Source organism: Rhododendron vialii, chromosome 3a (assembly GCF_030253575.1).
Source record: "Rhododendron vialii isolate Sample 1 chromosome 3a, ASM3025357v1".
NCBI classification, from domain to species: domain Eukaryota; kingdom Viridiplantae; phylum Streptophyta; class Magnoliopsida; order Ericales; family Ericaceae; genus Rhododendron; species Rhododendron vialii.
The window spans coordinates 16,109,051-16,253,229 of record NC_080559.1 but is presented as its reverse complement, the minus strand read 5'-3'; the positions used below and the strand labels follow the sequence as shown (position 1 = coordinate 16,253,229).

General features: G+C 38.7%; 7 protein-coding genes, 2 long non-coding RNA genes and 1 pseudogene across 16 annotated transcripts; 5 read left to right on the top strand and 5 right to left on the bottom strand.

Moving 5' to 3' along the window:
- Positions 1-8,549: 8,549 nt before the first annotated feature.
- LOC131318728 (regulator of nonsense transcripts UPF2-like) lies at positions 8,550-28,682 on the bottom strand. 4 transcript variants are annotated; one of them, XM_058348670.1, is made up of 18 exons: positions 28,429-28,682; positions 28,000-28,091; positions 26,933-27,020; positions 25,556-25,758; positions 24,887-25,231; positions 24,173-24,277; positions 23,900-24,027; positions 22,606-22,782; positions 21,549-21,630; positions 19,802-20,092; positions 19,490-19,687; positions 19,273-19,374; positions 18,426-18,677; positions 18,118-18,336; positions 17,531-17,701; positions 12,464-12,649; positions 10,497-10,970; positions 8,550-9,610 (listed from the first exon to the last, which is right to left on the bottom strand). In XM_058348670.1, exons 2-18 carry the CDS (start codon positions 28,060-28,062, stop codon positions 9,095-9,097), a joined length of 3,600 nt encoding a protein of 1,199 aa, XP_058204653.1. In that variant the 5' UTR covers positions 28,063-28,091; positions 28,429-28,682; the 3' UTR covers positions 8,550-9,094. The 4 variants fall into 4 exon arrangements, with proteins under 4 accessions (XP_058204653.1, XP_058204656.1, XP_058204655.1 ...); XM_058348673.1 differs by having other exon boundaries at positions 28,000-28,156; positions 28,429-28,642; XM_058348672.1 differs by having other exon boundaries at positions 28,500-28,628.
- Positions 28,683-53,094: 24,412 nt separating this feature from the next.
- LOC131318727 (uncharacterized) lies at positions 53,095-54,272 on the top strand. The gene is made up of 3 exons (XR_009197797.1): positions 53,095-53,285; positions 53,410-53,584; positions 54,070-54,272. It is a non-coding gene; the product is annotated as an uncharacterized LOC131318727 (long non-coding RNA).
- A 678-nt stretch (positions 54,273-54,950) lies between these two features.
- Positions 54,951-60,508, bottom strand: LOC131318725 (elongator complex protein 6). 3 transcript variants are annotated; one of them, XM_058348669.1, is made up of 5 exons: positions 60,443-60,508; positions 58,802-58,874; positions 58,091-58,299; positions 57,842-57,988; positions 54,951-55,286 (listed from the first exon to the last, which is right to left on the bottom strand). In XM_058348669.1, the coding sequence occupies exons 1-5, from the start codon at positions 60,485-60,487 to the stop codon at positions 55,173-55,175; spliced, it is 588 nt and encodes a 195-aa protein (XP_058204652.1). In that variant the 5' UTR covers positions 60,488-60,508; the 3' UTR covers positions 54,951-55,172. The 3 variants fall into 3 exon arrangements, with proteins under 3 accessions (XP_058204652.1, XP_058204650.1, XP_058204651.1); XM_058348667.1 differs by lacking the exon at positions 60,443-60,508 and adding an exon at positions 59,195-59,600; XM_058348668.1 differs by lacking the exon at positions 60,443-60,508 and adding an exon at positions 59,203-59,522.
- A 7,589-nt stretch (positions 60,509-68,097) lies between these two features.
- Positions 68,098-84,048, bottom strand: LOC131318722 (uncharacterized). The gene is made up of 18 exons (XM_058348665.1): positions 83,913-84,048; positions 83,176-83,245; positions 82,216-82,836; positions 81,950-82,135; positions 81,753-81,866; positions 79,059-79,117; positions 78,683-78,749; positions 77,142-77,193; positions 76,935-77,027; positions 76,656-76,739; positions 76,112-76,533; positions 74,993-75,054; positions 71,696-71,765; positions 70,898-70,978; positions 70,690-70,791; positions 69,920-70,044; positions 69,513-69,633; positions 68,098-68,532 (listed from the first exon to the last, which is right to left on the bottom strand). Exons 1-18 carry the CDS (start codon positions 83,987-83,989, stop codon positions 68,428-68,430), a joined length of 2,511 nt encoding a protein of 836 aa, XP_058204648.1. The 5' UTR covers positions 83,990-84,048; the 3' UTR covers positions 68,098-68,427.
- A 1,065-nt stretch (positions 84,049-85,113) lies between these two features.
- LOC131318723 (deaminated glutathione amidase, chloroplastic/cytosolic) lies at positions 85,114-94,121 on the top strand. Its single transcript, XM_058348666.1, has 9 exons — positions 85,114-85,383; positions 87,060-87,196; positions 87,504-87,632; positions 87,832-87,890; positions 88,446-88,558; positions 88,639-88,731; positions 89,498-89,600; positions 91,117-91,199; positions 93,812-94,121. Exons 1-9 carry the CDS (start codon positions 85,153-85,155, stop codon positions 93,854-93,856), a joined length of 993 nt encoding a protein of 330 aa, XP_058204649.1. The 5' UTR covers positions 85,114-85,152; the 3' UTR covers positions 93,857-94,121.
- Positions 91,209-92,919, top strand: LOC131318724 (uncharacterized). Its single transcript, XR_009197796.1, has 3 exons — positions 91,209-91,454; positions 91,875-91,933; positions 92,780-92,919. It is a non-coding gene; the product is annotated as an uncharacterized LOC131318724 (long non-coding RNA).
- A 2,694-nt stretch (positions 94,122-96,815) lies between the features above and the next one.
- Positions 96,816-103,545, bottom strand: LOC131318721 (uncharacterized). The gene is made up of 5 exons (XM_058348664.1): positions 103,245-103,545; positions 101,273-101,675; positions 98,996-100,916; positions 98,468-98,674; positions 96,816-97,385 (listed from the first exon to the last, which is right to left on the bottom strand). Exons 2-5 carry the CDS (start codon positions 101,587-101,589, stop codon positions 97,089-97,091), a joined length of 2,742 nt encoding a protein of 913 aa, XP_058204647.1. The 5' UTR covers positions 101,590-101,675; positions 103,245-103,545; the 3' UTR covers positions 96,816-97,088.
- A 6,328-nt stretch (positions 103,546-109,873) lies between these two features.
- Positions 109,874-114,461, top strand: LOC131318720 (uncharacterized). 3 transcript variants are annotated; one of them, XM_058348661.1, is made up of 8 exons: positions 109,883-110,035; positions 110,151-110,385; positions 111,892-112,291; positions 112,566-112,703; positions 112,846-113,011; positions 113,211-113,355; positions 113,482-113,622; positions 114,099-114,461. In XM_058348661.1, the coding sequence occupies exons 1-8, from the start codon at positions 109,899-109,901 to the stop codon at positions 114,300-114,302; spliced, it is 1,566 nt and encodes a 521-aa protein (XP_058204644.1). In that variant the 5' UTR covers positions 109,883-109,898; the 3' UTR covers positions 114,303-114,461. The 3 variants fall into 3 exon arrangements, with proteins under 3 accessions (XP_058204646.1, XP_058204644.1, XP_058204645.1); XM_058348663.1 differs by having other exon boundaries at positions 109,874-110,035; positions 113,468-114,461; XM_058348662.1 differs by lacking the exon at positions 112,566-112,703.
- A 4,915-nt stretch (positions 114,462-119,376) lies between these two features.
- LOC131318719 (protein disulfide isomerase-like 1-4) lies at positions 119,377-128,881 on the bottom strand (annotated as a pseudogene).
- Positions 128,882-132,135: 3,254 nt separating this feature from the next.
- On the top strand, positions 132,136-134,622 carry LOC131321149 (short-chain dehydrogenase reductase ATA1). Its single transcript, XM_058352157.1, has 2 exons — positions 132,136-132,188; positions 133,751-134,622. Exons 1-2 carry the CDS (start codon positions 132,136-132,138, stop codon positions 134,592-134,594), a joined length of 897 nt encoding a protein of 298 aa, XP_058208140.1. The 3' UTR covers positions 134,595-134,622.
- Positions 134,623-144,179: the final 9,557 nt, after the last annotated feature.

Sequence of the window (144,179 nt, the reverse complement as noted above, 5' to 3'; positions counted from 1 at the left end):
CGTAACAACCCTTCCTTTGGCTAAGGCAAAAGATGGAGCAAACTCCTGAACATTTACTGGGCCGGCCGAGCTCGTCGACTTCTGCGCCATCATTGATCCGCCCGCAGCCGCCGATGATTCAGTCCTATCCTTCTCACTTCGAAGAGCAGCCTGCGGCTTGGTTGGCAAAAAATCGCGAGTGACTTTTTGCCTCTTTTCAGCAGGCTCAGCCAAATCCTTCTCTTTCTGTCGAACAGCTGCACCATGTAACACCCCTAAATTTTGATCAGTAAAAATTTTGTTAAATATTTGAATTTTATTTAAATTACTTATTTTCTCTTGAGTGGCTATATGATTTCTTGTTAATTTCCGTCGTAGTTAGATTTTGGTCATTGGTTAACTCTCGACTAGAAACCCTACTTGACCAATTTAGTTAGTATTCCAACCGATTAAGTTGGAGGAACCGAGCAACCAACTCACCTAGTTACTAGATGAGCCTTTTGGACCTTTTGCCTTTACCCATTGGTCCATATTGTTAGGGTAATTCTTGTCCATTGGACAATAAGCTCTTCATTATAATATTTGACTAAAAGTACATGTAGTCTTTTCAAAATCTTATTTTAAGAATAAAAGTACTTATACTTCTTTTATCCATTGGTCCTTACCCGCTAGGAAAATTATTAACCATTGGGTAATAGCCCAAATCTTCCTACCAAGTACAAAGTTTTATTTTAATAATCAAGATTTGGATTCCCATGTACTTTTATGCATTAAAATATTGGGGTGTATCTAAACCCTAGATTTCCTAGTACTTTATTAATTAAACTAGTACTTGTACTCTATTATAATCTAATGGGGAGAATCCTAGCCTTTTTATTTAATTGGGATACTTGGTACCACACATATATTTAAATATAGGGCTTTTGTCACATGCTTTAAAGGACAACTTTGATTATTTTAAAATAAAAGTTTCCTTTTAACTTTTGTCCATTGGATAGTAAAAGTTAAGGGATTTATTATCCATTGGATAATAAGTTCATCTTTCAACCAAGTACATGAGTTTATTAATCTAGTCTTTTACTTTAACTCCATGTGATGAAGTACATATATTTTATTATTAAAGTACTTAGTAGCCTTTAAAGACCTAAGTTTTTCTAAGTACTCTTTTATTATTTTATATTAGGATTTTGTACCCAATTGGATTAATTTATTGGGGAGTTGATCTTCCTAGAGTACATTAGTACATTAGTTTATTAGTTTAATCAAACATGTGCCTAAATGGATTTCTTTAAAGGGATTTTGGATTTGAAAAATCTTGTACCTTGGTACTTTCTTATTCTTTCTTGTAATATATATATATATATATATATATGTGTGTGTGTGTGTGTGTGTGTGTACCTTTGCAAGAGAGAGAGAGAGAGAGAGAGAGAGAGGAGAGGGCCGAGAGAGAGAGAGAGAGAGAGAGAGAGAGAGAGAGGGCCGAGAGAAAGAGAGAGGGGAGAGAGAGAGAGTTGGCCGGTTGGAGAGGGAGAGAGAGAGTGTGTGTGTGATGTGTTGTGTAGTTGTACAAGCTACCTAAATAGGCCTAAGTCTATTTTGCCTAATGACAACCTTTTGATGGGCCATTATGACATAATCTTAACCTTTATTAACCTAAGATTTGACTACAAGCTAGACCTAGGTTGTAATTACCTAGATTCACCTAGAAAGGCTAAAGATCTTATTTGATTTCATAGCCTTACACCTAAGATTGGAGAGAAGGCTATGACTTGATTGAAAGGTTTGATTTAACAACTTAATGGAGCAAATCCATGGAGGATTTGGAGAGAGAGAAGGCCGGCCATGAGAGGGGAGGGAGAGCCCAAGATTTTGGCTATAAATAGCACCCCATGTTTTTCATTCAACTCACACCTTCACCTAGCAACTTCTCTCTCTAGAAAAATCTTGTTCTTTCTTTGTTCTTCTTTTGTTCTTCTTGTTCTTGAGTTCTTCAAGAAACTCAACCTAAGCCGCCACTAAACCGCCACCCGACCACCCTTCAATCCATAAAGTAGAGTAATGTTAGTCAAGAAGAAGTTTCGAGAGAAACCATTCTCTTTCGAAGCACCCGAAGGCATACCGTAGGAAGTTACTCCGCTCGATCACCGACGTACTTCCCGTAGCTGCCCTACTGCCAAGAAGTAAGGTAGAACCCCTTGCCCCCTAAACTCTACGTATAGAACCGTATGTTAGAAAGTAGAATTCCTCTACTCACTTATCCTAAGTATACTTAACGGATATCGAAAGATAGAACTTATCGTTTGTTTAGAAGTATTTGTATTTTGATCTTTAAGATGATTTCAAGCATGCATATATGAATTGCTTGTATTACTTGTGGTGTGATAAAGCATAAGTGATTTCACTCCAAGGGCGTCCGTACATGTGGCGTTGTGCTTTGAATAAGCATAAATGATACACTCCAAGGGCGTCCGTACATGTGGCGTTATGGTATAAGTGGTGATTGAGCGTGATAAGTAATATAGAATTGGATGATCTTGTTAGAATGATTCATGCTTATTTTGTCCTACCGCGGAGTCTTTGCATGTAACGAGAATCGAGAAAGTAGAAACATGGCACCTATGGTGTGATTAATGAAAGGAAATGTTTTTCGAGGAATGAAATATTTTGAAACTACATAATGACCGGTTTTGGGTGGCATTATGTGAGTTGTGTGCGTGTGTAAAAGTAAGATTTGTGAAAAACCCAATGAGAACCCGGAGCGGCGGAATCATTGTGGTGTTACTCGGGAACCCAGAGCGCCGGAACCGAGGGTTTAGTTTTTTTTCGAAAACCCCAATGAGAACCCGGAGCGGCGGAATCATTGTGGGGATACTCGGGAACCCGGAGCGGCGGAACCGAGGGTTTAGTTTTTCGAAAACCCCAAATGGGAACTAGGAGCGGTGGAACCATTGTGGGATACTTGAAAACCCGGAGCGGCGAAACCAAGGGTTTTGAATTGTGGCTTGGTTATCCGCGGTACGGAGCTAATGCAATTGTGTGCCAATGGGAACCCGGTGCGGCGGAACCATTGTGAGGATACTCGGGAACCCAGAACAGCGGAACCGAGGTTGGGTGTGTTTAACAAGTGGTTTTTTTGAAAGGTTGATTTGTAAATGAAAATGTTGACACAGTCTACGACGAGTCACGTAGGAAAAACACGAAAAATCTTGGACACCAACGATAGTTGATTAACAAATGTGGATGTGTCATTGTTAGCTGTGTATACATGTATCATGTGAAAATCGATGATTGTATAACCTGTTGTTTGTAAGTTGAGGGTTAGTGGGTATGGGTTAATCTATTGAGCCTTTGTAGCTCACGGTGTTGCCTTTTTGGTGACCCTGACATATTATATCGGTGGTGACGCTGGTATAATGTGTCAGATTTTGTAGATGATCAGGGTAAGCAGATCACCGTAGAGGCTTTTGGAGCTGAGGAGCTGGCAAGAATGGAGGAGCAGGTGGAGCTGTAGTTAGGAACCCTAGAACCCCCTCCATTTGTGTAAATATTGAACTCTTGTGGAAGTTTTATTGTAATAAACGAGCCAGACTCCATTTGATTTTATCAATAAATTGTCTTTTTAACGTACCCAAAATTCAGGGCGTTACACACCATCCCTGATATTCACGCGAACCACGTTCCTTCTTCCCATCTCTTCGGTGAGCTCGGGTACGAGAGTCTGTAGAGGGATATCTATGCCAGGAAACTCAGGTTGTCGGCTCTCCTTAAACCAGAATTCGGCAGGCTTTTTGAATGTAGGGAACTTTACCCTCGGCTTCTTTTCTTTATTGCTCGGCTTTAGTTGCTTGTCTCTCCCCACCTGTTGCTCGGCAATCTTCTTGCTGTTCCCGGCTTTCACGTTCGGCACCCCTTCCTTCTCCTTCCTCTTCAACTTCCCTCTGTACGAAGGGGTATAACCCAGTAGGGTCGGCGCGTCACGACAAATCTGGGCCTTCAGGGTTTCAACATTTTGCTCAACGGCAAGCGATTGCTCTCTGTTAGTTATGGCACGGTGGTCTGCAAGAGGCATCAATCCAATCAATATTGAAAACTCAAAAAACACGAAAAGTAAAGTCGGAGCTCGGCGAAGTACAGGAAGAGAGACAACCTCGAAAATCTTTTATCTTCGGCACGCTATGTAACCGCATCGTTTGATCGCCGAACTCATAGTTACCGCTAACTTCGACGTAAAAATTGGCCCATTTATCAGTATCAGGCAGCCCCTCTATCAACGGCTCCTTGTTGCTACACGTCGACAGATACCTACGCTCGGTCTTGCTGTGCCTAGACATTATGTATGTGTGAAAAAGGTCGGCCACTGTGAACTCAAGGTTATGGAGTTCCTTCAACTTAATCACGGCCATCACTATCCTATAACTATTGATTGCAAAATAGTGGGGCACCAAATCGAACCGAGCAAGCAATTCCCTTAAAAAGGGGTGAAGTGGGAACCGGAGCCCGGCCTCGCATATAGCCATTAAGGGGACCGTTATGTGCTCGGGACGGTGCTCTCTCTTATCCCTAATGTGGTTGCTTGCCACCTGACAAACAACAACATCATCAGAAATGTTGTACTCTCGGCAAAAACTCTCGTATTCGCGAGGATCTCTGTTAAAATAATGGGCGTAGGGATAAAACTTGCCCCTCTCATAGAGGTCGGCAACCTCCCTATCCTCGGATGGGGTATCACTAGGCCTAGAACGGGATGAGGTAGTTGCTTCGGCCTGAGAACGAAACTTGGACTCGGCTTCGGGACCCAGCTCGAGTTCGGCGTCGGATCGGGTAGACGTCGTGAAGGATATCTCTGGCTCGGTGTTAAAACCGCCGTCATATTCATGGTCATGTTCGGCATTGGAATCACTGGAGTCTGACATGTTCGAAGCAATTGAAGAAGTTTGGCGTCGGCTCCTGCGCCTATCCAAGTACTCTCGGATGAACAATTCTCCGGAGTCGTCCCCCGAACTTTCAGAGTTCGATGAAATGACAATGATCGGGTGAGCCAGACCTAACAAAACAGAGGAAATTATGATGAGGAACCTCGTTGTCGGCCAAAAGGCAAGGATCTCACTACGCTCGGTTACCCTACTAGCCCACCCTACGAGGACTCAGGCTCGGGAGACATAAAAAGACAAGTTGAGGGGCTCGGCCAACACCGTCGTCAGCCAAACCCACCAGCATCCAAACTGGGGCTCAGAAGAACAGGTTGAAGCTGAAGATGAACAAACTGTTCATCCCTAGCGAGACACTATTCATACAGAGCAAAAAATCCCAAAGAAGGGAGAAGAAAATACCTAAAAACTGCAGAAACGAAGGGAGCAACAAGAATCAAACATATACCTGGAGATTCTGACAAAGTCTGACGATTAGATCCTTTAGAAATCGAAACTAAAAGACGAACGAGCGGTAGGAGCAGCTTCAGCAATGGAGGTCTAGAGAGAGAAGAAGATTGGAGATTCTCTCTCTCCTCACGTCCCCCTTTATATAGGGCAAGGTCTAGGGTTTCGAAGTTCCCGCCCAAATGCTGCACCGCCGAACTGACAGCCACTCGATGCTCAACACGTGGCAATAATGGAGTGGCCTTGCAGGTTTTCACGCGTGCCGGCTATCCCCTCATTAGCCGTAGTGGACTATGAAGCAACACATGGTAAACCGCCTATTGGGGCTTATCCATGACAGGTGCCGAGGAAACAATTTGAGCTCGGCCAAATTTTTAACCACCTGTTATCGACCATGTACGGCCATGGTGAGATCCGGGCATGCTCTTCTTCAATCTCCACCATGCGCTCGGCGTCGGCAAAGATTGAGGGGCTATTATAGTGCACCGAATCTAACGGTTCGAGTCCGTTGAGGAGCAAGCCAAGGCCAAGCTCGGCTACATGCAAGGTTACGACACCCATGGCTTAATCAAGCTTGGCAACCTTCCTAAAGAAGTAAGCCCTCAGCCGCAGCTGCCTTTAAGTGGACTCTTTAGGTTCGGCCACCCTTTGCATGGCGGCTCCGTAGAATTTCTCATCTCGTGTCGTCCGCCAGAGTCGGCGAAGACATGGGCTCGGCCACCTTTTCAGTCATGTGCTCTTCACGTGACAAAAACGGTTGTGCCAGAAGATAATGATGAGCGCACATGGGAGGTGCCAGCTCACCCCAAAACGGTTGCCGGATCTATTCTGTGAGGTCACAATGACGCCATCTGGCTCGTGCAAGGCACATGACGGTACTTGGAGAGCAAGTCGGGGAGACTCTATAAATACTAAAGGATGACTACTTTGAGAGGTACACACACTACGCTATCAAAAAAACCCTAGTCTCTTACTCAATTCTCGATTCTTCGCACATACTGATCCTCGCGCCGGAGGGCCTTGCCGGGCAACCCCGGCCAGGTCTTAGTCGTGCGTTCACTGTGCAGGGCTAGGCAAGAAGATCAGGAAACCCACGAGCCAATGAAGGAGGACCGCAGATCAAAGAACCACGAGCCCCAATACCACAGAAACAAAAGACCCCTGGGCTCTTGATTGACTCAAAACTCCGAAAATGTAGCCCGAACCAGCTATAAATCTTCCACACCAGAACTGTCAGAATTGAATCTCAAAAAACAGACCACGGGGTTGGATTTGGATCATCGAACGCTTTCCAGAATCACCCTAAATTGGTCAATATTGGCCTGAACCGGCCGATAATCCCCTCCGCATATGACCCGGCCGAAAAATGCGAGATGAACCAATACGTCTTGGATGACTCAGCACACGACTGTGCTGCTGACTGGACCTCCACCAGTTGATGCGGTGCTACGTCAGTGTCATCTTCCCTGACCTCGCGCGGGCAGCACGTGAATCCCTCACGCAATGACTTCTTTGACCAGCGCGTGAGGGCCACCCCGTCAACTTCGGCGACAAACTACACAGATTCGTGATCGTGTTGACCAAACGAACAAAACCCAGTGTTCAAAACTTGTTTTTCTAACACTTTTGATCTGAGCTCAAACAGACCAAAACCACTGCTTCCATGTGCCACCATTCAAACCATGCGTACGGATTTATCCGATGACTAGCCACGATCACACACCCACCGTTGCAATTGTCTCGGTGAGGTGCACAAAACCCACTTGTGAAATCGAATTTTTGAGCAACTTCGATTCAGACTTGTTCTTGAACCAATGCGTAACAATAGAGGTTCCATGTGTTTTTCGGCGTTCCGAGGTTTCCTTGCTTTGATACCAATTGTTGTGCTCACACCGAGGACCTCAAACCAAACACACTAACACACATGAATCAAACACGAGAGAAACACAAGATTTCCATAGAAAATTTCATCTATTAATAACAAATAGTTAAGAAAAACTCAACCGGAGGAGGAGCGTCCCAACTGGAGCTCGAACTCAACTTCACTAATTCTCTCTCACCTCACCAGTGTATCACTCTCTCACATCCACTTTCAACTAGGGATAAGCCACTGTTTAGTTTAATTGAGTGATTATTCAGTGCTCTTAGAGTTCCGCCACGTGACTATCCATGGCCTTTTTCACCACACATTTGGTGTAATAGACCACACAAATGTGTAGTGAAGAAGGCCTTGACGGTGCAAGTAATATTTTCCATTGTCTTGTTTCTACTTTCTCATTGCAATTTCTATTTTCCGAGGGACTACTTTCTAAGTGAAAAATCGCTCCTTGTTTTGGAATCCACAATACAAATATAACTTTGTTACCCCACACACGAAATAATAAAAAAAAAACACTAGGGAATGGGCACGGGCGAGGGTGCAACCAGACTTTGTGAGTTGTGGGGGTCCAACTTTAAGTATTGACGTAAGGGCGAAAATCTAGTCTCGATGAAATTGTAATGGTAATGGTGCCATATTGAAACCTTGTCCCATTTCTCCCTTAAACCAAAATTCTTTTCTACCACATGGTGTAGCTCTCTAGTCCGTTTATATATGTGGTAGAGATGGAGCTGGAACAGGAACGAAAATTCCAGACAGATAATCCAATCTCATGACATTACAACGCTAGAGGTGGTGAATGCATGTGAGCTGACAAGTTGTACAGAGAGGAGAAACGAACCCGTTGATTTCTCTGCTGACCTCTATCAATATCCGATCAACCTATCTTTTTAGACCATGATCGGTTCCCTTTTGCATCATATGAGGAACCATTGGGCCCACGATAGACTAGGTCATGAACAAGACCGTGGGATCCTGGAGTGCAACCCACACTGCAAAGCAGCAATCTGGTCATCCATTTTGGTGATGGACGGCTTGAATCAATAGGAGCTCGGATTAAATCCAAGCTGTCGGCGTCAAAATGGACGACTGGATTGGCCGCCTTACAACCTTGGAGTGTGGGCTGCCCTGCATTGCAGGATTTTCCCATTGCTCATGAACATCAAAAAAAGAGAAAGAGATCATGAGTACATCTTGGAGGGTGTATTTTAAAATTTTCCCTACAACGTCAAGACTCAAACTCTTGGTCTAAGTTACTTTTTTTTTTTTTATAAGTAAACTCTTGGTCTTGGTCTAAGTTATAAGGCGACTGGAAATCACAAAAATTACTCTGTATCCAACCTTTATTACATACATACATACAAACTACATAGGCAAATATAGGTTCTGAAAAGTTCTGGGCGAGATAATTTTAGCCACCACAAAACCCATACAAATGGATGAGTCATCGAACTCTTCCAAAATGTTACCTTCTAATTACAGCAACACCTGAAAATACGATTCTAACCTTGATGAAGCGTTTGAGGAGAATCAATCTTCTCTCCAGAAGACGTACCCTCGGCTTTTACTCTTGTGGCTATAGCAGTAGAAGATTATAACATTTCCCGATTATTCTTATACCAAAGGCAAAGATGGCATGGATCATCAGCATCTCCAACAGAAGAAATCGTCACCAAATAATGAGAAATATCAAGATAGATCCTTCCACTTCTTTGAAACCAAACTAGGCAGTAGGAATTCATCACCACCACAGGGACACGTATATACACATATACATATTCTTCATGTATATGTATCTGCAACCGACGTATCTTTCAGGGTGCAGAATCATCTCTCAAGCTTTATTAGTAAGGTTCTAGTTTCACTTTCTTCTACTATAATAGACTCCACCACCTGAATAATGCTGAAAATAACGGTTCCGCGATCCAGCACTCCCCCTTCCACTGTGTCCATCCCATGCGTGGCCCCGACCTGAAACTCTGCTTCCCCCGCCACTTTGCATCCATCCTGTCGGTTGTGTCCCCACCCCGTTATGCTCCTCCTCTTCCCTATCATTATATTCCAAAACCAATCTCTTGATGTCTTGTTTCTCTTCCAGCTCAGCTGCTTCTTTCTGTTTGGTGCTTTGCACGAGTGAACAATCCCTAGGAATGTACATCTGTTTCGTCTGTTGCTTGCTCCCTCGCTTTACGAGAACTTTCACCCTAACTTCCTTGCTTCCACCCGGCTCCTCATCCAACGTCTCGTCACCGCTTTCCACCTCGAAGCCCCCCCTTCCGTGATGATCCTTTGTGGGGCCCTCAAAGACATTCATTGGTATCGCCATGTTAAGTGTTGGTCGGGCTCGCAATTCTAGTTTTCGTGAATCCAAGCTCTCCTGCATTTACAGTTGAAACAATGGTTCAGTAACCTTCAACAGCAAGCCCACAAGTCACTTGTAGGTTGGATAGAACTTAATACCATCAAGAACATCAAGCCAAGTTGCTTTAATGACCACGTTATGGTTTAACTAAAACGACTGACAGTTGTAGAGAAATTTTGATATCGCTTGCTAAATAGTATCTCAACCTAAAAAGCACATAAACTTCTAAGAAGGTGGACCGACACGATAGGACACTGAAACTTCCAGATGCATGTTTGGACACACGTCCAAACATATCATGATATCCCCCTATTCTTTTTCTTTCTTTTTTTTCTGTCACATTGTTGAAACTTTGGATGTGCTTAATACACTGAGCGACCACTTCTGTCTATCTAATGCAGAAGACACAATATAAAGTTAACTTGGAATACAAGGATAAAAAACTACGAAGTAAATTCATACATATTCACCTCCTCAGACTTCAGAAGGCAGTGTTACATAACTGTTCAATATTTTCATTTTAATTAAATGATTCATTACCTGACAAATCATTATTGTTATTGTCAACTATGACATACCACAATTATGAAAAGAATAATATTTTGTGGATGTCCTCCATGGCCGTATACTATACTCTTTGAAAACTTACACATCTACGTGTCGTATCACTAGTCCGTGTCCGTGCCTCTTAAATTAATGAGAACTTGAAATTGTCTTCCTTCTATATTATAATTACAAGCAAAAGAAAATGCCAAAAGAACTGTCACGAAAAGCAAATCCCTACACCTTACCTGCCTCTTAAATTAATGAGAACTTGAAATTGTCTTCCTTCTATATTATAATTACAAGCAAAAGAAAATGCCACAAGAACTGTCAAGAAAAGCAAATCCCTACACCTTACCTGCATCAGAGCCTTGAGTTCTTTTTCAAACTCAGCTTCCTCCAGAGGGTCCATCTCTATGACCCTCTGCCGAAAGTGGACTTCTTCATCCTCATCATCCTCTATTCCGTCACCATCATCATAATCATCCTCACTGTCGCCCACGTCGTCATGATTCTCTTCATCCAAATCTTCTTCCTCGTCATGTCCCTCTGGGTCAATGGTACTACTCTCTGAATTAGTGTCACTGTCCGGAATTCCCTCATGACCTCCCCCATTTTCCTCAAGAATACCATTCACAAGGTTTTGTCCATTCACTGAGATGCTGCCAGATGTAGCACTGCTTGGAAGTTTTTCTATGTCTGAGTGCTTCTCACTGTAGGCCTTATCTGTGGAAGCAGTACGTTCATGCTCCTCAAGTTCAATCAGAACTGCATTAACTTCTTCAACAGATGAATATCGTGTCATTTTTGGGCGTAAATCTGCAAATAAGTCCTGCAAATTTCAACTATAAGAACAACCTAATAGAAAAAGCGGGTTGTTCTAACAAACAAAAGTATAGAATAATCACACATCAGCTATTTTTTACCCCATCTTTCTTTCGGGGATGAAAGTATAAAGAAGAATGTTGGGGAAAGAGCCTGGAATTCTAACTACTTGCAAAGGCGCAAGTTCCTGTGTCATCGAAGCAACTTTTCAAGGGAAACTTTAAAGCCCCACTAAATTCCTGTGATAATTGGCTACTATGGCACAAGCAACCATTCCTGATTCTTATTTCTTGCTGTGTTTGGCCGCTTGGATTCAGGCATTGGGTTTTAGAGTTGGAAATTCCCAAAGTTGATTACTGTTCCAGTGACAGGCTTTCCTGGTCAGTACATGTTCCTCAAAGGAGATCAAATCCAAAGTATCCTATGCCTTAACAATAGAAAATCCTCAGCAACTATCAAGTCCACTTTCAATTATGGTTACAGAAAAAGAGTTATTATGATCTTTGTTTTGTGAAAAGGGCAGGAGGGGATAGACTCTGAGGTTGTGTCCTGTGCGGGTAAAAGGCCCATAGCCAGACCCTGCTGCAAGAAAGCTTACTTCACACTACCAACCCAACAATAGGTCAGAGTAGCACTGCAACGAGAGCCCATTGAAATCAGACTCAAGCCAATATATCATAGGATGTAACCCCCTACACGACACTTGTCACCTTGGGACCTCCATATCCTATGGGGGCAACTTAGGAAGGGCGGTGGCACTTGTGTTTGAGGGGGTTCAAGTGAACCCTTTGAACTCAAAAAATGCCCTACAACTTCGCATTTTATATACAAATAATTTGATTTTTCTTTAATATTATCAGTACTAAATTATTCATAGAGCCTAAGTTTTTGAAAATTCACTTAAATTTGTAAGTAGATAATATAGCTCAACAAAACAAAATACACAGGGCCCAATAAAATTTTAACCAAAATACATATATCCATTTTCTATAGTGCTTCGTCTACAAAAAAAATTCTGTGTCTTTGTCACTGCTGAATGAAAATCTGGGAGTCACCCTTGAGTCCACTGGACCATCTTTCGTGGTAAGTTGTCACAGTTAATTCTATGTTTATCATTGTAATCCTAGCGCAATTGACAATGAGATATTCTCGATCCAGCGGTCCTATCATTGCTTTCAAAAAACGAAAACAAAGTTGCGTCACCCCTCTATTTCTTTCTCGAAAATCTAAGGTCTTACGACATGACCCAACCTCTAATTCATTGAAGGAATAGCTACGAAAGGGGAAAGGGAAGCAGGAGAAGATGCATGAAACAGAGAGAAACAGACTAAAAAACTATCAAGGGTACTGGAACCAATATGAAATTGAATTTTGGCTATTCCGGGCCAACAACCTTCACCCCCAGCCCCCAAAAAGGTGGGTTTTTTCAGCAACTATAATCTTAATGGCTACAGCAATAAAGGGAAACATTAAATGGAGCCAAAGATATGTAAGACTTGCCTGTAAGTCAAATTCAATATCGAGTGGTAATGCGCCTTTGCTAAGGATGTACCTCTGGAAATGAATCAAGAATCGATCGAGTTTCCTCTTTGAAGAACCTCGATCAAAATAATGCCCACAAGTTTCCAGAAGTGTAATGACCATTCTGGCACGAAAAAAATCTTCGGGCGGATCCAACACATCTTGCTGATACAATGGAAAGCAAAAAAATGTACACAGTATTAGGACTTCACAAAATTCTGAAAGCAAAACAGAACAGAGATAAAAGCAAAGATCGTACTGGAAAAGAAGGTGTGTTGACCGGCGTCTATTATGTTTCTTCCTATTGTCTTTTTTGTTCAGGAAAAAGGGCGCACTTTTGGATGGCTGTCATTTAGTTGGTACGATCCTGGTCTTGCCAAATCACTCTTGCTATGCCTGAACTATGTCTACTTCCCAATATTCTACAAGACTGCTCCCTCCCTACAATTGAAAAATCTCTTCGTACTTGACAACAGCTGTGACAACTACCTTTTCGTAGTTCTCTTGGTTTATTCATTTTAAGTCTAAAGACATGTGATGTGTAGGACCAATTATTGCTTCCATCTCTTTTTCTCTCTACCTCTTCTTTCCTAAAAACCCTAAATCAAGAACACTTTAATGTACTTAGTTGTAACAGAATGTACTTAGTTGTAACAGACTATTTAATCCAAACGTAATTTTCCAACTTCTAAATAACGAAATCACGTGACTGACAGTAGCAATCACATGCTCCTGTTCTGTTTCAGATTTCTCCAGTAATTTCTAAGTATGGAAAGAGTAGGTACATGATACCAAGTCTTCAGGTCTGAAGGGGATTGGACGACCTCAGGAGTGAAGGGTCGTCACAAGGACGACCGCCAGGCTGAAGGGCAACCCATTGCGGGTACATGGACCAAGTCCGAAGGACTGAAGGAAACAAGGTAACCTCATGAACGAAGGTTGTCACAGCTAAAGGACAGCCCAGAGGCTGGCTGGCTTAAGGACAACCCACTCCTGAGGTTGGCGGCTTATACTTGGGTTGAGGCATGGAATGGAGGACTGTGGAATGGAGGCTTGAGCTTCAATGGATCGTCTGAAGGCCCAAGCTCTTTCAAGACTTCGGACTTTAGACCAGAGAGAGAGAGAGAGACTTGTTGACTGAAGGACAATTCCTCGGTCTCTGCATTATCATTGACTTCTGATCAGTAGACCCTTAGGCCTATGGCCTAGACCTCACATGACCACTACCTACCTTCTGCAAGCTTCAGCCCCTAAATGTGACACATCTCTATGACCTCTGGCCTCATAGGCTTGCAGCCCTCAGACGACCAGCCATTGAGGACCTTCCACCTGTCCTTAGTCCAACTGGACTTCAGGCCATCTCTCTCCTATATAAAGGACCATTGCCTTTGTTCAACACATTACTCTTGGTTCAAGCCGAGCAATACTACCATTGCCTTTGTTCAACACATTACACACATTTCTCGGTTCAAGCCATGACCAGAGCAATATTTGGTCTCTCTAGGATCTGCCTTGGGCTCTCTCCTTCTCTGCCTTCAGCACCCTGAGCCCTCAGGATCTCGTTGGTATCCTGGATCACCTCCAGGGCTACCATAGCCCATCGATTTAGCTCACAGAAAGTATGTAGGGATCGGGACAGGTGAAAGCATATCAGAATCTACTTTTGAAGAGAAAAGGTTAGAGTGCAGTTTATACAGCAAATGCAAACCAAATTAGACTCTCCTTCATTCAAACCATCAACTACACCAATTTAGATGCACGTTAATTTAATAAAACCAATTCAAGAAATATAAAAATGGAGTTCAAACCAAACCAAACCAAGCCAAACCGAGCCTTGCGTCCCAATCACTTGGGGTCGGCTACATGAATCTGTTCCCTCCATTGAGCTCTATCAGGGGCCACTTGCTCACACAAAACCATTATACTCGTATCTTTGCGCACAACAGTATCTAATGTCAATTTAGGTTTACCCCTCCCCGTAGCATTGCTACCTAGAGCTATCATATCTGCTCTCTTAACTACTGAATCTTCTGGCCTACGATAGACATGTCCAAACCACCTTAGCCTATTTTCCCTCAACTTCTCCTCTATAGGTGCTACACCTACCATCTCACGAACTATTTCATTTCTAATTCTGTCTCGTCTAGTCTTACCACACATCCACCTCAACATTCTCATTTTCGCTAAACTCATCTTGCTTACACGTTGTTGCTTAATAGGCCAACATTTTATTCGATAAAGCATCGTTGGTCTTATGGCAGTTCCATAGAATTTTCCTTTCAATGTTGAGGGTACCCTCTTGTCACATAATACACCAGTAGCGCTTCTCCACTTGAGCCACCCCACTTGGATCCTATGGGTCACATCATCAGCAATCTCAATCTCTACTAATAATTGAGCCTAAATACCTAAAATGATCACTCTTTGGTATCTCCTGGTTTTGGATCACCTCTCTTTCTTCATGCGCACTACTGGTACCACTAAACTTCCACACCATATACTCAATTTTACTCCTGCTTATCCGAAAACCATTTGACTCTAATGCTTCCCTCCAAATTTCTAGTTTCGTATTAACACCTCTAGCGGTTTCATCTACGAGGACAATGTCATCCGCAAACATCATACACCATGGAATGTCTTCTTGAAATTGCCTAGTCAATTCATCCATAACTAAGGCAAAGAGGTACGGGCTCAGGGCTAACCCTTGATGCAAACCTACGGTGATTGAAAATTCACTTGTTTCCCCTACTGGTGATCTAATGGTAGTGACGGCACCTTCATACATGTCTCTTATCACCTCGATATACCCTTTGGTCACTCATTTTCTCTCAAGAACCCACCATATGATGTCTCTAGGCACCCTATCATAAGCCTTTTCTAAGTCTATGAAAACCATATAGAGATCCTTCTTCTTTGCTCTGTATTTTTCTATCAATCTCCTTAATAGGTAGATAGCTTCCATGGTTGATCTTCCAGGCATGAACCCAAATTGTTTCTCTGACACTGTAGTCACCATCCTCAAGCGATGCTCAATAACTATTTTCCACAACTTCATCGTATGACACATCAATTTAATACATCTATAGTTGTTGCAGCTTTGAATATCCCATTTATTCTTATAGATAGATACTAAGGTGCTCTTTCTCCATTCGTCGGGCATCTTCCTAGTCATAATAATCTTGTTGAACAACTTTGTCAACCAAGTAACCCCCAAGTCATCTAGACTTTTCCACACTTCAATAGGGATACAATCTGGTCCTTAGGCCTTATCCGGTTTCATGTTTTTCAAAACTTTAACCACTTCGAACTTTTGTATTCTCCGATAAAACTCATATTCTATGTTCTCGCCAGGTACATACACTTCCTCCCCACCAAAGCCTCCTTCATGTTTTTCGTTTAACTTATCGAAATAAAACTTCCATCTATCCCTGATCGCCTCGTCTTTCACCAACACCACCGAATCAATACCTTTTATACACTTAACTTGATAAAAATCTCTAGCTTTTCTTTCTCGCAGCTTAGCAAGTTTATAAATAATCTTTTCTCCATCATTACTATTGAGTCTAGTGTAGAAATTCTCATAGGCTTTCAACTAGCATCCCTAACGGCTTTCTTAGCTTCCTTGCTAGCTTGCTTATAACCCTGAAAATTTCTCATTCCGGTCCTTTTACCACTTTTTAAAGCACTCCTTCTTTGCTTTCACCATGGTTTGAACATCGTCATTCCACCACCATATCTCCTTAGAAATGGACATTTTCCCTTTGACTCCCCAAGGACTTCTTTCGATATTTTTCTAATACCGTCAGCTATCGTATTCCGCATAATGTCACCATCGCCTTCCACTCCCCACCGTACTTCTTGAGACATTCTTTCCATGAATACCTCTAGTTTCTCCCCTCTTAGGTCCCACCATTTAGTCCGTGGGCATCTAGTTTCCTTTCTCCTTCTATTATTCCCCTTGAAACAAATATCTAACACCAAAAGTCTATGTTGTGCCACTAGATACTCTCCGGGAATAACCTTACAATCCTTACATGTCAAGCGGTCTGCACCTCTAGCAAGAAAATAGTCGATTTGGCTTCTATTGGTTCCACTCTTAAAGGTAATTCAATGCTCCTCTCGCTTCCCGTAGAGAGTATTCCCAACTATAAGGTCAAAAGCTACCGCGAAATCTAAAATCCTCCTACCACCTTCGTTAAGGTCACCAAATCCAAAGCCACCATGCACCTTCTCATACCCTTGCTTATGCACTCCCACATGACCATTGGAATCGCCTCCTATAAATAGCTTCTCCCCAAAAGGGATCCCTTGAACCACGTCATCCATCTGCTCTCAGAATTACTCTTTAGTACGATCATCCAAACCTACTTGGGGTGCATAAGCACTAATAATATTAACTATACTCTCTCCGATCACAAGCTTAACTGAAATAATCCGATCTTTCCTTGTTACTGTATCTCTCAGGTGTTTATCTACTACGATACCTACCCCATTTCTACGTCGATCCTTACCCGTATAGTAAAACTTATAACCTGTGTCCTCCATCTCCCTAGCTTTCTCCCCTACCCACTTAGTCTCCTGAAGGCAAGCTATACTAATCCTCCTCCTAAGCATGGTGTCAACTAGCTCCCTAGTCTTACCCGTTAATGTCCCTATAGTCCAAGCTACTAAACAAATCCTATAGTCCTGGGCTGGCTTCTTTACTCGCGCTTGTCCAAGCACGCGCGAGGTCTTCGAAAGTATGCACTACTTGTAGTTGACATGGGTAATTTGAAAAGAGGGATAGAGAAACTGGTACACTACCAAAGAAAAAGGAGGGAATGGAACCAAGATGTGGGAATTGGGTACAATCCCAATGGGTAACTTTTGAAGAACCTCTTACAAAACTGAAGCTAAGAGTGCATTTCTCAAAAGGAAGGTGGAGGCAATTGCCCACTCTTGGCAACTCTGCCCTTTGGCCTTGACTGAAAAAAATTGAGCACATACAGGACATTATCCATAACTATTACCAAAATGTTCTAAAATAAGATATCAGTAATGCCATACCTCTAAGGTCCCAAGGCCAAAAATGAGAATCAAGTAGAGTGTATCAAAAATAACAGACGAATCCAATTGCTCATAGTTGTACAGCTCCCCTAAGAGCCGCATGTGGGCAAGGCGTTGTTGTTGCATCCCAAAGTCATTCAACTCTAGTCCCACCCTGATTTCCTCCAAGACCTGACAGTAAAACAAGTTGAAGTTACTACCAAAGCACAAATTGATTGAAAAATATGACAAAATGAGCATAGTGATGCAGCGACGTTTTTATTTTCTTTGGTCAAAGAGATCATGCAACTCAAATGCATACTCAAAAACTAGTCTTAGATGAGGCGCAAGCATCATGGTTGAGCTACATTATGATAATGCACAGAACTTATATACGAAAAAAGATTATAAAAGCAAAAAACAAAGCAGCAAAATGGTAGGAACGGCCTTTAACTAATGGTGATCACCCAATAAAAGGAGCATCTTCTTGGTACCGCAAACCAGGGGACATGTTCAAAGTGCAAAAGAAGGAATCTCACCCTATTGCAGTTAACATGTTTATAAGAGAAGAAACCAAATGCTCACCAATAAGATTTTAAAGAACCAACCTCATCAACAACAGCAACTGCAAATTCATCATGATAGCGACTCAAGCCAGCAGTAAGTGAAGCAATCAAGTGAATCTGACCATACTTGCCCTTGTGAACCTTCGTAAAGCATTTTACAAGGTACGGCTCGCATTCATTCCATGGTAGTTTACGAAGCTGTCTTAGCACATGCTCGATGGAGGACTTATCGAGATCTGAGAAAAGTAGTTTTCTGATGTACTACAATGATTACCAGAAAAGTCACTCAATGATCAGTGATATCAAGTCATATAAGATGCAAAATCACTGAACCAAAATATAATTTATACCTGATGCAATGGAGGACGGACTTTTGAGATTCGTGCAGATCTTTCCGGTGGTTTGCACAAGTAGTATGCATTTTCCACTAGTGTACTGTGACGAGGATCCAAATTTTTGACATTTTTTAAGCGCATTAAAATCTCCAGCATGTTAGCCATGCGTACAGAAGTTTCAGGGGAGCGGTAAAGAAAACGACCACATGTCTCGAGAAGATTGCAGGCAACATCAATGTTGTGATGAGTAAAGTCATCCAAACAAGTCTGGTAAAAGACAACCACTGTCAGCCATAACACAAGTACAGCAGCAATACATTATAGGCTTTGGTGTTATTGGGCATTTGGTTGTGGTTTTGGTTGGGTAGTCAAGCATTACCTTTACTGTTTTTTTCTTTTAGTTAGCCTCTTTCCATCTTTTTTTATTATATCATTTTAGTTAGTAAAAGGTGAGGCTGAGAGTTATGTTGTGTTTTTGCGAGTAGCAGCACTAGAAAAGTACATTTACTTTTCGAACCTCTCTCATGCATTTCATTTCCCATTGTACTCGATATCACTTTTTTCCTTTTTTCTTTTTATAACTTATGATCAATGAAATTCTCTTTGCCGATCAAAAAATAAAAAAGTATAACAGCAATACTAACTAGTTGTCTTGTCTCAACCTAATAGGCTAAAAGTACAAATCTTTCTCAAATCCCAATTGACTCAAAAACTTCCGGTTAATTTTCCAACAAAAAGTGCAATCCACCCCATGTGCAGCTTAGGTCTGCAATAGACTAATTGGTCTCAGTTTTAACAGGAGACATGCATCTATTGCAAAGTTGCAACAACTGCACTATTGAAGAACCACTTCCAGTAATACCTTAAAACAACAAAAAACAAAGCCAGCTGAAGCAATCTTGAACTTGCAGAGTTCTCCAATGAACCGAATATTCCTGATCTTTGACTCAATATTTATTTGATCCTGGAATAAAATTGCAGTCCACTATAATGTCATGGTTGGTAAATCAAGAAACGAAACATTTCCACTATTAAAAGCAGCAACTTTTATCAAGAAAAGGCATTGATACTGAATAAACCTTCTTATTTATCAAAAAGTTGAACTCTTCCTCCAACAACTGCAAGAGCATGGAAGAGACATCCTTCATGCAAGTTGACAGAGTGGCAACCATCCGTGAGTAGTATGGCAGCAGTTCTAGAGATGTTCTTGGAACATTAAACAAAGCCCTCACAAGCTTTTTCCGGTTTGATTTGGAATTTAAATAACAAAACTCCACCTGACAAAATAACATTATCTAACAGTAAGGTGTAGGGATAGATGGCATATGTTTTAGAAAGCAGAACGGGAAAAAAACATAAACTGTAAGCCTTAAGCAAGAATGGGTCCTTACAGTCAACTGATCAATAAGGTCACGGCTCACACAACTGGGTAGCCTCTGCAATAGACCATCCAAATTTGTCCCTTCAAGACCTTTAGTTTTCTCCTTTTCAGTTTCGCCCTTTCTTTCAGCATCTTTGCCTTTTCCTTTCTCTTTGTCTTGGTCTCTGGTCCTTTCTTTATCCTTTTCATCTTTGTCTTTACCTTTCTCATTTGCTCCCTCCTGAGAAGTTCCAGGATCTGCAGAAACTTCTGCCGAATCTAGGCTAGCCATCTGGCCTTGGTCTGATTCAGGTGGCGAATCCTACAAATTGAAGTTTTCTGTATAAGTAGCTACACGAGAATCATATAGAAGATAGAATAAAAACTTCAACATATTTTAGACCATCTCCCATACACAACTTCCAGGAAAACAGATCTTTTCAACATTAAATGGCATTAACAACTGCAATGCAGAAGCAAAAGCAGCACATATATACATTGAAACACAGACAAAATCCAGACATAATGGTTCAATACAAATATGGACAGCATCTTTCCAGCAGCACTTAGAATCTCTTTGGTTTGTAATAAATGGGGAGAAAATATTGGGGGGTGGGAGTTGGTGAGAAACAAAAATGAGCCAATAAAAACCTATCACTGCTTACCATTTCTCACCTTTTTTATTCATCATGGTAGGATTCCCCCTTTTTCCCTTTTAACACTATTTTCTCAAAATTCAAATGGGCTGTTAGAAAACATAAGAGGCAAATCATCACCCACGTAAAACGAGAATTGATAATGTATTAAACAACTGATGTCCTATGGATGACCTCACCCTTGAAGCGGTGAGGTAGCAGAACACTTCTGCAGGCGGTGGATTATATACGGTTCTAGTCCCTGTGGTATTGTGTACTTACAAGTTTAGTCCCTGGAACTTCATCTATAAAAAGGGACTTCAGTTCTAGTTTCATTCATTCAAGAACATAGAGAGCTACTATTGTAAAGAATGACGAACGAGATTAAGAGAAATATGTCAATAATATTATGGTTAGTCCAGGAGAACAATCATTTTCTTGATAGTTCCTTTATTTTTGTTATTCTGTGCTTCCTTTATTTCTTCAATTTGTAACATGCACATGAAAAAAAATCGTGTCGATGTGCAGGGGCAACAGCAGATTGGGAACGAAAGCAAATTTACGGATAAGCTAACGGAACATGACAAACTTCAGAAAGATCAAGACACCGAGAAAGCCTGCGACAGATTGGTCTTCACAAATGGTTATGACAAAGCAGCTACTATGCAGGACATTTGCATGTGCACACGGAGAAAGAAAAACAACTAAGGGCAGGTCACAAAAATACATTCTGCCATGCTGGTGGTAGGTCTTGACACAGAACACTCTTGACACTCTCGACCATTTTATTCTATCTAATTCAGGAATTATTCGGAAAAAAAAGCAAAAATCCAGATACAATTTTTAGAAATTCCTACAAAATTGTGGAGACATGAAGCAAAAATAACTGAAAAGTAAGACGATGTATTCAGAAAACAAATGCTTGAAGCCAAGGAATACGTTGCTGTTGCTATCCTGGATGAAATTGCGAGCAATCCATAGATGACAAAGAATAAGTTGCAAATACATGATAAACTGATTCAATAATGTGAGCGACCATAAGCTATTAGAGAAAGCCAAATTCAAAATACAATCAGCTATATAGGTTCTAAGTGACGGAAGAAAAATTAAGGCTGTAAAATGAGCAGGAAGCTAATTCCTTACCAATGGTTGTTCTTGTGTCTTCGGAGATTGCTCATTCAACTTGGGTTCTGCTTCTCCCAGTAATACTGCAGGAACAAATGCTCTGGGGAAAAAAACACAAGATGTGTACAATGGCGATGGCAATGTATTGGCTATGGGGTCATGCAACCTTATGGAAACATATTTTTTGACTTCTATTATACTGAGATTTTTCATAATTAGTAAATGACCCCATTAAAACTTATAGTTGACACCACAATAGATTATTTCTCTCGCTTAAAATTCACCTCTCAAAATATCGCTCAAAACTCAGACCAATAAAAAATAAAGCATAGCCTTCGTAATTCACGAGCCCTATAACGAGTTAAAATATCATACCATGTCCGTTCCAAAAAGATTAGTGGTTCAAAAAATGAAAAACAAGTCAAAATATCATACTACCTCCATTCCATAAAGATTAGTGATCTGCAAAATGACAATCTTTTTGGAATGGAGGGACCACATTTCTGCTTACATACGGGTCCACGACGACAAATAAAATTTGCATTAGGTAAATATACAAGTGTATACCTTACAAGTAAAAATAATTACTATCTATTTTGAAAAACATAAAATTCTACTGTTTTTGAATAAGGTTGTACATCGGAACATTAATTACTCAACCTTATCAAACCCTTGTGGAGATCTTATCGAACCCTTATCAAGTGCTTATCCAGCCTTTATTGAGCAGATCGATCCTCTATCGAACTGAACCGAACCAAGCTCAGCTCAGCTCATTTACCAGTCGAGCTTGATATTCAGCTGGCTCAAGCTCGTTCTTACAAACCAGGTAGAGCACAAGGCGAGATGAGGCATACCGAGTCAAGCTTGAGGATGGCTCAATTCGTTTGCAACACAATGAACGACCCCATGCTCGCCAAGTTCTGGAGTCACCACTGGTCATGTGTGTCAGTAACCTCAAGTTGGAGACACTTCACTTAAAGTGTCATTGCCACCAACTAGAACTATCTAACCAAACAAAAGATGTTACTTTTTTAACATGAATTACTGTTGACACAGTTGTGTGACAATTATATACCTGAGATCTGGTAAGCTTTCATAAAAAGCTCTAGTATCTTCATCATCCCACATTGCTTCAAGCACTGAAGAATCTTTTCCAGAACCAGGTGATAATGTGTCCTCCCCAGTTGTGACCCTAGTTGTGTGACCATCCTCTGGCAGCACCGGAAGTTCCATGTCAAGAGCTTCAGCTAAACTGCAACATGAAGAAATACAACCACCAAATGAATTATAGGAAATGGGAAAATGTAACTGACAAATAATTATAGGTGATATTCTGAGGAGATAACGGACCCACATAAAAATAACTCCCTTCGTGTTCTTAAGAGGACAATTTTCTCAATATAGTTTCTAATTTTCATGGAATTCTCATCAACTAGCATGATCAATTGCCTTTCTGGATTTTCACATAACTTTCACAGTAATAACTCCAAGCAAACAAAAACTATGTAAGAACTAGGACACTATAAACATCTCTAATAAATAAAGAATAAAAAAAATGGTCAAATCAGAGATCACATTACAGTAACCACCAATGCCAACATCGATCCTCCAATTGATCTCGAGTGTTGGAATGCACGGTGTTGATTGAAGAGGACCAAGAACAGCATGACATTAGCCTCAATATAGAACCAATATACCGCATCCATACTACGTTACATTACTAGTTACCCAGGTTTGGATGTAATTTCAATCTTCAGAATCCATGTAGGCCAAACAATCAAGGGGTTCCAATTTCCTTAGTCTTTCATATGACTTTAATCTACGCTAGTAAAAGAACCAAACTCAGTCTATCTGTATGCACCAGTCACATATCATTACTTAAGTTCAAGATATCTAAGTATCTTAAAACTCCAATTCTCATTTGTGTTAGCACTAACAAAATATAATCAGCGCAACAAGATGAATAAGTTTTCAGACCATGATCATCAAGAACTATTCCGGAGAGATCTATGTATGAGGACATCATAGACTTAAAAAGAAGTACCAACCATGAAATATTGAGATGTCTAATTTAATAATGACCAGTTCAAATGTCAAGACTCAAGCACGCTTGCTTCACGGGCATGGCCAGGCTGCCACAAGGCACCCTGCTTGCCATTACATTGCACCAAATAAAGGTTACACAAATCCAATCTTTATATTTAATGGCTTTAACCTGATTCATCTAATGGGGGTGGCATGGTGAGCCAGTTTCCAATTCTGTGATGTGACTAATAAGCTTTCAAACTTCTTTCGCCATGCGCAACATGTTCAGAAGAGTAGGTACATTTTAATAGGTACAGCATGAATCAACAGAATGAAAAACTTACGCTGACACACCACGATACAGATGATCGTAAGACTTTCGCAGCTTTTCATATGAACTGGCATTTTCATCACTTAACTCTCCTTTTGCATTCAGGATCTTTGCATTTTCATGCTCCATTTGACGAAGAGACTTCAGTTCAGCGTGGTGGGGGGAACAAAAACAATCACACCAGTTAAAAGAAGACTATAACATGCAGACATCAACCAACAAATCTTCTTAGCACCTTAACCTAGAAAATGAGGGGAAAACTTTCAGAATGCGATCAACGTCTTACACTATGCTCTGACTGAAGAAGTCCTGCAGCTGCTTCATAATATGCACACAATGACTTCCTGAAAATTTTCTTCTGATCAACAGTGATATGGAGGCCCTTGAAAAACTGCAATAATTTGTCAGGATTGATAATACAGCATAACAGAATACCTACTAAGAGAAAACCCAAAGACAAAAGGCCACTCGATGTCAATGGAGATAACAACAGAGCTGTGCATATTGTATGCTTACCTTGGACTTTCAATAGATGTGCATAATATGCATTCAAAAACCCTTGATTTGTTTATAAAAAATGCAGAACAGTTGAAAGGAAGGGGGAAAAACCCCAAAATCAGAAGCATTTATCAGCAGGAAAATTTCAGCTTTAAGAACACAGTGGAGACATAAGGTTAAGATGAATCCAAATTGGCAAGAACTGATTAACATATACTTAAGTTAATCGTGAATAATACAAACAAAGCTGAGTATTCTCAAGGGTATGGAGCACCTTCCAGAGTTGAATATAGAGCACTAGTCCTAGTCTTCAGTTTAGAGAAACACAAGTATTGTACACGTCTTCTCATAAAAAAAGGTTAGCTCCACCCAAAGATCCAGATCCAGAATGAACGAAATTTATAACCATGAAACATCATCCGCAATGAAGCAACTTTAGACAAATCATAAGGCAAAAAAATAGAAAAAGGAAAGGAAAAATAAAGTGAAAGAAATATTGCACCTCCTCAAGAAGTTCTTGTCCAGACTGTTGAAGTCCCAGGAAAGTTCTCCCTTGTCGTGCAAAACTGGCAAGAAGAGAGAGATTTGTCTGAGTTGCATCTCGATCCTTCAGGTGATCTGCGCTAGTAAGGTCCTTTATGATATTAACGAAAATGCCACTGTCTTCTGTGACACCAACAAAGAAAAGTTCCAAAAGGAGTTTTAAAGAGCTGCGCTTCTTCATGGCTCTTAAATTCCTGTCCGCCTCAGAATCATCCCCAGACTTCCCAGGAAAGAAGACTTTTAAGAGGCCCTGAACCAAGCTTGACGAGAATTCTTGGTACCTTTGATGAAGCAAAGAACATATCTACAATGGGAAACAAAGGGAAAAAACGGAAGTAAACACACATGCTTGATACAGAAAATGAGGAAGACCTCACTAAAGTTTTTGGACACGGTTCCAGGGAAATAAAAAGTTCTCAGTAGTAAACGCAGATGGTAGCACAGTGGTTAAGGTTCGGCATGGAACCCGGAGTGTAATTCTTAGTGATCGGATGGAACAGAACGAAACAACTTTAGCAGATAAAGTTCAGAAAAAGAGGACTTTAAGGGAGAAAAAAGACAGACTTGTAAGAAGGAAAAAACCATAACTCGTATTGTACAAAATGCAGCAGTTCAAATCAACATGTACCTGAACCGCAGCTTGTATGTCTGAAGATCTAAGCTTGGCATCACAAATAGCTGTCACTGCTTCACTAACAAATTTGCTTAAGTTGACACTTCGCAAATCATCCATCAAACTTTCCCGTTGCTCTTCATTAATCTGCTTGAGTTTCTTGATAACTGCGGTGTTGCGCTTAATGCTGGAATCTAATGTCCTGAGAAAACCAGAGTCTGCAACCAAGAGAATATAGTAACGATGTGTGCGAAAAACCATCCATGTCCAAGATATTAATATGTTGTGCTGAAATATACAACAATTACATTTTCTAGTTGGGCGGCATAATTTGTGATCTTGGAAAAACAAACAAAAAGAAAAGGAATATGGCATGTATAGATTTGCTTGTATTATCTTATTTTATCTCATTTGAATTATTATGTAGTCAAGTAGTCATTTGTTGAGCTTAACAAGCAACTTGAAATATATACATCATTCCAACAAATGAATTGTGGAACTAACTTTGTACAAAAAAAACCTACGCTTTTATCAGTCGACAATACCCTCAATTTTTTCGGCACTCAATGCCTTTGTTTTCTAAAAGTCTTTTTTCCTCTCTAATATGCAAACTTACTGCATTTAAAAGAAAACCTTTGTAGCATCCAAAAGGGTATTTTCAGCAAGTAAAAATGGAGAAAAAGCACCTCTGCAATTGTGATTATAAGAAACTCTCAACAGTCTCATCAATAGAAAAAGTAATCAAGAGGTTACTCTACTACACTATTACTCAATTAATTAATCAAGAAAAAAGTATTGAAAGATTCGCACCCACTGGGACCAACTTAAAAAAAATCAGAAAATCTTCTATTAACTTCTTTTAAGAACTAGAACACCCTGATTTCCAATCATATCACTCATTACAACTTCCTCTTTCCCACTACACTAAACTGATGGAGTAGTCATCTTCAAGGTACCCTATATTCTATCATACGGCACTATGGGGTTTATGGCTTCTTATTATATCACAGTGCAGACATGTAGGATTTCCAACATCTTCTTAAGCACTTACCACCTACTTTATTTTCTTGATCTAACCCTATTTCTCTGACCAACATTGTTTTCTATAATTCCAATCAGCTGTCCACAGTATCTATCTTTGCTGACAACAGTAATGGTACAATTCTGGATAAGTACCAAACGTTCCAGCGCATTGAACGGCTGATGCTTCCCACTAACCACCATACAACTTTGAATGCACTCCCAAAAGCATAACAAATCAGAGTCGAACAATACATGAAGAGATTGGGCATCACTATGGACATCCGATTTTGCAAAAAACAATCAACTCGTGACAATATCAGATATGTGGGTAACGTTCAATATAAGAAAAATGCTAAAACAACGACTAACCAGGCCTTTCAGGATTCAAGTTACTTTGACGAAGAGCTATTTTTGCTTCTATTGACTTCTTAAATTCCTCCTGTCGTGCAACAGCATCCTGAAACAAAAAAATAAAAGATCAAATATAAATAGTAGTAAATTTCCAGATTACAAAAGTGGTACTAGTAAAATTTTGGGCTTGTTACCTCTAGGTCCAGAAAATAGAAAGTAATTCCCACCAGGTCTCCTCTAATTAATGAAACATTGAAACCCTAAACCCTGAAAGTGCCTAACCCCTAGGGCACCTTATGAAAGTGCCTAAACCCTAGGGTACCCTATAAAAATGCCTAAACCCCTAGAGTACCATATGAAAGTGTCTAAACTTCTAAAACCCTATAATAGGAAAGCGCACCCTTAAACCCCTATGAAAGTTCCTAAACCTAAACACTAGGGCTCTATGAAAGCGCCTAAACCTAAACCTAAACCCTAGGGTACCCTAAACCCTAGGGTATCCTAAACCTATGGTACCCTAAGATTTTAGGGTACCCAATGGTACTAGAGTACCCTAGTGGGTACCCTAAAACCCTAGGATACCCTAAAACCCTAGGGTGACACTTCCATTAATGGTAAATGTATTTTTGTAAAAGTGGACCTAGTGGTAATTAAGTATTTCATCACTCCTTAATGGGAATTAAGTTTCACTTTCCTGTACGTAGAGGTAAAAATCTCTAAAATTTTAGCCTTTAGGCTTGTAGAATACAAATACATAAGCTCTCATTTGAAAAGTGTGAGAGAACAGGACATACTTAAAACTTAATATCAAACAACCATAATAGCTGAAACGTCTAACCATCGCTGCCTAGCACATAGTCCAACAAACATTTAAAATCAACTTAGAGGGCCAATTTGACAAGAAATCTACTCGTCATTTCGCCTATAATATTTGAACAGGAAAAATCCTCTCTAACCGGTATTCAAGAACGTAGAAATGATAATAACCACATAGATTCAATGTACAGTGAAACTGAACACACTTTTGAGAATTCAAGTCATAACTAATAGAAACAATCTAACCATATCAACTAGACCAAGCTGACCTCATCATCTTGCTTGCCATGATGTTCACCCCCCACCTGACATTCATCCTCAGGCTGATCCATATTCCTATAGAGATACTAGCGATAATTACCTGTTAACAAGGAAAGCGAATTGACGAGACTGACAAGCGAAAACAAATCCAAAGGAAGCAAACCTCTGTAATAATGAAACCCATGGAAAGTTACAAGAAAAAAAGGTATTGTGCAGGAAAAAGCAATCAAACATTAAGGAGACGTTATATTTCCAATATTAAATCAAAACCTATGAAGCACGGGGAAAAGTCGCCAGTATGTGTACGGGGTACCGGTAAGCGTACGGGTAAGGCAAAAATGGGGTATGACGCGGTATTTGGGGACGGCTTCGGGAAACCATGGGTACGGCATCAGGCATCAGGTACGGGAGAATCAAGGTTCTGTGCATGTGTTTACCTTATTCGATGGGTCTGCGTAAATGGAGATGCTGAATCGAGGCTTGAAAGTTCGATCGAGAGACGAATCACCTGTACTCTCTTCTTCGCAGTTTCTCTCTGCCCCCCCCAAAACGATTCGCCGTTCCTCCGCTTCTTTTATGTGTAGTTGTGTATCGAGCTAGGATTTTACTTCGTTGTGTTCGTTGTATGTTGCTGCGGCACGTAGTGTTTGGTTCGTTCATACGAAAAATAAGAGAGAGTAAGGGCCCGATTGGGCGCTGATAAGTTTTTGAGGGATTATTTATAGAGGGAGACAAAATAGTAGGGGATTAATTATGGAGAATTTGCCCATATTATTGTGACTTTTATAGAGTAGATATCTAAAAGAGAAAATGCTACGGACACTTCAATATATCACACCCCAATCACACATCTCTTATATGCATGTGCGAGCAATTTACAGTACTTGTTCGGTTGTGGGTTTGGAAAAAATCACACATCTCTTACATGCATGTGTGAGAATTTCACAATATATGCTAAGGATCCACATGTATATGAGAGGGGTGTAGTTGATGTGTAACAAATTGATGTGCATTAAAAAGTAGTTGGTTTGGATGAGGTATTAAAAAATGGTGATTAAATAATACTTAGTTTGAATGAAGGATAAAATGGGTGGCTAAAGAATGGTGGATAATGTAAAAATCTATCAAATGATCATTTTACCCTTGTACAATCTCAAATTTTAGTATGTATTACATTAAATATTTAAATGCAAATTTAATTACTTTTTCACAATTAAGGTTTAATAATTAAGTTTACTAACAAATTAATTAATTGCAATCATTAGTGATCTCCTCCTCTTCTGAAGTAGAAGAGGTATCTTCATTCTCAGAGAAATCATTAATTTGATCTTCCGAATCAGAATCACTAGAATCAATTAAAATTTTGTAAAGGGTCTGAAATTACAAAGGGCTGTTTTCAACTCCCATGTTGAAATGACAATTTTAAAATAGCCTCATACTCGTAGTAATGTTCTACGATGGGTTCATACCAGAGAGGCATTATTGCGGCATTATCAAAATTATGGAACTGATGATGATGAAGACTGGGATATGGAATTTCTCCAGTTAACTATTGACAGGCTTCAATTGGAGCTAACTTTATTATCTACTGCTTAATTTTGCAGAATGAACAGACCACCAGATAGAGGTCGTGGTCGAGGAAATTCTTCTCGTGGTAGGGGTCGTCCAAAGGTGACCCAAGCAGAAGTAGAAGCCTACTTAAAGGCTCAGAATTGCCCTCAATAGACAAGGGTATAGTTGGAGGATGAACTGCGTGAATCACAGTTCCCGTCATAGACCTCCAATTCCTATGATAATCCTGTATAACATTTATTGATCTATCACATTCAAGCCAATACCTTCCATAAAACCATTGAGTGAAAGGTATAATTTTTTGTTGGCTTTCAAGGCAATCATAAAATTCATTCTTGAATTTTTGTAATTGACCAGAATTATATTTATTGAAATACCAACTCCTAAACTCTTGTTATTTTGGGAGTTGAAATTCTGCATTAATTTCCTTCCTAAGTTCAGCCCCTATTATCATTATTAAGACTAAACGCCATCTCACTAGCAGTAGGTGATTCTACTGTGTTATTCTTGTGAGTATAAACCCCATGAGGTATTTGGTTTTGGGATAATCTTATCCCAATCAAATTCTCATCCTCTACCGGATGATGTGATTCTGGAATTTCTGATGTCGAATGTCGACTAGTATTTGGTATGCTAACTCTATATGGAGTTTGATTATTTCGAGAACTCAAACTTCTCGTATAACTACTGGCCTGAGAGTTTCTAAAATTTAAGAAAACCGTGCCATCATTATCTTGAACTATTTGTTCAATTGTATTACTAATGGGTCTAGGAGGAACCGCATTAGGCATAGTCCAGCTATCAGGGAAGGTAATTTCTTCCCAATTAATCAACCTATTAGTTGCAACATTTGATGTCAACATATTAGATTCTATTAAAACAGTTCTATCTGTAGGGCGCATCATACGTACCCTGGGATTCATAGTATTCATAACTTTGTAATAAATTCTATAAATTACAGCAATAACTTCGGATCTAGGCAAGAAATCATAACCTCTAGTCTGGATTCTACAATTCAAAGCTTCTCCTATATTCCTATCCGTAAGAGATAGAGATAAATCAGGGAAAGCATTAAAATAAACAGGACCATGACTTAAGCTGGTCTCAATTGCCCCAATAATTGAGGATCTCCAATTATTACACCTTCCATCGCGCAAGGTGACTTGTAAACAGGTGTCCATTCCTAGTAATGTTAAAGGTTTAAGGGCGATTTGCACTAAACCTATATGAACATACCTATAATTTTGCATGTGTGCAAGTAGATCAGTGCGATCCATAAGATTAATTATCTTATTATTCAATTCCAGGCTTTCTGTTCTTTCAACAGTTTTAATTGCCATGCTACTTTTCAATTCAAACATTCCATGTCTGTATATAATAGAATGACGAATTGGAGGAATTGTCCAGTGATTTAATTGTTCTTGCACATTAGCATATTCTATTAATTCAGAATTTTTAATTCTATCATTATCAGAACGAAATGGCCTTCTCATGTTTGAGATGGGTGTGTTAGTGCTTACATATTCCATTATAACATAATCCAGCCTTTTTTTTTTAAATGAAAGGGAACATTCCTGATAGCACGTCTGTCAACGATTTACCGGAGCAATAGGCCAAATCACCCTTCTCGGGTCCTCATGGCCGGACAAATCCGAACGCGACTTGGGTGACGTCCCACTACCTTGAATGTTATCTTACATTTAAGTTATTAAATCATTTTATATGTAAAAAAGGCTTTATCATGAAGCTGGGGTTTTTCTTCCTCATCTTCTTTCATTGAAGATATACAAGTTTCTATTACCTTCATCTTTAGTTGGGGATCATCAATTTGATCAATAACCTCTAAAAGACCCTGCTGTTTCTCAGTTAGAACATTCACACTGAGACCATTCATTTCTACTATTGCCTTCCAATAATCATCAGAAGTCGAACATTCAATGCCATTGCAATTGCAATCATTAGTGATCTCCTCCTCTTCTGAAGTAGAAGAGGTATCTTCATTCTCACAGAGATCATTAATTTGATCTTCCGAATCAGAATCACTAGAATCAATTAAAATTTTGTAAAGGGTCTGTTTTAACCCTTCATCTAATTGAAGTTCTTCTAATTTCTTTTTGGTCTTGCATTTATTTGCATAATGACCTATTCTGCCACATTTAAAACATTTGGCAGAGACCTTCTTTTTTCCTTCATTTTTCTGAGAACATAGATCAGCATGTTAAACATCTTAGAATTTTTAAAGATGTGATAAAAAGAAATGGTTTAGTTGTTTCTGCGCCTAAGATGAAATTATTCCAGACTAAGGTCAGATTCTTAGGTCACAACATTCACCAAGGGAAAATTATCCCTATTGATAGAAGTATAGAATTTGCTTCTAAATTTCCAGATGAAATTAGAGATAAAACCCAATTGCAAAGGTTTTTAGGAAGTCTCAATTATATAGGAGACTATTATAAAGATTTGGCTCAGGATTCTGCACCATTATATGACAGACTTAAGAAGAATCCTCCTCCTTGGTCTGAACAGCATACTAGGGCTGTTCGAAAAATTAAATTAAAAGCAAAGCAATTGCCTTGTCTAGCAATAGCTAATCCTGATTGGAAGAAGATTGTAGAGACAGATGCCTCAAATATAGGATATGGAGGTATTTTGAAACAATACAATATTAATTCTAATAAAGAAGAATTAGTAAGATTTACCTCTGGTTTGTTTAAAAATGCTCAAACCAATTATAGTACAATAAAGAAAGAAATTCTTTCTATTGTTAAATGCATAAATAAATTTCAAGATGATTTACTCAATCAACAATTTTTAATCAGAGTTGATTGCAGTGCAGCTAAACAAGTGTTGAAACAGGATATTAAAAATCTTGCTTCAAAACAAATATTTGCTCGTTGGCAGTCCGAATTATCTGCATTTGATTTTGAGATTGAATACATTAAGGGAGAAAATAATTCTCTTCCTGATTTCCTTACCCGTGAATTTTTGCAGGGATGAATCACAATAATTTTGTTTTGCAAAGAACAATATTTTTGCAATATCTGAAATTACAAAGGGCTGTTTTCAACTCCCATGTTGAAATGACAATTTTAAAATGGCCTCATACTCGTAGTAATGTTCTACGATGGGTTCATACCAGAGAGGCATTATTGCGGCATTATCAAAATTATGGAACTAATGATGATGAAGACTGGGATATGGAATTTCTCCAGTTAACTATTGACAGGCTTCAATTGGAGCTAACTTTATTATCTACTGCTTAATTTTGCAGAATGAACAGACCACCAGATAGAGGTCGTGGTCGAGGAAATTCTTCTCGTGGTAGGGGTCATCCAAAGGTGACCCAAGCAGAAGTAGAAGCCTACTTAAAGGCTCAGAGATTGCAATATCCGTCTCTGCAAGAGGCTAATTTCGCCTCACCATCATCACCTTCAATGGCGGAGGTTGTTCAAACTGAAGAAATCTTCAGAACCTCAGAAATAACTGAGACAATTATGATCCTAGAATCTCAGGATGAACAATTCAAAGATGATCCTTGGGAAATTAGGTCCCGATACATGGATATAATGGGATATCCAGTTCCGGAAGGAAAATATCGTTTTTGCTATGAGCAAATGTTAATTCAGACAGGATCAATGGAATTTAGCCAGACCTTCGAAAAAGTGGATCAAAAGAATGGTCCTATCAGTTATAGCAAAGCCATAATAAAGATGGTTATTCCAGTTCATAGATGGGGAATTCACCCACAAAAGTCAAGAATTTTGACTATGAAAAATGAGCATGGAACATCCACAGTCCAATATAATTATTGGGATTATATTGAGGCTTGGACCAAAGCTTTTTATTATCAAAATCCCAAGAAAAAGCATTCTTGGTTTTTTAAAATATGTCCAAAATCTGTTGGACAAAATGAATTTCCAAATTGGTTTATATCTTGGTGGAACAAATTTGGGCCACATCCGGATTATCTTCCGCAAGAATTACAAGAGGAAATGGAGTCCTTTATGAAATTTCAATCTCAATTATGGGGACCAAATATTCCAAAAGGAAAATTATTTCTTCAAGCAATAGCATCTTGCGGAATCCCATGGATTTGGAGATAGGATATCCAAGTTGCCAAAGACAATTTTGGCTTTCCAATCCTGGAACGATTTTATCAGCACAAATGGTGGAAAGGGCTTCACATTGAGGAGCAGCTGTCAATAATAAAATTGAAAAATCAAGAGCTAGCCAAGCAGGTTCAGCAGAGGGAGAAACCCTCAATCAAGAATCCATTCTTGGAAATTTCGGCCCAAATAAGAACCAAAAATCCATCCCTAACTGATGAGGAAATTGTTATTAAGACAATGGATTATATGAAAGACCAATTTTTACAATCGGTAAATCAAGCTTCAGATGATGCATCCATGACATCAGCCACCAGTAATGAAGCTGACAATAATCCTTTTGCTTGTCTTGCTGGCGAATCTCAAGACCCCTATGAAGAAGATCAGCATGAGCCCACATTGGGTGACTTTTGGGACAGCATGGTTGAAATTGTAACTACCCAAACTCGTAAAGGAAAAGAAAAGCGGGATCAATAATGGTCGCTTAGGCTTCAAATCAAAGAAGACTCAATTATGGATGGTACTCAATAATAGAGTACATTTTAATTTTCGGTGAAAGCTCAATAATGGAGTGTTTTCAAAGTTACTCAATAAAAGGGTAAATTTCGGTTTTAGGTGGATAGGTTGTGCATCAATTATTTCCACAGTTGTACAGTTGTTTTGTAATAATTCCTTTTCCTGTAGAGTCCTCTATATAAAGGACGCGTCTGCTTTTATTTATGCAGGTTTTTGGTTTTGCCCTCTCTCTCTGTAAAAACCAAGCTCTCGGTCTCTCTCTCTCCCTTGTAATATTTGCAATCTCTTTCCCTTAATAAAAAGGTTAGTTCTTTTCCGATCCTTTGTATAATTTGGTATCAATTCACCCACAAAAGTCAAGAATTTTTACTATGAAAAATGAGCATGGAACATCCACAGTCCAATATAATTATTGGGATTATATTGAGGCTTGGACCAAAGCTTTTTATTATCAAAATCCCAAGAAAAATATAATAATTGAAATTTTAAAATATCATTTTTTATTGTGTTTTGTTATACTTTTTTTTTAAATATGAAATGGAAGGGCCTTAATATGTGGAAGTATTAGGCCTCGTTCTACTTTCCAAAATAAGTACTTTAAAAATAAGGACCTATTTTCAAGCTTAAAAATAATAAGTTACGAAAATAATTTTTTAATTTTTTTTTACAAGATTTGATAGATCTCATCGGAATCTATCAAATAAGATCCATATTGCATATTTTTTTTATTTCAGTGAGCCTATTATTTTTAAGCTTGAAAAATAGCAAATAAGTACTTATTTTTAAGGGGTAAACCAAACACAACCTTAAAATACAAAGTTCCTTTAGTGTAATTTACCTAATTATATACTTAGGTTTTGCCGTCCAAACCCCACCGGTTCACCACAACAAACGAACGGAGGTTTTTGCTACCCAAACCTAGTTCAATAGAGGTTCACAATCAGAGTCCGACGGCTCGCCACCGTCGTCAAGGTACATCTCTCTCTCCCTCCTCCCTTCCATTTTTTTCCAATCTGGGTGTGTGTGACTGTGTGTAATGAAGATGGTGGATGAGGAGGGGTGAAAGGGTAAAAGAAACTAGGGGGGTTCACATCGAAGTCCGGCAGCTCGCCACCACCGTCAAGGTACATCTCTCTCTCTCTCTCCTCCCCTCAGCCTCTCTTCTCCATTTTTTTCCAATCTGGGTGTGTGTGACTGTGTGTGAGGAAGAGGGTGGATGAGGATGGGTGAAAGGGTAAAAAAAAAACTAGGGCGACAAAGGCGGGTTAGTTATGACCAGGTGAGATGGTGTCCAAAAAATATGGCCCCGAATCCGGAATAAGCCAAATTAAATAAGAAGGGGGATAAGTTAATATGCCTTCTTTTCCTCCATTCAAACCGATGCAAAATTGTCCCATCAAGCCCTTATCCACCCAGATTGGCTCATCCACCTTCCATCTCCTTCATCCAATCGAGCCCTAAAAGTAAAAAATTTCAAAATCATTGGCTACAATAAAACAATATATTACATGGGCTGATTAGAATTTACCTGGGCTGTTTAGAAAAATAAATATTTAAAACATGAGTTGTTTTGAAGAAAAATATTAAATGCATTAACTTTTTATGGATAAACAGATTTTTTGCTTTTATATGCAATTAAATAAACCTTAGAACAAACATAAAATTTAGTCGTATATAATCTTACCCTACCTTACCTTTTAAGGTTTTCATCGTATCTCGTACCACGTATCTATGTTTTATTAATCAAAACACACCAACTACTACAACATTCAATGCATTGCCCTCTAGCTGGCTTCCCTCATGGCCTCACCCAAATAATGACCGAATGAATTTTCTTTATACGAGTAAGCTAATTTGTATTATAATGCGTACTTTGTCCCTGTTATACTCGAAGGTCATTTTTTGTGACCGTCACAACCTTGGAGACAAATAGACACCTATGGCTAGGGATGAAAATATTAACTAAAAAACCGAACAGCCCAACCGACCAAATCGGTCATTTTTAGAGAATTCGGTCGATTTTAATAGTGTATCGGTTCAATTCGGTTTCCATTTTTATAAAAAAATATGCTTTTGGTACGGTTTCGATTTTTTTGAAGAAAATAACCGAATAGAACCGAACATAGTACTTTTAGATGTTATATTAGGATAAGATCTTAGCCATTCATCCTATACTTGTTCTTTTTGAAAGGCTTTCTATACTAGTTCATCCTAACTACTCGAATCAAGCATAAAAAACCTGAGTAATTTCCGCCGCACCACCAATCGTCTTCTCCATCAATAAAGAACCATCACTCATTCCCTTACTCTCTCTCTCTCTCAAACGCACGTCCAAATACATTATTTTCTCTTAAACCCAGATCCGAGGTTCGCCTGCAATACGAAATCTGGTACCTCCATCTGGAAAAACAAAAACAGCTCGCGTGTGGTTTCTATGGCAACGTCGGCACTGTGGTGTTGCATCGTAACTAGTATTGGGTCTTTCTGAGCTCTCTCAACTCTTGAAGATCCCATCTCTCGACCTCTCAACTGAAATGATTTCTCTAGAGGTTTAAGATCATCCTCTTCCAAAAGTTGGGTTTTTTTAAAGTTTAAGCATTTCTCCCAATCTCTTTGTTTTGTTTTATTTCTACTTTTGTAGTGGGGTTTTCCTCGAGCTTGGGAAATCATACCCGAGCACGTGTGATATGTGTAGGGACGTATGAGGGTGCATCATAGACGATAATAGCCGACCATGTGCGAGGCACAAGAGCACCACGAGGGGTGCTTATCAACAGGACACAACAGCACCACATGAGGGTGTGTAAGGCCGAGCGAGGTAATTAATCTAGAGTAACGTGTAGCAGTGTATGGCATGAATGCCTAGCAAGGAGACAACCACGAGGATGTTGACCCGAGCTAAAACGACCAACGAGATGGGCGGCTGGATTGATCCGGAATATTCTGGATCGAGTTCCTTACATGATAAGGACAGGTCACGCGAATAAGGGATAATTTATTATGCCATGAAAAGCAGAGATACAATTACTATATGGAACGAATTCCATATTAGAGGAGTTTCCCAACGAGAGAAGGACTTCGGTTTATTGGGGGAGAGAATCCCAGAAAGGCTGGGTTTCCTATACGAGATAGGAAACCTAGGGCAACGAGGATACTTGGAGAGCAAGTTGTGCAGAATCTATAAATATGAGGTAAACTTAATGAGAGAGATATGCTTTATGCAATTGTGATATTATTGTCTTCCTTACGAAATTAGGGTTTAGTACGAATACTAACTTAAGTATCGGAGGGCCTTTGCCAACGAGAGGCAAAGGTGCGCTCACCGTGTTTGTGTTGCAGGTCTTAAGGTTTCGACGAGGCTATCACGTGCGGTTTGATCTCAAAGGGTGTAGTTCTGCATTAAGAGGATTTTTCCCCTTACAATTGGCATCGTCTGTGAGAAATGAAGTAACTCTTTGAGATCAGAGTCGTGACGGAACAGGATCCTAAGACCCCGTGATTGAACCTGGATGGAGGTAGGGATAAAACCCCGCTATAGGCTCTGAAGAAGCCGCAGGGAAAGAACAAAGAGACAACAGATCTAAGCAAGCCCCCACATGAGCTTCAAGCCCGTGAAGATGGGGAGAGAAGCCAGAAATCAGGTGGCAACAAAAGGACGAAATACAAATCTCCATCTCTTCGAGTAGAAAGGCGTGAGAAGTCTGACAAGCATTCCGAGAGCATTTGGGACTACAATGATAGTCTCGAGTAGAAGGAACGTGAATTAGAGGAGGGCGTTAGGCGCATGAAAAAGTGTAAACAAGAGATACGCAAGTTGAAAAAATGAGCGACTTACGTGGAAAGCTCAGAAAGTACACGGGAGTACCAAAGTAGGGACCGAACTCTCGGAAAGCGTAGAAGGGACTCTCGTCATGAGAGGAGGGAAATAAGTCTAACCTCGGATGAGAAACCGACAACGAGGCATCATCGAGATAGATATGAAATGTCTAACTCTAATTGGGAGAGGGAAGAGGAGCGCAGGTTTGGACGGCACAAGGAAGGGGCTACGACCGCACGAGATGTGGCGCGCAAAGCCCTCCGTAAGATTGCGGCCTCTTATCTCTTAAGGCAATAGCAGGATGCAAGGCTCCCGAGTAGGGCGAAACACAGCACGTTCGTGCCGTATGAGACGAACACGGACCCTGTGGCCCATATACATCGCTACCAACAAACCATGTTTATGCATGACAGGGATGACGCTATCATGTGTAAGATGTTCCTCTCGAGCTTGGGGAAAGTGGCCTTGGCATGGTTCCATAAGTTGAAACCGAATTCAATTAGAAGTAACTTTCCAAGGAGTTCACTGCATGATTCTTAACAAGCTGAGCAGCCCCGAAAACCTTCGAGGTGCTATCCTCCATGAAGCTAAAGGGGTACACCAAGAAGTTTTGGGAAACGTTTAACGAAATCGAGAATTGCAGCGAGAAGTACGCACTGGCCACCTTCAAGACCAGCTTGGTCTTGGGAGGAAAGCTACGAGAGCACTTGAACATATATCTGGTCGATATCCGTCAGTAGCTTGATTGCTTCGAATTGAGGGTGATTGATTGACTACTCACTCGAAATCCTAAGAACTAGGTTGGTACTTTAGGAGTTTGATCACTTGGATTGCGGCTGCTCACGGGGAGTTAGGGCTTTTGTAGAGAAGATATGAAAGGTGATTTCTGTAGAGTTTAATGGTAGGAGAGGGTGAATTGAATTATTAATTTTGGAACTCTAAGATCCTCTTTATATAGGCAATGGGTGACTCACTCCGGCTAATTACAATGCACGAATCAATATGGAAGTATAGGGCAACAAGACCTCTTATTTGGAAGTATTTTCGTAGCCCCAAAGCAACGTTTCGTGGCTACTAGGGTTTGAACTCAGATCAAATGAGGACAGAACATTCTTGAATTCTAGGCAAAACAATCAGCCGGCCGCATAGATTTCAACCACACAAATTCCACAAGTGAAAGAAAAAAGTAGTGGCTGTGAGATTGATCTTCGCGGCTAACAGATGTATTTTCCTTAAATACTGTATTTCTGTATTGAAAGGCTTTTTGACTCTGGATTGGGTCCTCTAAGTCTGTAAAAGTACTCACAAAGTCCATTGGGTTTGCGAGAAGTCAATCAACAATCACTGTATCATGTTCATCATCAGGATGGTTCCCAAGGTGGGACTTGAAATAATCGTTCCAAATTGGGGTGTCTATAGCTGTCACGTGCGGTTTGATCTTAAAGAGTGTAGTTCTGCATTAAAAGTATTTTTCCCCTTACAACATCTGTTGGCTGCTAGATCGATCTCACGGCCACTACTTCTTTCTTTCATCCGTGGAATCTTGCAGTTGAAATATCTCAGTGAGATCATTTCCTCGGCCGCTCGAACCTTCTGGCAGTCGGCATATCGTTTTACCCTGAATTCTAGAATGTTTTGTCTTCGTTTGGTCTACACACAACCCCTACCAACCTTAAAATGTTGCTTCGGGGCTACGTGAACACTTTTGAACAAGAGTTCTTGGAGCCCTAAACTTCCTATTTGATTCATGCATTCTGTGATTGGCCGGAGTGAATCACCCATTGCCTATATAAAGAGAGCTTTAGGGTTCCAAAATTAACATTCAATACTTGATTACAATAGCCAATACTCTATAGAAATCACCTCTCATATCTCCTCTACTAAACCCTAACTCTCCGTGAGCAGCCAAAATCAGAGTGATCAAACTCTGAAGTACCCACTTTAGTTCTTAGGGTTTCGAGAGAGAAATCAATCAATCACCCTCAATCCGAAGCAATCAAGCTACTGAGGGATCAAGGTGGTGAGGCCCAAGGCCTATGCTTCAATTTATTTATATGTTTTAATTCGTAGATTTGCGTTCTGGTTTTTGCATATAACTACTTGCATTCTGGTGTGAGAAAAAACACCAGCCCATACTTCTTTTAGCCGACTGATATAATAATCTAATGGGATTCTTCGGCTGCGAAATCCATTCGCTAGCCAAGGAATCAATCTGTTGGGACAGATTACGTTTATGTTATTTCGACGCATGCAATTTACTTACTGTCCTAGATCACCTATAGACTATTTAAAGGCTTAAACAATCAGTTTAATTGTAGAATTAAATAAATCAAATATTAACACTTTGCCCAATTTTTCTCTAGCTATTTTTGTCTAATTTGGACACATTTGCCCCTCATTTGTTGAACTTGCATTCTTATTTCACTGTCCATAATTGTCATTTAACTTATCCTGTTTTGTGGGTTACGTGGCACCAGGGGGGGAATATATAATGTCTTCTCACCTTCACAATACCTCTTTATCGCTTCCCTCTCTCCCCTCTCTTTGTCCACTCCCTTTTTGCCCCACCTGCCCACCACCACTACATTGCACCACCTCACCGCCTCTCTTCTCCATTAGCGACACCACCACGAGGTCTCTCTCTCTCTCTCTCTCTCTCTCTCTCTCTCTCTCTCCGAGTGAAAGATGGTGATCCCATCTATCACTCTCCCTTTGACCCCCCCCCCCCTTTCTCGACCTTAAATCGACCTTCATCCAAACCTCAAAACCTTAAATCAACTTCCACTGTAACTGATGTTCAAAATCCTAGCCTATTGATGATGAACAAAACTCTCAATCAACCCTAAAGCCCTTCGAAAATCTATTTCGGATATGTTTCTTTGTTCGTGTGTAGAATTTGTTGATGTTGGCTGCATATGTCTAGATTTGAGCATATAGGGCTTATTGATTGAAGAAAGTATCATATCCATACAGTTGGCGTATGTGTCTAATTTTTCTGATATGTATGTCTGTTGTCATATAGATATGTATAATAACTTGTGGGTTCTTTATAATGTAATTTGTGGATTTACATACATGGATTTGAATAGATCGAGAGTCCCAGATTGAAAAAATATGACATGCATCTGTTATACATGAGTGTGTTATAATTTGTCAGTTTGGGTGCATAACTGCATATACTTGTGTTGGAGCAGATAGGATGGCCCAAGTTTGTAACTGGGTCCTCTTTTTTTTTTTTACAGTTATCAGTTATATAGTTTTGTGTTTGCTTATTAGAAAACTGAAATGCATGTATGTGTCTATGGGTTTTGGTTGAAGATATTTGTGCTTGAGCAGATAGAGAGTCCCAAGTTTGAATTTTATATCAATTGGCCAAAACTGCCATCTTTCTTTCTTCACCTCATCGAGAGAAATCCAGAGACTAAGCTTCTAGAAGAACCGTGGGTAAATTTTGAAATATTTTCATCTTTAGCTTCCAATCCCACAGATGCTACTGTCATCTATGCATCTGGAAAAGTTAAACCTCCAATTAAAGTTCCCTTAAAAACATTAGAAATAAGGTAAACATTGCAATAACTTAAATTTCATGGATCTAAACTTGCTCTTAGACATGCCATAGTCCATGAAAATCGCATATACAAGTTTCCCTCATGAGGCCTGTACATGGTTTCTGATTTGCTGCATGTGGCTCGGCTTGGGAAAAGAAATATTTATAAATTATGAACTTAGGCTACGATATTTGCAAATCACCTATTCTTCAAATAGTCCTGACAAATCAAGGTCTTGTGACATTGCTATTAGCTAAAAAGCATTGATGAAATTTGGAGTACTCGAAGTTTTTGTTTGAGTCTCATTTTCCTACATAAGGTTCAAGATATCTCTTAGACGACATTGTCAATTGTGGAATTTTCTCTATTGCTACTCATTGAGTCAACATCTTAATTGAACCTAAAGCCGCATGAACATTATCCAAGTTGGAATTTTCATCACATTCGAAATGCACTACAAGCTCTTAATCTGTTTGAAACCACTTATCTTCAATAATTTCTGGTAGTGTTATTTGCTGCATTGCCTGGCCAAGATATTCTTCAATTTCCAGTCTTAATGCCGCAATTTGTTTCTGTTTACTAATGATGGTGTAGAGCACTACCGTTCGAGGATTCGGATAAAGTATCTGCGAGATCAATTTGTTGTGGCTTTCTGTAAACCATTCAGGAAATGCGTATTCTGCTCTCAGGATCTATTGCAAGGACATTTTTATCAAATGTAAGAAATCTGCTGATTTTTTTTAAATTTTGGGTATTTTTAGAATTTTCTGTAGTTTGATGGCATACCTTGAGATACAAGGTAGATATCCAACAAGTAATTCAAAAAGTATGACTCCACATGACCAAATATCTACGGCCGCTCCCTCATAGCTCTTATCTGTAATCAACTGTTCACCAAATCATGAAGATTGCAATGAAGTTAGCTGTTTTTCTTCATACAAGGTAATCTTCTCTTATTTTTGTTTGCCTTTCAAAACTTATCGATCTCGATTTTCCTTTAATGCAAGGGAACAAGGTATAAATAGTGTTTTAACATGAAAATTGTTTGTTACCTCTGGTGCTACATAGCTTGGAGAGCCACATGCAGTAGATAGTAGGTCCCCGGGCAGTTAAGTCAGTTATGAAAAGAGGATGACTCTAGGAACCATATGGGGATCACAATTTCAACCATGCAATCATTTGTTACTCATGGTAAATACTAAAATCAAATTGTGATGGAGTTGATTGGTGAATTTTTGTTGCGAACTGATTCAGAAAATGAACAATGATTCCTTCAGTGGTTGTGATTCTTTCTTTAAAATTTCCGTTAGAAATTCATTCAATTTCATCTCAAGTTTCAAGTGTCATGTTACTGGGATTTTCTGCTTCTTTTGCAGCACTATGTTCCCCCTTGAAATGTGATTAAAATGATCCATTAATATCAAATTTGTGTTACTTTATCAAGTTATGAATGTTTTATACCCAAATTCAAAGTTCATATTTGATATTACATTCAACTCGAAGTGACATACTAAAATGCAAACACTCAGTTTAATACTTTTGTCCTTCACGGTTATTTTTCTAAAGGTATAATCCAATACTTAAAAATACTTATATAGAGCATGTTTTATTTGAATCAGGCTATATAGAATAAATGTAATTGGAAAAAAATAATCAAACTTATGTTTTATATTTTAACCTTTTCAGGTTAGGAAAAGAGAAGCCATATATGCCTCGATTTCTCCGTTGAAAAAGGAGAAACCATATTTCCATTCCTCTTCTAATATATAGCTTCTGTTTACTGATTCTCTCAACCTTTAGTATCTAGTATATGCATTCTTCTTCCATTTCTACTTAGATTTACAATAAGAGTTCAATTTGTGCATGTTTAAGTATACCATGAACTTCAGTTTTGCCAGGAAATACATATACCTGCTATGCTTTAAATGTTGGTGCAATTTTTTACTTTTGTTATTCCACAAATTCAGTTCATGCGTATGGCATCTGTTCAGAGCATGCATAATGAGACAACTCTGACACTATCCACTTCTGTTTGAATTTAAGTTCCCTTTACCATGCTCTCAACTTACAATATTTGGTATATGCTTTCTTCTTCCATTTATGATCAGATTTGTCATCAATTTATGCATATTTAACTGGACCATTAGGTTTAGCGCCGCCACGAAATACATGCACCTGTTGTGTTTTTAATGGTAATCTAATTTTTCTCTTGTTATCTCAAGAGTGCAGTTTGTGTCTACGGCTTGTGTTCAAAAACTAGGTGAACCAAAAAACTGCACCATCACATTGAAATCCTACATGTACAGTTATGTAGGGAACGACCAACTAAATTTCAACATTCACTCTATCTGCAGCAACGACATCACAAAAACAGAAGACCATTCAGAAACACTTCTACCTCTACCACCAAACACTCCAAATAAGAAAAGCAAAAAAAGCCACCACGAGCCAAGCTCCTCAGCTCCCAACACAACAGTAGACAGCCCAACTGATGCTAGCTCACCAAATCAGGAAACCATTCACATGGCAGACAACACCAAAGAGTCAACTTCCTCCATCAGCTTCACAGCAACTGGAACCACAACTGAGTAGCAATCCTTCTGGAACCAACCCTTTTGGCAGCAACAACTTCCACTCCAAAAATTTTTGTTTCATCTAATTTCCACAAACTCTGTTTCAATGCCACGCCTTTTGCAATCATATTTATATAAACCTGTCAGCAAAGCCATGCAATTAACCAGAAACTTGGAGTGCTAATGTGTATCAAACTTCTGCATAACAACCTTATGTGTCTTATCTTTTGTGTAACAAACTTATGTAGACAACTTAGGCATATCAAACTTGTGAATTCAACTTCGTTCCACTCACCTTCGTTTACGATTTCGAAAATCGTTCTCCACAACGGGCATGACATTCTCCTAGTTTCTCTATATAAGCATACATATGGGTGAATTTTAGTATTCACCCATTAAGATACTGAAAAGTCCATCCACGCATATGTTTTTTGCATAGACAGTGCACATATCATAACGTGGGGCCCACTACGAGTCTCACAAAAATGATTCGAGTCATTCATTAAATTTAAAATATTGTTTCAAGTGCTCCTGTGAAAAATCATCTCAATTCAATGACTGTAAATGTCAATCCAATCTTTTAAATTTTGATTCAGATTTTAGACCCCTAAATTTTGAATGAAAAATTAGAAGATTTGATCGAGCACTTATAATTATTGGATTAAGTTTGTTTTTTGCAAGAGAACTCGAAAATATATTTTAAATTTAAAACACGAATTCAATCGTTTTGTGAGACTCATAAGGGGCCTCACATTGTGATTTGTGCTCGATCTATGGAAAACGTGTTTGTATGAATAGCACAGGATACTTTGAATAATTTTCTATTTTAAATTTTTTATCTGTTAGAGAGATGAAATTTTATATGTTTTCGTGATATAGAAATTAAATTCAAATTAAATGAAAAAGAAGAGACTTAAATAAAAATTTCTCTTTCCTATCAACTCTCCATCAAATTATATTAGATTGATTGATATAAAAACATTGGTAGATGAAACCACAATCTCATAGTTTTTTTTAGAATCCTCATAGCTATATATTGAAGTAACTAAATCTAATAGAAGTAGGCTCCGTTCCGCTTTCTTTCTAAACATTCTATTTCAAAAAAAATGTAATTTTAAACTCAAATATAACGAAATTGAAAAATAATATTTCAATTTTTTTTGCACCGTTTAAAAGGATTGAGATCTATCAAACAAGATCTATATTAGTAAGAAAATTATTTGCGTAAACACATGATTTCTGAGATTGAAATTACCTTTCTTTTTTAAAAGTTCATTTTTTAAGAAACCGGAACAGGGCCATAAAATAATATACTCCTATGTGCATTCACACATGACACATGTATATTGATTTCTCACTTTGTAAGCACAGAACAAACTGAGAAATAAATAAAAACTTTGATTTAAACGAGAGAGAGAGAGAGAGAGAGAGAGAGAGAGAGAGAGAGAGATTATCCAAAAGCTGCAGGATAAGAGTACCATAGGGATAGGATGAAATTGATATGCTAAAAAAAGCTGCAGGATAAGAGTCCCATAGGGATATGAAGAAATTGATAAGCAAACAAGCTACGTGAGGAAAGGTTAAAAACATTCAACTCTACTGACTGTTATAGGAACCGATGGGGTTCCGACCGCCACACGCAGCCCACTATGAGTCCCGCACGAAAAATCTAAACCATTCAATAATTTTAAAACAAAATAATGAGTGGGCTTGCTTGGCGGAAAATCAGTTCAATCCAATATGTGTAGGTGCTCAATCTAATCTTCCCATTTTTTCCAATTTTTCAAAAATGGGAAGATTGGATTAAATGCCTACACATATCGAATTGAGCTGATTTTCTGCGTAACCCACTCAAATTTTTTTTAATTATTGAACGACTTGGATTTTCCGTGTGGAACCTATAATGGGTCCCACGTGGCCGTCGGTCCCTTTAGCTTTTCTAAAAAACATTCAAGTAGGCAAAAGTAGAAAAATGCATATGGGAAACCATTTAACATCAAGAAAACAAAGAGACTAATTTTGTTCACCCTCTATAATATTACCCTCTCTGTCATTGGTGGAAATTGTGTGAGTCCTACCACAAACTAACTCATTATTACCAAAAAGTGTATTGATTCCATAGACTCTATACAATTTTCACCAATCACAAGGACGGAAATGTTCATCTTCTTTAAAATAGGGTAAATAGAATTATTCTCAAAAACAATACGGGCACGATTTTCTTTTATTCCTCGAATGGCTTTCAATACCACAAAATTGGGGAAAAAACAAGGTCTAATGAATTATCCACTTAATTCGGAAGTAAATACAAAAAAACCAAAAGAAACCCTTTTTTAGAGGGGTTTTTTTTCGACGAACAAGATCATCCCAAATAAAGTTGTTGCCTCTGGAATCAATAAGAAAACTAGTGCTAAGTTTCAAATTAGTGAATAAACCAAAACGAAAGAAAAGACGTTTCTCGCTTGACGCCTAAAGTGCACTATGCTCCACTTAAACAAATGAAAGTTTTCGATGGAACCAATGAACCAAGCGAGGTGGTTAGGTGCGTGGGACAAAGGGTTCGTAGTTCCTGTTAGCGCAACTAGTGGTAGGGAAAAAGCCTAAATCGACCCCCGCCCGATCAAGTATAAGTTGCTTTACAGGTAGACCCACTTAGGTTAGGGGGCATGCCCCTTAGTTCTTACCAACCTCCGGTGTGTAATCGATATGTTGCTAGCTTCAACTCAATCAAATAAGAATCATTGATTACCTCTACTGTCCATTAATTATTCATTCAGAGCGCTCGGCTGGTGCTTCTTTCTCAAACCAGAACAACTATGAACGTTAGGAAAGATAAGGGAAGACCACCTGAGCGAACCGACTGAGGGGACTTGACTTATCCAAACCGAACCATTGATAAGCACCCAATATTGTAGATATTTGGTGCGTCTAGTCCCGGTTTATGTTGTTTTATTTCGCGTTTTCTTTAGTTTTTACAGTGATTTTGCACGTAAGGTGTTTTCTTAAGTGTTTCAAGTTAACCGGCGGAATACGCTGCTTTTTGACAACAACATCGACCCATGAGTGTGCCCAAGCACCAAAGGCCACGTGAAATGCGGCCAACAAGGCTTTTGAGGCATTCGGAGGACCGTCAGGTTGCCGGGGGATTGTCGGGTGCCGAGAAGAAGGCCAAAAGCTAGGAATCTTGAGGAATCAAGGCGGTAACAATACAAGCACTTCTGCCGTATCGATATCGGTGCAAGACAAAGGGATTGAAGAAAACGTCAAAGGATTGATGTATCAATACAATCATTTTGGTTGTATCGATACAGTGACTCTTTTTTTTGCAGATTTTTTCTGCTTTTTGGACTTTCCACTTATGGAATACTTTTTACTTTTAGTATGTTTTTAGATATTTGAGGAAAGAGAAATGGACATGTATAAATACCCTTCTCTCCATTTTATCTCATTACCGAGACCTTTATGCTTTAAGACTTTCTTCCTCTCTAAGTTTTCTTCCCTAGCTTTCAAGCTTTTTCAAGTGTAATCTCCTAAGAACACCTTAAGGTATTTGTAGTTTGTTATTTTGTCGTTTATTAAAGTTGTTCGTACGGACTAGATTCTCCTTAATATTTAGTTTATTTTCGTTTCCTACGGTTAAATCTTATGTCTTATTTCTATGCTTTCTGTGGGCAGCATGCCCTAAAAAAAGGCGGATTGATGAGCGCACTTTTTTGGCAGACGAGCGCTCAATTCAGAGTCGCCACTTGGGTTTGAAGGTCCGACACCCAAGGAACCGAATTTGAAACGCTCGCTGCGCTGTTTGATTTGAAAAAGGTGAAGGCATCAGTCCGTCATAACCATATCTGGGTTCGGGAGCCAGGTTATGAGAGGGGAAGGGTTTTAAGGTACCCCTCTCGCCCAATCCAGAGATTGGTCTCTACTTAGGCATTTGCGAAACATTTGCGATTCTATTTGATTAATCAATTCTTTAGCTAATTAGGGCGGGGAACAGTTTAATGGGGATTAAAACTGTAACAGTTTGCAGGATGTGAATGATAACATGGATGAGCAGTTAGTATAGGGTGAATGGTTGTGGTTGATCTGCCATGATAGGTTTTTAAGAGGAGCTTGATGAAGAGGCTGAAGATGGGAAAGCCGGCGGCGTAGCTTTTTGCAAAATCAATGGCGAACCCAACTATAGGGTGGCCGACTGTGAACCTGGAGAAGCCTCCGTTGCAACTAACAGGGAATTTAGCCTGACAAGTCTTTGAACTGGATTCTGAAGATGTTCCCAAGTAGGTTTAGTTCTTCCTTTCGGTACCCTCTTGTTCAGTGCAATGGTTCTAAATTAGACAGTAAAGTAATTGAAAGCTCAGTGACGTTCCTGCAGCAATCCATGTACAAGAATAATGCAATGTACACGTCGTCGTTGTCGGTGTCCTCCTAGACTCTACAACTATAGACGAGTCTGTCTCATGACGTTCGGACGCTGCCAAAATCCTCGGAATTCTTTTCGAGGGTGTATCCTTTGAATAGATCGACTAACACTAAGAGACGTCAAAATAGTCTAAGCCTTTGACTATTCCGTTCTCGAAATTTCAATTTTGGAGTCGGAACAACTCGGTGTAGATTACGTGATACCTTAACCGGGGTGGCGTAGGTGACACAGCGCCATAGCCTAAACGGTGTACGTGCTGCGCACGATAACCAAGGTGGTATAAGCATCACAGCATTCTCTCCGTTGTTCCTTGTTTTCTGTTTGAAACCTTGATCGGGCATTAGACAGGGACTTAGAGAGTCTTGAATTCTCAAAGTCTCGTTGATTTAAGGACTTTGAAAATTGACAACATGCACCATCAAGATGCACGACTCTTCATCGGGCCATGGCAGCGTCCTAATAGGCATAAGACAGACTCGAAAGAGTGACAACCTAGAAGCCGCCCTAAACATGCTCCTACGCAAAGTGGTATGGATGTACAGTGCATGCGATAGGAAAAGTAGTAACACGTAAACAGTATTATGGGGTTAGATGCAAATAGATCTTACCCTGTAGGTACTTGTCCTAGTTTGGAAAGTTCTAATACTTTGTATATGCCAAGGCCGGTTTTGGTTCGTAACAGGTTCCTCGGACTAGAGCCAAGATATACCTCCCGCTGCCCGCGTAATCGCAGAGCAACAGTCAAACGGTAGAATGACTCATCATCGTCGAAGGTTGTTGGTTATTCGGGGTCCCCGGGCTCCGGTAAACCGTGCCGGATTGCCAAAACAATCCAACGAGGCTTATCCCACATCGATGCATATGAAGGTGCTAAAGAATTTATTAAATGGAATAGAATCGCAAATTCTCAAATACCTTTTCAAATTTGGCTCTCTTTATTAACCAATACTTAGAAGAAACTACACAAGAGAACAATCGGAAAAGCCCCAGTCAAGATGGCCAGACACGAGGTCCTGTTAAATCACCAATCCTTTCTTTAGCAACGCGAAGCTCACTATTTTGACAGACTTTTGTGGGATTGTTCTCAAGCGTATTAAAATCTAAGTATATATCAATATTGATTCAATCCCCAGCAGAGTTGCCACTGTGGGCAGCATGCCCGAAAAAAAGGTGGATTGATGAGTGCGCTTTTTGGCAGACGAGCGCTCAATTTAGAGTCGCCACTTGGATTTGAAGGTTCGACACCCAAGGAACCGAATTTGAAATGCTCGCTGCGTTGTTTGATTTGAAAAAGGTGAAGGCACCAGTCCATCATAACCATATCTGGGTTCGGGAGCCAGGTTATGAGAGGAGAAAGGTTTTAAGGCACCCCTCTCGCCCAATCCGGAAATCGGTCTCTACTTAGGCATTTGCGAAAACATTTGCGATTCTATTTGATTAATCAATTCTTTAGCCAATTAGGGCGGGGAACAGTTTAATGGGGATTAAAACTGTAACAGTTTGCAGGATGTGAATGATAGCATGGATGAGCAGTTAGTATAGGATGAGAACAGACTGCTGTGGGAGTTTAAACAAACAGGGAAGCCCCTGTTTTGGAGTGACGTGCGTAGGAAGAAACCAGCATGCACTGAACAAGTCACTGCATGTTGTTCACTCCTGCGCGCAACTCCAAGACACGAGCGTGCCAATGAGATCAAACCCATAACTCTTATTCTCAAACCTTCTGGGCTCTGGAAGAACTAGTGCATATCCAGAACAAACCAAACAGTCTATATAGCAGTAGATAGGCAGTTCTAAGCAGTTCAAAGGCTGAAAGAGCCCTACAAATTGACAAAACACCCCATAAACAGTGTGGGGACAAAATAATGACCTAAAGCCAAGCTACCCGTGCAAGGCCACTCATTGGTCAGAGGCAGACTATTGCGCAACTATGGCACTCTGTCGCGCGATGGTGCACTCTGGCACGCGAGGATGCGCTCTGGCGCGCGATGGTGCACTCCGACGCACGATGCTCGCGCCCTGGCGCACGATGGTCTGATCCTTTTAACCAGTGTGTGGTTTACACGTTTCTGGGTTCTAAAACATATTCAGAAAGGTTCCAGTGGTACTCCATAACAGCAGAAATGCAAATTGAACTAAGACTAACAATTTTAACAAAGGAAAGCAGTAAACTGGTTGTTAACATGCTTAACAGTGATCTATATGTAAATATGTAAATAAACACAAAAACAGCAAGACACCAATCCCCACGAGGACCGTTGCAAGCTGATTGGGACAATCGCGCGCGTGAGTGGCTCCATCGCGCGCTGGTTCTTGCCTCGACGGTTTTTAAAACCTTGCCAGCTTTAGGACCAGGACTAGTATTGATTACCAGCCTTTGCCCTGCCAGCCCCCCTCAGGGATCAGAACAGTGAGCAATATGTATGTTATACCTTTGCTTGAGTGTTTGAAAATGGCTTGGACAAGTAGATAGTGGTGGCAAAATGAGTGTATGGAAGTGGATTGAATGAGAGAATATCAAAAATATTAGGGCTTGTGTGGCCTTGTTACGTGATTTTTGGTAACCCTTTAGAAGAATGACCATGGGGGCATAAATAGGGAGAGAGAGGTGAATCTGGTTGGTGCCAGGAGAGGAGCTCAGCCAGTCCACGAGGCTGGGTGAGGTTGCATTAGTGGCCGAGTTTCCTCCTCAAGAAAAGTTGGTGGTAGGTTTGACCGTCGCGCGATGGTGCGCCCTGGCGCGTGATGGTCAACGGTTAAGCTTTGACTGTTGACCACCACCTGGCAGTTTGACCGTCATGTGCGAGAGTCAGTCCGTCGCGCGATGGTGCGCCCTGGCGCGCGTGTACCACCTACTCACGCGTTGGTCAACGGTCAAGCTTTGACCATTGACTAACACTTGTCAAGTTGATCTACCCGCGCAGGCTTCAAATCAACGCGCGTCAGTAGGGTTTTTGACTTTTGAAGTGGCTTAAGCTAGGATTAGGTTCAAGGGTTTTGCAAACACTCAAAGCTCAAACACTTATCATTCCCGGGGTGTTCTTGATCCAATTCATCATCGGGGAATCAAATACCGTAAGTAAACTAATCTAGAAGCCCAGATTGGGGTGTCTACACTTTCCTTTGTTCTTTAGCTATGGTTGAGTAGTCTTTTTGACTAAGTCTTGGGTTAATCTTTCCTAAAGACTTAGGTTGTTTGGTTCTCAAACCCTCAGGCTTAAAAGCATGATTTTCGAAATTTGATTAACTTAGCCATTTTTGGTCTAAACTAGGGGTGCTAACTTCTTGGCATGCCATTTAGTCAAGCGGTCTTGGCACGTGGTATGCCTGGAGCTCGTGGCCTCCTACGTGTTTGATTCATTAGTAAAACAAGTTGGTTTAATTCTGATAAATCGCACATTTTGATAAACGTAGTCTTTAAAGCTAAATCTTCTGAGTGTGAGCGCGCGGTCGTGACTCTCGCTTGAGTTATAATTGAGAATCGATAATGGCCTTTGTTAAGGGATGGATGATCCCTAGACTTGCCCTTTTTAAGTTTATCAAACTCTTTTCTAGTCTTTTAGCAAGTCATTCCACTTTCAAAGCAAAACCAAAAGTTGGTCGTCTTAAACGACAAAATCCATCACATAAAACCTACAATCAGAACAAGCTATTACCGATTCCATGTGGGTACAATCCCGGACTTTCGATTATTATGCTGTCGACGACCTAACCCTACGCTTGGGGTATTTCAACCTTATTGGAAGGCAAGATTATTGGCTAGGCAACCATAGCGGCTTTAAGCTAAGCCTATCACGAGCAACGTCGCTGCTTGATCGATAAGGAGGAGCATCTCAAAGTATGGGGCAAAAGATCAAGCGCTTTGAATTTGTCCCTTGGGATCCACCAAAGGTTGGGTTTGAGAGCCGTGTGATGGGTGACTATCCAGCACGGTTTGAAGAGCACTTTTAGTCTGCACTGGTGATTGCAAGCCCCCTATCAAGCAAGAAAGAAGTAGCTCTTCCCATGGCGGAGTCAATGGTAGTAAAGTATTCAAGTTCTGCTCGCCCAGTGCTAGGGGAGCATCTCAAATCAAGTTTGAAAAGAAAATTCGAGGTTAGAGTAACATATCAATACACTTGTATAAAAAGGTAGAAGGATGTATAGCTGAGCCACATCATGAAAAGATGGAATTACCCTTGTAGTTTGTCCATGGTGGAGTTGAGATATGGGGGTATTGGGTATTTTAGGCATTTCAGTGATGAGTCTTTTGCTTAGTCAATAAGAAAAGGAGGTATAAAAAATCTTTACTTTCCGTAATTTAAGGGATATTGTTCTTTAATCTTTAGTTGGGGTCTTTTACTTAGTCAAGAAGAAAATGGTTGTTTAGTATTATGTCTTGCATATTCTTATTTATGTTGTTTGAAGTTAAAAAAATCTTTTCAGATGCATTGGATGTTCTTTTTCTTTTGTTCCCCTTGCCTTCTCTGCTAGGAACTAATTGGTTCTATGTTGACATGGTTTCAATCGTAGGTATACTTTGAAGATGCTTGTAACATATGATTTCGTTTATCTACCCATTGATTTTAAGGCAAGCGAATTTTCGTTCAGAGAAGAAGCATTTAGATATAACCGAGGAATCTTGGCACCCCTACCTGGGAAATTTATTTTCCTTCCTTTTTTTCTGCAGAACAAGTGCAATAGAGGGTTTCACATTCATCAACATGAATGATCCTTCCTTGATTAATATCCCGTTCTATCAGGTTTGTTTCATCCATGCTGTAAGATAGAAGATGTCATTTCTTTCACCTTTTTTTGTTTCTGGTAGTCACTATAGCTTGTTATGTCTACCTAAAGCTAATACAGAATAAAACTTATTTTGTACAGGCATTTAATGGAAAGAAATGGGATAAGTTCAACAGCGAAAAGGTGGGCATCACTTGCTTATGCTCGCATACAATGAAATGCTGCTTTTATCGGTCATTTCCAGAACTCAAGCTTGATGAATGAGGATAGGCGGTACCGGCCAATCCTCTTCAACACCGATGGTCCCAATGCAGGTGTGTGCAAAACTTACTCCATATACTTGTTATCGACATTGTTATAAAGCTTCTAAGTTGGCTGTGGATCTAACCAGAAATGACAAAAATCGGCGTTACTTCTATGGCATTTATTCAATATTTTGTATGCTGCCATATTTATTGTTCTTTTCTCTGTTGCTCAAGCGCCAAGGAATCGAAAATGATATTGGTACTGACGGGTACCGTAGGGAAAATGCACTGGCGGCCGCGCTGGGCAGTCTCCGGCCACCAGACGGCCGATCCGAGCCGTCCAAAAATTTAAAAAAAAAAAAAAACATATATACGAAAAAATGGGGTTTTTGGATCGAGCACCTACGCATGTCGGATGCCGTTGATTCCCACATAGGCCCACTCGGTTTTTTTTTAAAAAAAAAATTGGACGGCTCGGATTGACCGTCCGGTGGCCGGAGACGGCCCAGCGTGGCCATCAGTGCATTTTCCCTACGGTACCCGTCGGTACCAATAGCAAGACTCCCAAGGAATGGCCTGCACTATGGTGGTGGGAAAGTTTGCGAGGCTGAAATGGACTCCAAATAGATCGGATAAAACTGTAAATACACTTTTTGATGTACAATCTACTATCATCACTACAAGAACAAAAAACATATGTATATTAAGTTCCCGAATACCAATTAAACCAATGAGAACGCAGAAACGTGCAAAACACAAGCATTACACTAGTATTCTAGTCTAATATATAAAGGAAGAGCACCACTATGGTGTAGATTCCTTCTTGAGGCTGCCTCACACTTATTAGTTCCTAAAATATCCACAAATACAAGTTAAGAAAATTGAAGGTTAATAGGTAAATTGGCCTGCCAATTTCATATAACTGCATCCATGTTCTACAGCAGCTTCCTTCTCCATCGGAGGTCATCCACCTGACATTTGAGATTCGTCCCTTTCTCTTTCTTTCTCTCTTGGTGTGGAAGTCTCAGCGCCAACCACTTCCAAATATGTTTGTCTAATTTGTTTTTCCTAAATCAAAACTTGCATATGCATGCCCACCGCAAGGTCATATTATGAGAAAACAAATTTATAAGCCAAACACAGCAGAGTGCAAGTTTCGTTCCATCATTTTTATAATTATGCAGAATGCCAGAAACCCCATTCGGGTAGGCTTACGCTTGACTTCCAAAAACTTGGTTTGTGCTCAATTTTTGAACAACTCAAAAAATTTAAAAAAAATTGAAGCTTCATTCACCTCCTCTTGCCATGCCCACTAAAACTCAATTTTGCTGCTTCTTTCTTTTTTTCTTTGGGCACATATATTCGAACTCAATTCAACCAAACCAAACATGTACATTTCAGCCATTTGACAGAAATTCTCATGCAGACAACACAGGATGGAAACCAATAGCTTTTATAAACAAAGATAAACCAGAGGCATTAATATTCTCCAACCTATTCAAAACTCAAGCGTTGATAAGCAATGATATTTAAATTCTCATTTTGTCAAATGATGCTTCTAATAGTTAACTAAAGCTTACATGCGTAAAAGTCTCAATGTCCGAAAAGTAAGTGGAGTCAGGAGAGTTGAATATCAACAATGAATTCTCCAAGATATCTTCAAGTCCGACTCCCCGGATAGAAGTATTCGACATTATTTTCCTTGACCCTGAAGTGGAAGTTAGACTTCTTCCGTAAGGGCCCATCAAAATTTCTCTTGTTCATTACTGTCAACTGAATATAACAAAGGGTAAATTTATCTGGAAATAAAGTCGCTGAAAGAAAAGTAAAACTCATATTGGTATAGGTGCTGACAAGAATAGAACCAGTTGTGATGTCTATTGCTCTCTACCAGGAAGTGTTCTCTGGTCTTTTTATCCACAAAAGAATATTGGATTGTAACTAAGAACCACTAATATCTATTACAATCCCAAAACTTCTCATGATATTGTGGCACCACTAGTATCATAGTGTAGTTATTTGGGTTTCTGAAAAAACATAGGAGTATGTTTTTCAAAACACAACAGAGAGCTTCGACACGAGTACAGAACCCAAATAAACTAACACAAGACATAACCTTAGACGTGTTTAAAAGGAATCATCTTAGAAGCTATGCTGCCATACAACACGTTACAAGTGAAACACAATGAATATTTACGAACAAAATAAATTAGATGACGCAACATGCTGGATTACAATAGAAACAAATATCCATTTTTTTTTCAAACTGAGATCACCGTATGAACCATGATCTGCAAATTCTTGCCTACTCTACTTCTCAATTCATAGCTTTGCTTACCCCCAACCCACCCCATTCACCCCGACGGTTCTGGTGATTTTTTCCAACGTTCTAGAATTTCAATGATGCTGTCTAATTTGCTCGCAATAGATTCATACATTGACAAAATTGTCGATGGCACGAGAAGTCGACTAATTGCCTACTGACAAATTGTGTCTCTGAAACACAGTCTATTCAACAACTCAAACACATCATGTCTAAGATATGCAGCAATACATTAACATTGAGTTGCAATTGTAAATTGTGAAGAAAAAAGACAACTAGCAAATAATGTAAAATCTTTGGAAAATTCTGTGAGAAGAAAACTGGCAATGAGATTGCAACAAATATACAAATCCAAGTTTGGTCAGAACAATATTTATCCCATTATTTACCACTCATTGTGGTACTGACTACTGAGTGCATGTGTCCAGGACTCCAAGGGCAGACCAAGGGGGGTGCAAGCGGGGTCCCGGTCCTCTGCACACCTCCCAATTATCTCATTATTTCTAGTGCACTTTAGACTTGTTAGAAATAACTTATTTTGATTATGTTTTATGACAAAATTGATTTCTTAAAATGCATGGTTAAAATCCTCTTATAAAATTTCTATTGAAAGGGTAAAAGTCTTAATATATGTTCACCCATAAAAAGAAAGAAATCCTTGTTTGTGTGTGGCCAAAATAATATGTGTACAGCTCGTGTACAAATTCATTTTAAAAGAAAAGTCTCCTGGCCTTATTTTTTTATTTTTTATATTGCTCATAATAAAAGAACTCTTTTTAAAATCAGTTTTTGGCCTATGTGCATGCATGTAATCAAAACCCATTTGGCCCAAAAGTAAACTTGCACAGTGGACGTCTTTAATATATGGTTGACCAGTTTCTTCATTTTCGTCTGGAGTGTTTTCTTCCATTGTTGACTTGAGAGCTTGGGAGTTAATACTCGACGTTGAAAAATACGGCTCAACATTTCTCTACTGCATTCAAGGAAAGACAAATATCTCTGCATGTGTAGATTTTATGGCTCAGCGATCACTAGCGATAAATGAAGATCAATATCAGCAAAAATGAGATTTGCATCTCAACGGACAAATTTCAACGGTCCAAATATTCAAGCTATATAATGGAAGAGGTTCATTAGCTAAGAGACACAGAACCTCCAAGCTACAGCAAAGAAAATACACAGAGCATTACAAGAGCAATTTTCACTCTCTCCTACACTTCATTTTTCATACAATTACTTTGAGAGATTTGTGAGCAAAATTGTTGTATCTACTCTTTGAGGAGTGTTGTAATTGTGAGCTACAAATTCTATTATCTTTTGAGAGATTTAAGTGTTTGAGAAATCAAACACTGGTTTTGCAATTCCAAAAACAGGGGTTTTGTTTTTGGAAGGGGTTTTTGAGGATTTTGTACTTTAAATCCTTGTGGTTGTCTAGCTCCTCCGGAAAGCTAGGAGCGTAGGTAATTTCAAGCACCCGCAAGGCTTACCGGTGTAATTCCATTTTTATTAGTGGAACCTTCAAGAGATTGCCTTGGAGAGAAGTGGAGTAGGCTGGACTGTGGACAAATTCATACCGAACCACTATAAACTGGGTTTGCGCTTCTTAACTCTCTTTATATATTTGCTAATTAGTTATTTGCCTTGTAGCTTTTAACTGGTAATTTTTTTTAATTAGCAACCCTATTCACCCCCCCCCCCCCCCCCCCCAGGCTGCTGTCTGGGTAACAAGACTGTTGTTTGTGAAAATTATGAAGAAAGGTCCCTTCAAAATTGTGTAACAATTATATAACAATGGTATTTTGTTGTTAATTTATGAATACATGTGATTTGGTCCCCGCACACTAGGAATCCTGCGTCCGCCACTGCATGTTTCAAGTCATGTTCTTGTCCATGCCACATGAACAATAATTTATTCCCCTTCGTAAATATTAACTTCTACTGTTAATCGTATATAAAGCAGTATAATAAGATAAATCGCACAGACGCCAAAAAACACAAATCATACCTGTCCATGCACATCAGTTGCCAAACCAGTGGCCAAAGGCTCTACCTTTATGATAACTTCTGCAAGGTACTCCATTTGTAAAATAAGATTAGGTCTCTCCATTCTTGAATATATATCCTCATGATTAAGAACAGCTAGTGAACAACCCTGTGAGAGGGACAAAGTAAAAATGATACACGGGCAAGACTCAATGATGAGACAATTGGAAGTGGAAAAAAAAAGTAATTGATCAACACAACAATGTCTTACAATTTCAGTTGTTAAAGTGTGACAGTAATGCAGAAAGTCTAACACGTGATTTGAAGACCCTTTAGCAGCAACCTCCAGAAGCGAAATATCATCAATCATAATACTGATGCTCCTACTTCCACCATTTACGATGCTAACCTCCACAGCTTTCTGGATCTTTCCATACAATTCAACAAGTCCACCTTCAAAAGTTCCACCTCCATCTCCATCTGACATTACTCAACAAAAGAGGACTTCTGTTATTAAATTGACCAATTCAAAATCAAAAGGTTTCCACCTATAATTTCATCATTTTCCACTGGAACTTTTGAATTTAAGAACAAACTCAACTTGTATAGTTGCATATTTATTTGCTCATCCGACTTGTACAATTTGGATAAAGATAACTAACTGCAAGAAATTAGATGCCCCTACGAGATTCAAAACAGTTTGGGCCAACAATCTCTTAGTCGAAAAACACAATGGCAAAGGGTGTTACTCATGTAACGAAATATCACAAACGTAGGCCATGGTATTTCAGCCTGAAACTATCTTATGCCCAAAAATCACAAAGGTGTGCCACGCGTCTTGGCTACCGTAGGTACTATCTTATGCCCAATGATTCACTACGTGAATAGATTTCCAATAGTCAAGTAATTATGTCTCCAAGAATCTAGACAGAAAAAAGAAGCGCGACAGGGTTGGACGAAACAATTTATACCTGATTCTCACCTGGACATTCGAATGTAAGCATATCGAGGAAAACGAACCTCTTATTATCCCTTTGAACAGCTAAATTGCAACCCTGTCATATTAACAAGTCGGTATATTAGAAATTGTTAAATAATAACAATTCCAAGTATCAAGTGAAATGTCCAGTCAATTTCCATGAACTGCGAAGACTACGAAAAGTTGAAGAGTGTGACATAAGATACAAGAAGGACATCAACGCATCATAATCACACTACTAGTCCAATTCCTAAATCCATTGACAATTGACACCCATGAGGGCCATAACAACATTTGAACTATCACGTTCACAGAGTCGGAAATGAAAGCGTAATGAAGCAAAATCACAAATTGAGACACACACAGAGAGAGAGAGAGAGAGAGAGAGGGGGGGACCATTTTACGTAGAATGCGATCGTAGTGAGAGAAAGGATGCGCAAAGGCGGCAAAGATGATGAGTGCGGCGGAGGAGTGAGGAGGAGAGAGAGTCCGCTTGATGAGGTGGTGAAGCACGAAGGCGGCGCTGGTCTCGACGCAGTCCTCGATGAGAAGCACTCGGCCGCCGCCGCTCCGACTAGCAGAAGAAGCGTCTTCGATGAGACCTCCTCCCAGTGCTTGATCGAGCAGGTTACCATTCTCCATTTGCTTCCAAACAGATTTTAGGGTTTAGGGTTTTTCCAGATGTAAGTCTTATTCCTCCCACCGGTCTCCACGTGCAATGCACGTGATTCAGATGTAAGAAAGAAATCGAAGTTGGACTGCCTGATATCCCACCGGCGTGTAACCTTCTCTGCAGTTCGGTGTTAGCTTTTGATCTCAAGTGGAGAATAAATTCTAGGGAGAATTACCGGTAGGTGGAGGATGCCCGGTTTTATTACCACTTCAATGGTTTACATTCTCCAAATCACCAATGGTGTGTTCTTTTAACTAAAATAAATACTTATTTTTTTGAATTAAAGTTGATTTATTATGAGATAATGACACATCTCGTAAAACAAAAAATAAGTATTAAAAAAATAAAAACCTTAGAGAAACAAGACCCAATAATACATGGTAAGAGCAACTCCAATCCTTACCCATTTTATTACTCGTATCCAAAATTTGAGTATAAAGCCTAAAAATCCATCTCCAATGTTATACCCATTTTTCTACATATTTTGAATTCTACCCATTTTTTCACCCAAATTTGGGAAAATTCAAACCCATACCCATTTTTCTCAAATCATCACTCTCATTAATTACTAGTGTGCCATTCAGTACCAGATATGAATAAAAATACAAGTTTAGCATTAGAGATGTCACCCTTGGTCTTGGCATGCCGTGAGCAATGCCTTGCCTTGCCTTGCTTAGTGATAAGCAATTGACTTGCCGTCTTACCCAAATCAAGTTTTTGGCTGAAATCTCTACTCAAATTTGGGGAGAAAAAATGGGTTAGGATTGGTGATGCTCTAATTCGCTCTTCTTCTTTTTTGAAATTAACATTCATTGCCAATATCAAATAAGGATCCAGAGGATCAATTTACAGAGAGAAACCACACAAGCAAGGGACATCACCTAGAGTAAAAGTATCGAAATCTCCAAAATTGAAACCCTAGATTACAATAAGCACACAAAAAAAAAAACGATAAAGGATAGAACGGCTACCCACGAGACGGTGAAATCCGCCACGCCGAAAGAGGATGTTGCCATTGTTGGTCATTACGACCCCCGTATCTCACAGACGAGGGAGAAGTCACTGAAGAGCAGTCACAACGAATGCATTCGGTGAATGCACTACTCTGGAGCCTCCAAAGCACTAGAAACCGAATCCGAACGACGACCAGAAAGCCACCCATCCGACAAAAATACATACAAATAGTCACCAAAACAAAGCCAAGGAAAATATTATTCGCCCACCACCGCAAACCCACCAGATCCGAGGGAAAACCCGAATTGGTACAAGACCGAACTGGAGAAATTAGCTGGTGAAACAAGATGGAAAAAACCGTTGGAAAACTCAAACAAAACCCTAACTCCACACACGCCTAACCTTATTAATCTCGTCCATCGCCACCAGCAACCAGATCTGAGAAACTCCAACGCACGGTCGGACAAGATCAGATCCACAAGCCATCGGCTAGAACCTAATCGCCGAACTCAACAACGCTAGGAGAACCCGTAAATCGAGAGGCGGATGGGAGAGGATGGGGGAATTAGGGGGGAAACGGGGGGAGCAGGAAGAGGAGTGTCACGCCCTCGATTTTTCAACATAAATATAAATTATTTCCATAAATAAAACCTCACAATAAACCATACGATACCTCAAAAGAGCTTAACATTTTCACTTCCATAATTGTACCTCCACATCCAAGAGTTTTCAAAAGATTACATCATTGGCTCCAAGGTCCAAATTAACATAAGTACAAAGTATCGAAAGAGGGTTAAGAGTTTATAATATTCTATAGTCAAAAGATTTACAATTAAAATTACAAACACATCTTTCAAAAGATGATTTACAAAGATGGCTAAGTAACTCCTACAATTAGCTTTCAAAAGTATTTTCCACATCCAAGCATTCCAACTTCCAATGTAAGCTATTGTTTTGGGTTAGCACATGAAAATAATGAAGGGTTGAGCTACACTAGCCCAGTAGAAAATTCTACACTAACATTATATGCAAATGAAATGCTAGGGCAATCTCTAGATAGGAACAAGAATAAGGACCATAAGATAATCAACAATCTTGGCTCAATAATCTCAAATCCACGACTTAATGATTATCGCACAACTCACACTAGAACCATTTCCATATTCCATTTGTCCAACATCTTTTCATTGTAAGTGTCATAAGCCGAAACTCCTGCCGGGCCAATTAACGGATCCCGATATCCCCTGCCAGGTACCATACCCATCGATAGGTCCTGAAAGTAACCAATACAAGCTTTTGCTCTTGCCAGGCCAATTAGATGATCCCGATACCCGCTGCCAGGAACCCACCCATCGATGGATCTTGAATGTTCTCGTTATGTCAATAAGTGTTCAAGAATCTCGTATCTTCATAATGTGTCATTCCAATTCAACCGTGGTGTACATGGTAATCAACTTCAAATTCTACCGAACAAGGGCCAAAGATACTCCACGAACTCAACGAGTACGAATAATCATGCTATGGGGTGATTCAATGATGTTTAGAACAAGTTAGAAGTGATCGGAGGTTAAACGATGGAGTATGAGACAAATGCAGCAAAACTGTCCATAAGCAATTGGTATCGATACCTATGCAAAATGACATCGATACCAAAGGGCTAAGAAACATTCCAGACGCAAGGGTATCGATACCCGTGCGAAGTGGTATCGATATCAACTTAGTTCGAGCAGATTTTCTACAGAATTTTCAAGGGTTCAACAACAATAACCATAGGCATGATTCAAGGTAAGCAAACACTTTTTTTTACATATATTGAGAGGTAGAATCCCTACCTCGAAGTCGAAGAACGATTTCCAAGAGAGAGACCGAGCCCTAGCCTCCAAAGTCCACACCGAGCAAAATACGCCTCACCGTGCTCAATCCAACGAGGTACGAGCTCCACTACACGCAACGATGAAAGATTGAAGGTTGTTTTGTGTGGGTTCATGAATGATTGAGTAAGATTTTGAGTGAAAGAGGAAGAGAGAGAGAGACACCAGAAGGAGAGAGAGACGGGAGTGAGAGAGGAGAAAAGAGAGATTTTTCTCTCCTACACAGGCATACATACATATATGCACTCCACTTATTGCACTAACACCCAAATCTTTCCAAATCCTTGCACATTAACCCACAAACATAATTTCCACATTATACCATCATTTTATCCTTTATAAAACATTAATATTATATAAAAGAAATTTACGGGTCTCTACAAAGAGGGCGGCGGCCCCCTCCCCCTAAACAGGATGCTTGCGACCTTAATGTGTGTTGTAATTAGAGTACCCCAAGCATAGGACTAGGTCAGTTGAAAGCATAATATCCGGAAGTCCGGGGTAGAATCCATAGGGAGCGCACCCATAACTTGATTGAAAATTTGCTTTGCATAGAGTTTTTAGCATTAGAACCGCCAACCTAAGTTTGGCGTTGAGATGACCAACTAAGAGATTTAGTAAATGGCTACTTATCCTAACTATGGCTTTTTAACTGGAGATTAAACTAAAGGCTAAGCTTAGGGATTATCAACACCCATAACACAAAGATGAACTTGTCCTCTTTTTAACAAAGGTGTTAAGCTTGTCTAGGATTTTTGAGACATTTAAACAAACAGTTAGAGTGATGTAGACACCCCATTCTGGACTGTCCAGAGAACGCTATTTTCCGATGTTTTAATTCCCCAATGATGATTGTGGTCGAGAACAGTCTGAGGACGATGGTGTGTTTGAGCTTTGAGCGTCCCGAACCTCTTTCAAACCCCCTTCAAACCAGAGCCAAACAGCCCCAGCAAAACCCAAACTGGCTTACGCCAGTACCTTGATGACGTACGCCAGTTAACTGCCACGTGTCGGTCATTGACCGTTGACTCAGTTATCACTGGCGCATGCTTGTCCGTATGTGGCGCACGCCAATTTAGCCCAGTCAAATCAACTTTATTCAGCCACATGGACGAGACTTTTGTGCCACCCTGACGTCGGCCACAGTCTCCCTGATGATTGCGTTCGGCAGGGACGTCCCCCCTTCTCTCCTACACCCCCCATCAAGGTAAGTCCCATGCATTTAATGCATGAGAGGCTCCCTCTCAAGGCCAAACAGCCCTTAGCCCCAACTGATCTCAGTCTCTCTTCAGTCCCTCTCTCCTCTATAAATACCCCCCCTTGCATTCATTTGCAAGGGGTTAGTCACATTAAAGAGTGCACTCTTTCTTCTTCTCTCCTCTTGCTCTCTATCTCTTCTCTCCCATTGAAAGAGAAAGGATGGCAGCTCACTTCCACACACCCCGTTGATGTCCAGTCACCATCCAACCTCCATCTTTAACCTTTAAGCTCAACACCACCTTCAAATCTTAATACAAAAAGGTATACCACCTTTGTGTTCATTTCTATTTGCATCTCCTGAGGGGAACCAGTAAGGCCCAGGCTAGTAAGCAATACTAGTCCTGGCCTTAAACTGGTGAAATACAACAGTCGCGTGGGATGAGACATGGCGCACGCCAGTACACTTATGCCGTACGCCAGTCATGGTAGTACGAGCACTATTGGCGTGGGGATCATTGATCATCATTTCTGTTAGCTTACATTTCTATCAATCACCTAAGCATGCTAATAACCAGTTCATTGCTTTCTGTATACCTAGAGTTGCTTAGCTGTGGTTGTTATTGCTTGCTCCTTCATTTGTTTAAAAGGCCTCTAGGATTCTTCTGGTCGTGTTCCAGAACCCAGATGATGCAAAGCCAAGCACTGGATTAAGGACAAACTGGCGTACGGGCTTCTATGACTGGCGTACGACAGTATTGCCCAGGATCCAGTGGTTGGCCCTTGCATCTTAGCTTAATTTCGGCCTCCTTCCTGTCCCCACACTGTTTTTGGGGTATTCTGCTGTATTTCGTGGCTTGAAGCCATTTCGTCTGTCTGTAACTGTATATATTATGTTCTATTAAACTGTGTGGTTTGTCTTGGGTGTGCGCTGGTCCCTTTCCAGAGCCCAGAGGATTGCAAACAAAAACTGTGAAACAGGATAAGTGGAGTACGCCAGTTTAGGCGTGGCGTGCGCAGGTCTGATCAGCATGCAGTGGCTCGGCCAGTGCATGCTGGTGTGGAGCCTGCTCACATTCCTTCAATACAGCGTACTCCAACTTACTTAGGTTGCTCTCGGTGCTTGTTCTCAATCTATATTTATCATTGCAAGCAAATCATACATAAAGCATTTTGTCGTATAAATTGCAACTTGTTACAGTTTTAATCCCCACTGACTGCTCCCCCGTCCTAACTGGCTAAAAAAAAAGATGACCAAATGAGAGGAGAATGCAAAAGTTTTACAAAAATGCCCGAGTAGAGACCGATCACCGGATTGGGCGAGAGGGGTGCCATAAAACCATTCTCTTCTCGTAACCTGGCTCCCGAACCTCAGATATCGAAGGTGGCGACGGACCGGTCTACAAGCCTTTTTCAAATCAAACAAATGTAGCAAACGTTTTTAAGTTCGGTTCCTTAGGTGTTTTTACCGCTAAAATTCGAGTGGCGACTCTGAATCGAAGCATTTCGCCGCGCTTTCCAAAGAGTGCCGCACCCGATATTTTAAAATAACAAAATTGAAAATTTTAGGGCGTGTGCCCACAAGTGACATAGCTCCAAGTATCAAATGTGGCAAGTAGCCTAACCATTGCCTACATTTGATCAAAGAGGTTAACACCTCTTAATTTTGGTACATAAAATTAACCTTAAACCATGTTTAAGCTATAAAAAAAAAAAAAAAAGAGCTTTATAAGAGAAGAACAAGAAACACCCATAGTTACGGGATGCTAACCATCCCACAACCTAACATTGCTACACTACTCACACATATTGAAAGGAGACGTGAGATGAGCTAGGGCAAAGACAAGATAAAAACTAAACATCAAGATTACTTGAAATAAAGACAAGATCCTTAAAGAGGAAATGAATTCTTACAACTTTAATGAAGCACACCCACCTCAAAACCCAACAATCAATGCTCTATTGAAGAGAGATTGCGTTAAAGAAGAGAGGGAGGTAGAGAGAGAAAGAGCTGGTGTATTAAAGATAGAAAATGCCCTAAAAACGTGCAAAGGGGATTATATATACTATCCCCTTTTAATTACAAAAGAAAAAGAAAAAAGAAAATAAAAAATTTAGGGATCTTCTACCGGTAGGAATAGACCTCCTACCGGTAGAACGACTTTGATGCCAAAAAGGTGAGCTGCTTGAACTGGGTTCCTAGCGGTAGGCACTGACATCCTACCAGTAGGTCTTGAATGGTGCAAATTGGTGGGCTTACTGATCTGGATTTGTACCAGTAGGACCAACTTCCTACCGATAGAGGTTCTAGACTGGGCAGTCCTTCACAGCAGCTTTATGCCAGGTTTGTTCAATCTCTCCGGGGCTACGACGATGCTTTCCCGGGTTCAGCCATCGCTCCGTTTAGACTCCTTGGGTCTCTGGTCGACGCTGGAGTGTGAGTCCGTGGCGTTAAATACGCCTTATTTTTCAAAGAAAACCTGTAAACACAAAAAACGCACCTTTCGCGTAATATCATTCAAAGTCATCAAATTATGCATGCGAGCGTGGCAAAATATGAGGGAGATAAGCCTAAATATTTACACTATTGTGGTCTTATCACAGGAAACCCTAGCTGAGAGAGAGAGAGAGAGAGAGAGAGAGAGAGAGAGGTTTTAGAGGTTCTGCTCTATTCTCTAAGAGCATCTCTAGCTTTGACCCATTTTAAGATTCAAATTTAAAAATGGGCAAAAACCACAAAAATTTCTCTCCAATCTTTGACCCAAACCCTTTCCCATTTTGGGTTTTACCCATTTTTTTGCCCAAATCTGAGACAACTTTTGCCTTGACCAATTTCTCCAACGGCTAGTTAGAGAGAGAGAGAAAGAGGGAGATGCATAAAATTTGGGTTTGATGGTTAGAGATGTGTCTACCCAAAATGAATTTTTACCCAAAATTTGAATCAAATTTAAAAAAAAATATGGATGAAGGCTGGAGATGCTCTAAGTGCATATAAAAATCATGGAAACATGGTACCATGAAATGCCCAGACCCTTTTCACCTTTCAACTGAAATGACATCACTTTGCTTAAAGTGGGTGAATATCCCGCAAAAGTTTCTCTCTCTTCTTCCACATTCTCCATCGTTGCTCCCAAACCGTAAAATCTATCTCTACCAAAGACTTCACCATAGCCCTCTCAATTAGCCCTCATCTTGTGTGATCCTCACCTTCATTGTTGTTGCTCCGTTCTCAAGATCTAGGGTTTGTGTGATTGGCAATCGGCAATCGAAGGAGTAAAAAATGGCAATAGGCTGTAAAAGGAGTCACAGACACCTACGACAAAAATCGAACTCTTTTAGGAAAATTGGTTTCCTTACCTTCATATATAGTGTTTTTCATTGTCGACTTAACTCGTCCTTCCAAACCCCCTAATCATCGTGTTCTAAGGAAACCCATCTGGGTTTTCATTGTTTTGAAAAACTGAAACTGCATGACCCATGGAAAGGGTGAATCTAGGGGGTGAAAATTATAGCTTATGTTGATTAGGTTGTGTTTGGATGTGTAAAAAGGTTATCTTTTTGGCCAAATAGAAATTGGGCTCACCCTTTTGAAATTTATGAGTTAGAACCGTTGGGTTTTTCGGTGGCTTTAAGCATAACAAACTGGGATAATTAGGGTGGGTTCTATTCTAGAGAATCTAAATTTGAATTTTTCCATTGCAAATTTAAGTTAAAAAACAGCCTTGATTAACCTAATCGTTGTTTTGTATGAAAAGAAAAGAATCAATCTTGGATGTATAAATGCTACTTATGCTAGCTTGTATTGCTTAGGGTGACACTTGCAAACACTTGAAAGATTTTTATAAGTGATTTAATCAAACAGGTAGAGTGGCGTACCTCTATGGGTTTGTATCTCATTTTATAGACCTCCTCTTATTTGGCCACCAAGTAAGCTTGTGACGTATATGCTTGGGGTAACCGCATCGAGTGACGTCACATGTGAGTCACCAGATAAGCCAAACAAAGCACATGACCTGAGCTGGCTGCAATGATGCCCCATGTGCAGCAACCGCCTCAGCCTACGTCCTGATGACATACATGGCCGAGCAGCTCGTGCAGGACTGAACTTCCGAATCGTTCGGGGGAACAGGAGCCTAATGTTGCTCGGTGTAACCAAGCGACATGTCAGTGGAATCCTGAGACATCAGTACATGTATCACAAATTTTTACTGAATGTGATATTGGGTCTGTATATTTTTTAATGTGATAAATTTTTGATTTAATAAACTTAATAAATAAATCCTATTTAGTTACTAGACGAATCAATGAGTTACGAGAATTTTTTTCGAGTCAATTTCAGAATTGACTTAGGAGAGAGGGCCAAGATACTTTAATTTTTTTATGTTTTTGGATGGAGCCGCGCTCCTTGATGACCCACCGGGCTTGTGGGGACACACTTGTCCCTTGCTCGGAAGAGTCCCGAACCCTCTTCTTGGGCCACTACGTAAAGCATGAGAGATAAATTTATTGGTGGAGAGAGAGAGAGAGAGAGAAGTGTTTACATCATATCAACAGTCCTTACAAATAAGCTTGAAGATAAGGATCACACAAAAAAAGGCGTCAACTTAAGGCCAAATACAACTTTTCAAGGAAGATGAAGCAACACAAGAAGATAAAGTTAATGAGTATACAGTTAATAACCATGAATGATGAATCCTCATTTCCTCTTCTGTTCTATATTTTCTCTTATCACCTATGCTATTATTCTGACTATTATAATAAACAAATGAACAATAACTTGATATGAGCTTTCATATTCTATTACAGAAAAGAAGACTAAAAATCTGTGCTGCTCCCCCAAAACTAAATCGATACAGAAGGATATTTCCCAAAGCCAACATCATGAAAGAATTCCGGGGAGAAAAGAAGGGAATCAACTTTTAACCTTTGCATTTTTATACTTGATGGCCATTAGTGTCTTTCTGTTGGGCAATTTGACTCTGTACGTCACTAGAAATAGACTTGGCATCAGTCGGCTCCTCGGCATTACTTTGCTTTTCCTGTTCCATTAGGAGAACAATGCTATGTCATCAAGAAATGTTACTATATCATAAGGCACCAAATGTTGCCCAACTACCACAAGAAAAGGTTAAAATAATAATAATAATAATAATCATAATAATAATAATAATAATAATATAGTAACACAGTGAGATAAGCAGTTCATTGAGTGAGCAATTCAAGCATCGCCACATGATTAGCCTCTAGGAGTCCTGACTGGTTAACTATACCTTTCGGACTCGTTGAACTGAGTGACACCTACATATTAGTCCTCCCACCTGATAGTTTTACAATTTCCTTTCATCGACAGCAGAATAATTTACAATTTCATAATCAAACTTCCAGAAAACAGTAAGATTGCAGCAATGCACAAGAGTAAAATATTTCTAGCTTACAAAGGGCATGCGTAATTCCATGACTAACGAATGAGCTTGGCTGGAACTAGCTCATAGTTTGGTCTGGGATGTTCAGCCTCAGGTTGTAAAAGGGAGAAAAATTCCAGCTTTGCTCACTTGGGTACATAGTAATTTGGCATTCCTAGGAACATTTAATTTGTGCAATTAATTATGGGCGCATAACTGTTAGTGCTTAAAGAAAGGACAACGTGCTAATCCTTGAGATTAAATAGGGTAACATGGCACACAATCATTGGATGCTTATATCAGGCTGGCATGCTGCAGAATGCAGTTTTTGCCGAAGTGTGTTATTGGGGAACTTTTCCAAAGCATTTTTGGTTGGTACACATCCTTCAAGATCCCACATACCAAATCAGCATACTTAACATCTTCAATTAGTAGCACTTGAGATCGACTTTGCATATTTAATGCTTCTTCTACGCTACCAACTGATGGCTGGTCCAGACTATATCATTGGTCAAAAGGCCCACCCACATGATAATTGTGGTTCCATTAGAAACGAGCATCATCTTACTTGATGTACGATTGTATGCGAAGAATTATTATAACAGTAAACAGCTTACCTTGTTCCGGTCACGCCAACCAAGTCCAAATGGTCTAGAAAGCAAACCGATCGTCCTCATTGGTAGAACTTGTGTGGGTTCTTGATTGCTCTGCACTGGTGAAGGCTCTGACTGTACAGATCTACAAGCCACAGTTACCATGATTACAAGAAATTAACACCGGAAAACATGCATATTGCCTGAACATATGATTGATTACAGAGACAACGAACGGAAATAGCAAAGCAAATTAGTGCAGAGTACTATGTCTTTGGAGTCGCAATATGAGTCAGTTCAAATATAAGAAAAGAAATTACTAAAACAGAATGGAGATTAGTCTTGTCAAAAGAAATTAGAAAGTTGCCCCATGCATAAGAAAAAGAAAAGGAAAGAGAAGAACCGGACCTTTCCATAAATTGACTACCTACCGTGGAGATGGCTGTGCTTTAGTTTGTCCAGATTGGTACTGCAAGGTAGCTTCCAACATTGACTCTGCCATTACCACCCTCTTTTCCATTTCAGATAGTGTAGCAGACACCTCTTCATATTTTTCCTGCATGGTTAGAGTTGTTTTACCAGAATATTCACAATCTAACTGATCTCCCTTAACTGTATACATATAGGAAAGATTTACACTTGGAGTAGGGTTATACATGCATTAAGATGGCATAAGCATGAATGCATGATCTACAAAAACAAGACTCATGGAACTGGCATTTCATTGTACCACTTTACAAGATGAGTATCATTAGTATCATGTCAGGCGAAGGAGAAGGTTTTCGAGTCCAAATCTGGTTCAGAAATTTTTCAGATTAGCTAGGTACAAAATTTGACTGCAAAAGCAGTTAAATGACTTCAATCAATAATTTTCATAAATGAGAAGTTGCACCAATTCTCTGAATGAAATAATTTCCCCATGAATATTACTAGTGCATAAGGGCTTCAATTCGATATGAAAACCTAAGAGTGCTACAAGAAGTGTAGGAAAACTCAACCATAAGGTTTTAGGCTATGGGCAAAAGTTTTAAGAGACAAAGCATTACAGAGCATGCGAGTTTTAAGTATCAATTATAAGCAAAATGGTTGAACATAGCCAAACCATTAAAAGGCTAATTAGTTTGTGCTCCCATGCTTTGAATAATTTGTAAATCTGTGTGATACACCAATATCATAAATGTGAGAAAGGCAAAAATAATACCTGAAGCACCTGAGCAGCATATCTCTGTGCTGCAGCATCTTGCTCAGCAAATCTGCGAGCATCTTCCGTTACCTTTTGTTCTTGTTCTACCCTCATCAAAACCTATAAAACAAACCAAATGCAGATACAATGATAAACGGGCATCAGTATAAGAGTAGACCAACTTTTCAAGTATTTAATCCTTGTACATAATAAAGCAACATGAAACCTGAAGCATGACGTTTTCTTGCTCCTGCTTATCGGCAAAGGCCTGACGAAGCTCAGCAACCTCTTGCTCCAATTGCTCAACCTGAAGCTCATAAGCAGATAGTTCATAAGCAAAGTATTCAATCTCAACAATCCAAACTAGTAATAAATAGGAACTCAACCACTAAATGAGTCATGCTTAATCAACTTAATGAGAAAGGAAGTCGAAACTTAAAAGCAGACAAACAAGTCACCAAAAAATCTTAGAGCAGAGAAAAGTGAAAACTATGCCAGAGATTTTTTTTTTTCGCCTTCTCCATTTGAAACCGCAGGACATGATGAGGAAAAGAAAATGACATACATTTTATAAAAGGTGAGGAATTTTGGGTGAAACTCAGCGAAATCTGGAAAAATAAACAATCAATTATGCCAAATTTGAGCACAAAATAGAAAATAAGAAACAGGTTACCTTTCTGATGCAGCTGAAACAATTTATTTGCCAAAATGCACAACAGTGTATGTAAACTTTAACCAATAAAATCTTATCCATTTATCTAAGAAGATCAGGTCAGTATGAAAGCTTTTCATTAAGATATATCTTTTTTTCTTTTTCTTTTTCTTTTGCTAAGCAGGACAACAGAAAAGGCTAGAGCCTCCTGACGTATGAAAACAGGGAATCTCAAACAGATTGTCCGAATTTAAAGCTCTTCAGCCAGTCTCTAGAGTAGCAGGCACATAAAGAATCATTAGCAATCACCATAATCTCAATAATATACAGATAAAGCAGAGGAAAAGCATCCAGAAAGAAACTTTGATATACCTTGGCACTCAGTTGCCGCCGATTATCCTGCTTGACCATTTCCATCAAAGCTGTTTCCAATTCCTCAGCTCTGAAAAAGAAAAAGAAAACAAAAAAGAAAAAGGTAAACAGGGTTTCCATATAAATGATACCATGGTAGCTCCTAAATCATCCATGGACCAAGAAAATTGAACCTTTACTCAGAAAGTCAATTCGGATTATCTTCTAAGCCTTACTATGAATGACAAAGTATAGCACTAATAGAAACCTTATTGCCTAACTCGGTACACACAAAGGTGACTTGATGAATACGCTGTCATCGAAACCGAAATAAGGGGGTTTAAGCTGTACTACTGTCATTTTCATTTCTTTTTCAATAACCTCTTCTATCTGCTGCTTAGTATATAGAGGAGCTCCCGTGTCAAAATACTTTCATTCCTATCATTAGACAACGATATGAAGACAATCAAGCTCTAGGTATAGCTAGAATTCGATTGTCTCCTAATAATTCTAGTACTTCACAATGCACATTAATTGGTTGACTGACAGTATCTCGACCTTGAATTAATAGAACATTATAAACGAATAAAAAACACCACAATAATAACCGTCATTCTTCATTAATCATGTTAATAGCACCTTAACCATTTCTCACAATAAAAGTTTGCTATATTATTGGAGAATAAATCCCTTCTTTTTTATTAGCAGAAAATAATTCCCTTGACATGTGATTGCTTTTAAGTATGTTAAGCGCCCATTCTTAAATTGTTCTATGCCACCTCGAAAACTCATTATACCCTAGGAAGTTCTATATATGCACTCATAGATAGAGCAATCTAGTAGCTCTAATACCCGACTAGGAAATGAGTTCAATCAGATTTTCCAAACGTCCACCAACAAAAATACAAAATTCTACGCGATGTTGCCGATCCATCGAAATCTCAGTCACATGAATTAGCATGTATTCCATAATGAGTCCATGCCAAAGTTGGGACGTTTCAAGAATATCCCTAAGGCTCTGTTAGGAACATGTGGAAGGAAAGAGAAGAGGAGAGAAAATAATTAAGAAGGAAAATGAGAGAAAATGAGGGGGAAATTTTACTATTCCTAGAACTCTATTTTGCCATTTTCTCTCCCCTTTCCTCTCCAACCAAACAGGGGAAGAGAAAATCTTTAAACTTTCTTTCCCTTTCCCTTCCTTCCCACATTTTCCAAACAAAGCCTAAATTCCGTGGGAAAGAAAACAAGAGAAAAGAAAATAAGGCTAAAAAACATAAAGACAAATGTTGCAGCTCCATTGAGATCTTTACGGCACCTTAAGTCTATAGAGGGATTTCAAAAGGAATACAACTCCCAAATGTGCTAAACTAGGAAGCACGGATACAGACATGGGACAGACACGTCAATACATTATTTATCTAAAACGTATGACATGGCCACGTGGGGATACGACCAATTATTATATCAAATATATTGTTTATGTATGTACCACAAGCATAACCCAAATTATTTAACAGATGAGATACAATAAATTCTCACCCAAGAAATCCTTAAAAAGTAAGACACGAACACGGTAAGGATTCTTCAAGAAATTTTTATAAATTTGCAAATAAATTTAAATACAATTAGGTGTAAGAACTATCTGTCGTACTTTTCATATCTTAGTGAAACGTCAAATAACTGATATCTTTAATTATTACAACTTACAAGTTAGCAAGTGTCTAGAGGTGTCAATAACATATATATATATATATATATATATATATATATTAATCATACATAGCAAAGAATCCGAGTGTCCAAATTAAGATTTTTATTTTCTAATAATGAACACAGAAAAAAGAGTATCGGCCATGGTCCGAGAGTGTCGGACACAGACACGCTACCTTCTTTTTAAGTGTATGTGCTTCTTAGGTGCTAAATACCCGAAGCATATACTTTCCATACTTCAAGAATATTCCTTCCTGTTGAAAGATCTCCAAGTCTTGTCGATCAAGTTATCTGCTTAAGAGCACATCTCCAGTTTCCACTGGTCCATAATATTTTGAAAATTCCAAAGCTATAATTTGGCATGCTAGCACAAACTATTTAGTTTCTACCATTGGTCAAAGAACCACTAAACATCTAGTAGCATCTCTTCCAGGTCAAGATCCAGTCCCCTGCCTCGAAGCTGTTGATTCTCCATCATTCGAAGCTAGAGCTTTCTGGCCATCTCATTGAATCAAATCCCTCAGGCTCTGAACAACCTCATTCTAGGGCCTAATATTTTTCTACCTTCGATCATAACCATTTGAAGACGTCAGATAGCAGAGGCTTCTGGAATCTCCTGTGTCTTGTCTCATCGGTAGGTCTCTCTATATATCTGCACTACACCCATCTCTCTCTTGATCCTCATCCTCAGGGCTTAGCAACTCTGGACGGTCATCTGTCACTTGTCCTCCCTCTCTCGACCTCATCCCCTAACCCTTTCTTACATGAATCTAAAGATTTGGAGATGGCGATGGTGATGGTGATGACAATCTGCGCAATGAACCCTGTCTCTTCAAGATCAAAATCCCGAAAACAGCAATCTGCACCCCTCATGGTGACATATCGCTGAATTTGTTTATGTATTTTGTTCCTAAAGATTATTGAATTAAATTTCTTGGTTGTGAGATCAGTTCATCATTTCTGCAACTCAATTTTGAAATCAGTTCATGAACATGGTCTTTTCATTCTTGTTTTCTTGGATGTGAGCTCCAGTCATTGGATTCTTTTCATGGTTGTGTTATTCTACAGGTAAACCTAGGGAGGGATCAGTTGGTTGATGTGAATTTAGGCAATAAACTTGCTTCAAAATTTTGCACGACAAATGGCACTGTCAAAATATGGCAAGAAGTTTGGCTCACCGTTGGAGCTGCTGTTTCGGTGTCATCTTGCCAAATTTTGGCATTGGCAGACAGGCAGTTGTTTTGACTTACCATTGGAGTGGCTGTAAGGAACAATGATGATAGAAAAAACTTCTTTCTCATCTTCCAATGGAGAAAGACCATCTCACAAGAATTAATTAGATTCAAAGGTCAAAAATAAATATTTCCTATTCATTTCACACAATGTCGAGCTCAAGTGTGCAATCACTGCGGAGAGATGAAAATCTATGTGAGAAATAGGCTAAGGAGGATGCAGAGACAAAATCCATGTCATCCAAGACTACCACTCCCCCAAAACCTAAAACCCCGGAGTATCGCATATAAAATAAGGAGTATAGAAGCACTAAGGTGCATTATACTTTCAAATTGAGGAGTTAGGATAACTGAACACAATATCCAATAAAATAACCTGAGAACTGCAGATCGCTTTTCCTCAAGCAACTTGCACAATTCAACCTTCAACCACACCACCTGCACAAAGTTTTTATGTTTAAAATTATACAGTAGTATACTGTACTGTTTGCAAGTTTAAGCCATTAGACTACCTGCATTTAGAGACATACATATGGGCTGCAACAAACTCGGTCTATAAATTACAAATATAGGTCACCAGAGGTTTCTTCTCAAAAGAAGACCTTCCAAACTTTCTTTAGTACTCCATATTACTGACAACGTAAGCATGAATTGTAAAATCTATACAAGATCTGACAAGAAACGTAAGTTTGCTGGCCAACGTAATAGAAAAACCAAGCACACTCACTGTTGTGGATTTCCAGAAGCAGAAGCTCTATATCCAGCCTAAAGTGTATAGATGTCAATTGTGAACTACGCAATCTGGACTCGGGTATGGGTACAGACTATAGGGTGCGTGTCCAAGCGTTAGATCTTCCTAAACTTAATCTGAGGATACTGGGATGTTTCCAAAGCCGTGGATGTGTACGTTGATAACTTACAATACTTAGTTGCCGATCAAAAAAAAAAACTTACAATACTTAGTTGGAGTTTGTGTTATCATGTTAATCCAAAATTCTTCGATAATATGATGTACATCATACAGAAAACTACTTGAAATCAAATGGGATAAAGAATAGGTACAGAATCTATTTCTCATCCACGTGAAAGGTTATAATATTTCTTTTCCCCCATCTATGTGAAAGGTTAATTGTAATTTACCCAAAAAAAAAACTGGTTAATTGTTCCTTTCTAGCTAATGTGAGCATTTTTTTTTCTACAATTGCAAAAATAAGAGGATCCAAGTGCCTAATTAGGTCAGAGGGTTGGATACATGTCCCACACTCTCACCCAATTGTTGAGTGTCTGACACGTGCAATTACATGTTTAAAATAGTCCCTGTACCAAAGATTGTTAATAAAGTGACCATTTGATAGTACATGCAAATTATTGGCATTATTTACAGCAGCAATGAATCTAGAATTACAGTCATTTGAAAATAGGCTTAATGGCGTGACTTCAAATAAAGGCCCAAAAAACATTTGAAGCTGTAGGAAAGGATATGGCATTAAGTTACCTGTTCTTGAAAATCTGGGACAGAATCTATATCTACATCGTCTGCCATGCCCATAACGAATCCATCCACATTATCACAGCCAGAATGAGCATGAGATATATCACCATTTGTATGGGTATCAGCTAACTGGTCTGATTTATTGGTGTCTATTATTGTTCCAGGATCACGCTTGAAACCATATAGCTTAGATGCCAGACCCTGGGAATCCCTCAAAGCTCGAAGCCCTTTCGACCTTTCCTCGATTAAAGCTCTTATGGCTGGTCGATGATTATTCCTCAATTCTTGTAATCTAACTTCATTTACATTGTGATAACCCATGCTAGCTGTTAAAACAAGTTGACTGCTATCAAACGTAGAGCCAGCCAATGACTGCAGCAAAGTAACTGCATCCCCAGCATCCTTGGTTGTAACCAGTGCAGGACCTGCATGAGACTGAAGAGGATTAAATATATTCTAAAAGATAGATACATAATAAGAAACCTACTTTTTATCCCCATTTTGAAACAGATGAAAATCAGAAAATTTGAAAACTTTTACCCAGTACCATATAACTCCATCAAGGCAAGGGCAGTTCTGAATAGCATCACACGATTTCCTTCGAAAAGCAGCACATCCCAGACTCGAAGAACTGAAGTCAAGAGAAACCCATCAGATAGCAGGCCAACTTATGACTAAGGAACAATTAACTCCTAACATGAATTGAGAATGTATATGTAGAGAATGATTCTATGGCCAAGTCTTGGCAAATTACGCAGACAATTCTATTTGCCTTGCAAACAAACATTAAAAGTTGAATTATGCATGATGAAAAATAGAACCTGACCACTTTCCCATGGAAGCATATTCATGAAAATAGAGAGAAACCAGGGTCCAGTAACCCATGCCAGCTGCACTCCAAGGTAATCCAGATGATTGACTGCAATGGCCAAGTAAGGAATAATAAATCCAACGACCAAGTTTTAGGAAAAGAAAAGGTTGAGGAAGGCACACACTAGAAAAACAAAACAAAAAAGGAAGAAAGAAAACAAACCCAATTTAGGAAACCTCTCGCGCACCAGCTCCTCGAAAACAAGTTGGTCAACCTGAGAAGCAAAATGAAGTAAAAGGTAAATCTTAACCATCTTGGATCAACCTGTTAGATATTTATACTAAAAGTCATGCTTTTATGTAATGGATATTTATTTATTTATTAATCAGTTTCATCCATTTTGATGAGAATTTATGGACAATGTTTGCATAATATTATTGTATGTTGTGCATGTGTCTCTTTTATTTTACAAAGTAGATGATCCAGTGTGTAGAGTTCGGCCTACACACAGAAGATTGGATCATCAATTATTGTAGAATATAAGATATGGTCCACGGTCTTAGATGGAACTGGACACACTCCATTGGTAGGACTGTAGTACAATGTTTTAGTAGGGCTGTGTTGACTACGGGGAACGGTTTAGTTCCAAATCATTGTGTTAATACACTTTGTGTGTGTGTTGACTAGGACCTCGTTGAGGTAATTGTCTTTGTACTGACTTTATAAGACAATTAGAACCTCATGGTTATTATGAATGCTAATACTATTAATCCAAAGATAATTAATAGTGTGTGTGTGTGTATATATTTAATGTTGATAGACTTTGATTCATTAGAGAGTGAGATCCACTTTAAGGTCAATAGTCTTGGTGAGTTGGGTCACAACATTATTTGTATGATAGCTATTAATTATTAGTAGAATCCACGTCCCCGTAGGGATTGATGATACCCCCTTAGTAAGCTTATAAGTTTCGATTATGTCAAACCCTACAGATGAATATTTGTATCTGACATATCGAATAAGTTAAGTGGACAGTCTTAAAGGAATTTTATAGATGTTGATTTTATATAATTGTCAGTAATTTAATTTAATCAACAGGTATCTGTAATCTTAACGTAAGGAGATTAATAAGTATTTAATAACATGGAGCTCGAAATATAATTGAGATAAGGAAAGGAGTGAAATTATAATTCTTTAGTGGTACGAATTATAATTTGTCAAATAAGAAATATAATCTTGGTGGAGTTGGGAATTATTTCTCCTTAGGCCCCTGCCTTAGCCCTATAAATATACCGTAATATTCTCTAGGTCTGTTTGAGAAGAGAATACCAAAAGGTAAGCTGTGAGAGAGAGAACAAGGAGACCACATAGAAGTCCACGCTAGGCTACATGATTGAGGTATAGGGGAATACGGCAGAAAATCGTAAGGTACAATAGATCGAAGTTCATCACGTATAGAAATCAGGGCTGTTTAATCTACAAAGAAACAAGTCTACCAGTGTTCGTGTTGCGGGAGTTTAGGTAAAACCCTAATTCTGTATTGTAGGGTTTTGCATTTTTTTGTTGTCTAATCCGTACGTGTCATTACTGGGTTCTGGGATTTGGTTCCCAACACACCGATCAGTTACTAATAACTCATTTGCATTCCTTAACTCAACTATGTTCCTAAATCCAATTCAAGAGATGAATGGCATAATGAAAAAGGAATTAACGAAAAATTCAGCAAGGTAAAACAAATGACTACAAAAACGAAAGAAGAATACCTGAGACTCAATCATTTCCTCTGAATAATAGCCATCAAAGTAGTCATCAAGAATGCCCATCAAAGTCCTGTATATTCCCCAAGGTTTAGGTAGCTATATAGCTTTATACTTAGGCAATCATGAAAAGAAAAGACTAAAGAAGCAGAAGAGGTAGATGACAAAAAGGGACACATTTTTCCATGAAAATTTTGCAACATGAACAAAAAGCCAAGCTCAGAACGAAAGTAGGAGCTTTTACAAAACCATTCTCCTACAACTTGCCCAATAATTTATCATTTCTCAAACGTAAAATTTTGAGAAGTAACCATTCTCCTACAACTTGCCCAATAATTTATCATTTCTGAAACGTAAAATTTTGAGAAGTTTCTAAACCCACCAAAAGGCATTTTCCTCAGGCATTAGAAGGAGTAGCAAGCCTGCAAAGAAATTCATGGCCTGCATGATTTGAATCAAACATAACAGACAAAGCTAGATTGTCAGTGAAGGACAACTAATTTCAATTAGTAGAAAACCCAGTGTATGATTGGAAAAGTTGCACATCAGATTAAAGGGAAAAATATACAGCAAGCATAATATCTCTGGCACATAACAGTTATCTGGCAATTGGAAAGATAAATTTCTCATTACCAACTTAAATTACAACAAATAGTTCCTAGAAATTCAGAAGGTTAATGGGCAATACATCGTAAAGGAGAAAAATAGCTATAAGTGGAGTTATCAGACAAGGATGGGAGGCTATTACTTAACTGTGGTCCTCTGAATCACCCTAAAACAATCTCCTCCTACTTGGCGAACTCTCTAGACATCATGGATAATGCAAATATAATCGCTATGATATCTCCTTTTAAGGTTCTCCTGGAGGGGAAAGTAGTGTTGTCCATGGATACATTGTTCCGCTATCTCACCTGCAAGGATAGTTACTTATGTTTCATTATGTCCTTTATGCTTTGACTTCCTTTGTCGTCTGTTCTGGTTTCGGTCTGTTAATGCAACACCAACAGAAAGAGTTCCAATTTCACATACAGTATTTTCAAGGTAAGTGTGCAATAATTTGCCCTAATACAAATTCTAATGACTGCACTGAACCATAAACTTATTATCTTTATGCCCATTGACCCAGTCATCACTCTGTAACTTCATTACCGCACTATAATCCTTCTGTCACTCTCCAAGTCTCTATGATTAAAACAATGACAATCGAAACCTAACACTAAACACTCAATTAGTCTTCTACTAGGCATAAAATTATTACAATAAGAAATACAATACCATATGCGTATATAATAGGCACTTATTTATACTAAGGGGCCCAGCTAGTGGACTGTGGGATTGGTCCCCCAGGGTTAGTAGAGGGGCATAAGCTGGCCCGAACACCTGAGGTATCAAATAGTGTGTGTGTGTGTGTGTGTGTGTGTATATATATGAAAAACTGCTCGGATCAAGCCCTTCCCGGTCATATTTTTTTCCAATTTCTCGCGTGTACCCTTAAAATTACGTTTTAAACACATTGAACGATTCGGATTATCAAAATTTGATCAGAAACAATTTCAAACTCATGAGGTCCTTAACTTAGGAAGTTAAGGGCGCCCTTAACTTGTTAAGGACTTCCCTTTTCCTATCAAATTTTGATTATCCGAACCGTTCAATGTGTGCAGAACGTGATTCTAAGGGTATACGCGTGAAATCGGCAAAAACTATGACCAGGAAGGGCTTGATCCGAACAGCTTTTCATAAAAATGCATTTATGAAAAATTGCCCGGATCAAGCCCTTCCCGGTCATATTTCTTTCCATGTATCCTTAAAATCACGTTTTAAACACATTGAACGATTTGGATCATCAAAATTTGATCGGGAATAATGTCAAACTCATGAGGTCCTTAACTTATGCGCCCTTAGTAGAAGGGGATTGTGTATATAAATATATATAGTACCATATAATTATAGCAATAGAGACAATAATATATTGTAATATACTAATAGGGACATATAATTAATAAAAATCAGATTTACTATACAAAGTTTTGATATGAAAATATACTGAGTAAAAGAGTTAAAGGCACAGTGTGTGTTTCACATGTACCATACTGTGTACATAAGGATGAGTAGGCACGCTAGTCTGTCAGTGTATAAACAGACTATATTTATGAACACATAGCGCACATATACAAATATAGAATACAACAACACTATATATACAAATATATCATGTATAACTTTATATTACACAAATTATACGGACGCGGGGGGAACGTGCAACTGTGTATGAGCGCGAGAGAGAGACCAATCGATCGATCGATAGAGACAGACCAATTGAGAGAGAGAGAGAGAGAGTACTTGTAAATCAATGAATCTGTGAATGTAGATAACCACGATCTGGGAATGTATCTATCCACTCTCTCAAATCTCAATATGTATCCAATTTCCTATTGTCTATAGTTTATGACATTACGTTTATACTTTATTACAGTTTTCCGCCTATAATTTTTACTTGATTCTTTAAAAAATGTCATTTTATCCCTGCTGTATCCCCGCCGTATCTCTCCATATCCCTCACGTATCCGGAAAAAAAAAACAAAAAAAACATATAATTTAAATACAGGATACTTATTTTCCGTCTCCGACACATATCGGGTGCGTATCGGTGTCCAACACGGATCTGATACCCATACTCAACTAGTTTTGAAATAACCGTGCTTCATAGGGCTAGACCTACACATGTAAATTTCAGAACTTTCAGAACTCAGACGTAACTTGACGAATATGATGCCATCTTGCACAGATTGTCCATGTGCAGTGAGTGAAATTTAACACTAAAAGCAAGCTTCAACAGAGTGAGGATATCGAGCCTGAATGCTAAATTAATCTTGGTCACCAGAACTGCTCAATATAGAACAGGAAGTTGAATGAGAAAAGTTGCACACCAGAAAACAGATTATTAAGAGAGAATTCGAAGTGGTGTAGCATTCACGGAATTGATTATGCTGATTTAAACTCTTGGTCCATAATGCTAACGCATACATTTAAATCAGTATTTAGAAGACTATCCACAAATTCTTCAAAACCCAGGTACCTGACAGTACCCAACAGAGGGGTTATGTCGAGCATAAGCTGTAAGCAAACGCCTCAAAGCATTTCTACCGCCCTCATCCAAAGCAGGATGACCTGGGAAAGTTCGAGGCAAGTCCTGTGCAGAAAAAGTACAGTACCAAGTTCAAATCTATAAAACATACAAACTTAATTAAGTTCAAATCTCAGGTATGTAGTAACCTTCTCAATCTGCCCTTTCCATTTCTCAGGTACAGACATAGAATCTGTATTTGACCCTTCAATGCTGTTGTGCGATTTCAAACTTTTTTGTTCCATGCGGTCACTAGAATAATTTTCTTCACCTAGCAAATCTTGATAATAATTCTCCACCCTACGAGCCCCCGCACCCACAAATGCTTGCCAAAGCTGTTATTGAGATCCTAAATCACATATGAAGCTTATTCATGGCAAAATGAATATAATTAGAACCAAAAAGTGTGATGTACCTCTCCCCTCAAAGCCATTGGCACTCCCCCACGAACAAGAGACTCCAACTCTTCTTTCCAGGGAAATAAAGACTCAGAGGGGGCCATAACAGTGGCAGCGGTAGGCGAAGGGACAGTCACATTGTCACTGGAAGAGACATCTTGAATTGGATCTGACCTCTCCACATCATAAAACTCCTCATCAGACTCATCTTCTGACACTCCTTTTGCAGATATAACCTCTACAACAGGAGGAAGAGGCTTTCCTATGCCAATATCTTGCTCATCTTTTGCTTCATTGCTCCTCTTCACTCGAATACTCATCATATCCTCGATGACACAAAGAGATGGTCTAATCTCAGACCATAGTTGGACTCTATGAGTTTTTGTCACTGTTGCTGCTGGCAAATCATCCTTATCTTTTATGTTTTCAGTCAAACCATCAGAAATTGGTTTCTTTCCGCTTAAATCATCTCCTGCCAGGGCTTTCTCTGAAGTAAGGTTTGCTTCCTGTTCAGTAGCTTTGGCAGGTAATGTCTTGTCATCTTCCTTTGAAGAAAACCCATTTACAGGCAACTGTGCAGACTCTACATGCAGTTCCAGAAAGTTCTTCCACCTATCTGATCTTTCCTCCTCTTCCTCCTGAAAGTAGGCATAGTTGTGTCTTTGGAAATACTTTTCTAACTAAGACTCCACAAAATTTGTGGCAAAGCCTAATGAAGGGTAAAACAGCATATATTCTTCAAGGAACTACTAGCCTTAATCAAGGCCCCTTTCTGCTGTTCAAAAACAAGGTCCCTTTTTCACTTCTTATAACAGAGAAGAACCAAAAAAAATAAAACACCACCACCACATAGCATAGCACATAGAACTCATCTGTATATTGTTTTCAGGATTCTAGGGTCATCGAATACAGTTTCTGTCAAGATAAAAAATTTGACGTCAGAAAAGAAAAACATGAGTACAAGAATAGAGAAAAACCTTGTATATATTAGCATATTCACGGTATCTTTGCACATGCTGTGGTCTTACGGCAAAACCATACGCATCCCTGCACAGAACAATGACACTATTAAGTTACCAACTATACAATCCCCATGTTCATTCAGATCACTATCTGCTAATTACATCAATAGGACTGAAGCTTAAGCTTTAACTGCCTTACACAAAAACAAAAAAAGAAATGTATATCCCCCACCAGCTGTCAGCCTAATTTACGTGCTGTCAGCCTTCAATAATTGCCGACTTACATTGGACAACAACATGTTCTAGGCAGACTCTCAATTCTACGGTAACCCATCGTGCTTCTCAATGCCTCCTCAACAATTAGAACAAAGTCAAAATTACTAACATCACGCCACATGCATTACTTGTTAAACCCTCATCTAAACCCCAGATATTGCGGATCAAAAAAAAAAACCCAGATACCATGAACGAGTCAACTCAGCATCAACGAATGAAGAAATTCTTCCAATTGAAACCACATAGAAGTCCGATCTTACTCTTCAGTAAAATCAAGAGTGGCCAGATAAACATACAAATCAAAATCCGCAGTCAAACGGAGTTCAACATCAAAATCTACAGATCAAAATTGGCCACAATTGAGAAGATTGGAAAGAGATCGAACAGAGGGATTTGAAAAAAACCTAGAGAAAGAGAGAGGCGTGGAGAGAGAGAGAGAGAGGTAGTTGTGTCCGTTGTGGGGAGTAGTACGGTACCTCTTGTGTTCGAAAGTGAGTAGAGGGGGAGTGAGGACTGCTGTTGATGATGCAGCAGATGCTGCCCTGGCCTTCATTTTCGGACTTTGATTTTGGATTATCAGTGAGATCGTCGGTGGATTAGACTGTAAATTGTGATACAGTAGATCTCTTCCGAGTTTCCCTTGATTTTCTGCAACTGAATTGGTCTGGTCTGTCCAAAGCCAATAGGGGAGAGAGAGAGAGAGAGAGAGAGAGAGAGAGAGAGCAGGATCGTGTTCTCAGTGCAGTGATTGGCGCCGCACTCCAACACAAGCGAGAGTGTGAGAGTAGTTTGACCAAACAAAAAAAAAAGAGTGCGAGAGTAGAGAGAGAAAGGGAGGGGAGGGGAGTGGAGGGGAATGTCACATGCAAATTTGCGAGTTTACCGTCACGTACGCATGAAAATGTTTATTAAAATCTTGGCTGTGGGTGTGGGACCTGTGGGTATGGCCGTGTGAGTGGGGGAGAGATACAACAATTCTACCATCACACTCGTATATACTCATAATAAAAGTGGGCACACACTACCAAGTACCAATATTTGTGGGACCTATATCTATTAGTGGCTGTGAAGGTGTAAGTTTCAAGTTTTCGTACTATTTGGATATGGTTTCAGAATTTTAGCCTTGGGATAGTCGCTCTAGTTGAGGAGGAGGGTGAATGACATTTCAGATACATTGGAAGAAATTCTTGTTTTTGTCAGAAAGCAGCTCAAGAGAGGTCCGTGAAATTTACCCCCTAAATTTTACTACTACGTACTTTTTGTTATATCAAGTGTATTTTTATATTTTTTAAATTTACTACTTTTCAATACTGAAATGGAGTAAATTTTTGTTGTGGTTTTCAATTTGAATAAGTTTTCCTTCTTGAAATTTTAATTATGATTTTAGTTCGACTTAGTTGGAGTAGAAAGTATAGATAGGATTTTTCTTAAATGAATTTTCAAACTTTTCTTTTAGTTATTTTTCATTTTAATTTAATATTGCAATTTTGTATAAAGATGAACGAAAAACTGTTATAGATGTATAGGAATAGATAGAAGTAGAAAAAATGAATAGAAAATGGTGGAAAAAATTCTCATTCTCTTTTTTCTTTATTATCTTTACCGCGTGGTAAATACTGTACAGTAGTAGCTGAAACGAAACTGGTGTTTACTGTTTACCACGAGCTTGTTTTTCTTTCTTTCTTTCTAGTACGGAGTATATCATTCCGAGCACGAATGGCATTTTGTTTCTACTCCCAAGTCCCAACCAAACAGCCCTCCTCTCGTCTTCTAATAAGGTCGACCCCAAACTCCAACAGTCTATATCCTCATCCCAGGTCCGTAAAGGTACTTGCCGTCGCCGCCCGCGAGTCTACCATGGCCAACTCAGTCCGAGTCGCCGCAGCTCAGATGACCTCCATCAACGACCTAGCCGCCAATTTTGCCACATGCTCTCGCCTTGTCAAGGTACTCTCTCTCTCTCTCTCTCTCTCTCTCTCTCTCTCACACGCAGATTTTATGAGCTATGTTTTTTTTAATTATGATTTTATGTTAATCGCACGATCGAATTGAAAAAAAAAAAAAATCAACGACGCATCAATGGCGTTAATTCTGGTGCATTGAAAAAGTGTGAATAAAGTAACGGCAATCTTGTTTGGCCGTGCTTTTTTGAGTAATTTAGACCCATTCCTGTACGGTTCTTATTTTGTAAGTATAATACATTACCTTTAATTCAAAAAATAAGTATTTATTTTAGTCAGTGGAAAGGCGAACAAGAGTTTTGTGCCACTCTATGTGTGTGCTATGCTCTTGGCCAATTGTCCAATTTGTTTATTCGGACCTCCTTGTGGACCTCCGAGTACGGATCTGGATGTCTAGACCTCCCTCTACTTGGGTTTGCAAGAAAGAACCACCTTCTGTGCCTGACCCGCCCTAGTAAACTAGGAGGTGCTCTGATGGCTAAGTAAGTCTTAAGGCACTTTGAGGGCTAAGTAAGTCTCTTAAGGAAGGGAAATAAACTCTTGAGTGAACAGTAAGTTAGCAATGGTGACTGGTCATGTCGAGCTTGTGTGCCTCCAAACGGTTAATTATATAGGGAAAGACTTGCTTTAGCCTCCAAGTTAGCTCATGTCGAGCTTGTGCCTCCCATGACGTCTTGAATAACTACCTCACGGTTTGAAGTCATGCATGACGATTGCCAAGCACCATGTAGGCAAGTATGAGTGGCAGAACCATGCCATTGGTGACTGGTCTGACATGTCTCGCCATCCTGTCGTACGTGGCTTGTAATTCCCTGACCCAAACAGTTTGCTCGGCTCACAATGCCATGGACCGAATGGCCATCCTGCCGTTTGGGCTGGGCTCAGCTGCTGGGTTGTCAGACCCTTAGTTACACGAAGCGGGAGCGGGGACGGGGACAGGGGAGCGGATGATCACAGAAGTGTGGGAGCGCCATTGGGAGCGGTTAGGAAAAATTATTAAAATTATAAATATATTTTGAAATTTTATATTGTTAAATGTCAATATAAAAATATTATTCTACCACATAAAATATTAATATTAAAATTATAAGTTTCTAGTTATATTTCAACATTTTTATTATAGCACATGATTACACAATAGAGCTCTTGTGCATATTAAGTAGGCGTAAAAGTTAAGGGCATTAATATGATTCTAGAAGGTTAATATCAGATGTGCTCACTAACAAGATCAAAACAACTTTAAAGGTACCAATTACAACTTGAATCGTAAGTCTCTCAACCGTTTTTGGGTGTAAGTTCCCGTATAGGTAAGGAACGAGTTCCCGTCGTCATTGGGACGGGTTTCTTGGAGTTTCCTTCGACGGGAACGCGGAAACGCGTATCAGTCGAAGAAACGTGGGCATAGTTGAAGGTTCCTGCAACTAAGGTCAGGCCTCTTAATTTGGATGGGCCTAACTGAATGGAACGGGTATGGGCCATCGGTCCGGTCCAATACAGTTGGTATTCTAATCAGTTCTTTGATCTTGTTTTAAATACCAATATACCATCAAATAAAATTTGATGGAGTCCAATTATATTGACCAGCTAGACAAACTGATCATACTTGTGTGCATGTAGAGTGTAGGCATTTCTGATCGAAGTTTTGACATTGTATTTGCATAGGAAGCATCTGCTGCAGGGGCAAAGCTGCTGTGTTTTCCTGAGAATTTCTCCTATGTAGGTGCCAAGGATGGGGATAGTCTTAAGATTGCAGAATCCCTTGATGGACCTATTATGAAAGGTTACTGTTCTCTTGCCAGGTGAGACTCTCTTAAATTTAGCTCTCTCTGAATTTTTTACTTCTAGATGGAAAAAGCTTCAGTAGTTGTCCAGTGAAAAGGTTGAGAGCTGGGTATTAAAGCTATGTTCATTTGTTGCTCAATCAAATTTAAGAGTTTGTTTTCTAGTATGTCAGTTCGTCACTTGAATTGTTAACTATGAATGTTGCCTTCTTGACTGTCATTTTTGTCGAGAGCTTAAATTTTTCTGACTACAACTAGTTTGGTTACGTGTAGGTTTGTTTTTGTCAGACTTTTTCTAATAACACATAGCTCGCATAATTTGCAGGGAGTCGAGCATTTGGTTGTCACTTGGAGGATTCCAAGAAAAAGGATCTGATGATGCGCACTTGCGTAACACCCATGTATTAATTGATGATGCCGGGAATATTAGGAGCACATATTCAAAAATGTTCTTGTAAGATATTTGATATTCAGTTCTAAACTTTTCACGATTGATTCTTCTTTCCATTCTAGTAGTGTAAATGGAATTTAAGCATGAAAACATGCTGTCTTTGGCTTGTTAAACCATGTTCATCAGAGCCAGGTTGATTGTGCTTCCCATATACAGCTGAATTGACATGATATTCAAGAGCTATTTTTGGTTATTTCTGAAGGTTTGATGTGGATGTTCCTGGTGGTATGGTATTCAAGGAGAGCAGCTTTACAGAAGCAGGTATGCACTAATTCACGATATAGCTGATATGCCCCGGTGGTTTGATGAATTTCTTCCTCTTCTGAAATCCTCCTTTTTGTTTTAGAATATAAGAACATAAAAAAACAGTTAATTTAGTTTTCTGCACCATGCATGTGATACATATAACTTATTTCTATGGTTTTCTTGCACACCTCTTGGAAAAGATGAACATGTGAATGAAGTAACTATGCACTAAAATCCAACTCCGCCTACCTATCGCTTAACTACACATAATTGCTAACAGAAAGATGTTCTGATGCTTTGGTTTTCCTAGACTATTGAAACATATTGATACCTTCTGAGTATAAGATGTCTAACCATTACTAATATGCTACCTGTGATAAATGAGCGAGTGGGTGTACTAGAACCAATGTGTGGGTTTTTGTGTCAAATGATTTTCTTGTTTAATTACATATAAATATGCTTTGTGTTCTGTTTTCATGTTTCTCCAGGTAAAACAATCCCCTTAAATATAATTGACCGGCATAACTTATGTCTACCATTCAAGCAATTCAAAGAGGTGAAGTTTTATAGGGAAGGACATTGTTGCGGTAGACAGCCCGTTTGGACGTTTGGGTGTGACTGTTTGCTATGATTTGAGATTCCCAGAGCTCTATCAACAGTTGAGGTTCAATCATGAAGCACAGGTACAAGCAGACGAATTTCCTCTATTTTATTAGAGTAAGGGGTTTTTTGTGCCTAACATTGACTGATTGTCAATATCTAGGTATTGTTGGTACCAGCAGCTTTCACAAAAGTAACTGGTCAGGCACACTGGGAAATTCTTCTTCGTGCGCGTGCCATAGAAACTCAATGTTATGTATGAAATTTCGATCATCTGTTTTGTTTGTATCATTATTCATGAAGAAATCATGCTTGAATTGTTTTTCACAAGACATTACTTTTTTGATTTATTTATTTTTAGATTTTGATCCCTGTAAATATGCTTAATACAGCATTTCTGTATCGTTTAACTAAATTTCCTTCGACCAGTGAACCTATAACGATGTAGGTGCCTTTTACTGACCGATGACCCTGATGCTGTAAGCAAGCAAGTCTAACAAGTTACTTTAATTGCTTCCCATAACGTTGGTATCTTTTTTTTAGTCTCAAGTTATCAACTAAAGTACCGAATAGCCACTAAAAACTTGTGCTCATGGAGCTGGTACTTCCACCCTTACTGCTTCTTTGCAGTTCTGTTCATGTTCCCAATGGTTTATACTCTTTAAGATTAGCAATTGAGGATTGAGTAAATTTCCTACATGAAAAGTTCTTAGCTGGAAAACTCTTGCTTCAGTTATCAGGTAACAGCATAGAATGCTGAAAATTTCCATGTAGGAATCTTTCAAAGGCCTTGTTGGGTTCAAAAGCAGTAAAAGAGAACAACTCGTGTTTGTACAGGGTCGCACAAACATCATTTAGTATCCAATCTCCCGTTGTGGCACACTTTTGTCTAGTGGTCACCATTTTTAATTCTTTGCATCTATGCCAGGCAGTAGCTCTGAGCCAGCATTCATGTGTGCTTTTCTTTGTATTGGTGTTTTTTTTTTTTTTCCGGGAAATGATGATTATAAACACATAAACAGGTCATAGCTGCTGCACAAGCTGGAAAACATAATGACAAAAGAGAAAGCTATGGTAACACCTTGATAATTGATCCATGGGGGACTGTAGTTGGTCGGCTACCTGGTGAGGCTGTTTCCCTTGCATAGTTGCATATTTTGGTGCTTCATTTGTGGTTCCTTGTATTGCTTCTTAGAATCATAATTGTAAATCGCTCTCCAAAGAGCTGGGAGCACATCAGAAACTACATTGGTGGCAGTAAAAAATATCAACAAGTGAACTACAAGTTTGTGCTTTTGATATTGAATTGCCATTGTCCTTTTTAATGCAATGTGCATTACATGGGTTCTCTATTTGTAAAATGCTGAAGCTGAATTGTGACTATGGTTGTGTTGATATGTAACTCGTGTCTACTCTTTCTATGAATGTATTGTATTATTTGGTATGGGGAAAATCCTCTTTATCTTCGTATCTTGTCTCAATTCTTCCCCTCATGACACTAGCTCCTTAGGACTGTATTTGCCTTGGAAGCCCATATTAACTAGAGCTAATATAACACGAGTGGTTTACCTTAAACACGAGCCAAATTATGCCATGAGGGCAGTGGCGGACCCACCTTGGGGCATGTGGGGTCATGTGCCCCCCCCCCCTCCCCCCCCCCCCCCCCCCCCCCCCCCGCCCCCCTTTTTTTTTTTTTTTTTTTAATTTACAGTTTGTTTTTTAGGCAAAAGTGAGTTTTTTTTTTTTTTTATAGCCAAAATGAGTGGGAGAACGAAAAACCCACATAGAAAACTCGACGGACGCTCGGTTTACTTCATCGTTGCCGGTCGCTCGTCTCTATGGTCGTCGCCGGTCACCTCACCGCGTCCCTCACCAATCATCAATTAAATTTGGGGCTACATATATATTTTTGATCGCCAAAAGTAACATTTTATTGAAAGGACTTTTTATTTGGGGCTACATAAACTAGGACCTTCTATTCTTTCCTTTTAAGTTTCGTAATATATATTTTGATTGTTTGGGAAAATCAGGCCTTCATTTCTTTTTTTGGTTTTTACTCAATGATTGAAATTTACAATTCAATTTCCCATAGTTTGTGGCTTTGCGCTTAATTTCAATTTTTTCTTAAGGTTATTAGTAAAATGTGCCTCCATGTGAGGCAAATCCTTGGTCTGCCACTCCCTAAGGGAGAGATAGGATTGGGAAACTTTCTATGCGGAGTTTGAAACAAACTATTGTTTCTTGAACTATCTCTACTAGTTACCTTTGCAGCTCTAAAACATACGGATGGATCAATCTTTTGCAAAATGGTTTTAATGTTTTTCTTGTTCCCGCTACAGTCAACGACCAAATAATAACAGCAGATGTGATCTTCATTCACTTAGGAGTTAGGACTTGATCTAATAGAGTCAATGGTCGATCAAATATACAGTTTCTTGCGGGGATGGATTGCTATTGTCTCTGCTTAGAAAAATGTCTCTTTCTATAAATTGGGACTTGGGTATCTTTTAAATCTGCAGATCACTCGGAGTATGGTAAGCAATTTTCTGTGCCGAATGTTCTTTGTGGCACTCGTAATGGGATGAGGCCAACTTTAGCAAACCCTTTTCTCTCACAGTCACTCTTGATTTTTCTGTCTCAGATCGGTTATCAATGGGTATTACTGTGGCAGATATCGATTTTTCATTGATCAATTCAGTCAGAGCAAAGATGCCAATTTCCAAGGTACAATTTGGTAAAACTTTTACCTGAACACAATGCCGAATTCATTTGTCATGCGATATTAATAATAGCCCTAGCTGTCTTTGTTACTGGTAAATAGTCCTATCTTAATCACATAGTTGTAGTGCATTCTTTATATAAATAGCATGTCTGGTACTGTTACATGAGTTCCTATCATATTTGTCACTCTTTTAGCCATAATATCTAATTTCTATCCTAACCAACCTAACTTGTAAGCTTTTCACAAGAGAAGGTAGTGTAGTCTATGTTACATGGACTCGGGTGCGAGTATCGGGTGCGGGTGCAAGTCCAAGCTTCGGACCTTCCTAAACTTAAATCTTAGGATACGTGGATATGTGTCCCCAACTTGGGTACGGATACAGGGACACGTCTTGAACTCTTATTTGTATTATATATTGCATAATTTTCCCAGATTATGTACCATAAACTATGTTTACAAATGTATTTAAACAATAAAGGGTTAAGAAAATTATGTTTTTGCTATTTCCCTATTTCTTGTCTATGTGAAATACTCGAAATATCGCTTTTCTAGCTAGTTTGATATTCCTTTTCTATAAGTATCGTAACAATTAGAGGATCCGAGTGTCCAAAATATTACGGGTGTCGGACACATCGACACGGGTACTTGAGCCAAAATGAAAGATCCATGTAACATAGAGTGTAGTGAATACATATGCATTATATGATGTACGTTACGGCATTTTCAAATTTTGTTTGTCTGGTGCTAAGAAGCACGGATACGGATATAGATACGGATACGAGATACGGATACGTGGTTTTTTCAAAAAGTAGGATATTTTCAAATTTTGTTTGTCTGGTGCTAAGAAGCACGGATACGGATATAGATACGGATACGAGATACGGATACGTGGTTTTTTCAAAAAGTAGAATACGATACATTAGGGAATACGTTGAATATAAAATTAAATAAAAAATATATTATATATATTATATAAATATAATTTTGAAAAGTCTCAGACTGATTGTTAAAAAAAAACAAAGTATATATATGTAATATATGAGGGTTTCAGTCTCAGACAAGAACGAGAGAGAGAGAGATGTGACTGAAGAGAGAGAGAGGCGAGATATATATGTAATATATATATATATATATATATATATATATATATACCCACTGTATATAGTATATACACACAACAACACAGCGAGAGAGATGAGAGGCGAGAGAGACGAGAGAGAGAGACAAGGGAGGAGAGAGAGACGAGCAGGTCGGAGATAGATGAGAGGAAATCACCTTCTTTCTTCCTGCCTTTTGGTTCGTTTCATCGTTTCTGATTCTGATCGATAGGGTAGAAGAAACAAATATAGCCCTAATTGCACTTTAACCCATATGTTTTAAGAAAAAACATATTTACCCCACGCGTATCCAAAACATATCCCAGCGCATCCGAACGTATCCGAATACCAAAAAATAAAATAAAAAATCGGATACTCTAAAAAACGTATCGGATACGTATCCGGAGCATATCCGAGTGTATCCATATCCGATATGCATACGGTATGTGATATGGAGGCCAAAATAGAGTATCCGTGCTTTATAGGTCTGGTGGATCACATAATTCTGCACCCACCGGGCGTTTTTCCTCGAGTCTAAAACGACTAACAAGGTGTTGCAGTATGTTGAAGGAAATAAGCTTACACATAGGAATGTGCTCGTACTCAAAGAAGTTGTTGGGAAGGATTAGATCTTAGTTGCAGGAACCTTCAATTATGCCCACGTTTCTTCGACTGATACACGTTTCCGCGTTCCCGTCGAAGGAAACTCCAAGAAACCCGTCCCAATGACGACGGGAACTCGTTCCTTACCTATACGGGAACTTACACCAAAAAACGGTTGAGAGACTTACGATTCAAGTTGCAATTGGTACCTTTAAAGTTGTTTTGATCTTGTTAGTGAGCACATCTGATATTAACCTTCTAGAATCATATTAATGCCCTTAACTTTTACGCCTACTTAATATGCATAAGAGCTCTATTGTGTAATCATGTGCTACAATAAAAATGTTGAAATATAACTAGAAACTTATAATTTTAATATTAATATTTTATGTGGTAGAATAATATTTTTATTTTGACATTTAACAATATAAAATTTCAAAATATATTTATAATTTTAATAATTTTTCCTAACCGCTCCCAATGGCGCTCCCACACTTCTGTGATCATCCGCTCTCCCGTCCCCGCCCCCGCTCCCACTCCCGCTCCCGCTTCCGCTTCGTGTAACTAAGGATTAGATGAGAGACAAATCTGACCTTTGGCAATATTTGGACGAAACTGAACCAATGTTTATCTCAAACCAGCATTTCTATTCTGGTATAAATATAGGGTTTTCTCCGAGTAGTGGCTTAACAGGATGCAGTTGAGCTGAGTTGTAACAATACAGGAGAGAGACTACAGACTCTAGGCTTTTGTTTTTACAGATTTGTTTATATATCCATGGTGGCCATAACCGGATGAATATGATTCACATGTGCTAAGATTATTATGTCATTTCCTTGTATCACTGCATCCACTTTAGATTTGCATTTTTCCCACAGTAAATAACTTACGGTTTTAACTTTTACCCTTCTCAGCATCGTAAGCCTGCAGAGTTCTGGAAGTCTGCCGGTTTGTGTTGAATAAGAAGGTGGTTGCTTCTGATGACCCGGATGGAAGTTCAAAGCTGGTTTAAATTGCACTCGTAATTGCATGAATATTTTATGTTATTTGAGGTATTAGGGTGAGCCATCAGCCGCTGCTTTTGCTCATATATATGTACGTTTCTTAGAGGTCATTTTTCATTTCATAACTTGGTATGTTGTCTGGATTGGGATGTTTTCATTCACTTGCCCTTTCAATATGTTGAATAATTTGATGGGAATCCATGCCATTTGATTGATTCAAGTTCTGCGCCGCTTACCACTCCTTGAGGCCAAGGATGGGGTTGGTTTTTTTTTTTTTTTTTAAATGTTACGCAGGAAAGAAATCAACTGCTTTTCAATATTTTGGCCTAATGTCTTCTCTCTCTTTTTTGTCCTTGTTCAATTTTTTCCCGCATTTGTTAGTTTTTCCTCGATTTTTTGTGTGTAGATTATTATTTCGTCATGATGAGAGGAATCTAAAAAGTAAAATTAAGATTGGAACCATTTTTTTAATAAAGACAAAAATTAGCTAATTTTTGTCTTTATTAAAAAAATTGGATTTTGATTGTAATTTTTTAATTCTTCTTGTCATGACGAAGCAATAATTCATTAAAAATCGACAGAAAACTAACAAATGCAAAAAAATTTGAATAATGACAAAAAAATGAACCATTTGACTTAGACCAATATAGGCCAGCTTTTCTGACATTTGTTTTCAATGATAAACCTATTTAAAGCTAAGTGCTAAAGAGATTATTTTTTCTCGCAATATAGAACCAAAGAACACGTGCTTAAGAGCTTATGGGACAGCTCATTCGGTCGAAATTAGAGGTTGCAATTAAACCCATATTATTTTTAACACGCTCAAATTCGCCCGCTATAATCTAACAGTTAGGCATACATAACAAATAGTATATCATAGTTTCTGGAAAATGGAAATTAGCATGCTTTGAACAATGTGAATGTCGCCTTTGTAAACTCATCGATTACACGATTATCAAATCAACCATCTTTTGTTCAATAATGAATGAACAACTTATTGGATGAAGGCTTATCGAGAAAAAAAAAGCATGATCTTGATACATAATGTGAGAGCCATAATGGGCCATAGTCCCACATCACCTAATATATGGTATATAAAGTGATTTTGACAAACTACTGTATAACCTGAGGTGAGGTTAACCTTTTGAGTCACGTGGTTAGGCTAATGGTAAGTAAGTCAACTAACGCGAATCGTTACAATTGGTATCAGACCGTAACCCTGGTCTACATGGTGGGGGTCACCTCTAGAATCTGGTACGAGCTTTGTGTACTGTACAAAGTTAAGTGCCACATCATGACCACCAGAGGACCTTGCATCACAAGGTGGGGAAATTGTGAGAGCCCATAATGGGCCATAGTCCCACGTCGCCTAATATGTGAAAATAGAAATGACGGGGAGTGATTTTCTCACTCCCCAAAGTTAACAATTTGGGGAGTGCAAAAAACTTCATATTGATTTTGAATATACAATCTGTGAATATTGATGTTGTCCATTGGCAGTATGATAAATAGCTTAAAGGATGAAGGACTTAGAGAATGAACCTCTTACTCTGGATAATATTATGGAAAACTTGGAGCGGACCGCACTCGCGGGGGACAGCACAGTGCTGCCCGGCAGCACCAACCCCAGATCCGGAAATCTTATATTCCAAAGTTTAAAATTTGAATTTTATTCTCTCTCATTAATCTTCTTCCCATCAATTGAGGTAGTATTCTTTTCCAAATTAATCTATTGAATATTGTTGTCAACCAATTAATGCGATTCGTTATTTCACCAATCAATGTTATGAAATCAATTAGGATCGATTAAAAAATATTCACTACATTCGAATATACAAAGATGAATGATATTTTAGGTGAACTCTAAAATTATAGGATGATAACTTAAGTCAGTGTTAGAACTAGGATGAAAGCTTACACTAACATTTCACTTTGGACTCATGATTAATTTACATAGTAATTGAGAGTTAAAAGTATTTATTAAAGATAAAAATAAATAAATAATTCTGATTATTTTGTTTTTAGTAAGTTTTTTTTAATTTTTTATCATAATTTTAGACTTAATTCTCTCTCGTCGTCAAAAATATTGTTAATCTAATAATAAAGTTAGGCAAACTCACCTAACAAAATTTGTGTAGTGATTAGGGGCAGACCAAGGGTGCAAGGCTGCAAGCAAGAGTCCGGGGCCTGCACACCTCCCAATTATCCAATTATTTCTAGTCATTTTGGGTTTTGTTTGTAGAAATTATGAAGAAAGTCCATCAAAATTGTATCATTATTGTACAAGGATGATATTTTGTCGTTAATATATGAATACATGTAATTTGGTCCCCTCACAATAAGAATCTTGCATCTCCAACTATAGTGATTGTTATTTTTTTCATAATTGATTTGTTTGTATTACTGGTATTACTATTTAGAGAAAAAGAAATCTGATACATCCAAAATACTCTGAATAAAATAATAATAATAATAATAATAATAATAATAATAATAACCCACCAATCTTCTCTCTTCTCGCAGTTATAAATAAATAAAAATCTTCTATCCTCTTCACATTTCGATGTAGTAAGCAAGAAATAATTCTTATGTGGCCTTTTACAACTCATTTCAATTCAAGTCTAATATCATCTTGCCACTAGTAAATCACGAACCTAATTCAAACAAGGATTCAGACCCAATGGTCAAAATATCAATCGCAAAAAATGCCCCTATGAGAGAAGGATGTGTTTGGAAGGATTGTGCAAATAAGGGACATTCCAAGTTCATTCAAATGACGAAATCTCCCATGTACCAAAACCAAAAAGAAGAAAAGAAAGAAAATTAAGAAACCCAAGAAAAAACCAGCATAAGAGATACCAATAGTCCACTAATCAATGACGCCAACATTTGGAGTTGGGCACCGTTGCTTGAGGGTGAAATTTGATATGCTTATCTTTATTGCAAAAGGTCAGATTTCCAAGTAAATCAATACCGAAAAGGAAAACAACTTTCCTTGCCTCTCAGCAAAACAGAAAACCAACCCCATTATGATCACAGTTTACAAAGGTATTGTTTGTAAGCTATCAACAAACTAAAGAAACAAACTTGCTTGTACAAGTATGAAGCAGTAATTAACCTTTAATCAAACCAAACTAACCCAAGAGGATATAAAATAAAATAAAATAAAATTATCCCCCAAAAACCTTCACATACAATCTGGACTGGCAAGAAGGTCGAAAGGTTTGCCTATGGTGTCTTTGAGGATAGAGATCTGGCCTTCTTTGAGAAGTATATCTTCATCAAGCGCCTCTATCTTCTTCTTCAATCCACTGATCTCAGAATTCAACAACATGTTCCTCTCGCTGTACTGCTTCACCTCCTCCCACATCAAGTTTCTCTCCTCCGAAACCTTTGGTAGTATTCCTCTCGTGATAGTCAATTCTGTTGTGCATTCTTGGAGATCATTTTGAAGCTGATTTACTTTTTCATCCTTCTTAATCATCTATTCGAACAGAGCGAGTAAGAATTGAAACACAAGAAATTAAGCAGTTGTATCAAACATCAATTGGTTGGAATAGTTTGTACTTCGTAATCCATCATTAGGTTCAATAGCTAAGGTAAAGATAATTAGCAATAGAAAACAAAACACCACGAACGTTACAACTTATAAGTCCCTTCTGAGGAAGCCATTAAGGAAATATAGTGCAACACAAATTCAACTTCAATAGTATACACCACTAAGAACAAGAAACTAAGCAATTGTATCAAACATCAATTGGAAAAGTTAGTACTTCGTAATCCATCATTAGGTTCAATAGCTAAGGAAAAGAAAAGTAAAAGATAAGTAGCAATAGAAAACAAAACTACACGAAACATTACAACTTATAAGTCACTTTCTAAGGAAGCCATTAGGAAAGTATAGTGCAACACAAATTCAACTCCAATAGCATACACCACTAAGAAATATTTCACCCATTTGTGAAGTACTTAACCCATCATTTAAACCTACCATCGATAGCAAGCATTCTAACCTTCAACTTAGTGTCACGGTAATCAAGAATACTAAAAGCAACTCATCGTTCAACTATCTGAAAAGATTTGTAACTGAAAAAAAACTATCAGAAAAGATGAAAATAATCACCATCGATAGCCTCATGTTAATCAATGTTCCTTCTTTCAACTCCCAAGCAAATATGCACTTATCCCCTTCTATTAGATTAATCTTGATATTACAAAATCAGCCTTCAAAATGCACTAGTCTTCTAAATCAAACGAAGAGTAAAATCAAACACCATAATAAGGGTCCCTCTTCCTAAGTATGCTCAATAGTTCTCCAGGAACCATTGCAAACTCTCGAGGCTCCAGTGCTCCACTCAATGCAGTGTTTGCTACAAGTGCAAGTGCAATTACATATAAGCACACAGAAAATAAATTATAGGATATCAATCATTAACTTCTAGAAGATGAGCTAATGACATTGTCATTGGCTTACTTGAAGTTCAAAATCTTTATTACAACAGATAAAATGGCGACACTGACCATTAACTTCTAGAATATGAGATAATGACATCTTCATAGGCTTACCTGAAGTTCAAGATCTTTCATCTTATGGGTCATGCAAGAAATGTTATCCAGTGCATTTTGGACTTCAGACCTGAGCATCCCATTACCTCTAACAGCAGCTGCCAGTTCAGCTTGCAGTTGCTCCACCTCCACTTCTTTGGTGTACAGCTTTTCTCGCAATAAACTTGTTAGCAAAGTTTCTGCTTTAAGCTCTGACCTTAGAAGGTCCTGCATGTAAAAAGGGGGGGTCAAGTGTCAAACCCTCTGTACATGATCAACATGAAAGAACATTAGTACTATGAAACTGTAAAAAGCAGCGAAAGTACTTCATTATATTTTAGCATTTTTAAACTGGTCTTAAAAAAGGGGGGATACTTAGAGACCTCAGTTGAGGTTTCTGACGATTATAGTTGGGCTCCTTTAATTTAACAAAAGGAACTTTAGCATATCTAATCAGAAATAGACTACGGGGGAGAACCTTGTTTTGTCAGAAATCTGAGAGGAAATTGTAATAATTATCTCTGGAGAGAAATGTTAGCAGTAATATACCTCTGAGCTCTTATCAATTTGTCGTTCAGATTTATCCCCTGAACAATGCGAATGAGAATCCATTACAACTTGGTTGGACTTCTCATTCAGCGCACTGGAAATTGTATGTAAACTTCTGGTGAGGCTTGCAGTTCCCCTCTTGAAGCCTTGGAGTTTCACCTCGGATTCAATAATAAATTGTCCATCGAAACCATTCATCATGAACTCAATACCCTGCTTAGTTTCTGGATTTGGGTCTGCTATCACTTTGATGTATTCCAACAGCTTTGCACAAAGCTGGTTGCTCTGGTTAACCAACGACATCCCTTGATTTTGCATGCAACAGACGCAGCTCAACAGTTCTTGATCCAGCTTGAAATTCGAAAAGTCGCCACCTTTTCCGCAAACTTTTAAACGGTGCAATAGGCTTACATTCTCGCGCCGAAGAGAATCAACTTCAAGCCTATACGATTCCACCTCCTTCCTCAAAGCTTGCTCCACACCTGTCAGCCTTATTTGCTCCATTTGCAACTTCCCCGTTTGGTTATCAAAATTCTCTAAAGAACCCTTCTTCCCAATTTCCTCGCGAAGTCCTTTTCGCAACCCATCTATTGTCTTCTCTTGTTCACTACAAGTTCTCAGTAACCTAGTAATAGACCTGTGCAAATCCTTGCACTCTTTCTCCTTCTCTCCACAGTTCCTTTTGATACAATCTAGATCTTCTTCTGCCGCTCTATACTTTTCTTCTAACTTGGAAAGTTTTTTCTGTAAATTTCCATTCTCCTCACTTATTTCCTCCACCCTTGAACTCAGTTCCTTAAGTTTTGAATCTGAACCTGAAATCTTGCTTCTACTCTCCATTTCCCTTTCGCTTAATGAAGAAACGTCCCTTTGGAGAGATACATTCTGCTCCGCAAGCTCCCTTACTCGTTCACGAAGCCTATGCTCTTCTATTCGATATTTCTCGAGCTTAAATGACCAATCGCTTGATCTTCTGTCTAACTCCTTCTCTAATGCTGATTGCAGCTCATTTTTCTCCTTTTCCAGCCTCCGGGTCCGAGAATCCAATTCTGCCCTCAAAAACCTTTCTTCTTCATTGGCTGAAGCCCTCTCAGCAATTTGAGCATTCAGGACAGCTGAAACCTCATGTGCCATGCTTACCCTCTCCTCATTCAGGTTTCTAATTATTTGAATCAATTCCGGAACACTGAAGCCTCTGTCCTCAAGAAAGTCCTCTTGCTCAATCTCTTCCGAAAGTAACAAGAACCTCTCCCCCGCTTCCTTTGATTTTCTAAGTAGTTCTGCATCTATTTCCTCTTTAGGCTCCATAGGATTTGCAAATCTACAATTATCATGAGAAAGACAGTTTCGCTTCTGAAAATCTGTGATTTCTCTACATGTTTCATCTGCATTTGAACTCGGGCATCGACTCAAGGATCCCCCATAGATATCCTCGATCGTGATAGGCATCTCAGGGTCAAATTCCTTTAAACTTGTTTTTGAAAACGCATGAGATTGAGAAAGTCTTTCAATCACATGCTTCGCAAGACTCCGAGGAGATTCATGGCCAAATCCATTCTCCACACTAGACGAAAAATGAAGTTGAGTTCCCTTGGTTTCCCTAAGTGAATGAGCTCTTGATTTGTCTTTCGTACTATCAGTTGGTGAAGCAGGTGCTGTACGCTGAACTCGTGGAGGACGCTTCCCGTTGCCATTTCCATTTCCAAATTGATTCCTCTGGAAAGGATTGTTATTTGATTCATGGTTTTCATGATCTTGTTCCCCATCTATATACCGATCCACAACTTTATTTGAGACATTACTAGAGCAATATGAAGAGCTTTCTGAGGAAGAACTACGTTTATCTACCACATGTGCATTTTGAACAGCAGCCGTTTCATGGCATTTTGACCTGGACTGTCTCTCAGGAGTAAGAGCACGACTACACAAGTCACAATACAGTAAAATTAGTTTCAACAAGGAATTCCATAGGCATGTTCATATGTAATTAGGGAGTGTTTGCACTTGTTTGTGAAAGGTGAATTTATATAGAGGCATTTCAGAACCTGTGCTACTGTATTTGCCTCAACTTCTGCTTATGTTTCTTCTTTCGGGTCAGAAATAGCTTTAAAAGCTGATTCTGAGAATCATTGTTTTCTCTGCTTTTAGATTCTGATTTTCAGTACCAGCTTTTGTAAAATCGAAAGTTTGACGGACTCCCCTTAGACAAACAGGATTGGAAAATGAAATATGTTTAGCCTCCATGTTCTGGAAAAAAGTGTCAATCAAAGCCCTCACCGATATGAATGGCGATCTGCTCCCTTGCGTGGAATGTTACTGCTACTACAAGGAGACTCATTCTGATTAATGAAGAAAGAAGAATATTTCTGTCCTAGCTCTCCTTCATCTAATGCTGCTGAGGAAAATGAAAGGCTCCTTCTAAGGCGTGGACTGGTACCAGAGGTCGAGTTTTCAATTACTTGTTTTCGAGTTCTTGATGAACCCCTGGGACTTCGGAAACTATTCCTGGCTCTGTCAGTAGCTTGATCATCATTTACTCCAGTGAGAGATGGATTGTTGTTAGCACTAGATCTGAAAAAGAAGAGCTTCTTCATCTTTTTATGCGTTCAACTGGAATTGCTGGCTGAAGGTCAGAAGGAAAATTTTGCAAGACAACCACCACCAACCCTTGAGCTCTGATCTGTTGTGAGCAAAAAGAAAACAAATTTAAGATTAACAAGGATAATGATAAATTAAAACCTAGTGGATGAACTTCAGTAACAAAATTTCTCATATACTTAGTTTCTGGTAGTGATAATACATATTGTATTAAAAAAATATCAACTGTGTATGGAAGCTCTAACAAAAGCAATCTTTGGGATGATAAATTGAGAACCTAAATACAATAAAAGAGCCCACAACAAGAAGCCTAAAAGAGAACACTTAAGGGAAGAATAATGTGTAGAAAAGCCTATTTTGAGCATGTTCATGTTTCTCATATGAAAAGAATAGGAAACAATTCCCACCATTCAGTCACTTCATTCAAGGACATATCATATCACAATATTCGGTGCCAAAAATAAGAAATATGAACAAGGTCTCTCAATGTTCCAGAACAACTCATAGCATTTCGAAGGAGTAATTCGGAACCTCTTCCTCCAAAATAGATTCTTGAAGCAAAGATGAATTGTAAAGCAGCAGACCAGGAAGACGAATCAAACCTTAATAAACAAGTTCAGTAAAAATAACAAGAAATAATATAAGGGGCCAGTCAAGAATTAAACAAACAGAGCAAAAGGCTCAACACTCCCAACGGGCAACATATAAAACCTCAAAGAAGAGAGATTAAAAAACAAAACAAAATATGAACCTATACACCACTAGCACTAAATTATTGATTTCAGTGACTGAGAAGAAAGTGAAGCATTGATTTCAGTAACCTCGTTGCTGTGGCAGAAATCATGAACCCCCCAAAAAGAAGCAATCAATGTGTTTCTCTCTGACCCATAATTGCAATTAAATATATAAGATATACCCCCCTCACCGTTTTTAGCGTACCTTTTCCAATAAAACACTAGTACAGTAGTACCTAAAAGACCCTTTCACTCAAAACCCTAGATGCCTACAAAATAAACAAAACAAACGTCCTCCTCCACAAACTAGTATATTTAATTTTATAAGTAACCAAATTCAAGAATAACCAATTTGATTGCACTCTAGTAATCTCATTCTCAACAAAACAAAAGACAAATTTCCAAACCATCACATGAAGTCTCTCTCTCTCTATCTCTAATCAAAACAGTTTCTATTGTTACGAGTGGAATTCCACTCTATACCACCACTACATTAATCCCTCTCAAACTTTTAAGGAAAACCAAAAAACCAACTAAGATATACTTACGAATTTGCAGCGCCTCTCTCTTTCTAGCTTCAATCAACGAGAAACAAATGATTACACTACATACGCTCTTTCGCAACACCCAAGAAGCCAGAAGAAACATGATTTCACAGGGAATTCAAGAATTTTACAGAATTATTATCCTCTATCAATTTGCACTTCTGGCAAGATAATTACCATTTAATGAATTACCGTTTCACTTCAAAGATTTTGCCCAGAATTCAAATTATAAATAAAAAAAAATTGAACTAAAGCATCCCAAAATTCCAGGAACACGATACATTGATAGACCCTACATAGATAATTCAAATCTTTCCAAAGAAATAGATATACACACAAACGGCGCATAAACCTATGTATACAGAGACTTACTGAAGGGGTTGTAGACTTGTAGTTGAAGACGTCAGAGGGCGGCGACTGAGAAGAACCGTTGGGAGAGAGAGAGAGAGAGAGAGAGAGAGAGAGAGAGAGAGAGAGAGAGAGAGAGAGAGAGAGATGCCCCAAGCCGTTTCTTTCCTGGACTGTGTTTTTTAGGGAGGAGTATCAGAGAGGGGTAGAATCGTCCGATTAAATGAAGTTTAAAATTTTCGACCCCGCGTATAAAGTGGAGAAGGGGAGCGTACTTTTTGTTTTGAGAGAGGGACGATCCCAGGCGGTTTGGTGCACTCGGAATGGAGTGGACCTTCCTCTTCTTTCCTCAAAATTAGGTTGATGTCTATTTGAGAAATTTTGTATGGTTGATGAAATCTATCCATGAAAATATACTTGTAAAGGAAATAGACGCTACATATTCACACTACCCTACCATCCATAAGTATATCTCTTCTCTTGAAGGTGTAGTCATAAATATGTATTGGGGGTCGCAACTCGCTTGCAACCCAATTACTTTCTACAATTCACCCCGTATTTTTATTAACAACACAATTTACTCTATACAATCCCAAAAAAATCAAGAAAAGTTACCAATATGCCTTTCCCATTCTAAGACTCCCAAAACTATCTAAACAATTACACTTTAAAACTAATTTTTCTTTTGTAAACCTATCTCTCTCCCTCCCCTCAATTGATCTCACCCTCGCTCCCTCTCAGTTGATCTCTCTCCCTCCTTCCTCTCTATTCAAAAAAGACATTAATGATAGAGTTTTTTTTTTTATCCCCTAAATTGTGCACATTTTTTCTCCTTAGTCAATAAACTATCAATTTGACAATTTCATCCCCTCAACTATGATACCGTTACCTACTTAGTCCAATAGATAACGAAAATTAGGAATTCAGACGGAAAATGTCATGTAAGACCTTATTTGGATCCTGTAGAGCAAATACTTGATTATAAGAGTCTTAGAGATAAAAATAATAAGGGGAAAAAACTGAAATAGTCCCTATAGTTAAGTATTTGTGTCAATTTGGTTCCTGTAGTTGTAATTGGTTCGATTTACACTCTGTACTTTTCATTTTGTTTCAATTTGGTCCAATTACTAACTTCCGTTAGTTCGCCGTTAGTCCTTTAAACAACAAAATCATATGGCCCCTTTTTTTGGGGTTAAAATAGACTTGTTCGGCTAAATAAGCCAATTGGCTTATTTTTTTATCCTTATTGAATTTTTTTTCGTATTTGTAGTTTTTCGTCAATTTTTTTGGGGTTATTGTATCGTCATGACGAGAGAAATCTAAAAAGTAAAAAATTATAATCGAAATCCAATTTTTTTTAATAAAGACGAAAAAATTGGCTTATTGGCTTATTTTTGTCTTTATTCAAAAAAAATTAGGTTTCGATTGTAATTTTTTACTTTTAGATTCCTCTTATTATGACGATACAATAATTTCCAAAAAAAATGACGAAAAACTAACAAATACCAAATTTTTTGAATAAAGACAAAAAAATAAGGCAGTTGGCTTATTTAGCTGAATAGGGTTACTCATTCCCCTCTTACCCCAATATACCTCTGAATCAAAACACAGCTCATTCTTCCATTCTCCATTGATAATGAGGCACTTGGGAAGAAATTTGGTTATAATTTTCTACAAAAAGTTGTCATCGAATTCAGCATTTTCATGATCAGCCATGAGGCATCATAACCACTGATATTGTCTACATGTTCAACTTGTGGACAAATACTGAGATGCCTTATTTTCTGCATAGTACTGAAAATGCATATAGAACCATGTCCAAAAGTTACAACATGATATAGATCCAAAAGTCAGAACATGATAAATAACCATGTCCAAAAGTCAGAATATTATATAAACTCAGTTCCAAATTTATCATGTCATAGCCTAATACATAAACATAACAAACCACTCAACTAGGTTATAATAAACCTAACTTAACAGCCCAAGTGGTTACAAAAAATAGTGCCATGTCATTCCATTCATTTTCCTACGCTTGGCCCATGCACTGATTCCTGACTAGAAACGTTGAAAAATAAACCAAAGCCAATTTTTCCGTCTTTATTCAAAAAAAATTGAATTTCGATAATAATTTTTTACTTTTTAGATTCTTCTTGTCATGACGATGTAATAACTCCCAAAAAATTGACGAAAAACTAACAAATATGGAAAAAAAATTTGAATAAGGACAAAAAATAAGGAAGTTGGCTTATTTAGCCGAACGGGTCTGTTTTAACCCCAAAAAAGGAGGCCGTATGATTTTGCTATTTAAAGGACTAACAGAAGTTAGTAATTGGACCAAATTGAAACAAAATGGAAAATACAGAATGTAAATCAAGCCAATTATAACTACAGGGACCAAATTGACACAAACACTTAACTACAAGGACTATTATAGTTTTTCTCCCAAATAATAATTATGATTCTTAAGGATAAAATGATCAGAAAAATAAGATCTTCGCACTGATTGAAACGGATTGAAAATTGGAAAACTTAATTTTCTAACCATTTTTTTTAATTTATAAACTATAATGACATGGGCCAGCTGACTTGCTAACTATTCACCTAACCACGTGATTCAAAAGGTTAACATCAAGTTAATAGTAGCTGGTGGACATTTGTCTTATATTCTTCATAATTTTCCTTTACATTGCCGATGTGGGACATTACAATCTTCCCCACTTTTGGCCCTGTAATGTTGTAGAGACCCGTAAATTTCTTATATATAATTTTAATGTTTTATAAATGATAAATGATGGTATAATGTGGAAATTACATTTTTGGGTTAATGTGCAAGAATTTGGAAAGCTTTGGGTGTTAGTGCAACAAGTGGAGTGCATATATGTGTGTATACCTATGTGTAGTAGAGAAAAATCTCACTCTTTTCTCCTCTCTCACTCTCGTCTCTCTCTCCCTCCGACGTCTCTCTCTTCCTCTCTCACTCAAAATTCCACCCAATCACTCAAGAATCCATACAAAACAACCTTCAATCTTTCATTTCTGCGCGTATTGGAGCTCGTACCTCTTTGGATTGAGCTCAGTGAGGCGTATTTTGCTCTGTGTGGACTTTGGAGGCTAGGACTCGGTCTCTCTCTCTTGGAAATTGTTCTTTGACCTCAAGATAGAGATTCTACCTCTCAATATATGTAAAAGAAGTGTTTTCTTACCTTGAATCATGCCTATGGTTGTTATAATTGTTGTTGTTGAATCCTTGAAATTCTGCAGAAAATCTACTCGAACTGAGCTGGTATCGATACCACTTTGCATGGATATCGATACTCTTGTGTATAGAATGTTTCTCAGGCCTTTGGTATCGATACCATTTTGCATAGGTATCGATACCAATTGCTTATGGACAATTTTGTTGCATTTTTTCATACTCTATCGTTTTGATCTCTAATCACTTCTAACTTGTTCTAAACATCACCGAATCACCCGTAGCATGATTATTTGTACTCATTGAGTTTGTGGAGTACCTTTGCATCTTTAGCCCTTGTTCGGTAGAATTTGACGTTGATTACCACATGAACCACGGTTGAATTGAAGTGATACATTACGAGAGTATGAGATTATTGGACACTTATTGACACAACGAGAACATTCAGGATTCATCGACGAGTGGGTGTCTGGCAAAGGGTATCAGGATCCCTTAATTGGCCCGGCAGGAGCAAAAACTCGTATTGATTTCATTCAAGACCTACCGATGGGTATGGTGTCTGGCAGAGGGTATCGGTATCTCTTAATTGGTCTGACAGGAGTTTTAACTTATGACACTTGCAACGAAAAGACATTGGATACATGGAAGATGGAAATGATTCTAGTTTGAGTTGTATGGTAATCGTTAAGTTGTGGATTTGAGATTATTGAGCGAAGATTGTTGATTATCCTATGGTCCTTGTTCTTGTTCTTGTATTGAGATTGTCCTAGCATTTCATTTGTATATAATGTTAGTGTAAAATTTCCTACTGGGCTAGTGTAGCTCAACTCTTTCCTATTTTCAGGTGCTAACCCAGGACAATAGCTTGCATGCTTGGAGTTCTTGTGGTGTGGAAAATACTTTTGAAAGCTAATTGAAGGAGTTACTTAGTCATATTTGTAAATCTCTTTTCGAAGATGTATTTGTAACTTCATTTATACTCCAATTCTTTTGACTATATATGGAATATTATAACCCTTAACTCTCTTTTGATACTTAGTAGTACTTATGTTTATTTGAGCCTTGGAGCCAATGATGTAATCTTTTGGAAATTATTAGACGTGAAGGGTATAATTATGGGAATGGAAATGTTAAACTCTTTTGGGGTATTATACAGATTATTGTGAGGATTTCATTATGGAAATCATTTATATTTATGTTAAAAATCGAGGGCGTGACAAACGTCTTCTGTAACGATCCTGACCCATCCCTGTAAATCTTACCGTAACAAAGCGCCGGTGAAACCATCACCAAGGCCATATCCAATATACGACTTCTCATAATCATAAAATCAGAAGGGATAAGAGTGTGCAACGAACAGAAGTATATCCTGTGCAATCTAGTAAAATGACAACTTATACCTACAAAGGGCCAAGATCCCTAAATACACTTTGGAGCTGTGGTTAATAATAAGGTTTAGCAAGTTTAGCAAGCCACTTGCAAGTTACATAGTTCAAACACGTAACTCAAAAGCACAACTCATATCTTCAAAATATCCCACATCGATTGTTGTAGTATGTCTATTGGATGTCTAAGTAACGGCAAATTAGCTTTATGTCTATTGGTCGTCATTCCTCAACAACCACAAATGCATAAGTGTTTCCCACACTTTTCCTACACAAAATACCCCTTAAGAACACTTGATATAACTTGTCCACCCCAAGTTACAGACAATGCTCGCACCATTCACTAAAGATGATACTCTTTGATCTACACCATTCTCTAAGGGCACCCAACTTCAAAACAAATTAACCCAACTGTTGCGCCTCTAAACTGAAGTAGTACATGTTGGGAAAATTTCGGCAGTAACGTAAAATTCAGAGAACAGTTTCATTAATAATGTAACAATTACATATTCGAAACAAAATACAAATATAGAACAGATTGAAACAGTTGAGATACAAATTGAATTTCATTAATAATGTAACAATTACATATTCGAAACAAAATACAAATATAGAACAGATTGAAACAGTTGAGATACAAATTGAATTTCTAGAATATCGAACCGAGTCCTGTGATACCACAGTCTCCTTAAGAAAGATTCGCCGCCTATCGTCGGTGTTGTAGGTTGCTTCGGCGACTTTTCTCCCAGGGTTGGCTCGGCTAAACCGCAAGCCGTCAGAACACCACCGTTGACCGCCTAGGTGAACTGACTACCGCATGTCTCTCTCTCTCAAAGAACGAATATACGAACTTGTTAGGATTGCTGTGAATTTTCTGATGATTCCTCCAAAACGTGAGCCTCCTTTAAATAGAGTGGAGAAGGTAGGAGAGGTGAATGCAGCCATCAATTGCTGAAATGAATTCAGCCATTATGCTCCCATCAAATGATGTTGGAGGTTACAAGAATAATACACCATCATGGCCATCATGGGAAGGGGTTACGGAAGTTATAAAATCAACACATCAATACGTTTATTGATTATGATGTGTCCAGATACAACGAACCCGAGACATGCACGGTTGCCTCGGGAGACCCTCCGATAGCCCCGATTTCATTTATCCGAAATTCCGTAAATTTCCAACGGTACATACCTCTTCTACACCAACCAACACCTATCAATTGCACTGGCTCTCCACAACCCACTTGCGATGGTCAGTAAGGCATGCATTTGCCATCGCCCTCCATCCAAAACCTCTTGCAGTCGGAGTTGTACAATTTCACACGGTAAGCGTCCCCAAAGGTGTTAATCCTATGTTGAGTTGTAGATCATAACGTAATTGTTCATAACGAAAATTTGTTGCACTTAAGGTGTTCGATGAATTGCTTCTCTGGGCATTGAGTATAATCCTACCATGTTTCACAAATAACGTGTTTTCCTTTTCTGCCTATCTAATGGTAAATCACGTTCAAGATCTAACTTCGAAGAGAGACCAATTAAAGACAAAGAGGAGCCAACAGTAGATGTTATGGGTGGTGAAATCAAGGTTGTGTTCTCTTGATTGCTATGAAATAAGAGATAGACCTGGCTTTGGGCCAATGCTTATGTATCGTAGAATACAACAATCAACTGTCTTTGAATCACCCACCCGTCATATCCCAAAAGCATTGTTCTTCACATATGTGACATTTGTGGATGTGTGTATCGTTTATTTCCCCACATGTATCCATACACAAAAAGTTGTTTGGATATCTAGGCGTCTGAGTTAATTTAGGTTTGGGTTTTTGGAGGGATTTCTGAATTAGTCTCTTTTTTTCTTTTTCTTTTCTATAAGCATTTTGCAAATCCTAGATGTAAATAGCCTTGCATTGATTGTTTTGAATTTGTAGCACAAGTTTATTGCCCATGGAAAAATATCTCGTGGTCCAACCAATATAACCATACATTGCCACAGTCACTTTCGTAGGAAAAAAATTCTGGACTAACCAAACAGATTCTATGGGGTCCACTTACAAGATATTTTGGCAAACTAGTAGGAGTAGAACGACTGTAGAATTTATGGTCCATTCTCCTCTCTCTCTCTCTCTCTCTCAAATGAATACACGGTGCATGCCTTGTTCTTTGTATCCAGATATAAGTGCATCATGGAGAAGTAATCATAAGCAGAGCATCACTCTAAGCTTCAAATCCAGCATGTATGATGTCTCTCTCTCTCTCTCTCTCTCTCTCTCTCTCTGATTTCAGGAGCTTCCATTCCAACAAAGTATGCAGGAAAAATATGATAAGCTTGTTGTCTGTAATTACTTGTAGCATTCACCATAATGCTTGTGCCTACTGCCACCTGCAAGGGAAAATTCCATCAAAAAGTTGGAAATTGCTCTCAGTTTGTAGATCAAAGAAGACATGGAGATGTCTATCAAAATTGGGAGAGGAGCCCCCCAATTTGTCCAAGAAAAAGGGAACTATTGGTGGTGCAGTCGCTCTAATTATCGGGACCAGTATTGGTTCTGGGATACTTGCTCTTCCACAGAAAACTTCCCCCGCGGTAACTTTTCCTGATCTCTTTCTCTAGCTCTCTCTGTCCATATATATTTGATTGGCCGAACTATTACTCCTTCTGTCCCAATTTGTTCTTTCATTTTCCATGTTTTTGTCATTTTTCAATCGATAATATTGGGACGAGTATTGGTTCTAGGATCGATGTAGTGACCCTCTTGGTTATGGAATTCCTCCATTAATTGTTGACTTCAAACGTTGGAAATTATAACCCAACGAGATTCATAAATCATATACCAATTTGAAGCCTAATACTTTACCTCTAGCTAATCCAGCCAATCAAACAGACCATCGATATGTGCCTACAATGGGGGTATTTTCGCATTCACGTCCTGCATGAACCAAAACATAGTACTATAAACTAGGAATGACGACCAAAACAACTATAGGCCACTTGTGGATGACCTTATCTAGGAACAAATATTAGGTTTAACGGTCACTTGCCAATAAAAGAAAGAAAAAAAAAATTTTATTAGGTTTAACAGTGACACTGTGTCACCAATTTATTCAAAATCAAGAAAATAGAATTGATCAGGGCAGGTTGCGCCTCTTCCTAACCCAGTCGACCCAGGGATGCTGCCGAGCAACACCCTAACGAGCGGGTGCAGAGCAGCCGATCTGAGTCATCTGTGCCGAAATATCCGGCTGTTCATTTTAGCACGGACAACTCGGATCAAATCTGAGCGCATGCAAATCTGAACCTTCCATTGCTCAGTTAAGATCCGAGCCGTTGATTGCCAAGATAAGCGGACGGATCGACTGCTCTACACCGCTTTGCAAGGCCGCTCTACACCACTTTGCAGGATCGATCTCCCATTCTGTAACACTGAGACAAAGAGATCTGACAATACACTCTACAGTAATGAGATACGTGTTTGGGAATGGGGGATCGATGCTGCCAAGCAATACTAACCCAACTATGTATGTCACTAGTGTCATAGCCAGAGACTATCTGTGGCTGAACAATCCAACACATGCGACTTTGTTGTGCAAAACAAGACATCTTCTACCTTTTTTTTTAAGAATCTAACACACCTTCGTTTTCTTTCTTTTGAACTATTTCTTCAAGAACCCTATTAGAAAAAGCGTTTTAGTATTCACATTATCTTAAAGTAGTGTTTATATCCGTTTTTGGCACCAAACTTTGAGCCAGCGCTGGAGGGCCATTTAATTAACTATTATCTAAATTGGGCAGATATTTATGAGTTTCTCTAGGTAAAAATTAATGTGCCACATTAATTTTGTGATTTAGAACAAAATCCGATTAACAAAAATCCAAGTGAAGCGATATGCACCGGATATTTTTCCATAGATTTGAATTATTTGGAGAAGTTATTGTCCACCTGGCATGTGTTGCTTGCATGTTGCTTGGGATCCCTTAAACTTATGGGGAAAAGCAACCAAAAAAAAAAATGTACTAAAGACGAAAAAAATCCCACTCCCCTTAATTCCTGCCATCCAAATTATTAATTACAATATCTCTTCCACAATGCAGGGGTTACTTCCAAGTTCAATAACCATGACAATATGCTGGGCTTTCCTTGTAATCGAAGCACTTTTGCTAGTAGAAATCAACGTCGGGCTTCTAAGAAAGAAGAAAAGGACAGTACAAGAAGAAGAGGATGACCAGTTGGAAGTAATCTCCCTCAGAACCATGGCCCAAGAGACACTAGGAGAGTGGGGTGGAACTCTTGCTACTGTGACCTATGTTTTCTTGGGCTACACTTCCTTGGTTGCATACAGTTCCAAGTCTGGAGAGATCATTTATCATCTTATCAATCTTCCAGAGTCGTTTTCGGGCTTCTTCTTCACTGTCCTATTTACTGTTCTGATTTCAGTTGGAGGGACTCGAGCCACTGACCGAGTCAACCAGTGGCTCACGCTTTCCATGATAGGTACGTACCAAATTCTTCTGCGCGCTTTAGGGTAAATGTTTAATGTTCTATTTTTTGGGTAAATGTTAATGTTCGGTTTATGTTACATGCACATGTCTTCGTGTTTGTTTGAAATACCCAGACGGTTTCGAATCTCGCAACATTGCCATTTCCTAGGCTCATGGAGTTGGAGATTGAAGCTGTAGAATACTATGCGAGAAGTGAATATGTTCTGTTCTTTTAGTAGACGACTAAGGCCTGAATTCACATTGTATGAAAAACTGATATGGAACAGGTTTGCTAGTTTCAATTGAGGTTCTAGCCGTTGTGTTTGGAGGGTGGTCGGGACTGGAGGGAGGCGGTGACTGGGGAAAAGTTCCACCTACGATTCCTGTGATCATATTTTCTTTGGTCTATCATGATCTAGCTCCTGGTAAATAAAAAAAAAAAGATTCGTCATACTTTGATTTTCTGTTTGTCAAGTAATGTTAATTTATATCATTGAATTGAGTCGGCTAATTTTATCAACAGATGCTCGAAACTGTTTTGATTTTATGGTAAGCGATTTCTTGCAGTTCTATGTGCTTATTTGGAAGGTGATTTGCGAAGGATAAGGACTTCAGTTTTGCTTGGTAGTGTGGTGCCATTGCTAGCATTGCTTGTTTGGGATGCAATTGCACTTAGCCTATCATCCCAATCCGATCACCAAGTTGCTGATCCTGTGGAATTGTTGATCATGAGGTAACTTCAACCTTTCCAAAACATAGTTTACTTAATTGTTAGGCTCTAACGCAGCTCAATCAATTATTATTACTCTACAAAAGCACCAAAGTACTTGAGCTGGTTCATGATCGACTCCTCTTCTGAAATCAACTAGAATGATAATTGTTTCTATAGCATAGAAAAGTTGCCAAACCCTAAATTCATGACACTAATCCAGTGGGAGATGGAACGGGGTTTCGTTCATGGTAAAGGCCTTCTCTCTCCTGGCAGTTGGGACATCAATGATAGGCACTCTCCTAGGATTTTCAGAGTTCTTCAAGGAGCAACTTAATAATATTTCACTGAATTCTCCTTCAACGCAGGTATTTTCCCACCTTTCCATCTCTAACTCTAAGTAAGTGATCGATTGGGTTTTATTAAGGATTTTTGTAGTTATATATAACTTTTCTGGCATTTCTTGTTCTGTTTTTAAAGCACTATTGTGACAGACACCAGACCATCTATTCGTGTTACGAAAATGGTGGGGAAGAAATAAAGTTAGCTTCACTGCGACGGCCATGGTCATTGCTCCACCGCTCTTTGTATCAACAGTAGTTCCAGATGCATTTTCTGCTGCAACTGACATTGCTGTAAGTTTATTTTCTGCGCTTGTATGCATGAGCTTTTTTCATGGTGGGAGTGTGAGATCGTGGGTAGAACACAACTACTTTTGATTTGGAAATACTTGATTTTTTATTTTTTTTTCTTCATTAATCTTTTTCTTTTACATTTTTCATGTTTTCGGAAAACAAAAGCTAGGAAAAACGCAAAAACACTTTTAATCTCCATTTGTTTTCATTATTTCGTGAAAAGAGTTACAAAATTTTGAAATTAAAACATCTCTTTTGGTGCTTCTTGAAAAATGGAATTAATATGCTTCAAAAAAAAATAAAAAATTTGCCAACTAGTATTAATGTGTATTTCAAAAGTAATACGAGAAAATGGATACACGAAGAAGGAAAACTGGGCAAAAGCCGAAAAGGAACAACGAGACACAGAAGCTCCTTTCTGATGTTATTTCGAAGATACTACAAGTCTACAAGCCATGAAGGAAAATGTGAAACAGGGTGGCTATTGTATGACAATGTTATATGGAGTTCTTCCACCGGCGATGGCCTGGGCAGCTATGACTAACAGAGAAAATGAGGAGAAGAAAACAGACCAGAAGGCGATATCAACCACAAGGCCTGCGCTCCTCGGGGTAGGGCTATTCGCGTGTGGGATCATTTTGGAGCAAATCTTTCACGATCTCTCAATGTTGCATTTCTAAGGTAGTTCAGACGGAGCATGACTACTTTAATGTTACTGTTTTTCTTTTTTTGGTGGAATCTGGAATGTGGCAAGATTCGAACCCCTGATTTGCTAACAGTTGTGGAGGGCCGTTTTATAGTGAGAGAAATAGAATGAGTAATGCATTGCACTAGCATAAGATTTCGCGTTCGCGTGTATTTTCCCTGTCAATGCCTTCAGAAGAATCAACCGTTTGTGTATATAGGATATAGGAAAACGTAATAGAGAGCGGTGTAAGGATCTGGAATGAGCATGCATGCCCTCGCTAAACTCTAAAGATGATTAAAGAGTTAAGAGCCAATAATAATTCAGACGTTTGGGGTACCACTAAGTGGTGCTATCAGAACACCCAATAATTTTCCAGACAAGGGACAAATAAGATGAATGAAGGAAGACCAGACCATGAAATAAGAAAACGCAGCACAAAAAACTTGGCTCAGTTTCAAGCACTACTTTGTTTGTTATATATATATATATATATATATATATATATATATATATAGTTGAAAAACAAACAAATGGGGAAAGCACAAAAACCGACGTCCCGAGAAAATGGTACCAGCGGTGACTCCGAAAATTCTTGGAGATGGGTCATTTACAAATACGTATAATATCATAGTAAAAACCAATTACCATCTACAAAGTGTAATTTATATAGAAAAAATAAAGTTTCAAATATTGTCATTGTGTGTATGGTCAATATATATTGATCTCGCCAATAAAAATTAGAAATCATAGATTTTAAATAAATGGATCCTAAAGACTTCTCTAAGATAAATCGTCCTTTTTGTGCAGTTTCAGATGTAAGGAAAGTTTGCGTATCTTTTCGGTAAAACTGAATACTTGAAATCCAACAATTCCCTGGTTTTCTTCTGTTTCATTTTGTGAAATAAGAACCTAGCAATACTCTAAAAATTATTATATATTATCTCAATTTACATAGTAATAGTATTGTTTTGGGATAATTTTCTGTCCAAATTAAAAGCAATAAATCGTTACTTTGTAATTAAATGAAATTACTCCCATAAAATAATCCAAATTGAACCAAATCAATACATTTTTCTTTTTTTGTTAGGAAACGAAAACATATCATATATAAGAAAAAAAGGAACAAAAGAGACACTACCGGTCTGAAAATACAAGAATCAACCAAACAAAACAAAGAAACGAAACCAAGCCGCTCAGCGTCAATGTCGGATCCAAAATTCCGCTCACGGAGGTGGGTGGGTGGAGGATCGTCATCAGATCTGCACTAAGACACCACAAGATCGCCACTCCCGCCGCATGATCGCCACCAGATCTATATTAAGACGCCTTCATCGTCGTTGTTGGAGAGCTCAGAAAACCGCCGCCCGAACAGAAGCCGATCAGGATCTCTGTGCAAGAGTCATAACCCAGACCTAAAACTCTAGATCTGAGTCTCCGAAGCTTAAAAATTATGGAGAGAGTGGGAGATTTGCTCACCCATAGGGGAGCATCTCAACCATCTCACAGAGGAGAGGAGAGACGAGAGAGAGACCGGAGGAGAGGGGGACTGGGAGGTTGAGTGGCAAGAAGAGAAGAGAAAAGAGGGGGAGTACAGGAGCAGGAAAGAGGGGAATGGGGGGTGGCGGGGGGAGGGGGGCGGACAAAGAGGAGGAGGAGTACCCTCCCAGGGTACACACACTCTTTCTCTCTCTATCAATACATCTTTCAAGTTTACAAGACCTTTATTGAGAGAGAGAGAGACTAGGTGCTGGGAATATGATTTGGTACTGTAGTGTCTCATGTGTTAGAGAGAGAAAGTTTGGGGTGGGTTCCCCCTCCTCCACCCCTCAATCCCCCATCTCCGGAATCTCTCCGCTCCTCCCCTCTCCTCTCTTGCCCCATGGTTACGAGGTGGTTGAGATTTTCTCTTTAAGAAAATAAGATCTCCCACTCTCCCTGTCATTTTTGAACTCAGGTCTAGAGTTTTAGATCTGAGTTTTTTGAACCAGCTCAGCGGTGTCAGTTAGCAGCTTCGGCCCTACCTAGGATCTGGTTGTTGTTTTTTGTATTTTGGACCGGTAGTATCCATTTTATATTTATATATTATATATTATATGTTTCTGAGTTTAAAAAAAAACCTAGTGCCCCAAAAGAGAATTAAAGCATGATAGTAGGGGATAATTTTCCTGCCATGGGCCGACCCCAACAGTTCATAGAGTATCGTCGCCACATGAATGCTAACATCAACTTTTCTTTTCTTTTCTTTTTTTATCTGAAACACATTTCCTTAAAAGCCATAAAAGACAATTATAGCGCTTTCATCCGAATACAGAGAAAGGAGAACAAACCATCACAGAAAGAATAACATGAAGCAGGTGACAAAGGGACAAAACTAGTGACAAGATCCTAAGCATGTCTCACTGCCTCAAAAGATCGGGTCACAAGGGGGCCAACAATCTACCAATCTAGCCGGCCCGGGCCGGTGCATGTTCCCAATCAGAGACAAAAATACAAAACCGATGGAACCAGGGGTAATTACGAACAAGGAAGAAAAAAAGTCATCCTGGATGGACTCCACTAAGCACGCCGGCCAAACTCTAGCCGAGAGGAAGCCACCCGATGATGGAGGCACCAACTGGATATCGAACTGAAGCAATGGAGAATCTTCTTCAGCAAGCCCCCGTTGACACGAGCAGGCTCCAAGCATGGAGATCGAAGTAGAAATTTGCCTAGGCTAAAACTCTGATCAAACCAACTGCACGGTGCCGATGACTGTGAACCTCCCTTGCGAATCCCCTTCCCTCCAAGTTGAGACTGGATGATCCAGCTTCCATGGCCAAGCCCCGGAGCCTTATTCTGCCACCACCAAATCCAGAGCAACGACCGCGGTCCACCATATCAGCTGGGGAAAGATGCCGACGGACGCCGACGCCGACCAAACCACTAACACAGCACCACCACCACTGAAAACCAAAACCAACAACATCTAACTAATTATTTATCCACCACCAAACCCACTGGATCTGGGAACTAGACCGGTACAAATATCGAGCTAGGGAGACTAGCCGGTAGACCCCAAAAGAACCGGTAAAAGGAAGGAAAAAACCCTAACCCCAACACCTCATTATTACCTCGCCACCGGCCACTAATCACCAGATCTAAGAAGAAGTGGCAGAGTCCGGTCGAAAACAGGCCCACTGATCGCCGGCCAAAAGCCCGAACACCGGAAGCTTGAATGCCTAGATCTTACATCCACCTGCCAAAACAAACCGAGAATAGATACACCAAGAACGGAGAGGAGAAGGGGAGGCGGTGGGGAGAGGGAGAGAAAAGGATGGGGAGGGGAGGGGAGGGGAGGAGAAGGCGGCGGCCCCCCTCCCCCTACCATCAACTTTTTGTAACGCTAAAAATAACATTTCTTAGAATTTTTATTTTTCTTGATAAGTAACATTTCTTAGTCTTGTTAGAGAGAGGTTGTAGAATTTTGCTCCAAGTTGTAGAGTTTTGATTCTCCCTAGGGACGACTTCTTGTACTCGTCTCTATAGAACCACTTCTGACCGCAGCCGCCGCTCCAGCAAAACCTCTGTTTTTTAACCCTAGCCTTCTTTCCACCACCCAGACCCTTCTTTTGAATCGTTTGGTCTCGACAGTGGCGGTGCATCAGCGAGCAAAGGAGGAGGTGGCGGAGTTGCCTCCGGCGCCACTGATGGTGGTGGACTAGGCAGTCATAATATGAAGTAACTACGTAGTTGTAGTGCCATAGCCCAAGAAACATTGACTCTGTTATTTTTTGGAGAGAGAGAGTTGGCAGTATTGGTCCAATTGGAAGAAGATAGAAGCAATGGTGGGGACAAGCAAGAGGAAGAGAGATATACACAATTATGCAGCCGAAGTACAAAACTCACCAGTTCAGAGGTGATTGTTTCTGTGAAGTTGGAAAATTCGTCATGGGAGAAAGGTTTTGCCTTAACACTGGCACGGTATTTCGTTTCAACTAATCTCCGAGCAACAATGTCCAGTGCATTGTGTAGAGCCCTTAGGCTGTGTAATGGACCAAATATGACGGTTCAGTCACGGCCACTACGATCGGCAGAAGGCTGGGTTTAGCCCCTAGGTCCTGCTCAAAACTAACGAACCTTTGAATCGGCTTATAGGCTCGGCCATACGATTCGGCATCGTTAGAGCTCGGATTGACAATTGAGGGCTGTTAGCTCATCTCATGTATGGATCAATCTTCCTCCGTTCGACTAAGTAACACAGCTAGTAGGCTGGGCCTCGGTCTCTTGCCCATGCGCATATAACCACCTTATCCAGAGTGACAGGGATGATGTCACTTAAAGCAGTTATGGGGTGACAGCCGGAGCTCATGAGCAGCAACTACCTAGTCCATGACGTCAGGTGTGAGTCGTGACATAGCTGAAGGCACTAAGCATGCTTGGCACATGCCTGTACTTGGAGAGCAAGTCAAGACACTATATAAAGGAAAGGATGTAACCCTAAGAGGTACAGTCTCTTCCACCCACAAACCCTAGTACTTTCCTTTCTTTGTTACGCACTTTCTGACTTGCTCGTCAGAGAGTCATCCCGGTAGCCGTCTGGCATGATCTTTTAGTCGTGCTTACTTGTGCAGGTCAGGCAAGGTACCTAGGTGTGAGCCACAGCCGAACCAGAGGCACGAGAGGTTATCTAACCCAGATCTAGAGCCCCACACTTTGTGTTTTAAGTGCATGAATATGTATGTGGTTTAAGACTTCCAGTTCAGCAATTTTAACTTTTCGTTCTCCTACACAAATCTGTTATTCTGCTTTCGTTGACATTTGGAGCTCCGGCAGAAATTGCAGTTTAACCAAGTTCAACACAAACCTATGAGAAACCATGCTTGGTGAGATGGTTTGTTCATATCCCCTCTGTGGAGACCAAGGTTCGAGTCCCATGAGGGACAGGGTTTGGGGTTTCAAAGCTATGAATAGTCTATGGGCTCCCTCGTTGACTAACTTCCCACTAACCCCCGCTAACTATAAAATATGGCAACCAAAAAAAACACACAAACCTAAGCTAATTAAGAGAAGCAAAATTGAAGCATAAGTTTGAGAGCCCATAATCTGTTGGCATTTGTAATTTCCTTCTAATGATGATACCAATGCAATGTCTGTTCACACTGAGAAGAAAGTTCCTAAAAGCGGCACCACTGCCATGTTCTTATTGGGGTTGACCAACTTTTATTGTATCATCCTATTGAAACTTCCAAGGGGAAATGAGCAGTCAAAATTTGTAAATAAAGCAATGAAACAAGAAGAGGGGTGTTAAAAAGGCATGAAATTTGCAACCCCGACCTCATCCCAACTCAGTCTTTCATCTATGTGAGGAGCATTTTTAGGGTTTCTTATCTTATCTAAAATAGAACAAAAATGATATATATGATGTTAAAACCTCACAATTCGTCCTTTACATCTTCACCGCTGCTCTTTTGGGTCTGAATGTCTTCAGAGTCCTTAGGTTTCTGTGTTTCAGCTGGTTTTTGGAGCTTGAAAGGAATCGAAGCATGCTTCTTCAGGAACTTGTAGAATGCCACCACTGTACGGTCAGTATCAACGGTGATCTGCAAAACAAGAACACAAAACAAGGCAACATTGGAAAAGTAGTCACTATAAGATATGCTGATACTTGACAAAGAAAATCAGCAACCTAAAATTTTTGTATCAGAAAGAAATAAAATTTCACTAACCGGGTCAAAGCTCTTATTGCCAGCTGGGAAGAAAAGAAGGGTTGGAAATCCATCAGGCTGTAAAAGCAAAGCAAGCAAAATTCTTAAAATCCTTTCTACTTTTTCCCTTTCACAAAAAACTGCTGACATAAAAAGATCTCCCTTATCAGGATTTCCATATTGTAACAGAAATTTTATTATCAGTGACAGGAATTACCTTCAAATACTAATGGCCAGCATGTCACTTAAAATGGCGTAGAAATTAAACAACTTTAAAGTTACAAAATATACAGAACTTGTTGGATAGAATGCAACTCCAAACAAAATCAAGTATCGCAAAACATCCCAAAGGAAATTCCTCTGCCATTCCCGATCGGCACAGTTCAGTCAAACCCAAAATTCAATCAGCAAGTTGAATTTCGAGTTCAAGTCGCGGCAAGCATTTTAGGGAGAAGTGATAATGAATCAAGCCAACTATTGAATCACCTTAGTCAGCCTATCTTTCTATGTATGGGAAAATAATCAGAAAGGAAAACAAATTAATGCCACGACCGGGAAAGAAAGTGATATTCATTAATGAACAAAAAATAAAACTGTACCGTCGCCCTGGGGTGCTCATTTGTGACCCCATCCATCTTGGCAATAACAAGCGAGTCGATGCCCCTCAAATGTTTTCCAAGCTTGTTGTATATTGGCTCCAGTGCTTGGCAGTGCCCGCACCAAGGAGCATATATCTGATTTAAGAACCAGAAATCAATAGTCATAACCGGCCATCAAAATAAACCCCAACAGTTGCTGATTTCATTTAGATGAAAAATATACCTCAAGAAGAACATCCTTCGACTCATCAAGAACAATTTCATCGAAGTTATTACCAACCACTATTTTCACATCCCCATCATTCTGCATCAACCATTACATGTCAAAATATGACAAGAGGCTTGAGAATGCAAATCAAATGCCAGTAAGATTTAAGTCCAATGACTTACTGTCTCTGGAATTGGATCCGACTTATAGAAAGGCTTAAGCTTGTCTTCCAGAAAGTCTTCCGCAAATGACTACAGCATGACAAGGATAACATATCATGAAAACCATGTTTACAAAATGAAAATTCAAGGCAGTTGAAGCAAACTATCAATAAGTTAGTCCCTCACCCACTCATCCAACAGAAATTAAGAACTGCGCATACGAACCTTAATGCTGCGTAAGGTTAAATCTCCATCTAATACAAACTTCCTGCTATCATCGTTTCCTGTGTATGCTACAACCTGCATAAACACGGACAAAACACCAAAACCGATGTTTATATTTGTATTACGAAAATACAATTAACAAGGATGCACAAATACTTGTGATTTAAAGGAGAAGAGTGGGAAAACTCACTCTTGGAGCATCTCCAGAAACTCCAAAGTACTCTGAAACTGCTTTCCCATAGTCCTCATTGTCCATTTCCACGTAGACAAAGATAAGCTTCAAAATAAAATAGAATATACCATTTGTTTTAACAATAATGACATGGATAATCAGTTACTGCGAAAACAGGGTATAACCAACATATGGAGATCTTAAGATCATATTCACCTTACATGAAGGAGAAATTATGAGAAAAAAGTGAGATACATGAAAGTTCACTTCATTAATGAACAATGAGACACCTGCTAATGTCAGACTCAACGGTAAATTCCACTCTACTAATCTACCATGAGAGGCAAACTTTCCATGCTCCTCACTTTTATATGATAAAAGATACATAGGTACCTGGCTTTTTTATGAGAATTTTAAATCTCAAAAACAGGAGACAAAATTGAGAACCTGTAATATGCTTTGAGAATAATGGAACGTAACAATGAGGACAACGTTAGTCCAAAAAAGTACAAAGACATTTGAGAACAATGACATTTGACAACTTCCGTCTCATGGGGCTTTATGTCTGAAATGATGGTTGCTAGGCAGTTCCCAGCTCAATTCGTAAAATGGATCATGTACTGTCTAAAATGCTTGGTTTTTACTTTTTAGTGGCTTTAAATGGGGATCTTGAAGGCTTTTTCAAAGGTGAAAGAGGGTTAAGGCAAGGTGATCCAATCCCACCTTATCTTTTTCCAATAGTTATGGAAGGTTTCTGCTCTATCTTGCACACTAAGGCTAAAACTGGCCCTTTTATCTTCCAACCTGAGTGTAAAGAACTATAGATTCACCATCTAGCTTTTGCAGATGATTTGTTTGACATTTGTGGGGCTGATCGGGGTTCTTTCACTACAGTCAAAGCTGCCTTGGATGATTTCTATTCCTTTTCTGGCCACAGTCCCAACCTCCACAAGAGTGCTGTCTTTTATTCTGGTGTGAGCAATGATCTTAAAGTGGTGTTGTAAGCTATTCTCCCCATTCCCCAAAGCAGCCTTCCTGTCAGGTATTTAGGGGTTCCTCTCATCACTTCCAGACTTTCCTACTCTGATTGTGTTCAACGCAAAGATAAAATCTTGCAAAGGATCAACAGCTGGACAACAAAGCTGTTTTCCTTTGGGGGTCGATCTCAATTAATCAGTTCTGTGTTATGGAGCATGCAAGTGGTGTTCGATTGTCATCCACCCCCAAAGTTTGCTCAGGGCCTTTTTGTGGACAGGAGTTCAACTAAGGCAGGCTGGGGCAAAAATTAAGTGGGAATGGGTTTGCACTCCAAAAGGTGAAGGTGGTTTGAGTTTCAAGCCTCTCAAAGACTGGAATAAAGCAACCGTGATCTATGTAGCATGGACACAAATACAGACTCGGACACGGATACGGACATAGACATGAGACACGGGATTTCTTACAAAATGGGGAAACGGACAAGGTGGGGGACACGGCAAAAATAAATAAATAAATAATATTTCTTGTATACCAGTGAAAATATAGTTAGGTGTATAAACTTGAAGCTTCAATATTTATAAGCAAGCATCATGTATACATCGCACAACAAAATATTTATTCTAAAATATTGAAGGCAATTACACATTTAACCCCAAAGTTTTAAAGAAAAATTGCATATTTAACTCTTGCCGTGTCCCCATACGTGTCCCTCGCGACTCCCTGCCATGTCCCCCTAAAAAAATTAAGTAAATTTGTTGGACACACCAAGTGGCGTGTCCCATATGTATTTTGTCGTCTCCCCGTGATGGACACAGGGACACGCCAACCTCTAGGAGTGTTGATGCTACATAGACCATGATTAGGCACTTGTGGGCTTTGAGCAAGAAATCTGACTCTTTATGGTTAAATGGATTCATTCATACATTATAAAAAGAAAGTGTCTTTGGCAGTTGTGTTTGCCTCAAGAGTCAAGACTCTTCGTGGACCATTAGAAAACTTTTTAATCTTAGAGAGGTAGTGCAGCCCCTCATAAAGTATTTGATTGCAAATGGGAACATTACTTTTCTTTGGCTGGATTACTGGCATGATGTAGGACCTCTCTATAAAGTGTTTGGTGAAGGCATAGAATGCGGGCAGCTCTTCTGGCCAAGGTTTCATCTATAATTCAAAATGGAGAGTGGCGCTGGCCTAGAGAAAGAAATAGGGCCATTATGCAAATTATGAGGAGTGCCCCTTCAAACCTCAGGCCTAACACAGGTGTTGATGATTCTGTGATCTGGATTCCTGCCTCAAATGGTACATTCTCTGTTAAAACTGCTTGGGAGGCTCTTAGAAATCCTCTCCCTAAAGTTCTGTGGGCTCCGACTGTTTGGTTCAAGCAAGGTATTCCTAGATGGACATTTATTATGTGGCTTGTTTGCTGGGGTAGACTTTTGACAAAGGATAGACTTCTCTCTTGGGGACTGATGGTGGATCCCCTATGTGTTCTATGTTCTAATGTGAATGAGTCCCATAAGCATCTCTTTTTTTATTGTTCTTTCTCAGCCTACATTTAGGGTAAAGTTCTTCATATGTTTGACATTTCTAGAAGTTCAACAGAGTGGAGGCAAGAAATGGATTGGGCTATTCAGCACCTCAAGAAGAAAGGCCTTTCATCTGCCCTCTACAAGTTAGCAACGGCGGGGACAGTGTAATACATTTGGAAGGCTAGGCATGACACTGTTTTTGCAACAAGCAGTACACTTTGGTTGCCATTTATGATATGATTGTCAAGGTCCAATGTGCGGGATAGGCATCTTCTTGGCAGAATTTTGGTCATAGCCCTGTTAATAGAGCTTTGTGTAGAGCATGGAACATCTCAGAAAAAAATTTGTAACTAGCAGTAGTTAGGCTTTTGTTTTTTTAGTTGTTGCTTTTCCTATCTTGTTCCCAGTAGATGGCTGGACATTCTCTGGGCTATGCCCCTTGTTTCTTGTATTCATGTCTCTTTTTTGGTAATAGAATCTCTCTTTACCAAAAAAAAAAAACTTCTCAACAAACCCGATTCCCAACAAAAACATCACAGGTAACACCCACCCAAATATCAAGCAAAGAGCAAGATATTCAACGCTAATTTACGCTTTTAAAAAAAGGATCAGGGACTCTTTCCCTTTTGACATAAAGGACTTATCTGGAATGCAATAGTTCAAATTGACTTGGCCTTCATACTATCAAAGATTATTATAAAAAAAAAAACTACCTTGGCCACCAGTGGCCTCGTATTCCTTTTCACAAAGTTTGCATTTAGAACTGATTCTTACCATGCAAGTATGCTTGCAGCTTGGACTAATTGTTTTAAGCTGTAATGTGACTCCATGGATAATACTGAAGACTAACCATGAAAATATGACTCGAAATGATGTAAATAAAAAGCACAATAAAAAAATGGTACTATAACTGCAATGTGACCACTCTTATACTTGGGTTGCCGATGAAAGACATCACTAAACTACTTGTGGACTCAAGAGTATAGTCCGTCATTTTGCTCTGACATTTCCAAACTACCCAATACAAGAGGAAATTTCTCACCGAATAACAATGTCCCAAGGCATTTTGATAAGCAAGTCTGCTAGTTTGGCTGTTGGTGTTGGGTAAGATTTGATATGTATTCTTCTTCAAGGTTTGAGACAGCGCCATAGGCCCATAGTTATTGTGTGACTTTAAAGACATAGGAGAAACGTACCAAAAAATTCCTTATCAACATGCAACAGAATATGAAAACATTAAATCCTATAAAAATTACCTTTCCTTTGAAAACTTTTGCTGCCTCCTGGAACGCAGGTAGAAGATTCTCTGAATCATTGGAAGTAGCAAAAAGCAGAAACTGAAACAGGAAAAATATGTACCTAAATCCAGTGAACAGTTAAGAACACCATATTTAAGATAAGTGACACTAGTATGAGGTAACACCTGCATCTTAATTGGATTTTCAAATATTACTGAAGCAACCTCCCTGGTGAAAGTGGTCACCAAAGGAAGCTTGTTCTCTTTAACAAATTGAGCAATTGCTGATTTGGTGAATTGACCATCTGTACGCCCAATTGAAAGAGTAACCAAAATGATTGAGCACCGTAAATTTTAAGAGTCTTCAATCATTACAAGGATGTCAAAACTAACCAAAGTGGCTGATCATTTCAGCCTCCTTCTTCAGCAAGACAAGAGCTGGACGTTTGACTTGGGGTCAATGTGGAAAAGTTTTGCCACTTCGGGACTAGCAGTTTGATAGAAGCTGAGATCATCTTCCAGTCTTGAAGCAGCAGCCAGCTCATCAGCTTGTGGACCCTACATATATTGTAAAATGGGGTTCAAGACAAGATACTGAAAAGAGCAATCCACTGAATATTCACTTCATAGCATTTGTCAACTTTGAAATTTCAAAGTTCAGGACATAATGTTTTGATACAGTACATTATAGAATGAACCCTTTTATGGCTGTTAATTGTTTCCCAAATCCCAAGGCTTTAAAAACATTCAATCAAAACAACCCTATTAGAACAACCTTCAATTTAAAATTGGCTGTTTTGTTAAAGTTGACTAAACAAGTCCATAAGGCAGCTAGTTAACTGATGAGATTTAGATATCAAATAAGAAAAATCTTTTAGTTAGCAAAGAAATGAACTTCTAAAGTCCACCTGAAATCAGGATTAATAAGTATATGCGCTCAACAGATAGGCACAGTTAAGTTGGTGAACTGCTTACCAAGTGGGAAACAAAAATCTGATGAACAGTTGAAGGCAGGTAAAATCCATCAAAACAGAAGATTAGAAGCGAAAATTGTGGAAAGGCATTAGCAATAGTCAATGCAAAATATCAAATTCACAATGTTAGAATTACTTTTGATTTGGACTCTCAGGCATAGCATGGTCAAGGTGTTTGAGAGCATGCAGAAGAGTGGCAGATTAGTGATAAAGAACTTGTGCAGATTCCAAATGGGTAACTAAGAAACTATATGCTAGTCAATGGAATCACAACTACGTAACTACAAATAGAAGTCCCAGGTGATAATGAGGAAATACCGTGAGTGAGTCAAGGAAGCCCAAAACTACTTTAGATCCAGCAGTCAATACTTGCTCTGCTTCCCCTAACGTAGTTAGGTTGTAAATACCAGGTCCTGTCTTCTTCTTCACCCAAGTCACAATACCGTCCCTACAAAGTTAACTGTAAGTTTATGCACAAAAGAAAGCAAAACAAGCTATTATTTGTATTCCACCAAATAGGGGAAAGGAAAGCGACTACTTACTCACAAATCATCAATATAATTCATTGATCCCAATCGATGAATCTCCTCTCCCAAAAGAAAATACTTGACAGAAATTTTTACGTAGGGATATTGCACCCAAACTTTCATCACAAGGGCATAAATAATTTTGATAACTGGTTTAATTCCTGAGTAAATAAGGGTATGTTTAGATGCAATGAAATAGTTCTATTGGGCGTTTCTTATAAAACTACCATTGAGTTTGGCAGTGTAACAATATCCAGAAAACAAGCTGGTGATCCAGTCCTTAGAATTCACAATAAAAACATCAAATCTCAACGTCATTCAAAGCATAGAATCCCCGCACTCTGTGATTGATTAAAATTGCACTTTCAATTTCAGTTAGTATCACGAAGACCCTACCAGCTACCAGTGGTCTTCATAACAGTCAATTTTACACTAAAAATTAGACACCCTCTCATTTACCTTATCAATTTCATAAGTTGCTTACTCTAGTAATGCCCTTTGAGGAGGCCTAATGGTGGAATCACCTTCCATGGGCAAATCAATTTTTGGCAAATCAACTAGGATCGAGCTCTCACTAAAATTTAGAGAACAAGCAACCACAAGGTGTTGGCTTGGTGACCAAGGCCTAAGACTTAGGGTTCGCTCTCTAGTTCCTCCTAGTTCTCAGGTGCGAAACCTCCTAGTGCAATCAACTCTTATAGGGACTCTTACAGGGCTAGTCCATGGGGGCTTTGCTTTGGCTTTAATTTGTCCCACGCTAGTAGACGGTGGGATTGGTCCCCAAAAATTAGTTGAGGTGCACACAAGCTGGCCGGATACTCGGAGTTATTAAAAAAATTAGAGAACAAGCAACCCGCTCTAATACCAACTTAAATTCTCTTCGTCAAAACTGAGTAGATTTTATTTTATATTATTTTATCTGAAAACTAGTTTTGCTAATATGAAATAGCTTAGTGATTTATCAGACAATTAGCGCTTGATCATAGCTAGATTGATTAACTTTGTAATCGATCATAGCATTAAGCCACCAGTGATTGATAAACTAAGCAGGTTATTCCACAGCAGCAAAATCTACTCAATTTTTAGAGACGGAATTTCAATTAGATTTGACGCACATTGTTAACTTGGCAGCATTTTTCTACCCAAACAAAAAATATATGAGAAAATATTTTGTGTTTTTTGTCCTTTCACCATTTTCGCATAATCTGTGGATAGCAAGACTAAGGCCTTGTTATTACTAATATCTATAAGAAAGATTTTCAGATTATGATTGTTTTGATTAGTTGTAGATGTGTTTGGTGTAACTTTTCGTAATCTAGAATAAAAGTTCAAACTGAGATTATTACCAAGAAACAGCTATTTGACAGTTTGACCTTAATTATTCTATACAAGCACTCTTGAATTAAATATTTTTTTGTTAAACGTGTTAAATAAGTTTCTCCAGATTTTAAGGATTAAGAAACGGGGTCCAAATAAGCTTTGAAAAAACAAGTGATCAATTTATGTCAAACAAATAAGTTACTCCAGGTTTTAAGGGTTAAGAAAAGGGGCCCAAACACAATTCAAAAAACGCAATGCGATGATTAAAAACAAACAAAACGCAATGCCCAAAAAGAAAAAAATAAGAAGGATACGTACTTGCTCCTCTGACCAGGATAATCCCTGTGAACACCGTCGACGAAGAAGTACACAGTAGGAAACCCCTGAATCTCGTACTTCTGCGCCAGCTCAGTCTCCTCGGTGGCGTCAACCTTGGCGAGCACCACCCCCTCCTCCTTCAACTCCGTCGCCGCTGCCGCGTACTCCGGCGCCAGCGCCTGGCAGTGCCCGCACCACGGCGCGTAGAACTCCACCATCACGTACCGATTCCTCTCGATGAACTCGCTGAAGTTGGAGTCCTTCAGCACCACGACGTCCTTCTCGTCAACGGCTGGGATCGAATACGACGACGACCCGTGGTGATCGCCCGAAGAATCGGAGCCCTCATCGTCTTCGAGATCGTCGTAATTCTCGAAGTCTCTGTGGTCGTAGGGATCTGGATCGGAGGAGGGAACGGCGTCGTCTTCCTCTTCGAGGAAGCTGAGATCCTCGTCGTCGTCGCCGGCGAAAGTGAGGGAGGAGAAGCCGTTGAGTAGGATGAGGAGTGAGAGGGAGAGAACGAGGAGAGCTTTGGCCGCCATCGCGATTGGCGGTTTCAGACAACGGAGAGAGAGAGAGAGAGAGAGAGAGAGAGAGAGAGAGAGAATCAATTTGAAAGTAATAACGGGACTATGGGACTATAAGGACGAGAGAGAGAGAGAGAGTTGCGAACCCCTCACACTTTGCTCGTTGACTGGGATCTAAAGTGCATGCTTGTGACGTGGTTATGTGGGAATGGTGTGGGCTGCGGTTACGAGAAGTGATAGCCTATAATAAATTGCCACGTGTAAAGTGTGAGTCACCGTAGTCATGGTTGACTGTTTGGAAAGGCTGAGGTCCCGTTTTCACTGAAAACTTCCTACTATCCTATTTAATTATCTACTACGATTTTGCGTATATTTTCAACTCTCGACATATATTGCTAAAAATTATTATTTATATTGTTAAAAATATACAATATATATCTTGTTTGTTTGATAGATTTCAATTTTTTTTATAAGATAATGATTTTAAGAACATAAAGTAAAATATACTTAAAGATATATAAGCCATTGAAAATGCACGCAAAACTGTAGTGGACAATTAAATAGAGACTGAGAAAGTAACGCATTTTACCATCTCGTTTTTATTAACAAAAAAGATTCAGCATTTTACTATCTCGTTTTCACTAATTAAAAAATTATCTACAAAAACTTTTTTTTCTACGATAACTCTAATTCACTACTGGAAATAGTTGCTGAATTTAGAGAAGCCAAATCCGATTGCATGATTGGAATTTATGATATTTATAATAATCCATTCATAAACAGAATGAATAATTTTTTATGTCGAATTAATTCCAAAATCCTCTCAATCAGTAAGAGTAGGAAAGAAATATTTTCTAAACTTTCAAGTTCAATATTTTCAAAACTTTCCGTTTTAAATTTTTTTTCCTAATTTTTTTCACTTGGATTTTGTCATGTGGTTAGACTCTGCTAAGTTAAGGGGAGATATGTGTATTTATATAAAATTTAAATGGCTGAATTTAATATCGTTCTTCGGGGCGGTTCCGAGGATATCTAAAAAAACATCTAAAAAAATACCCCAAAGTTCCCGATAGAATTTTGATGATTCGAGTAGCTCAATGTAATTAGAACTTGATTTCAAGGGAACCTGTGAGAAATCAGCAAAAAAAATGACCGGAAAGGGCTTCATCCGAATAGTTTTTTATTAAACGATTCAATAAAAAACTGCTCAAATCAAGCCCTTTCCAATAATTTTTTTTGCCAATTTCTCGCGGGTCGCCTTAAAATCACGTTCTGAACATATTGAGCGGCTCGGATCATTAAAATTTGATCGGAAACTATGAGATTGAGATTTGGAGTTTTTTTAAGATTTTTTTTAGGTGTTCCTGCAACTGCCCCGATCTTTCTATTGGCTGAACTTGAGGGAAGATGAACTGAATTTCCTCCTATTTTTTTAATTCACTAGCGTTCAGGTCACAAAATTTTAAACTTATACTATATACTATAAGTATGTAGTTATCTAAAATAAAAACGAAACTCTCTATTGAACTCTCTCTTACAAGAGCGTCAACCCTCATCTAACGTACGAAGAATGCACATCTATCGATAAGCACCAATCGACGTCGGACGAACCAGGTTTTCTACCAGAAAGTCCAACAGTCACTTGGTATGACAAATATTCTAAAACATTTGAATGTGCATAGCCAAAGTATGAGACATGACATCTTTGAACAAAGGCAGTCCCCTCTCTAGTTAACAAAAAAGAAGTAAGGTTCCGGTAAACAGTGATATTATGGTATTCTAAGTTTCTAACCTCCAGACGAGTTTCATGCATAACGGAGTTGATTTGATATTCGCACATCGCACTTTCCAAATCGGGCAGTATTTTGTCCTTATGCTTTGATACGCGTGCAGGCAAAGCGGTACGCTGTCGCACTAGCTAGCCAGTCCGGAGCCCGAGACTTGGCCTGAAATCAGACACATCCTCCCCCCTTGGGACGCCTAGATATAAAAATCTATTTTGGCTTCCAAGCTCGGACGTCAAACATTTTGTTCAATATCATAAATATCAATATTATTCTAGATCTCTTGTAATTTATTAAAAAAGGCACCAATAAGGACTCACAAGCCAGCCACCACAAAAGAGACTCGCCCACTAGCACCAATAAAACGATAGGTCCCGCCAAAATTCTCTCATAAAATATATAAAGTGAAGAAAAGAGAAAATAAATTATAAAATTTTTCATCAATATGTCACATTCATTTTCTAATTTAAAAAATAAAAATAGGTTGAAGATGCTCTAAGAAATCGTTATATGGAAGGAGGATAAGATTTTTGCTCCATAAAATCATAGCCAAGATAATAATAAAAAACAAAAATAAAAACTCCTGAATATGGGCCCTTCCCAGGAGAGAGTTGAGGATTACGAAGTGAGAATTCATGGCCACTTCAAGAGCTAACTTCCTCGGAGTATTATTTGTTCTTGGAGTATCAGTGTTCCAAAAGTCTTTACTAGTATACCACTCATTCACCTAGGATCCAGAACTAAATGTATGAAATTCACATTAATGCGTGATGATTAAGGTCTATGAAACACAATGAGGTGGTGTTCCAGGAGCCGGTACCAAGTTGCAGCATTCTAGAAATTACTAAATTGATATGACGTGATTCCAATAGGAAGCCACCCTGCCGAGCCAAAAATAAAGAATTAGGAAGCCACCCACGTTATTTTTGCTTGCCATTGGAAACTGATCTTTTGCTTCTTGAACATGTGGAATAAGGTGCACCATTCTAAAAAAAACAAATTTATGTTCCTGACAGGCCTTTTTAACTCCCGACTTCTGGCGAGAAAGGATTCTTCTCTACGATTTGAGCTACAATTATTTTCTTGCCTTATTCTCCAACTTAATTTAATAATGGATAAATGTTCAAGCTGATCGACTTTCGATTAGGAATGTCAATTTCACCTGAAACCGATGAATACCAAAGTAACCGAACCCATCCGCATTGGCAATGTCACTTGAAACAATTAATTAGATAAAGTACTGGTTTAATCTTCTTATTTTAATTTCAAGAAAGATATATTGTTGGGTGCAAATTAAGACCATGTAGTAATTTAGCTGAGAAGTAGGTTCGTCAGGGAATTGCATGTGACTATATAAAACATGCAGTAATTGCCTACAATATACGTAAAACACTACTCCACCTAGCTAGCTAGCTAGCTATTAGGTAAGTAACAAGCTGATCAAGAGTAGTTGGAGGAAATGAGAAGGGCGTGTAATAGCAAACAATTCCCCATTCCTCTAACCACTACCTACTTTTTTCACCCATTTTTCAATATATAACAGTCATGACCAAGTTTCTCTTGACAAAATTCTGAGGACATCATCATGGAGCTAAATGCTCATGTAAATGCTGATGAGCCGAGTCTATCAGGGGAAAGGTACGTTGGTCTGGTTTGATTATATATCTTTAATTGGCTGAATATATATATATATATACGGGGCGGTTCCGGGAACACCCAAAAAAACATCTCATAGTTTCCGATCAAATTTTGATGATCCGAGCCGCTCAATGTGATCAAAACGTGATTTTAAGGGAATTAAAGAGAAATCAGCAAAAAAAATGACCGGGAATGGCTTGATCCGAACAGTTTTGAACAGTTTTTTATTGAACAGTTCAAATAAAAACTACTCAAATCAAGCATTTCCCGGTCATCTTTTTTGCTAATTTCTCCCAAGCACCCTAAAAATCACATTCTACATACATTGAACGGTTCGGATTTTATATATAGAGGAATTTTCAAGTGAGGGATCCCTCATTTTGTTAAAATGAAGGACTTTTATTTCCCGATCAAATTTTGAAACTCCGAACCGTTCAATGTGTGCAGAACGTAATTTTAAGGGTCCCCGCGAGAAATCAACAAAAAAAATAACCGGGAAGGGCGTCATCCGAGCAGTTTTTTTGTAACCGTTCAATGAAAACTGCTCGGATGAAGCCCTTCCCGGTCATTTTTTTGCTGATTTCTCGCGGGGACCCTTAAAATCACGTTCTGATTACTTTGAGCTGCTCGGATCATCGAAATTCAATCGGGAAGGGGAGTCCCGCATTTTAATAAAATGAGGGATTCCTCACCAGAACCTAACTTTATATATATATATATATAGCAGCCCGTTTCCTAATTTAATTGGTCTTTTATTTTACTGTATATATTTGTGGATGGATGTCAATGCCTTGTACATGTCTGTTTTGACAAGTACTCAAAGTTAAAATTCTGATTGATCTTTTTATTTTTCATCCTTTCTTTATTAAAATTGACCAATAGATCCCTGTTTTCAAATTTTCAAAATAACAGGTAAATTTTGAAATCTTTTACATGCATAATAATACATGTTGAAATCATGTATAATGATATCTCCTTAAAAACAACATATAGATTCTCAAAGAGAAACTATAACCAAAAATAATTTAGGCACGGATGTCTGGATATATATGGGATGTGTTCGCAACCATTCAACGTGTATAGGTCCAACTGAACTATATACATCTAACGGTTATGAACACATCTGTGTCTGAGAATTTTACGTCTGTAGCATTACTCAACTAAAATTATTGACGGGAGGGATTATTGTATTAATTAATGTTTGTGCCTGTTACATTACCGTTTTCTCATCTTAGGGATAAAATAGTAGTGGTAATGTCAAAACTGTTTTTGTTTGACTACACATAGTATAAGCCTTTTGTGCACTAAAATTTTGACCCCAACAAAAACAATTTTAGCATTATAATTTCCCAAAAAAAACTTTGTGGCTTATCCCAAAAGCTAGCGGGGCGGGGGGGGGGGGGGGGGGGGGGGGCCAACAGTCAGAAACTGAAATATGTGCTCATAGTGATGTGTTCATGCCTGTGTGAAACGGAGTAACTGATTGATCAGTTTTTGAAGGAATTTGAAAGTACCAATATCAACAGTGCGTTGACTTTCCTATCTTATGACTGATCTTCTTTTCTTGCTGAGAAATCAAACTTAATTAATACGTTGATTTTTCAAAGATTGACAGGAAAAGTTGCAGTTATAACTGGTGGTGCAAGAGGGATTGGAGCAGCCACAGCAAAGATCTTCGCTATAAACGGAGCCCACGTCGTCATAGCCGACATACTCGACGAACTGGGGGCCACCCTGGCCGATTCCATCAGAGGCCGGTACGTGCACTGCGACGTGTCAAAGGAATCCGACGTGATAACCGCCGTGCAACTCGCGCTGACATGGAAAGGCCGAATAGACATCATGTTCAACAACGCTGGAATCGGGGGCCCCAACGGCAGCATCGCCTTCCTGGAAATGGACCAGTTGAAGACTCTGCTCGATATCAACTTAAACGGGATAGTACACGGGATAAAGCATGCCGCTAGAGCCATGATCCGTAGGGGGGATGGCGGATCGATCATATGCACGTCGAGCTCAGCCGCCATCAAGGGGGGCCTAGCTGCCCACGCTTACACGCTTTCCAAGGAAGCCATAATTGGTTTAGTGAGGAGTGCCGCGTGCGAGTTAGGCATGCACGGGATTCGGGTGAACTGTGTTTCGCCACACGGTGTTCCTACGGAGATGCTGGTGAGTGGGTACCGGAGGTTCCTCGGGAACACAGATTTGGGATCGGAAGAAGTGAGTAGAATCGTGGGGGAGAAGGGGAGTTTGTTGCGCGGGAGATGCGGGACCGTGGAGGATGTGGCGCACGCAGTGTTGTATCTAGCCAGTGATGACGCTGGATTCGTAACGGCACATAATTTGGTGGTTGATGGTGGGTATACTTCTGCTTCCAATCAAATGAGTTTCGTCTACCAATGTTAAGATTGGAGTACTCATAGTCATTCGACTCATTCTCAACAGAGAGATATATATCTAGAGAGAGAGAGAGAGAGAGAGAGAGAGAGAGAAATAACTAATTTGGCCTCTTCTCTTTATTAGTATTATTGTTTTATGTTGCCGATTAATTCGGGTTGAAAATATTGATGATTGAGACATGTGATCAGTCACCTCTGGACCGAGCATTGCCATGGAGTAGCTTATAATCAGTATATAGTCATAGTAGTAGTCTGTAGAACTTTTTTCCTCAGGCATCACTTTTACATTTATTTTCACGCAATTATCATGCATGCATGCATAAAACGGATTAGTAAAGTACAGAAGGTACAATTCTAATGATTTCGATTCATGCAAATCATATATATCTCTTATGCATGCACGTACGTACGCCTTGTGCATGCGACAACATGAATTTGACTATATGGTGGGTCTCTAAAATAATTAGAACCAAGCTAACTACAAGTATATGTTATAGAGTATGTAATATAGTATATATATAATATAGTATATATACATAAACCAAACATTTTACATTTTACACAGCAGTAGTAGTAGCCTAGCTAGCTAGTAGGACTAGGAGAGTTGTAAGCTCTCTTATACCGTACCCTGCCGCTTTTCCATATGCTTCATGCACTTGATCCCTAGCTACATATTCATTTTGCGTAAAGAACAATTACAATAAATTAACAACCGACCTAACTTATTCTCTTCGAATTTAGAATGTTACTGCCCTCTTGACGTTCCGCCAACTCGATCTCCATGTTCCTCCTTAAGAACCCATGCTATAACCGATCGAGTACAATCCATTTTTCGATCCCATATGCACCATATATATATATATATATATATATATATATATATATATATATATATATATATATATATATGTTACAACCAGACCCTTGTGCCCAGAAGAGTTGCTCTGCAAAAATATCACTTGGATTGGAAAAGGTTAAGCTTCCTCCAAATTCTGAATCGTGCTTCCTGTCATATGAGAATTCCTATATATGTTGTGAAGCCAACAGAAACAGACCATAATAAAGTGAACGGAAAACGATGCTAATCGCATGTGAAACTATTCGGGTATCACTTGATGCAGTGCCTCAAATGACACAAATTGCACTTGTGGTTGCGGAGCTAAGATTTCACCCGGGAGACATATAATGCTCATCAAAATCAACAAACTAATATAGTCTAAAATGCTAAAGTATACGTAATTCCCAATTCCTCTATTAGACTAAACATTGAACGTTTACTAATCAAAATCTATCAAATAAGATTTATATCGAAATATAAAATTCATTACCAACTTAAAAATATAAAAAAATTTAATTATTTAGAATAAAACGATGGAATATTAAATAGGGGCGGAGGGAAACAAATTTTGGCTATGAAGATCACATAAACACATGTATACTATATAGCACTAAACTAACGATGACGTATATACAAAGAGGCGAAAACATAATCAACATGCAAATTTATTACGATAAGTCTACTGCACCCAACTTTAAAATACAACTCTAGATATAACTGTGTCTGGAACAATTCGACACATGTAGACTCGTGTATCGAACTGTGGGTGTTATGTTTTAAAGTTGTGTTTGCATGTCATTGCTCAATTTATTAGTAACTAAAAACATAGAGGGCGAACTATATATACAGCAATATGCGAGGTTTTGGACGAGGGTTTCTATGTTTTGAAAATGAAAATTTCAAAGTCGCAACTTGTATATTACAACTTCTATATACCCAAGCGAATACATGAAGCTTTGACAGCTCTATTCCACCTCTCAAGAAAATCTATAAAAAAAAAGTATAATAATAATACTCCTTCCGTCCCACTTTATTATGCATTTATTCTTTTTTGGAATGTCTCAAAATGATGTACTTATTTCAAAACTTTCAATTTTTAAATGTCTTTATTACCATTTTATCCCTCATTTTCTTCTACATTAAAAACGTTAGAAATTCAAATTTTGAATCTGATTTGCAAGGACACAATGTGAAGCAAATATGGCACCATGCTCCTCAACGACATGACAACCTATCAAATTGGATTTTGCTCCAATACCATACTTGGGTTCAGTTTTTTTATTTTATATATATAATTTTAAATATTCTGTCAAAGCGGTAAAATGGTAAAATTAACAAAAAGTCAATGCAATTGTGATGTTTCCTTAAATTAAAGAAAAGTCAATACAGACGCAACAAAATGGGACGAAACGAGTAATAATAATAAAGTTGGGGTCTCTGGCCCCACCCAACCTTGGATCCGGGAATGCTGCAAAACAGCTTTCTGTAGATCGTCCTGCAGAGCACATCCGAACCATTCATCTTGGTAATTAATGGTTCGGATAAAAAACAAACTCTTTTTTTTATCAGCAATTTTTTTTATTAATCACCGAATTCGAAAATTATAGAGATTAAAAGGACAATGGCACAAAAAAATTAAAATTACTTAATCTTCATAAGTATACGAGACCCAAGCGTTGGTCAAAGACCAACAAAACCCTAAAACACCCCAAACCTGAAATGCCGACCACCTGACTCCCGATTTGTCACCACATCTGAATAAACCCGTGCCCAAACTGCCAACTCACCGAAGAACTAAAAACCGAAGCACCGCCGTCGCTGCCCCTCAAAACCCATGGATACAGATCAAATCGAAACCCCAGCCAACACCGCAAACCCATCCACCGATCGAAAGCCCAAACAACCACAATCCCGCTCCAAAACAGCAACCAAAGCCAAAACAAATTCTTCGAGGAAAGAGTTAATTTTTTCCTGAAAGAATTCAGAGAATTGTTATGCTACATCTCGGATCCCACCCAAACCCTGAACAACTCCGCACTTGCGCACTTCAAATAGTACAGAGTGTCGTGACTCATAACAGAATTTGTTGTGGCATTGGCATTAGTGCCACCTCATTTCGAAAACAAAAATTATACAACCACATCCAAAATCACACACCTAAGTACACACCCTCTCACAAAACCCAAAGGTCTCACACATATTATGTGTAGTGTATGTGGGACCATTGTGTTTTGTGAGAGGATATGTATTTGAATGTGTAATTTTGGGTGTGGTTGTAGCATCTCTCTTTTGAAAAATGTTACCCTAATGCTTATGAAACTATCTTAAATGACATTCAAAGTTTTAACTCAGTAACGTTTAACTCTTCTTGTTTTATTTACAGAAAAGATTCCACCTTCCACCAAAAAGCTTTTAATGTCTAACTTTTAACCTAAATTTTACAGGAGATAAAATTCTTTCCAAGTTTTCCACCACCGTCCGTTACGGGCTCCACCAGGCATTTTTTTGTTATAATCTGAACAACTCATTTTGTAGGACTCGCAGAATATTATATTCACGCAAAAAATGAGCTTGATCGGATATCAATAGGTATATTAAAAATTGAATTTCGATTTAGGAAATGGATAGTCATGGATAATTTAACTTCAAAATCTATGATCATTCCTTCTGTAAACCAAAATTTAAATTTTGATATACCTATCGATATCCAATCAAGCTAATTTTTTTCATGGATATACTACTCTACTTATCATACAAAATGAACAATTTAAATTATAATAGAAACAATTTTGAGGGGCCCATAGGCGGTGGTGGAAACCATGGGATTTCCACCCATGGTGGATAGAATTTACTCTCATTTTGCAAATGCCATAAATGTACTAAATGACAATAAAACACCCATAAGCAACAGCTAATTTCTCTTTAAAACAATCATGATGCCAACTTAGCAAATGCAAAATTCTTGTTCGTAGACTCATTCATTTCAGTAGTACGATCCGAATTTAATCTAAGTACAATTGGATCAAAAAAAAATCTAAGTACCAAGAAACGGTAAGGATATACGCAAAATTACTCAAACACTTGTAGACACATTCACACTGTGAAAGAGCGTATAGTGCGTAGGCCCTGCTTGTTGCGATAGAATGTGGAAGTATTTGTACAGTTGATGTGTGTCCTTAGCACTATTATTAGGCACCACATGGATTGTGGTGGATACCATCCTATGGCACGTTAATTATGTAACCTATTTGTCAACTTGCTCAAGAAAATAAGCAAAACGATACTATAGTCCATTTGATGATGGCAAAATAACATTGTCCAATTAATTTTCAGTTCAGTAGTAAGAAAAATAACAAGATTGCTCAATCAATCTAATTAATCTCATTATAGCATAATCAATTTTGATTTAGTAGTTGCATGCAACAACCTTTCTCACATTTTAAAGGTGACCATGGCAAGTTTGGTAATCACCAATTTTAACGTCAATAATGCTATTATCGAAATGACATTAAAGTTAGCATAAAAATGATGAGGCTTTGTCGTCCTTGATGCTAAACCTTAACTTCGGCATGATATTTGACACAATTGTGAACTTGCTCTCGCTTATGTATTCGGATTTGATAATCTCAGCCTAAGAGCATCCGCAATGGTAATAATCAAAATCAATAATCAAAATGTACCACGTCAGCATTCGATTATCCATTTAGTTCATAATCAAATTTAACAACTTCTACCTCCACATTAATTATTATTGCATCCCTAACCAAAAAAAACCTCCCAATACACAATGCATATTTGTCCAATCGTATATGAGTTCAAATAATACACCCGACCACACTAAATTATTCGAGACGATTTCAATGTGGGGTGTTTTTGAGTTATTGAGTTTTGAGTTTAGTTATTGAGTTTTGGTTATTGATAAAAGTTGTTAAGTTTGATTATGAAATGTGTGGAATTTGGTTATTTGTTAAAAAACTTATAATTTTGCTTATTACAATATGGGGTGTTTTTTTAGTATTGTTATTAAATTTATTTATCCACACTCATTTGCTTGTTATAATGAGGATGCTCTAAGGTCATCCACAGTGGTATAATCAAAAGCCAATTGTTATTAAAGTTAACAATATTGGTGCAAAAAATGGATCACAATGGTATAATCAAACTTAACAACATCCTTAGAAATAATCAAATTTTGGGCTTTGGATAACCAAAACTAGCAACATTTTTCAATAATCAAAATTTGTGAACCCCACACCACATAAGTTAACTGGTTCCAAAATTATATACACGCGTATTTCAATTAGTATTTTCTTCTTCTTCTCTTCTTCACCTGTTTTATATCTTCTTCACTTCAACCACATTAGTTATTATTGCATCCCTAACCAAAAAAAAACCTCACAATACACAATGCATATTTGTCCAATCGTATATGAGTTCAAATAATACATCCGACCACACTAAATTATTCGAGACGATTTCAATGTGGGGTGTTTTTGAGTTATTGAGTTTTGAGTTTAGTTATTGAGTTTTGGTTATTGATAAAAGTTGTTAAGTTTGATTATGAAATGTGTGGAATTTGGTTATTTGTTAAAAAACTTATAATTTTGCTTATTACAATATGGGGTGTTTTTTTAGTATTGTTATTAAATTTATTTATCCACACTCATTTGCTTATTATAATGAGGATGCTCTAAGGTCATCCACAGTGGTATAATCAAAAGCCAATTGTTATTAAAGTTAACAATATTGGTGCAAAAAATGGATCACAATGGTATAATCAAACTTAACAACATCCTTAGAAATAATCAAATTTTGGGCTTTGGATAACCAAAACTAGCAACATTTTTCAATAATCAAAATTTGTGAACCCCACACCACATAAGTTAACTGGTTCCAAAATTATATACACGCGTATTTCAATTAGTATTTTCTTCTTCTTCTCTTCTTCACCTGTTTTATATCTTCTTCACTTCAACCACAAACGTTTCTCTTTCTTTTCCTCCAAAAGTGAAACTCATATTTCTCGATCATCTATAATTTAACCCATCGTTGTTGGATTAAGGTATTTCACTCTTCTTTTTCGTTTCTATTTTAGACTGCATTCTTATTAACTTAACTTAAATCTGAAAATTGTCTTTATTTGAATTTTTTTCGCATTTGTTAGTTTTGCATCAAATTTTTATGGGTTATTGATTCGTCTTGACAAAAGGAATCGAAAAAGTATTTTTATTTTTATTTTTACCCAATTATTTTGAGAAATAACCACTTTTTAGCAACAAAAAAAATGATTTTTTCGACTAAAAAGTAGTTATTCTTTTTTGGTTCCTTCACCTATGGTTGAGTAAATGAAGAACTTTGTAAAAAAAAAGAAGGAAGAATCTTGCATTCTTTTCCAAATTCAAGAACACATCTGATTTTTTTAAAAGATTAAAAGAGTGGTGGATTTGTGATATAGGCTACATGAATAGGAAGAAAAAAAAAGTTTTGGTGTTGTTTTGATAGATAACACTAGGAAGAACACCACATGTTTGATATATTTTTGCTATAAAAAAAATGTAATGGAGGGAAGTGATAACGGAAAACAGAGAGGAAGAGAGAGATTGTGTGAAATTGTAGTGGACCCCTTATTTTGGTTATGGATTAGAAGTGACCATTGTGAACCTCAATATTGTTAAGCTTAACAACCTCTTAAGTGAATAATCAAAAGCTGATGTGTCAACTTTTGGTTATCCATTTTTTATTATACCACTGTGGATGGCCTAATAGACAGAAGAATAATTTTAAAAGAAGGTGAACATTACTCTCCCTGTGATTGATGAAAATTGTGTGAGTCTACACAAATTAATCCATTATTATCAAAAATTGTATTGATTCCGTGGACTCTATACAGTTTCCACCAATCTCAGGGAATATAATGGTCACCCTCTTTAGGAAAGAGCGAACAAAATTGTTCTCAATAGGCAGCGGACAATTCACACTTAATGCCAAGAAGTTAAAGTTCAATGTTCTTTTTACATATATCAATGCATTTTTTCGAATTTCGGATATCTACACATTTTTCACAGATCTCAATGTTATTTTTTTCCGGCATTAACCATTGTCTACTGAACTCATTCATGAGATTAGTGGTTGCCTTGTTTTCTTCTAATGTGTCATCCTCCCATTCGCTTCCCAAACCGGCTATTAGAACCGACCATGTGATGTACATACGACGCACATTGTTGTGCGGGGCCCATTATGGGTCCCGCACAAATAATCTAATCCATTGGTAAATTTTGAAAAAAATTCAACTGACAAAAAATTAACTCAATTGAATATGTGTAAGTACTTGATCCAATATTCTAACTTTTCATTCAAAAGTTAGGTATGTTTTACAGGCCATTTGAAAAAAAAAATTGCTAAGATTTGAAAAAATATTTTACAATTTATCAATGAATCGAATCATTTTTATAGGCTCACACAGCGTATATGCCGTATGTACGTCATATGATGGGTACTCTTAGCATTTCGCTTTACAATAATATACAACACAAAAGTAGTGGTAGAGCATCTCCAACATGCATGGTCGGTGCTAATATTTCAAAATTCACATTTTCAAATTCAAAATTAATGTAAATGAAAAATAATTTTTTGATTTTTTTAGTATCGTTCAAAAGAACTCAATGAAATCTATCAAATAAGATCTATATTGTTAGAAAAATTATTTGCATAAACACATTATTTTTTAGTTTGAAATTACCTTATTAAAAACGGTGCGGTTCTGGGAATACCGAAAAAAACACCTAAAAAAACCTCTTAGTTTCCGATCAAATTTTGATGCTGAGCCGCTCAATATGATCAGAATGTGATTTTAAGGATACCCGCGAGAAATCATTAAAAAAAATTGACCAAGAAGGGCTTGATCCGAACAGTTTCAAACAGTTTTTTATTGAATGGTTCAAATAAAAACTACTCAAATCAAGCATTTCTCGGTCATTTTTTTTGCTAATTTCTCGCGGACACCCTTAAAATCACATTCTGCACACATTAAACGGTTCGGATCATAAAAATTTGATCGGAAACTATGAGATTGAGATTTGAGGTGTTTTTTAGGTGTTTTTTTTAGTGTCCCTTAAACCGTCCCGTATTAAAAAATAAGTGTACTTATTTTGAGTCCTGGGACGGGGCCTCAGCATTTCCCCATTTTCTCTACTTTGGATAGCCTAAACACCAAAAACAGTAAAAACACAAATCCAGCAGCCTCAATGGATGCTCGGCATTTAGCCTCAGTGCTACAGTAACACGCTACTCTCGGCGAGGTATTGCACACTAGCTTCACCCCCTCTCTCGGCTCTCGCAAGGCAACTGTTGGGAAGCCATTGTTGCAAACAGCCATGGTCTCTTGCAACATGAAAAATAGCTATTTTTTGCAACATGGTGGATTGACCATATTTTTATTTTTTACAAAATGATCTTAAGAAATATTTCGAAACATACACAATATTCAAACTAACCATGTTTTTTATGGTTAATTTATCATGAAAAGCAATAAATCAAAATCATGATTTCTCGGTGAAACTTGAAAATCCATAACATTTTGGAAAAATAGCATGAAAAAACATGAATATAAAATGTTTTATTCATGAAAACTCAACAATATGAAAAATACATCACGTTTGAAACAAAAAACACCATGAAACAAAAAAGGTACAAAACTAAACGGAGCTAACCAGCAAAGATGTCGAACACCACTCCAGATCTTGGGCCGCTCTTTTTGCGATGCTACCTGAACCCATTATTCTTTATCCCAAACTCATCATCTCTGAACCCGTCGATTCGGGCAGGGGCGAAGTTGAACGGCAACGACAATAGAGCATCGTTCGTCGGCACGGAGGGCAACGAAAGGAGGTCGACGAGGGGAGAAGGGGATCTATTCAAAGCTCCTGAAGCTATTATTGAAGAACCAGCGGTAGGCTTTGATCTCATGACAACTGTCATTTCAATGATCTCATGCAAAAATGGACAAAATGAAAATGGTGTTTCAAATATGGTAGGCTTTGATCCCATAATTATGGGATTTGGTTTATGGGGCAAACAAATTCCATTAATTATGGGATATGATGTCAATTACAGGATTTGGTTTTTGGGATTGGTATCTCTAATAACGGTTAAGACCCTAGCATTAAGATTTCATCCCAAATTATTTATATATATATATATATATATATATATATATAAGGGCAGTTCTGGAATTATTTTAAGATGGGGATGAAATCATAACTGTTTAAATTGCGTGGAATGAATTCTTCCATGGCATGAATAAAGAGGATGAATATTTAAATATTCCCTTCTTTTAATCATTACTCTCTCTACTCATTACCCTTGTTTCCAATCATTATTCTTATTTCTCTCTCTATCTCTTTTCACTAATGACTCATATCTCTAATTATTATCTTCATTTCTCTTTTCACTCATTACCCCAAAAACTAAACCCAAATATATTCAAAAACTCATCCAAACACTTTGGGGAGTGCTCTTAGAGTATCTCCAACAACCTCAACCTGATTCTAAGCAAATTGTCTACCCAAAACACCAAAACTATACTTTAACTAGTCACAAAATACATCTCTCTTCCAGCGGCCTAAGCAATTGCCTATTCAAATCACAAAAACTCTTTTGAAAAGAAAAAAAAAAGATAATAAAAAACCCACACCCACCGAAATCAAAAAACCAACCGAAAAAGTCAAAATTCAAACCCACGATCACAAAACTTGC

Bases quoted from the DNA above. Each gene is read 5' to 3' on its own strand.
- LOC131318728 (XM_058348670.1), bottom strand. From the start codon at position 28,062: ATGGATCAGCCTGAGGATGAATGTCAGGTGGGGGGTGAACATCATGGC. The intron at 19,375-19,489 runs GTTTATTCAGTA...ATTTTATTCCAG, and splicing joins ACTTTTTGATAAATAAGAAG to GATCAAATAAATATTGAGTC. The intron at 10,971-12,463 runs GCAAGTCTTACA...TGAAATTTGCAG, and splicing joins ATATTGAATTTGACTTACAG to GACTTATTTGCAGATTTACG.
- LOC131318725 (XM_058348667.1), bottom strand. From the start codon at position 59,440: ATGGAGAATGGTAACCTGCTCGATCAAGCACTGGGAGGAGGTCTCATC. The intron at 57,989-58,090 runs GTAAGACATTGT...TCCCTCTCACAG, and splicing joins ACACTTTAACAACTGAAATT to GGTTGTTCACTAGCTGTTCT. The intron at 55,287-57,841 runs GTATGATTTGTG...TGTTATATTCAG, and splicing joins CAACTGATGTGCATGGACAG to TTGACAGTAATGAACAAGAG.
- LOC131318722 (XM_058348665.1), bottom strand. From the start codon at position 83,989: ATGAAGGCCAGGGCAGCATCTGCTGCATCATCAACAGCAGTCCTCACT. The intron at 82,837-83,175 runs GTTTTTCTCTAT...GCCTACTTTCAG, and splicing joins AATATGCTAATATATACAAG to GAGGAAGAGGAGGAAAGATC. The intron at 77,028-77,141 runs GTTTGTTTTCTT...TGGCCATTGCAG, and splicing joins CGAGAGGTTTCCTAAATTGG to TCAATCATCTGGATTACCTT.
- LOC131318723 (XM_058348666.1), top strand. From the start codon at position 85,153: ATGGCATTTTGTTTCTACTCCCAAGTCCCAACCAAACAGCCCTCCTCT. The intron at 87,891-88,445 runs GTATGCACTAAT...GAAGTTTTATAG, and splicing joins GAGCAGCTTTACAGAAGCAG to GGAAGGACATTGTTGCGGTA. The intron at 89,601-91,116 runs GTGAGGCTGTTT...TTTCTGTCTCAG, and splicing joins TGTAGTTGGTCGGCTACCTG to ATCGGTTATCAATGGGTATT.
- LOC131318721 (XM_058348664.1), bottom strand. From the start codon at position 101,589: ATGAAGAAGCTCTTCTTTTTCAGATCTAGTGCTAACAACAATCCATCT. The intron at 100,917-101,272 runs GTGAGGGCTTTG...TGACTTGTGTAG, and splicing joins GCAGATCGCCATTCATATCG to TCGTGCTCTTACTCCTGAGA. The intron at 98,675-98,995 runs GTATATTACTGC...TTTTACATGCAG, and splicing joins AAATTGATAAGAGCTCAGAG to GACCTTCTAAGGTCAGAGCT.
- LOC131318720 (XM_058348661.1), top strand. From the start codon at position 109,899: ATGGTCCATTCTCCTCTCTCTCTCTCTCTCTCTCAAATGAATACACGG. The intron at 112,704-112,845 runs GTAAATAAAAAA...GATTTCTTGCAG, and splicing joins CTATCATGATCTAGCTCCTG to TTCTATGTGCTTATTTGGAA. The intron at 113,356-113,481 runs GTATTTTCCCAC...CTATTGTGACAG, and splicing joins TGAATTCTCCTTCAACGCAG to ACACCAGACCATCTATTCGT.
- LOC131321149 (XM_058352157.1), top strand. From the start codon at position 132,136: ATGGAGCTAAATGCTCATGTAAATGCTGATGAGCCGAGTCTATCAGGG. The intron at 132,189-133,750 runs GTACGTTGGTCT...CTGATCTTCTTT, and splicing joins CCGAGTCTATCAGGGGAAAG to TCTTGCTGAGAAATCAAACT.